The sequence below is a fragment of the Pelophylax lessonae genome, assembly GCF_965119305.1.
Source record: "Pelophylax lessonae genome assembly, chromosome: 10".
Classification (NCBI taxonomy): Eukaryota; Metazoa; Chordata; class Amphibia; order Anura; family Ranidae; genus Pelophylax; species Pelophylax lessonae.
The window spans coordinates 78,664,535-78,808,713 of record NC_138777.1 but is presented as its reverse complement, the minus strand read 5'-3'; the positions used below and the strand labels follow the sequence as shown (position 1 = coordinate 78,808,713).

General features: G+C 44.3%; 1 protein-coding gene across 2 annotated transcripts; it reads left to right on the top strand.

The window, feature by feature from the left end:
• Positions 1-37,607: 37,607 nt before the first annotated feature.
• On the top strand, positions 37,608-143,748 carry LOC309564883 (synaptotagmin-A-like). 2 transcript variants are annotated; one of them, XM_082269570.1, is made up of 9 exons: positions 37,608-37,862; positions 121,840-121,991; positions 125,233-125,396; positions 129,596-129,691; positions 129,819-129,986; positions 139,861-140,028; positions 140,118-140,235; positions 143,162-143,295; positions 143,474-143,748. In XM_082269570.1, the coding sequence occupies exons 2-9, from the start codon at positions 121,886-121,888 to the stop codon at positions 143,705-143,707; spliced, it is 1,188 nt and encodes a 395-aa protein (XP_082125696.1). In that variant the 5' UTR covers positions 37,608-37,862; positions 121,840-121,885; the 3' UTR covers positions 143,708-143,748. The 2 variants fall into 2 exon arrangements, with proteins under 2 accessions (XP_082125696.1, XP_082125697.1); XM_082269571.1 differs by lacking the exon at positions 37,608-37,862 and adding an exon at positions 116,972-117,034.
• Positions 143,749-144,179: the final 431 nt, after the last annotated feature.

Below are 144,179 nucleotides of genomic sequence, written 5' to 3'. Positions count from 1 at the left end.
AGGCGCCTCTCTTTCTTTTTTGTCTTCAGTTTGGTGGAACCCCTGGCTTGTTGGTTCTGGACGGCTGCCCTATATGCTGGACTCTCCTTCCCCCCTCTCCCACCCTTCATTTTAGACCAATTGGATCCTATATGGACTTGTGTTTTTAATTATGTGGCTAAGCGCCTGTCATATGTTTTTTATAAAACAAAAACTGTCTGTTCTCATTTCAAAGCAACAAAATGTGATGATTCTTTTCTATACCCGCTGTACATGAAAAATCCCCACCTTGAGTCCTTTCACTGTTTTACTTCTCTGGCAGAAATCCTCTCTGGTGCCAGCCACCCCTGTGTACTCCATAGACCTGTATGGGGAAGCAGCCCCAGCATTTGAGAGGGCCACACACAGGTCCATGAGGTCTCAGTGCATGGGCATGGCACAAACATTTTACACAATTCTTGCTAAAAAAAAATACATAAAATCCTAATATTTGCCTATATAATATAATAAAATGTGCCTGGGACTAAACAGTTTCATTTTGGCCTTACCTGACGTAGCCTGTGGCAAGGAAGTGCAGTAGAAAAGTTAATTACTACTAGAATAAGCTATGCTCGTGTCATGAAACCAACAACTCATGTATTGTCCATGTTCCATTACCGCTGGAACAAATATTTAAATGGTCCTATTACGTGGTTAAAGCTAATCTCATGAGTGTTCTAAATTACCTAATTGCACTGAGATCAGTGAAAGCTTTCCTAGCTTTCACATAATTCCCATCATAAAGGAACAAAACAAAGTCATGTCCTGTACCAGTCACTTCCATTCACTTTATCTTGCGGACTCAAAATATGATTGAATATTTGCAATAGCAATGCGATGCATACTAGCACATTATGACATTACCTTGCAGGTGAAAAAAAAAAATGTCCAGCAGTTTACAACCACTTTTAAAATGAAGAATGTCCCCTGTCACAAAGGGCAGAGCCTCAAGTTGAGATCACCAGATGGCCAAGCTCCATGGTTATATAAGAATTGGCAGACATCGGAGATGGCACATCGGCGGGAGCCAGCGTCGGTGGAGGACTGGGTCGGCGGCAGAAAAGACCGCAGTAAGAACGCATCACTGGAGACAGAATGCATCACTGGAGACAGAAAGCATCATCGGAGGGAGAAGGCCAGAGGAAGAACAGATTGGTGGCGGAACCGGAGTAAGAAGACACGTTGGAGCTACAATGGGTGACCTTCTTTATTTTCAATAAAGAATTTGTCAAAAACCATCTCTTGTTTTTATTTACACTACACCGCTTTTTTTTAGGTGAATGGGTAGGGGTACAATGTACCTCTTATTCAAATTGGGGGGGGATCTGAAGGATCTCCCTGCCTGCAGACCCCCACAACCGCCACCCACGGTTGTAGGGAAGAGGCCCTTGTCCCTATTAACATGGGGACAATGTGTTCTGGGGTGGGCGGTGCAGAGCCTCCCTGCCCCAAACCACCCACTCCCCCATGTAGAGGGTATGTGGAGATGTATGGTTCCCCCCTTTTCTGGCCTGCACGCTTGGATAAGGGGGAGTTGGTGATGTTCTAGTGTTGTCCTAGTGTTCTGAAATCTACTGGTCTTGTGTCCCTTGATGACTAATTAAGAAAATGGGATTTTTTTATTTGCCCCAAGTTCCTTTCTTGGGAGTTAATGAAGGGACAGGGGTGCTTTTCTGACAAGATAAAGCCCCTTTACGCTCAGCTGACCAACTGATTTTTGTTTGCAAGAGTCCAATTCCTCCTGAAGGCAGCAGTATAACCCAATGTTCCTGAATTTTACTGATCCTGTGTCTTCAATCATGGGGTTTCCCTTCAAGATTCATACCAGACTTAAAGGGCCTGGTATGGTTGGATCAAAGTCGGATCCCGTTCATTGAAGTCGGGCATGAGGTCTCAGGGCAAAGTCGGACCAGAAGTCGTATGACTTTCGTGGCGGATCATTGTGAACAAAGCCTCACACATAGAATGCATAAAGGTAAAAAAACATTGAGCATTTACGATTTAAAGTGGGAATGGTGTATTCTTGAATAATGTGGGATTGTGGGAGTCCACTGCTGGGCAAGGTGGGTAAAATGGGAGTCTGCTATATTATCATTACCATTTGATCATTGTAATAAGAAGATATCAAATTACCATCAAATCTTGTAAATATCTGGTCTGTGTATGGGCAGGCAGACTCTCACTATTTTAGATGCTGAGCATCCAAACCGTTTTTCCCCTTAGACACAACTGATCACAAGGTCCCTGAATTTTGGGATTCCTTACTGAATATAAACATTTCATAGAAGTTGCTATTTATACCATTGTACTTGAATTTTTTAGCACTGTTTTTTTCTTTTGGAGTATAGAAACCAGATTATATCCAATAGTTGTGTGATTGGGATGAACGGGATTTAAAGGGAAATATATTCACCCAGTTTACAAAAGGAGATTTAGCTGTAGACAGTAAGTAAGCACCAGACTAAGCACGAGGTAAGTAAGAAGATTACCAGAATGACATCACTTCCAGATTATACAGTTTGTTTACATGGAAAGTGAATTTGGCTTTTCATTTTGTTTTGGTGTTTGCCAAAAGAAGTCTTTTTTTAGCTATATTGTACGCTGATCAGCCATTAAATTATGTCCACTGACCAGTAAAGTGAATACATTGACTATCTCATTACAAAGGTATCACAAAGTGGGTGCGATTATATTAGGTAGCAACATAAGTGTGCACCCCAAATCTGCGTTTGTGTGTGTATGTGTATATACAGTATCTCACAAAAGTGAGTACACCCCTCACATTTGTGTAAATATTTTATTATACCTTTTCATGTGACAAAACTGAAAAAATGACACTTTGTGTACAGCTTGTATAACAGTGTAAATTTGCTGTCCCCGAAAAACAACTCAACACACAGCCATTAATGTCTAAACCGCTGGCAACAAAAGGGAGTACATGCCCAGGGCTTTTTTTCAGCGGGAATGCAGTTCCGGCACCTCCAGAACTGAATGTATGTATGTAAGGTATGTTGCTGGGGGTCAGTTGTTGCTGGGAGGGAGGTACTGTAGAGGAAGGGGTCTATTGATGCTGGCTACTGAGGAACCTTTTGTTGCTGGAAGGGATCTATTTTTGCAGGGGGGGTCTATTGTTGCTGGTAGGGATCTATTTTTGCTGGGGGTGAATCTTATGTTGCAGGGGGTCAATTGTTGCTGGCAGGGATGTACTGTTGAGGGAGGGGTATTTGTTGCTGGCTGCTGGAGGGTCTATTAATGTTGGCTGTTGGGAGTCTATTGTTGCTGGGGTGGATCTATTGTCGTTGGAGTGTCCATTGTTGCTAGATCTATTGCTAGGTCTTTTTTGTTATCATTAACAAATTCCATACAAAATACTTAGCACCACAAAATAATACTTGGGTCTATATTCTCTAAAAGGAGCGGAACCAAGGAACGGTTCTTGGAGGTGGGTAAGGGGCAGAGGCGAAGGGTGACTTAAAAGAGAAGCGTTCCTGAACCTATTCTCTGAGAAAAAAAGCCCTGTACATGCCTAATTTAAAGCGTCCAAATTGGTCCCAAAGTGTCAATATTTTGTGTGGCCACCATTATTTTCTAGCACTGCCCTAAACCTTTTGGGCATGGAGTTCACCAGAGCTTCCCAGGTTGCCACTGGAGTCCTCTTCCACTCCTCCATGACGACATCACGGAGCTGGTGAATGTTAGAGACCTTGCGTTCCTCTACCTTCCGTTTGATGATGCCGAACAGGTGCTCAATAGGGTTTAGGTCTGGAGACATGCTTAGCCAGTCCATCACCTTTACCCTCAGCTTCTTTAGCAAGGCAGCGGTCATCTTGGAGTTGTGTGTGGGGTCGTTATCATGTTGGAATACTGCCCTGCGACCCAGTCTCTGAAGGGAGGGGATCATGCTCTGCTTCGGTATGTCACAGGACATGTTGGCATTCATGGTTCCCTCAATGAACTGTAGCTCCCCAGTACCGAAAGGTCCAGACCATGACACTTCCACCACCATGCTTGACTGTAGGCAAGACACACTTGTCTTTGTATTCCTCACCTGGTTGCCGCCACACATGCTTTACACCATCTGAACCAAATAAATTTATCTTGGTCTCATCAGACCACAGGAAATGGTTCCAGTAATCCAGGTCCTTAGTCTGCTTGTCTTCAGCAAACTGTTTGCGGGCTTTCTTGTGCATCATCTTTAGAAGAGGCTTCCTTCTGGGACAACAGCCATGCAGACTAATTTGATGCAGCGTATAGTCTAAGCACTGAAGGGCTGACCCCCACCCCTTCAACCTCTGCAGTAATGCTGGCAGCACTGATACGTCTATTTCTCAAAGACAACCTCTGGATAGGACACTGACCACGTGCACTCAACTTCTTTGGTCGACCATGGCGAGACCTGTTCTGTGTGGAACATGTCTTGTTAAACCACTGTATGGTCTTGGCCACTGTGCTGCAGCTCAGTTTCAGGGTCTTGGCAATCTTCTTATAGCCTAGGCCATCTTTATGTAGAGGAACAATTCTTTTTTTCAGATCTTCATAGAGTTCTTTGCCATGAGATGCCATGTTGAACTTCCAGTGATGAGTATGAGAGAGTGAGAGCGATAACACCAAATTTAACACACCTGCTCGCCATTCAAACCTGAGACCTTGTAACACTAACGAGTCACAAGACATTGGGGAGGGAAAATGGCTAATTGGGCCCAATTTGGACATTTTCACTTAGGGGTATACTCACTTTTGTTGCCAGCGGTTTAGACAAGAATGGCTGTGTGTTGAGTTATTTTGAGGGGACAGAAAATTTACACTGTTTTACAAGCTGTACACTCACTACTCTACATTGTAGCAAAATGTAATTTCTTCAGTGTTGTCACATGAAAAGATATAATAAAATATTTACAAAAATGTGAGGGGTGTACTCACATTTGTGAGATACTATATATATATATATACACACGCACTAAAACACGTACACATTCATATATAAATGTAAACGAACATGTATTACAACATGGACGGTATCAGAGTGGTTGACTTGTCAGTCAGTAGAGCAGACGTTTGTCTCAGTAAGGTGGATGAGGTCAATCAGCAGGGCACAGATTGGTGTCAGTAGGGCAGTGGATGGTGACAGTAGTTTATTTTTATTTTATTTTTTTACAATATATATATTTTTTTTAAAAATTTTTGGGAGCTTTGTTTGGGGTTTTTGAAGAAATATCAACACCAGACCGTAAGGGAATCTGCTCTGCACAGGGTGATTAGGGTGTGCCCAGGCACCCCCGGCACACGCCTATGGGCAGCAAGTGAACATATTTGTAAGCAGGTGCTTACAGGAGAAAAAATTAAGTTTGCTTTATTTTTGTTTTGCTGTGTATAATGTCAAGTTTCTGTTGCTTATCATAATGTGAACCATAATAAAGTTCTATTTTTCTGTGCTTTGTAATACACTGTGTAGGGAGTCACAGGCAGCCCAGGCTGGGAAGGAGTTAAATGTAACTCAGATTTTTCTCGGGCTTTTGTGAGCTCTGCTCCCTCTTGCTGAGCCATAAATACAAAGGGTAGGTCTCCGGACCTCTCTCTCTTCCACATAGGATTACAAGGGGAAGGACTGGTGCATGATGTAGTCCTTGGGGATTCATCTGCAAAGGATTCCACTTAAAACTGATTTGCGCTAAATCGATTCTACTTTCATGTGAAGGAATGCTATGAGCAGCCTGATTTAGGTAATGTAGGAATGTGAATGGTAGACATGCTCTCTTGTGAGAGAGCATGTTGCATTCACTTGTTCTTGCAACAAGCTTTAAGTAAAGTCAAGTTTAACTGTTCAATGTCTGGTCTAAAGTTACTGCATGGTGGTATATGGTGGTTAGTGATGGGCTCAGGCACGTTTGGGACATTTCCCGATCTGTGCAGCTGCGGACCGGAAATGTCTCACTGCCTGCGATTAGCCTGTGCATTATCGGCTTCCTGGCAGGATTGGACAGGTGGATTTGGACTTGGATCCTAAATACACACCTGAGCCCATCATTAGTGGCGATATGTGGTGTATGACAAAGAACAGGGCCTGTCACATACATGCTGTCATGGTTCTGCGGATGTGACTCCACAGGTGAGCAGGTGACACAGGATCCCCCATGGGGTGGAATCTAAGGGCCAGTCGGTGTTCTGCCAGGGACCCCCTCACGGGAGTTTGGACTTAGCTGCATGCTCACCCCAGGTCACAACCCCCAGGTTCACCCTGCTCAGGAGGAGGAGTTCCCAAAGACACAGTGCAGGCATGGATGGATGGAGCAAAAGAAGAGCCGAATAACGAGCCAAGGTCAGGGCAGGCAGCAGACGAACATAATCAGGAGAACTAGCCGAGTCGGTACACAAGAGATCAGTCCACGAGAAGTCAGGTAGAAATGATAACACGGAAGGGGCTCAGGAACAAGTGTTGCTCAAGCAACGAAAAACTGGTCTAAATGGGATTTAGATAGGGAGACACGTGGGATGCTGGACAGGAAGTAGCAGGAAGAAGGCATATTAACTATCAGGTGACGAAGGCAAAACCCATAGCTGCTAAGTCAGTGCAGCAAGAGCAGAGCACAGACTTGTTGAACCACAGGTGCCAGCAGACCTACAGCAGCAAAAGGTGAAAAAAGTATGCAAACAGTAAGACACAGATTTACCCCCGACCCCCGACGTCTAGAAGCTAGCATGGAGGGAAATTTCCGATGAAAATTGATCACCAAGCATGGGGCTGAGACATCTGCAGCAGGAATCCAAGACCTCTACTACGGGCCGTAGCCCTTCCAATCAATCAGATAGAGTAACTCCCCCCCCTCCCCCAACACCCCCCCCCCCCCGGAATATTTGGAGTCCAATATTTCTTTAATCTCATACTGATTCGTGGTATCTGCAATAGGAGCAGGGTGAGAAGAAGGGCGAGAGAAGTGATTGAGGATCAGTGGCCTGAGCAGGGAGACCTGAAAGGCATTGGGGATCCTGAGATGAGAGGGCAGGCAGAGCTTAAAAGCAACTGGATTGATCTAATGGAGAATTGGAAAGGGACCAATGAAGCTAGGGGGAAATTTCATTGAGGGCACCCAGAGTCAGATGTGCTTGGTAGAGAGCCAAAGTATCGCCAGGTAAGAACTTAGGACCAGGGCAATGATGACCATCTGCTGCCGATTTATGCCTGGAAGCAGCCAGATGAAGATTCTTAGAAACTTCTTTCCAGATTGAGTTGAAGGTCCTTTGAGTTTCAGCTGTTGCTGGTACAAGAGAAGACATTGGAAGAGGAAAGGGAACGGACGGATGCTGTAAACAGTGAAGAAGGGAGATTTTCCAGTACTGGTATTGGAGTGGTGATTTAAGGCAAACTCTGCTCAGGGCAAAAGGTCCATCCAGTCATCTTGGTGGGCTGAGATGAAGGCACGGAGAAAACGTTCTACATTTTGATTGACATGTTCTGTTTGCCCATTGGTCTGGGGGTGAAAGGCAGATGAAAAATCCAATTTAATTCCGAAGGAACTGGCCAAGGCTCTCCAAAACCGAGCTGTATATTGAATTCCCCTGTCAGAGACAATGTGAAGGCATCCCATGAAGGCGAAAGATTTCCTTGATAAAAGTCATGCCAAGACTGGTAGCTGTAGGTAGATCCGGGAGAGGAATAAAGTCAAACATTTTGGAGAACCGATCCACCACTACCCAGATGACCGTAGAACCTGCTGAGGGGGGCAGGTCTGAGATAAAATCCATAGAAATAAAATGCTAAGGTATATCGGGAACTGGTAAGGGTAAAAGCAGCCCAGCTGGGGCGGATGTGGCAGACTTGGATTGTACACAAACTGTGCAAACTTGTACGTACTCTTTGATGTTCTTATGAAGAGAGGGCCACCAGTAGTAACACTGAAGGAGGTCAGAGGTACGATGAATACCAGGATGTCCAGAGAACTTGCCGTCCCGAGCTTGCAGTAGGACGTCACCGACTCCTACTGAAGAGGCATCAACCACTATAGAAAAGGGTTTTGAATAGGAGGAGAATAGGGGCGGAGAGAAAGGCTACCTTGAGTTTGTGGAAAGCATCAATGGCTGCAGGGGACCAGGACCTGGCATTGGCACCCTTACGGGTAAGAGATGTAATAGGAGCCACCACAGTGAAATAGTTATGAATGAATTGGCGATAATAATTGGTGAAGGCCAAAAAGCATTAGGTGGCTTTAAGACCAGAGGGCTGAGGCCACTCAGAGATGGCCCAAAGTTTGGCTGGATCCATGAAGAGACCCTGACACCTGATTATGTAGTCCAGGAATGAAACTTGTGTTTGTTCAAAAAGGCACTTCTCCAACTTGGCATAGAGACAATTGTCCCGCAGTTGCTGCAGCACAGCTTTCATATAAAGACGATGGGTGTGTAAGTCTGGAGAGAAAATAAGAATATCATCCAGGTATACAATAACACAGACGTATAAAAGGTCCTGGAAGATCTCATTAACAAAGTTTTGGAAGACAGCTGGGGCATTACATAGGCCAAAGGGCATCACAAGGTATTCATAATGTCTGTCCCTGGTGTTAAAGGCAGTCTTCCACTCGTCTCCACGTATTCTTATTAAATTGTAGGCCTCTCTAAGATCAAATTTAGGGAAAACATGAGAACCCCAGGGCCTGTCAAAGAGTTCTGAAATTAAAGGGAGGGGGTATCGGTTCTTCACGGTTATGGCATTAATGCCCCTGTAATCCATGCATGGACGAAGTGAACCGTCTTTTTTCCACAAAGAGTTGTATTTCCTGATAAAACCCTTTTGCAGGTTTTCCTGAATGTATTTACACATGACTTGTGTTTCAGGGATAGAAAGAGGGTAGACACAGCCTCGGGGAGGAGAGATTTCTGGTAACTGATCAATGGAACAGTCATAGTCTCTGTGAGGAGGAAGGTGGTCAGCGGACTTTTTGCAAAAAACATCATGGAAGGACTGGTATTGGGAAGGTAGAATGGAAGCTGTGGAGGTTTCAGCCAGAAGGTCAGAAAGAGGTGGTAGTACCTTGGACACACATAGTTCATGACACTGAGGCCCCCAAGCCAATACTCGTCCAGAGTTCCAATCCAGATGCAGGCAGTGTTTCTGCAACCCCAGGGGGCCCAGTATGATGAAACTGGAGGATTTAGGCAGAATTAGGAAAGAAGTGTCCTCACCATGAAAAACCCCAATTTGTAACGCAACAGGAGGGGTTTGAAACTGGATGAGACCAACTGGCAGGAAGGAGCCATCTACTGAGGTCACAGAGAGGGGAATAGTCAAGGCAACAAAGGGAATGCCCAACTCGGAGGCCAAGGATTACTCAATGAAGTTTCCTGGTGCTCCAGAGTCCACATATGCAGAGAGCTGATAAGCATTTTGAGCCCAGTGGATAGACACCGGTAGGGTGAAACGAGGGAAGCGGACAGAATTAGTGGATTGGTCTAGATCACCTCCCTCAGAGTGACCTAGACCCTGGAGTTTCCCAGATGAGCTGGAGTTCAAAAGATGTCCTTTTACGCCACAGTAAAGGCACAAACCCAAACCAAAGTGACGGTGCGTTCCTCAGGAGTTCGCCCGAGCTACATAGGTTCTTCCAAGGATTGAGAGGTTGGAGATGGAGAGGGTTCTATACGTTTTTGGGAAACCTGAGTTGGACGGCCAGAAGGAGGACGAGCGGATCTGGATCTTTCCAAGGCCCGTTCCTGGAAGAGTATGTCTATTTGAATGCTCAATGCGATCAACTCATTGAGCGTGGTAGGAATGGTGCGTCCAGTGAGTTCATCCTTAACACGCTCAGATAGGCATTGCCAGAAGGTAGTGGTAAGAGCCTCATTGTTCCATGTGAGTTCCGAGGCCAGCGTTTGGAATTGAACTGCGTATTGGCCGACTGTCATACCTTGCTGACGAAGAAGGGCAGCAGCAACAGAAGATGCTCTGCCGGGCTCGTCAAAAGTTTTCTGGAATGCATCCAAAAATGCACAGAGGTTGGAGATAATCGGATCTTGTCATTCCCAGAGTGGGGAAGCCCAAGCAAGGTCATCACCAGAATGGAGGGGGATGGTATATGCCACTTTGGTGCAAACTTCTGGCAAATGGTGGCTGCAAAGTTCAAAGTGGATGGAAAACGAGGTGGCGGTGTCAGACGCAGGCAGGAATTGCCAGGTGTTGCAGGTAACACTGGAGCCGATGAGGCAGAAGCAGGGACTGAAGAAGTCGAGGTTACTGCAGCTTGCAGACGATCCAGGCAGGAGGTAAGATCCTGTAAAAACAGCGTTATACGCTCTTACGCTCTTGATTAGCCTGCTGGGAGTTAAGTCTCTGAGCTAGGTGTTGCAATTGGTCTTCAGCCGGTGACAGACTCTCTCCGAGGAGATCATGGCTTGAGCAAACTGTCACGGTTTTACGGATGTGAGCCCACAGGTGTGCAGGTGACACGGGATCCCCAGGGCGTGGAATCTAAGGGCCAGCCGATGTTCTGCCAGGGACCCCCTCACGGGAGTTTGGATTTAGCTGCGTGCTGACCCCAGGTCACCACCCCCAGGTTCACCCTGCTCATGAGGAGAGTTCCTAAAGACACAGTGCAGGCACGGATGGATGGCTGGATGGATGGAGCAAAAGGAGAGCCGGATAATGAGTTGTCAGGGCAGGCAGCACACAAATGTAATAAGGAGAACTAGCCGAGTCGGTACACAAGAGATAAGTCCACGAGAAGTCAGATAGAAATGATAACACGGAAGGGGCTCAGGAACAAGTGTTGCTCAAGCAACCAGAAACTGGACTGAATGGGATTTAAATAGGGATACACATGGGAGACTGGACAGGAAGTAGCAGGAAGGAAGGTATATTAACCATCAGGTGAAGCAGGCGACACTCATAGAGGCTAAATTAGTGCAGCAAGAGCAGAGCACAGGCTTGTGAAACCACAGGTGCCAGCAGACCTACAGCAGCAAAAGATAAAAAACGTATGCAAACAGTAAGACACAGACCCCCCCCCCCCCCCCCCCGCTTACGAGGTCTCCACAGCTGATCTGTGACACATGCAAGGTGAAACGGAGGACATGTAGTTACTAAAAGCAACAAATTCAAAGGATTGAGATGGCAGCCAAAGGACAGTCCTGGCAAGGGGTGACGGGCTCTCTGTAAAGCATGGAGGTTGGTTCACTATTCCGTCCATATCAGTTGGCGCCCCAGCAACTGAGATCAAATCCGAGTGGTGAAGACCCCAGGGACCTAGCCACAGGTATGGGGAGAGTTAATGGAATATGCAGGAGGTCCACGCTGTGTGTGGCAGAACATGTGCTCTATAACTGGAAGTGAGGTGATAGGAAAACTGGACTGGTGGAAAGGGACACAGGCTCAGCAGTGTTCCCTTCTAAATGTTACATTCCAAGAGACAAGGTGTGTGGTACCCAGGGACAAAGTGGTTCACAGTATAGAGCCTCAGGTTATAGTACAGTGGCACCGGGGGTATAGCTCACTTCTAAGTGTGGGGTGCCACCCTAATTTTGAGTTCACATGAACGTGGCCCTGCCTGGTCCCATGTACTCCGAAGGAAGAGGAGGCCCCACGTGCTGGGTGAGTAGGCCCCATACATAGAGTGGTCTCTGTAGTTGATGTGTTGAAAGCAGAAAAAAATGTAAGAATCTGAACAATTTTGGCAAGGGCCAAATTGTAATGGCTAGCCAACTGGGTCAGTACAACTCCAAAACTGAAGCTCTTGTGGGATGTTTCCAGTCTGTGGTGGTCAGGACCTATCAAAAGTAGTCCAGGGAAGGAAAACTGGCGAACTGTTGACAGGGTCATGGACAGCCAAGGCTCATTGACGCACATGGGGAGCATAGGTTGGTCTATGAAGTCTAATCCAATAGAAGAGCTATTGTGGCCTAAATTGCTGAAAAGGTTACTGCTGGTTCTGATAGAAAGGTTTCAGAACACACAGTGGTTTTAATATACTACAATTGAAGAGTGCAAAATCTGGTGCAGCTGTGCATAGACAATCAGCTTCGACTTCAGCTTGTTCAATAAACCACTTCTCTACAGGGCACTTTTACCCCCTTCCTGCCCAGGCCAATTTTCTGCTTTCAGCGCTGTCACACTTTGAATTTTGAACGACAGTCATGCAACACTGTACACAAAGTAAATTTTTATCATTTTTCACACAACTAGAGCTTTCTTTTGGTGGCATTTATTCACTACTGGGTTTTTTATATATTGTTAAATAAATTTGAAAAAAAATGAAAATATTGAAAAAAAAAACGTTTTTTTCTTAGTTTCTGTTATAACATTTTGCAAATATATAATTGTTTTTTCATAAATTTAGGCCAAAATGTATTGTGCTACATTTCTTTGGTGAAAATAACCCAAATCAGTGTATATTATTAAGCCTAGGTTCACACTGAATGCAGCTTTGAAATTGTGCGACTTCAGCGTCATCAAATAACTGGTGTGGTGGTGATCAGGGACAGTGACCGGTGACACTATTTTTGCCATATATATATATATATATATATATACTGTATATATAATTTTTTTTTTTTTTAATTTACGATTTTATTTTTTAACTTCCTGTGTCCAGAGCAATCTAATGTTACCATAGTAACGTTGCACTACCCTGGAGAAGTGATCAGGATTTTTTTTTTTTACACATGATTGATTATACTAGTGAATTGCATTGCTATAAGCAAGCATTTTACTGACCGCTAAATGTCCCAAGCGTTCACCCTTTCGGGAATTGTAGGCCTCCTCAGATGGGGAAACTCCAAAGACTGAAAACACTGTGCCTCCTTTCTTTTGTTTTTTCAAGCAATTTACTGAATTAAACTAATTCATTCAGTTTGTTTTGTTGTAATTAGCTGTGATTGACCAGAACTAATCACATACAGATGGGCTGTTAATGACCCTGTCTGTACATGGGATCTCATTGGCCAATCACAGCTAGCAATACAATTGTGCACAATAGATGGCATGAAAGGAAGCCGTTCATTGTTTACAACTGTCATGTGACCGATTGTGATTGGTCACAGCAGTCACATGGTTGCGGCAGCGAGCCAGTACAGTGATCAGCTGTGTCTGGTTGCACCGCTGTTCGGCCACGCGAGCTGAGAGGACGTCATATAACTTCCACTCAGAAAGGTAAAGTCACCACCTGGCTGGTATACCGCTATAGGCTGGGTGGGAAGGTGTTAAGCTTTGACAAGAAGCGGATTGGTTACCATGCACAGTTGCATCAGATTTTCCACTCGCCAATTTTAATAAATTAACCCCAGTGATAGAGAATCAAGTCTAATCCATGGAGACCCCACCTTGAAACCTACAAGACTTACAGTAAAAGATCTGCTACTGACAGCGTGGTACCAGATACCACAGCATAAATTCAGGGGGCTAGTGGAGTCCATGCCTCAAAGGGTTATGGTGGGTGGCCAGAATGTGATCAGTTTATATTTTACCAGAACGACTTTGCTAGGAATCTTTAGCCTTTGGTTTGAAGTGAATGCATAACTAAAGTTCACTTGCAAGGCATGTAAATCGTACAAACGTCTATTATTTATTCCATTATCACCTTTTTTCTTTGCTCCTACAAACTAAATAGTGTTATCCTGTGTGTACATGCACACTAAGTTAGGCTATTAGCATTTTTTGAGCTTCAGTGTCTAGGAGTGTTTTTCCAGCAGAAAAAAATGCTCAATGCTCTTAACTGCTTCTAAATGCTACTAACAGCTTTTTTTTGTTTTGTTCCCCGTGTACTACTAAAATGCTAATGCTCCTAACGGCCATGCACACTAGCTTTTTTTTAAGCTCCTAGAGGCTGTTATTAGCATTTATTTCTGCTCCTAGAAGCTAAATAGTGCTATCCTATGTGTCCATGCACACTACTTTAGACTTTAATGGGCCATACACACTATAAGATTTTCTGAAGACTTTTTACTTTAGGCCCCTTTCACACTATCCGTCCGTCAGACGGACTCAGTTTTTCTCAGCGGGGGGATCGATCCGCCAATCCCCCGCTGAGCAGGAGGATGACAGCTGTGTCTCTGTGCTGTGTGCAGAGACACAGCTGTCAGTTCCCCATGCATCTCTATGGGGGAAAACGGATGGGAACGGAACGTCGGTCCGTTCTCATCCGATCCAATGGACGGATGGAAAATAGGGTTTCCATCTGTCCAGATTTGACGGATCGGATATCAGCGGACATGTCTCTGCTGACATCCGATGCCCCATAGGAATGCATGGGGGGACCGTTCAGATCCGCCAAAAAAACGGACAGGCGGATCTGAATGGTCCGCCTGTGTGTAAGGGGCCTAAGACTTACCAAAACTATATACTATGAGGTCAAACCTAAACATTTTCAATTTGTATGCAATCTGGCAGGCCCTTGCACTACATAGAAAAGGTAAATCTGAAGGAAATCTAACCACAAAAGTTGGATAGTGTGTATCCAGCTTAAGCCTAAAGTAGGAACAGAAAAAAATTGATTTTGTATACTATTTTGGAGCATTTTTCCAGCAGAAAAAAAATGCTAAATGCTCCGAAACTGCTTCTAAATGCTTTTAACCACTTTTTCTTTTTTAGCTCTTTTTTTTTTTTTTTCCCTTCACGTACTGAAAAAAATGCTAATAAAATGCTAATGCTCCTAAAGCTACCAAAATCAAGCTTTTTTTTAAGCGTATGAAAAATGCTAGTGTGCATGGACCTTAAGGGTCCTTTCACACGTGCGTTCCGTATATGTCCGTTTTTCCTCCATCCGTTTGCGGATGAAAAACGGACATAATGCATGTCTATGTTCTTGCGGACGTTAGCGGATGACATCCGCTGACATACATTTTGCGTCCGTTCCGTTAAGTTCCGTTTTTTGCAACGCAAGAGAACCCTATTTTTCTTCCGTTTTAAAAAAAGAACGGACGCAAAAACGGATGTCATCCGCTAACGTCCGCTAGCCCATAGACATACATTATGTCCGTTTTTCATCCACAAACGGATGGATGAAAAATGGACATACAGAACGGACCCTACAAAAGTGACATCCGTGTCCATTTAAAATAAAAAAAGTCACTGAACGGAAAAAAAAAATGGAGCTGACCGTGTAAAGGGACCGTACGCATTCCCCCTGCCTGGATCTGTGTAGGAGCTTTTCTGTGCAGACTCTTCCCCCTGCTTGAAGACGGTCAAATGCAAGTCAGAAGGACAGCAGCTACAGGTCAAACACACCTATCAATGTCATAAGCCCTCAAATTGATGCCATCATACCAAGCCCAAAGCCCATCGATACCCTTAACCTGGCAAGTTCTATTGATGGATCTATCAAGTGCTGTAGCCAAAATAAGGGGTTTCATGATCTATTGTAAAAAAATAATCAAGCGCCTAGGACTTCAGAGGTTAAATGTAGACCAATTTAGTAGCAAGAGAATGCTGCTGATTAACTGCAGGTGAACTGCAGAGCAATGATAAAAGATAATAAGCAGCCCAATTTCTTGTGATTCCCAGATGATGTCAAATATAAGTGATGGCCTATTATTCACAAAACAATATTACATTGTGTCTCCAAACAAAAAGTGCAATATATATATATATATATATATATATAATATTTTTGTGTGTGAATGCTTCCTGATAAAGTGCAAACAAAAAATTGAGCAGCTTCCTGGAAAATATCTATAAAGTGCAAACAGCAAATCAGTGCGGACTATTAAAGTGCAATCAGAAAAATATATCCGCTTCCTGGAAAATATCTATAAAGTGCAAACAGCAACTTAGTGTAAACTTTCAACCCACTGACCAAAAAAAATTCTTGTGCAGTGTAATCAAAATAAATTTTATCCAGCTTACTGGAAGATATTTGTACAGTATACACAATGTGTGTGTATATATATATATATATATATATATATATATATATATATATATATATATATATATAATTGAAAGACAAAATTAATGCAGAAAAAGAATCAAATTATTATTATATAAATAAAAAAGTCCATATTTCATCATTTTTATACAATGTCACTGACTATGACTCTGTCCATTCAGAAAAGGAAGGAGCTGGTAAATTTCACATTTACCGACCCCCTTCCTGGTTTTCTATTGTGACAAATCCCCTGCAGCAGCTGGCAAGAGAGGGGAGGGAGCACAGTGGGGGGGGGGGGGCAGCATACAGAGGGACCAATCTCCTCCATTTTCCTCCTGCAGCTACAAGATGAAAAAGGAGGACAGTGATTTCTCTACATGCTGCCCCCCCAACTCCTCCTATCCAGGTGTACAGGGGAGCCGCACAGGCCCTCTGGAGCATGGGGCCAGTTGCAATTGCAACCCCTGCAACCCTTGTAGTCACGCCCCTGCCAAACTTTATGCTGGATGTTCCCTCCAGTGTGGAGCATGAGGGGACAGATCTTTGTCCCCAGACATGACACCTAAATCTATAAGTTACTTTAAAATGCCTTCCCAGTTCATTTAAATGTATTTTTCCCTCACAATTTAACCACTTCCAGTCCAGGCCATTTCTGAAATTCCTCTCTTACATGTAAATAACATAATTTTGTTGTTCAAAAACTACTCAGAACCACTAAACATTATTTATTTACTTATTTAAGTGGAGGCCCTAGATAATAAAATGCTAGGTGTTTTTTTTTTTTTTTGAAACGCAAATTTCTTGGAAAAAATACACTTTTATGGATTTAGATGCAGAAAAACACAATATAACCCAATCGTTCAAGAGGTTGTAAACCCTCTCTTATAACTTGTACCTATAGATAAGCCTTTAATAAGGCTTACCTATAGGTACTGTAAATATCTCCTAAACTTGCACGGTTTAGGAGATATTTACTTTTAGTGTAGCCGATGACGTCATGCGCTCTGAAGGAATGGCCACCTGTGCCGTTCCTTTAGAGTCCTGTGCTGTGAACGGTGGGAGTGATGTCATCGTGCCTCTGGCCAATCAGATGGCCAGAGGACGCAAACCAGGAATAAGGACAGCCAAACATGTCGGCCGTGTCCCTGCTGAGCGGGCAGCACTGCGGGGGGCTTTGTTCATAATGAGCTAGTATGCGATGCACACTAGCTCATTATGCCTTTGTCTTACAGGGGATTTTTTTATTTTTTTTTATTTGAGGTTTACAACCTCTTTCAGTAAAATATAAAAGATGACGTTGTGCTGAGTAAATAGCATACATGTCATGCTTTAAAACTGCGTCTGCCCGTGGAATGGTGCCAAATTACAGTAACTTAATTTTATAATTCTTTTTTCATTTAACCACTTGCCTACTGGCCACTTTTACCCCTTTCCTGCCCAGGCCACTTTTCAGCTTTCAGCACTGTCACACTTTAAATGACCATTGTGCGGTCATGCAACACTGTACCCAAATTACATTTTTATAATTTTTTTTTTCACACAAATAGATATTTCTTTTGGTGGTATTTAATCACTGCTGGGTTTTTTATTCTTTGCAGAAAAAACGAAAAAAGACCGAAAATTTTGACAAAAAAAAAGGTTTTTCTTAGTTTGCCAGTAAATTTTGTAAATAAGTAATTTTTCTCCTTCACTGATGTGCGCTGATGAGGCGGCACTGATGGGCACTAATAGCCTGCACTGATAAAGGGATGCTGAAGAGCACTGATAAAGTGGCACTGATGAAGAGGCACTGATATGCTGCACTGATAGGTGGTACTGACTGGCATCACTGATGGGCACTGATTGGTGTCACTGATGGGCACTGCTGGGGCTGTACTGTAATCAGGGCACTGATGATCTGTGCCCTCATTACCTGTACAGTCTTCCCTGTGAGGAGATGCTGCTCTGTCAGTGTGAGCCGAGGAGAGCCGAAAAATGGCACTTCCTTGTTTAGATGTGACCAGTTGTTATTGGACAGCTGATCCCATGGGTGAAGAGCCACATCATTAGCTCTTTACCAAGATCGGGGTCGCGCCGTGTCCTAGGAACATGGCGCAGCTACGATTACCACCCTGCATGCCCCTGTGGGTGCACAAGAGCGGCGGTCCTGGGGCGCCGTCATATGATGTCCCAGAACGAGAGCACATCCCCCCCACCGTCATTTTACTATACGGCAGGGGTGAAGTGGTTAAAATATTTTGTTTATCACTGTACATGGCACATTTTTGCCACGATTCTGCGTTTGCCATGGTAAATGTAGATCAGTGTACATGAAGCCCAAGTCTCCTTTTTATGCTTTTCTTTTTTTCCTGGGTGATCCTGCCAGTAACTCACTTCCTTCCTAGGGTGGCAATGCTTTTATGTAGTGCATCTATATTAGGGTGACCAGATGTCCCCAGTTTCCAGGGACAGTCCCCAAGATGAGCCCCGGACCAAGTCTGTCCCCGGTTTTGTCCCCGGATTCAGGGCCAGAAAAACGTAGACAGGGCACCCCATGTTGGCTGAGAAACAGCCTGGTGGCTCGAATACCGATGTCTCTGTATACTATGTAGTCCTGTGCCCAGCGCTCTGTGTATTATGCAGTCCTGTACCCAGTGATCTGTGTATTATGCAGTCCTGTGCCCAGCACTCTGTGTATTATGCAGTTCTGTGCCCAGCGCTCTGTGTATTATGTAGTCCTGTACCCAGCGCTCTGTGTATTATGCAGTCCTGTACCCAATGCTCTGTGTATTATGCAGTCCTGTACCCAAAGCTCTGTGTATTATGCAGTCCTGTACCCACTGCGCTGTGTATTATGCAGTCCTGTACTCAGCGCTCTGTGTATTATGCAGTACTGTACCCAGCGCTCTGTGCATTATGCAGTCCTGTACCCAATGCTCTGTGTATTAAGCAGTCCTTTACCCACCGCCCTGTGTATTATGTAGTCCTGTACTCAGCGCTCTGTGTATTATGCAGTCCTGTGCCCAGCGCTCTGTGTGTTATGTAGTCCTGTTACTGTACCCACCGCCCTGTGTATTATGCAGTCCTGTGCTCAGTGCTCTGTGTATTATGAAGTCCTGTGCCCAGTGCTCTGTGTGTTATGTAGTCCTGTACCCACCGCCCTGTGTATTATGCAGTCCTGTACTCAGCGCTCCGTGTGTTATGTTTGTAGTCCTGTGCCCAGCGCTCTGTGTATTATGAAGTCCTGTGCCCAGCGCTCTGTGTATTATGCAGTCCTGTGCCCAGTGCTCTGTGTATTATGCAGTCCTGTGCCCAGCGCTCTGTGTATTATGCAGTCCTGTACTCACCGCCCTGTGTATTATGCAGTCCTGTGCCCAGTGCTCTGTGTGTTATGCAGTCCCGTGCCCAGTGCTCTGTGTGTTATGCAGTCCTGTGCCCAGCGCTCTGTGTATTATGCAGTTCTGTGCCCAGCGCTCTGTGTGTTATGCAGTCCCGTGCCCAGTGCTCTGTGTAATATGCAGTCCTGTGCTCTGTGTATTATGCAGTCCTGTGCCCAGTGCTCTGTGTATTATGTAGTCCTGTGCCCAGCGCTCTTTGTGTTATATAGTCCCGTACCCAGCGCTCTGTGTAATATACAGTCCCGTACCTAGTGCTCTGTGTATTATCTAGTCCTGTGCCCAGTGCTCTGTGTATTATGCAGTCCTGTGCCCAGTGCTCTGTGTATTACGTAGTCCTGTGCCCAGTGCTCTGTGTATTAAGCAGTCCTGTGCCATTAACCAAGAAAAAAAAAATGTCCCCGGATTTCATTTTAAAAATCTGGTCATCTTAATCTATAGAGGTGCCGAGTTGTCACCCCAGGAGGACAGGAAGCATGTTAGGACTACACAACACCTCCCCCTCCTCTTATCTCCACAACATAGGGAGGAGGTGTTCTTTAGTTTAGAGGTAGCTGGGAACATTGCTAACTGATAACGGTCAGAAAAGGCGGAGAGCACAGAAAATTATCGGCTGACAAGATTTCTGACAGGTTCAGCAGGTTTTTTTGCACACTAGTGAAACTCTTTTAATGGTATATTTAATAGACCAAAGGGAGCAAAGGATACGTTTATTGTTAGGCTTTATATACATGTTAAACATGTGGGAATTTATGTCTAGCAAAGGAAAAGATTAATAACCATTTTTTGATTAGCAACATGTTAATCACAAAATATCTCCGACACTAAAAGGAATTAATCTTCACTGTGGTGCAAAAGCAAATTGCCGCTCCTTAACTATTTTTATAGCATTCTAAGCTGTTCAAATATACTGTGTGGGTTTGGTCTTACTGTGCAAATCCTCCCTCCTAACTTTACACAGGTTCCTTAACTTTATGAAGCAGAGGCTGAGAAAGTAAGACGATAATATAGTACAGGTAGCAGTTGGACCCCAAGGACAAATCATAATCTGCAAATCAGAGCAGCCCCCAATTACAATTCATTTTTTACTGGGTTTAAATAAACTTGGGTTTCTCAACCTTTTTTCAGGCAAGGCACCCTTTCAAAAATTATGAACAAACTCGAGGCACCCTTTAACAACTTGCCGACCACCCGCCGTAATTACTGCGGCGGGGTGGCTCGGCTGTGTCCAGTCACGTAGTACTACGTGACTGGAGTGCATGTGGTTTCGGCAGCACACGCCGCTGGAGACGCGGCGCCGATTGCCCCTGCCCTCCCGCGATTGTCCGAGAAAACGAGAGAAGACCCGCCTGCTTATGTAAACAAAGCAGGCAGATCTTCTGTCAGACAGGCAGGGAAAGATCAGAAGTTTCAGCTAAGCTGAAACTGTGATCTCTCTGTGCCTGTCACAGAACCCCCCCCCCCGCCCCGGGGTGAGCATATTAGGCATACATTTAACCCCTTTGATCACCCCCAGTATTAATAAACCTTCCCTGTCATTTATACAGTAACAGTGCATATTATTTAGCACTGATTACTGCATTAGTGTCACTGGTCCCCAAAAAAGTGTAAAAAATGTCAGTTATGGGTCCGATCTGTCCGCCGCAATGTCGCAGTCCCGCTAAAAATCGCAGATCGCCGCCATTACTAATAAAAAAATAAATAAAAAGTCCAAAAATCTATCCCGTAATTTGTAAACGCTATAACTTTCGCGCAAACCAATTCAAATATGCTTTTTGGGATTTTTTTTCTACCAAAAATATGTAGCAGAATACAAATTGGCCTTTTCTGGGGGGGCGTGCCCGGAAGCCGTCATGTGAGGCGCGCTTGGTGATTCTCCTCGACGCCGACTACACCTCCGGCGCTGGAAGCACAGAGGACGCCGATGAGAGATACACAGGAGCCGGCTACCGCACAGAGGAACCCGCGGGCGGAGGAGTGAACCGCCGCAGAAACCATATCCCTACATTTGGAGCAAAAGAAGCCACGGGCGGAGGAGTGAGCCGCCGTTGGCACCGAGTCCCGGCATCACGGGCAGAAGATCCCACGGGCGGAGGAGTGAGCCGCCGTAAGCACTGAGACCCCATATTGGGAGCGGAAGGCAAGAGTGGGGACGGAGCCGATACAATTATATACCAGCCGAGCGGTTATATCCAAGGAGTGTGAGAAGGAGGAAGGCAATTCCATCGCCAGCTACACCGCCAGAACGCCACCATACCATTACAGGTAACACGTGGAGACGCCAGGGAGCCGAGTAATGTAGGGGAAGGCTGCAGATGAGGGAGTGCATCATCTGGGGAGCTAAGTACCCACATTATCGATACAGGACCGGGATTGTGACCAGCCAATTAGGATTAGACACTGGAGACCTGAAAGTAATAACCTGTTATATCACAGAGAGGAGAAAACCTACAAACAAATAGCCTGTTTCCTATCCAGCACCTCTAAACAACAAGGAAAGCTGGAAATAACCAGAATTCAACATAGTGTGGAGGAAAAAAAAGAGGGGTGGTAAGAACCGCAACAAAAACTGTGAGTACTATAGACTACGTGAAAGCCGTGATAAACATAAAGTGTTTCATTTGGTACATAGACGCTAAATACAAGGAATAAGGAGAGACTGTTGAAAATTGTAGCGTTGTGAAGGAGATTAAGCTACTAAGAAACCGTGCGAATCACTAGAAACCTGAGAGAGGGTCTTATACTTTAATAACCCATAAAAGTGACTTATCGGGCTAATTAAAAAAGGAGGAAAAGGGAGGAAAGGAAATATAGCTAGAGAGCAAAGGCTGTAGCCCCCTAGAGGATAAAAGAGGAGGATGACACTGACTAAAAAGCGGAAGAAAAAATACAGGAAAAGTAGGAAAAGCTCAGATAAGTAAAACTGAAGGGGAAATCGACCGTTTTTTTAATAGCAAGAAACCCTCTAAAGGAGTGAAACTGACCTTCACAAGCCCAGAAACCAGCGATATACCAAATTCACTAGAAACCACCCCCTCTGTAGAAGAGGAGGTTAACAGCGCAATGAGTAGTCAAAGAGAGACCCCGATATCTTGTATACTCACACAAACCGCCACACAGAATTCTGAGCTCAAAGCTATGTTACAAGCGTTACCGACAAAAGCGGATATAGAGCAAATGATTAGCAGAATAGAGGAAAAACACCAGCAAGAAATACAGGAAGTAAAAAAAGATATACAGGATATCACAGCCCGTCTAGTAGAAGAGGAGACATCTATTAATTCAATAAAAGAAAGACTGCTAGCCCTAGAGTTAAAACGCGACAGTCAAAAAGAAACCGAGGACGCAATGCAATTACAGCTGGAGGATATTGAAAATAGAAGTCGCCGTAGTAATCTGAGACCACGGGGTATAGCTGAAACCATTGGCCCTGAAAAACTAGCTGAGACGGCGAAGGATATCTTTAAACTAATCCTAAAAGATAAATTACCAGAAAACTTAGAAATTGAGAGGATCCATAGAACCAGCGGCCCTAGAAGCAGAGAAGAAAAAAGGCCTAGAGATGTGATTTGCAAAATACACCACTACACACATAAAGAAATGATCCTGAGACAAGCCTGGGAAATCAAGGATATAATAATAGAAGGAATACCAGTAAAGATATATTCAGACATATCCAGAGGAACACTGCGGAGAAGAGCGATCCTTAGACCATTATTGGAACTGGCCAGGAAGGCAGGATGTACGTACAGATGGGGATTCCCCTTCTATGTAGTGTTCCACAGAAATGGCAGATCTTTCAATCTTAGAACACATCAGGACAGTGCCGCATTTTTTCGGTTTATAGAGACAGAGCCCATACAGGTCATCAACTGGCTGAGCCATATACCTAGGGAAGACGCCTTTGAACACCCAAAGAGACAAAAGAAAGGGACAGAGGTCGTGGAGGAAGAAGTATTAAGAGAGAGAGGAATAACAACTATAGAAGGAACATGATAGGAAGGGGACTCTTCTAATTGTTAACGTACCGTAAATTCAATTCTCTTGCCTTTTTTTTTTTGTTGCATACATTGGAGTATTGTGTTATCACTAAGTGATTATGTTATATGGAGTTAACTGAGGGAGAGGATACTCTCTCCCTTATGCTTATAAATTTACACGAATGGGGGGTTTCTTTTTTTTTTTTATTTAAGTAAAGGTGGGGATAAGAATATAATATGCATACAACAAGTAATATATAAAGGTAGCCTAAGACAGGGAAAAGGTGATATGTATCTAGCATCGGTCCTACTAGATGTATATTTGTGAAATTGAGGGAGGGATGGAGTGGGGGCTGGGGGGGGGGGAGAGACAGTGGAAATAAGGGGGGCTCCTTTTTTTTTTTTTTTTTTTTCCTCTTGTCTCTCCCCCGCCTCCCCCCCATCCAGTCCTCCCTTAATAGTGGAATAGAAAGGGTCGGGGGTGGGAAGGGGAGGTGGAGAACCACACCGGGGTAAACCCCTGGTTAGAAAATCCACACAAATTGCTTAAAGCAGCGCGTGTGAGATAAGGATAGAATAACTATCCAGACTGACAGAGAGGGGAAACGGAACCTGTTAGGGACCGAAACCTCTCGGCTGTCAATTAGTTAGGGGGTTTCTTTTTTTTTTTTTTTTTTTTCTTGTTACTTTCTTGTGTAAGCAGAGATGGAGGATGTAAAAATTATGTCGTCAAGGGGTTAAATGTACCAGAAAAAAGACACATACTACTAAAGGAATTAAGACAACAGAAAGCCAGTATAGCATTAATACAGGAGACGCACTTTAGGACAGATAAAATTCCCTACCTTAAAAATAGATTTTTTCCATATACATATCACTCCGCGAACATGCAAGCAAAATCACGAGGAGTATCGATATTGATAGAAAAAGATGTCCCGTGGACCCTCCAGGATAGCAGACAAGACCCAGAGGGAAGATTCCTTTTTGTAAAAGGACAGATAGGCAAAATACAAGTAACATTGGCAACAGTGTACGCGCCTAATAAACGACAAGACGTGTTTATATCGAGGACCCTGACTAACTTAACGAGCTTCTCCGAAGGACAGTTGATCGTAGGAGGGGACTTTAATGTACCACTGATTAAGCATGGGGCACGTATAAAGAGGGAAAGAAATAAACAAATGGTTCAGTTGTTAGATAGACTTAGAGCGTTGGAAATAAAACATAAACGACTCCCACCGGGAAGTATATGCACAGACTTGACAATGACCAGAAAGCAAATTACGGACTTGCTACAATACAGGCATACCCTGTTTTACGTACACTCACTTTACGTACACTCGCGAGTACGGACATGCCCCGAGAGTGTACGTAAAGTGCCTCGCAAGTACGGACGTTCCGACATTCCCGCGCCGCGCAGCCGCAGTATACCCTGGAGGTGCGAGAGGCCAGGTTCCTGCCCAGAATACGCCCACAGACAGCTCGCCGCGCAGCCGCAGTATACCCTGGAGGTGCGAGAGGCCAGGTTCCTGCCCAGAATACGCCCACAGACAGCTCGCCGCGCAGCCGCAGTATACCCTGGTGTTGCGAGATATGCCCACAGACAGCTTGGAGTTGACCACCAGCCATCCGTGAGTTGCCTGCCAGGTTACATAAGCCGAGCCCATAGAAGCCTTTACCTCCATTACTTGTGCCAATGTTAAGAAGTTGGAAACAGCTGTGTGTATTTGTGGCTCTATGTTCTAGGCTGTGCTATGATAAGGTGACCACTTTTTGAAAATCAAATTCAGGGAGACCCTACTGACTGCACCCAGTTTTTTTTTTGGGGGGGGGTGGGGTAGGTTTGAGCAGAGGGGCTTCTTTAATGGCAGCATGTGAAGTGCACCACGCCAACAGTTGGGTGTGGCCAAACTGGAAGGGGCTTAAATAGGTATAGTTTGATAACACCTAAGCCTACTTTGCTCTGGGATGGGAGTGCAGGCCAAGGTGTGCACTGTGGGTCCCTGTCACAAGCAAGGGCAAGGCAAGCTTACAATTTTTTTTTTTAATACTGTTCTGTATTATGTTTATTTTAGTTATCAATGCATTATTTATATCAGTTATGCCTCTAAATGACTATTGGAATGTAGTACATGCATTGACAAGTGAAAAAAGGTATTGCTTCACTTTAAGTACATTTTCGTTTTACATACATGCTCCGGTCCCATTGCGTACTTAAAAGTGGGGTATGCCTGTATAAGGCTAAGGCAGACATACAAAAGTGTCGCAAATTAAATTATGAAGCAGGAAATAAGTGCGGGAAACTACTTGCTAAGACGATCCAGGGACAGAAGTTGAGATCATATATACCCCATATTATAACAACAGACGGGACTAAAAAAACTTTACCAACACAAATAACAGAAACATTTGAAAAATACTATGCCTCACTATATAATCTAAAAGCGGAGATACCGTCACAAAAGCAAATAGAAAGATACTTAAATCAGTCACATTTACCTAAGATGTCAGAGGAGGATAGAGAATCCCTAGAAGATGAAATTACTATAGAGGAAGTACAGCAAGCAATAAGATCAATGAAACCAGGGAAAGCGCCAGGACCAGACGGTCTGACAGCACAATATTACCAGCTATTATCTCATATCCTAGGCCCCTATCTGGTAAGATTGTATAATGCAACAGGGTTGGTTGGGACACTGGGTAAGGACACACTCACAGCACATATCTCACTAATACTAAAAGAAGGCAAGGACCCAGCTGCATGTAGTAGTTATAGGCCAATATCTTTGCTGAACGTAGATTTGAAGATATTCACCAAAGTACTAGCAGATAGATTGGCAAGAATATTGCCAAAATTGATTCACCCAGACCAGGTAGGCTTTATGACATCAAGAGAAGCAAAAGACAACACCACAAGAATACTCAACTTGATACAAATAGTAAACGAGAAAAAGACCCCATGTGTAGTGTTGAGTGCAGATGCTGAAAAGGCATTTGATCGGGTCGGGTGGACTTTTTTATTCTCAGTACTCAAATACATTGGGATGGGAAACTCGATGCTAGATAAGATAACTAGAGTCTACACAAACCCAGTAGCTAGGGTAAAAGCCAATGGGTCAATATCAAATGCGTTCCCAGTAAAGAATGGCACTAGGCAGGGGTGCCCATTGTCACCCCTCCTTTTTGCCTTGACACTGGAACCCTTCCTTTGTAAAGTCCGTTTGAACCCAGACATCGAAGGAGTGAGAGTAAAGGAAAAAAAAAATTTAAAATAGCCGCTTATGCGGATGACATGTTATTTTCGCTGACTAACCCAAATATCTCGCTACCGAATTTGATACAAGAATTTAAAAGATATGGAGCAGTTTCGAATTTGAAAATCAATTTTGGGAAGTCAGAAGCAATGGGAGTTGGGATACCATCGACCCAAATACAAACACTGAAAAATAATTTTGACTTCAAGTGGAATGAAACAGCAGTGAGATATCTGGGGACATTTATACCAACAAAATTAACACGAGTATATGATCTCAACTTTCTGCCGATGATAGCGATGACTAAGAAACTTCTAGAACAATGGCATGGGGGGATGCAGTCATGGTTCGGCAAGTGCAACATGCTGAAGATGATTGTACTTCCAAAATTTTTATATCTTTTTCGAGCATTGCCAGTTAAGATACCAAATAATTTTTTTATGGCAATAAACTCATTATTTCTAAGGTATATTTGGGCTCATAAAAAAGCACGCATAGCACAGAGAATCTTGTCTCTGCCAAAAATAAAGGGGGGCTTAGCATTTCCAGATATAAGAGCCTATTATCAGGCCACACATGTAAGCAGGATATTGGATTGGTGGCATACTTCAGAGTCTAAATTATGGGTGGAATTGGAACAAGCACAAACAGAGGTAAATTTGAAAAGAGCTATGTGGTGCTACCAGGACCTACCCAAAAACTTAAAACACCATCTACACCATCTAATAATAGGAAACACGCTACGTATTTGTACAAGACCAAACATATATGCTAAATTAACAACAAATAGATCTCCTTTATATCCAATATTAGGTAACCCTCTGTTCCCCCCGGGATTAGACAGTAAACGGTTCATAACATTAAGGGAAAAAGGACAGATACAGGCGTCATCTTTTTTAATACAAAAAAAATGGCCCTCTGTGACTAAATTGATGGAGGAGGAAGGCCCATATAACTTACCATTTTGGCAGGCTATTCAATTACATCATTACCTAGTATCCATACCGAATCCAGAGGAGTACGATAGGATACTAACTAAATTTGAGCAGGCATGCGTAAAACCAGGGAATTTAACACGCACTTTGTCGATTGCATACGGATTATTGACAAACCCGGAGGAACAACCGGAACTACCCTGGGTGAGAAAGTGGGAGGGAGATTTGAATTGTAATCTGACAAAAGAACAGATCCAGAGGATATTGAGATTCGTCTTTGGCCCAGTTAAATGCACCAAAATGCAAGAGATGAACTATAAACTTATAACAAGATGGTACACCACGCCCAAGAAATTACAAAAATGGTACCCAAACCAATCTAACTTATGCTGGAGATGCGAAAAAGAAGTGGGCACATTATATCATATCTTCTGGTCCTGTTCTAAGATAAAAACGTACTGGGCAGAAGTGAGATCTATAGTGCAGAAAGTAGTAGAATATGAAATAGAAGAGAGCCCATCCTTTTTCTTGTTGAATATCTCGGATATATCAGCAACTAAATATGAGAGATCGTTAATCCCACGTCTAGTAAATGCGGCCAAGGCAGGTATTTCGGGTCACTGGAAAAAAACACAACCTCCATTGATAAAAGAATGGATAAACAGGATAGAAGATAATAGGAGATTAGAAGAACTGATAGCCACAACACAAAATAGACAGGGAAAATATGAGAAACTTTGGAAAGCATGGAATGACTTCCTAAGCTCTGAAGAAGGGAAACAATATATGTAAAATAAATAAAGGTAGAAAAGAAAAGGAGAGAATAAAAAGGAACAACTCCATCTCTGTTCACAGGATTATAATAATCTATTTTTCTTTTTTTTTTTTTTTGTTTATTTCGAGTGGGAGGGAGGGAGGGAGGGGAAAGTGGGAAGGTTAAAGGAAAAAGAAGGGAATTTGAAGTTATAGTAAAAGCAGAAGTTATAGTGCATGTTAAGATGGAAAATATGTGACATTGAAAAAGTTTAGTGTATTTGCCTGTTTGTACTTTTTAAAATTCCTGAATAAAAAGTTGATATTTGAAAAAAAAGAATACAAATTGGCCTAAACTGATAAAAAAATGTAATTTTTTAATTTTTTTTATTGGGAATGTTTTATAGCAGTAAGTAAAAAATATAGCGTTTTTTTTTTTTTTCAAAACTGCTGCTCTTTTTTTTGTTTATAGCGCAAAATCTAAAAACCGCAGAGGTGATCAAATACCACCAAAAGAAAGCTCTATTTGTGGGGGAAAAAAGGACATCAACTGTATTTGGGTACAGTGTCACACGACCGCGCAATTTTCCATTAAATAATGCAGTGCCGAATCGCAAAAAATGGCCTGGTCATTAAGGGGGTAAAACCTTCCGGGCCTGAAGTGGTTAAATATTATAGACAGTCTTGAGGCACCCCAGTCTAAAATATAAAAACGATTCTAATAGTCAGGGCCGGCCCTACCATGGGTCCTGCTGGGTCCATTGGACCCAGGCAGAACTTGGAGAGGGGCAGCAAATTGACTCCCAAGATTTTTTTTAGAGCAGTATTGTGTGTCATCAGTTTGCGGTGTGTTATGGGTGGCATTTGCCCATCTTATACTGCTGCCCGTAGTGCAAACTGATGAGTATGAGGAGGCGGAGCGTCTCTTCCAGGGAACGTCCCTCACGTGTTTGTGGTGTGTGCAATGACCTAAGACATCAGCGCACTCCATCTCACGCAGGGCAGGCTGGATCTTCTAGGGTGGTGGGCACGGCAGACACAGGAGTAACAGGAGGACTGAGGACAGGCAGTGGGTGTTTGGTGGACCGATATGGTGGTGAGTTATATAAGATAACAGTATATATAGTATTTTCTAAAGGTTATATTTAAACAACATAATGGATGTGGGGGCCTTTTGTTGGGCGTGATTTTTTTTTTTGTGGGGGGGGGGGGGGTCAGCATTTTATTCTTGGACCCAGGCAGAACAATGTCTTGGGCCAGCCCTGCTAATCGTTTTGCACAAAAAAGCAGTATTATACACGTAGGACACCCAACGTTAGAGGTGATTTGTTCTTCCAAGGCAAATACACTTTTGCAAGCTGGTACTGACTAGTAATCCTATGTTTCTCTGACCCCCCCCCTCAATTATTCTCCATCACTTAGCTAAGGTGCCCTCAAGAAGGTTGTAATGATGCAAAATGAAACCCTGTGGATTTGTGTAACTAAAAGGCTGCTTTATTCACACACTAGCTTATATACAATTGTGGGGCAATTTTTAGGCATTTTGCCAAGGCACCCCTGAGAAAACTTTAAGGCACCCCTGAGAAAACCTCAAGGCACCCAGGGTGCCTGGGCACCCTGGGTGAAAAGGCTGCAATAAACTGAATTCTGGTGACTTTTTATGGGTTATGGCTCTTTGTACATCATCATTGCTCTTTCACCTGCTGTTTATATGATCTTATTCTGCCGAATCCTGTTGAGGATCGGCACATGTACTACACTACAACATGCTTATTATAAAGCTGAACATTTATTATTCATACTTGTGGAGAGATATGGTGGAGAAGTGTATGTGACCAACACACTGGGGGGAGATGGCCTAGAGTGGAGGTCAGCAACCTGTAGATTGCGGACAGGTGACTGGTAGATCGCGGTCTGGGCTTGCTGACCCGCTATTCCAGAGCATCAGAGTGCAATGCAGAGAGACTAGTTTTAAAGTTGGAGCTGTAGTAAGGAGCAAGAGCCGGATAAGCTGATGCCCCCTCTGTAGTGCCGGCTCCTGTCCCATGCGGAGTGATACCATCTGCACTCCACCTCTTATCCCAGCTAGCTGTCTACAGAGTGGTGCCACCAGGGGGAAAGAAGAGATCTTCAGGTCAGTGTGAAGCAATACACTTGGCTTAATAGTATAGGGCTGCTTTCACACTGATGTGCTATGGTTTACCCACACTGCAGGTGCAATGCAGCTTTCCTGCGGGTTTGCTGCACTTACCAATAGACCTCTATTATACAGTATATGCAGGTTTGGTGCACTTTCTGAAAGCGCACTAAATTTCCTGAATGCAGGATATAATAAAAGTCTACGGAAAAGTGCAGATAAACTGCAGTACATCAGTCTGAAAGCAGCCTTATAGGGGGCTCGTCACAGTAAGGGTTCATTTACATTTGCAGTTTGGGGGATGGTAAAACCCCATAGTTGTGTTTTTTATCACCCCTGCCTCAACCGCACCCCCTTTAGCTTCAGTTGCAGCTGCATTTAAGTGAATGAGGCCACTCTGCAAGTGCCCTGCAACATTGTGCAGTACAGAAAACAAGGTGTTAAAGCAGGCAGCATTGTGTTGTTTTCTCACCGCCTGCTTTAACCCCTTGGACTCGGCAGAGGCATGCAGTTGCGGGCACTTGCATTATGGCCCTTTTTTTCAAATGGGTCGTTATTGTCAGGCAAAAGCCAAACGCAACAGGGGGCTTAGTTCCTGCTGCCACATGTGTACGCCTTTGGCTGCTGCCCTTAGCAGCTAAAGAGGGTAGGGATTGGGGGGCGGTAAAGCCTGCGACTCAACCACAGGGTTTTACACCCCCCACACACACACAACTTTGCATGTGAACAAGCCTTAAGGGTGCCACTGCTGAAAGCAACTGGGGGCTCATTCATAAGTGCAGTAGGCACTGCTGCTCCTCTGAAAAAGCTCCTCTTAAAAGCCATCCGCGTGAGTCTGTGTGAGGAAGTGACACTGGTCGACACTGTGCCTGGTGATCTTTGACTTGGATGAGTGGCAGCAGTGGTGGTAGTGGTAGGGGGATGGGATCAGTGGCAGCGATGGTGGTAGTGGTGGGGGTAATGTATTGGGAGGATGGGATCAGTGGCAGCGGTGGTAGTGGGAGGAGGGGGATCAGTGGCAGCGGTGGTAGTGGGAGGAGGGGATCAGTGGCAGCGGTGGTAGTGGGAGGATGGGATCAGTGGCAGCGGTGGTAGTGGGAGGAGGGGATCAGTGGCAGCGGTGGTAATGGAAGGAGGGGATCAGTGGTAGTGGTAGGAGGGAATCAGTGGCAGCGGTGGTGGTGGTTGGATGGGATGGGATCTGTGGTGATGGGATGAGTGGCAGTGGTGGGGGGGGGAATGGGATCAGTGGTGGTGATGGGATGTGGGGCAGCGGTGGTGCTGGGGGATGGGATGAGTGGCAGTGGTGGAGGAGGGAGGGGGAGTAGGATAAGTGGTAGTGATGGGGTGGGATAAGTGGCAGTGGTGGTGCTGGGGGATGGGATGGGATCAGTGGTAATGGTGGTGAGATAAAATGGGATAAGTGGCAGCGGTGGTGGTAAGATGGGATGAGTGACAGCGGTGGTGGTGTTGGCAGCAGTGGTTGGGGGACGGTATCAGTGGCAGCAGTATTGGTGGTGGTGGGCGGATGGGATGTGGCGGTGGTGGTGGGGAGATGGGATGAGTGGCACAGGTGATGGGGTGGGGGGATAGGGATGACATCAGTAGTGATGGTGGGGGGGATAGAATCAGTAAAAGGCAACGGCAGGAAGGGACGGGATCAGTGACACTGGCACTCACTTGCTCTCAGTGTCAGCCAATCCCCCCTCTTGCTCAGTATATCTCTACGTCTGGCTGGCTCCCTTCACGTGCCTCTGTGGATGCCTTGGCTGACATGGGGTCTCCTCGCAGAGCAGAGAGCTCTTCCCCTTTCACTCTACTGGCTGTCAGCTGGTCAGCTGACTTTCTCTTTCAGTTTCTGCCTCCCAACATAGCTTCTGTCTGCCACTATGGGCGGAGAGGATAGGCAGGCAGTCTACAGTGAGTGTATCTCTTGCCTTACTAGAATAAGCAGTGAACAGGTGGCAGCCTGGCCCCCTCACCCCACAGTGGTGGAAGGGACAGCCCCCCACAGTGGCAGAACGGATGGGCCCCCCAACAGTGGTAGAACTCCAGGGCCCAGTCGCAAGTGCGAACTTGGCAACCTAGGTAGTTTAGAAACAGTTTAGAAACATTTAGGGTCAGCTTCCTAGGATGGACCTTTGCAGAACAGGATGCGCTCCCTTGGGAGGGATTGCAGCACCTGCGGGTGTTATGCAAAGGAGACACCTCCAGGGGCAGCAGACTAAGTATAGCAATAGGTGAATGAAAAACAAACTGTGTATAGCAACTCACAGAAGTTAAAGCAAAGTTCCAGCCTGAAAAAATTTTTTTTCGATAAAAATACTCCCGGGACAATAAGGGCTAGTGCATTTCAGCAACAATAGCCTCTGAACTGTCCCCGGTTTCACTTACCTTTTAGAAGAAATACTTACCTTGAAAATGTCTTGTCCAGCGTTGCCATCTCAGGCGTGGGCAGCTGAAGCCGGAGCGCCCTCTTCGGTGTCCTCTTTGGTGACGTCGGAGTCCCAGAATGCCCTGCACCAGCCCTGCTCATCACTTCCAGTGCAGGCGCATCATCCCTGCACAGCTTCTGGGCATGCCCAGAAGCTGTTTAGCAGGGAATGACGCGCCTGCCCTGGAAGCGACGAGCAGGGCCGGTGAAGGTGCATTGACTCCTGGGAGCGATGACACTCTGCTCCCAGGAGTCAATGCAAGCAGGAAGTGACGGCGGCGGCCGTGTCCGCAGAGGGAGAAAGAGGAAGGTAGGTACGTATATTTTCTTTAAAAACGAGGTAAGTGAATCAAAAAAAAATTTTTAATTATCCTATTCTTTTTCAGGTAATTTAGAGCATGCGGATGGAAAAATTTTGTTTTTAGGCTGAAACTCCACTTTAAAGTTTAAGAGCCTTATAACATGTGGGTTTTTCGCTTCATGTTTGTCTGATTGTCCATTAATCATCCAGGTATGGGAGAGCTGAGCCGGGTTCAGCTGTCATTGGAGCCCATGGATGTTGATGGGAGCCCTGAAGAGCACTGGGAGACCATAAGACACGTGGAGAGCACCTGGCTCAGGAAATTATGTCACGTGTGTGGGTGTGGTTACAGATTTTGAGGTCGGGCTATGCATCGATGAGATGTGTCTTATCTGAATCTTATCTCAATTCAGCACCATGCCTGTCTTCAGCAGCACTACCCTGTCTTCCCACAGGCTCAGAGAGAGCCATTGGTCCCTGCTGCTGTCAATCAAAATCCTGTGAGGAGGGAGTGGGGCTGAGCTGTGCTGTGTGTTTCTATGGAAGCACACAGCCTGGCTTAGAGCAAGCCTGCAGGTGTGCCACCATAGGAAACAGCTTCCTATGGTGACACACAGAGAAGAGGAGGAGCTAAGAGTATTAGTGGGGGACCCCATTAGATTAGGTTCCAGACTGCTCTGTGCAATACCATTGCAAATAGCAGATAAGTATACCATGTATATTATTTTAAATAGAAATATCCTTTATTTTTATAGAAATACCCTTCACAACTGCTTGAAGAATCCATATTTACACCAACATGCTTCTGCGACTGACAATCTATTGATTGGGGCTCCAGTGAAAATGATAGTGCTTCTTATAGGACTTGAATTTAAAGACCTTTGCAGGATGCTTTATGTCAGTTGTGATAGATGTATGAGGGAGATATTAGTGCTGCAACCTACAGTAATCTAAGTACATCTGATACAGATTGTTTTTCAAAATATTAGAACAGGTATCTATAGATAAAGGTGATCTAACAAATGACAAATAAAATTGAAAGTTGTTTGGTCACAGTAACAGTAGACATATTTGATGAAAACCAAAGACAATATTTAAGGAGAAGAACCCCATACTAACTGTGAAGCATGATGTTGGATATGTTATGATTTGGGCAGTTTGCAGTCACTGAGTCAACTATGAATTTTGCCTTATATCAAAATGTGCTTAAAAGGCATGTGGGCCATCTGTCTAAAAGTTATAAGGAAAATGAATTTCTTCAACATAGTGATTTGGAACACAGTAGCAAAACCACCAAGTAATAACTCAAAAAAAAAAACGCAATAGAGGGTTATTTTTTGCCCTAGCTGAAGCCCAGATTTAAATCCCATTGGAATATTGTGAAGGGCAGTTTATGCAAGAAAACATATAGACATATTGCAACTGAAGGAACTTTGCATAGGGAAGTGTTAAAAAAAAAAAAACATCACCATGTCAATTTCAAGACTGGTGGGGAGTTATGCAAACATCTGCTGAGCTTCTGTATTTGTGAGGATCCTCGACTCTTCCTCTTCCAAGTGAAATACAGACTAGATCCATAGGGGCTCTGTGCCAAGATGTCGCTTCCCCTCGCTATCAAAGCTCTCCCTTCCTAGTCACACAGTTCTACCACCGGCTCGGCAGATATAGCACACAACACTTCTCTGGTTACATATGGCAATGGCAATGTGGCCTTTTACTTCTCAGACTTCACCGCTTGTTAACCCTTCTTCATGTCCTCTCCTTTAGTTGGTAAACAACACAGGTCTCTCTACTGACAGCGGTGATGTGTCAGTTTTTGTCTCCCTGCAGGCAATAAAAACCATCACATCTCTTAGTAAAAGTGCCACACAGTAAACACTTTACACATTACTAGTCACACAGTTAACCCTTTGATTGATCAGATGTAAACCCCTTCCTACCCAGTGTCATTAGTACAGTGATAGTGTATATTATTAGCACTGATCACTGTATTAGTGTCACGGGTGATGTCAGTGGCAGTTAGTCAGTTCCCACTCAGTGTCGGTTAGGGTCAGATTGCTAACCACACTATCACAGTCCCACTATAAGTTGCTGACCACCGCCATTACTAGTATATAAAAAATAAATAAATAAAAATTCCAGTATACAGTGTATACCATAGTTTGTAGATGCTATAACATTCACGCAAACCAATTATTATACACTTGGGATTCTTTTTTTTTACCAAATACAAGTAGCAGAATACATTTTGGCCTAAATTTAAAAAAAAAAATGTTTTTCTTTTTTTTTTAATTGGATATGTTTTATAGCTCTATTTGTGTGAAAAAAAAAATGATATAAATTTCATTTGTTTACAGTGTTGCATGATGAAGCAATTGTCAGTCAAATAAGGGAAGTGCCGAACAGCAAAAAAATGGCCTGGTCATGAACGGGGTCAAATCTTTCCATTCTAGGTCTCAAATACGCTATTGGTTATTTTTCTATTTTAAATCATAGCTTGTTGTTCAGACGTTTAGTTGCATCTGACTCTTTGCGACCTCATGGACCATAGTTCACCAGGCTTTTCTGTCCTCCACTGCCTTCCCGGATCTTGCTTAACTGAATGTTCATTGTTTCAATGATGCTGCCTATCCATCTTGTTTTCTGTTGTTCTCTTCTCCTTTTTTCTTCCATGTTTCCCAGCACCAGGATCTTTTCCAAAGAGTCCTTTCTTTGCATTAGGTGGCCAAAGTATTCAAGTTTCAGCTTCAGGATCTGTCCTTAAAGTGAATATTCAGGGTTGATTTCCTTCAGGATTAATTGGTTTGATCTTCTTGCCATCCAAGGGACTTTCAAGACTTTTCTCCAACACCATAGTTCAAAAGCATCAATTCTTTGGTGTTCAGCCTTCCTTCTGGTCCAACTTTCTGCCATTAGTTTGATATCGTCTGCATATCGCAGGTTGTTTCTCCCTGCTATCTTAATTTCCGGCTTGTGATTCGCTGATCCTGGCATTTCGCATGATGTACTCTGCATGTAAGCAGGGCCGGTGCTAGACTATTCTGCCCAACCCCCCAATAAATAAAAGAATACTTAAAAATTTCCCTATTCTCGCAGCACACTCCATGCATTCCCTATACCCCCCCCCCCTATATTTGCATCACTCGCGGTGCCCCCATCCAATGCAGAGTGACCAGTGCCCCCATCCAATGCAGAGTGACCAGTGCCCCCATCCAATGCAGAGTGACCAGTGCCCCCATCCAATGCAGAGTGACCAGTGCCCCCATCCAATGCAGAGTAACCAGTACCCCCATCCAATGCAGAGTAACCAGTACCCCCATCCAATGCAGAGTAACCAGTGCATGGGGATTAGAGCGCTGCATGATTACAAAAAGCCAAGTTCTTCTGCTTACCCGGCTTATCCAGGAGGTGGGAATTCGTATGACAGTGCCTGTGGCGGGTAAGCAAAAGAACTTGGCTTTTTGTAATCAGGCGGCGCTCTAATCCCCATCTTACCCCCCTACCTTCCCCTCCGGAGGCAGCCCAAGCGGGAACTATGGCGCCTCCCTGCTCCAGTTCAGGGTGCACCGTGGACCTCTGGTCACCCTAGGGGGGCAGCCAGGCTAGTAGGGAAACCAGCAGCCATGGCTGCGCCCCATAAGCAGCAGTGTGCCCTAGGCGGCTGCCTAGTTCACCTAGCAGGAACGCCGGCCCTGCATGTAACGTAAATAAGTAGGGTGCTATAGCTACAACTTACTGATTATGCAAATAAATCATAAACTATAGATATGATAATTTTTAGCAGGGCTTTCTTGAAACCTGAAATTTCAATCGTTTATCTATGGTAAAAGGAGAACTGAAGATTTAAGTCAGTTGGCCTCTGCACTTGATGGGGACCCTGATGTATCAGGGAGTTCTGATAGGGACCCTGATGTAAAGGGAGACTCTGATATGTAATGTAGTCTCTGAAGTGATTGGGAGGGGGGGCGATTCTGGTGTGAAAGGAGGACTTTGATGTGAAGGGGTCTCTGATGTGATGGTGAGGCTTCTGATGTGAAGAGGGCTTGTGATTTGAAGTTGTTTTTGAAGCATGTTTATCCATTCACTTTATCCATCTTTTTCAGTTTATTTATTCATTTTAAAAACTGATTTTTTTTCTTTTTTGGCCCTCAAATATTGTAAATTATACGCCCTTGTATTGACAAAGTTTGTAGATGCTTGATCGAGACAATTAAACAGTAAAATGTAAATCCATGAAAGATGATTTTATTTACCTCATTTGTGATCTTTTAAATTCTTTTAGTTTAATATGCAGGTTTTTTTACACCAATATTGGTATATGACTGGAACGCCTAACAACTCCAGCTCCTTTCTTTGTAGTCACAATAGCAGCACTGGGCTTTAAAAAACATACCTGATTTTTGTTTATTTTTCATGGTTCCACTTAGCCTGGTTAATCATCAGCTTCCTTATTCCAAAGTGAAATCAGTCATCACATAAGTGACAACAGTGACCCAAGGCTGGGACCTGGCAACAGTTCAGTGGCATGCCAGCATTGTGGTGTTTTCAGAAGTGGGATCATTGTGGCAAAACTCTTCTTTTCAAAGAGGGCTTCCCTTTCCTGTGATTTTGCTATTTATCATAACGTTGGAGGGTTGTCCTGTTATTTGTGACACTATAATGGCATTCCTCTGTGCATGACTGTCACTGAAGGTCCTGGTGTGATGGTGGGTGTGGTATTCTTATAGGCTGCACTATAGTTGAATTTCCAGTTCTGTGTGTAGGTAAAGGGGACAGGAGCTTCAAGGAAACCAGATTTGTGCTGGCTGAACAGAGACACTGCATGGTTCTGGTAAGTCCTTTAATGTCGGCTTAATTGTTGCTTATTGCCAATGTTTTATACTGCCTTAAGGTCCAAACTTTTATCATTAATGTCAGAGAGAGATGAAGGATCTCTCATAATCTAGGCAAGATTTGTGATTTACCTGTTGAGCTTACTTTCTTCAACAGATGATCTTTGACTTGGCTAAAGGGGAAATTGAATGATCCACATTTGGTCACTGAATTTTTTAAGCCGATTTGAATATTTTAGGCTACACAGCTTTATGAAATGGCAAACATTAACCTAAAATTCTAATCTACAAAGCCGCAAGGGATTTTTTTCCAGTATTTAGTATTTTCAGATTTTCAGATTTAGTATTTGTCAATGTGAACATTTGAATACAAAATATCAACATTTCAAAAGAAAATTACAAAATGATTCACTTACATGCTGTACAGTAAAGGTTCTAACTCCGTTTCTACCAAATTCTTGTAGTGATATTGCATTTAAGTGGTAACCTTTCCTTTATTAATCATGTAGTGTGATAACTGTATGCAGTTGGTATATATTTATGCTACTCGGTATGTTTATTCCTTCTTTAAAGTAAAACTATAGGCAATTTTTTTTTTTTATTTTGGATTAAGCAAGGGAGGGTTATTACCCCTGCCATGAGTTTTTTTCGCCATCTGTGTCCCATTGTGGAGATTTCCCTTCACTTTCTATCCTATAACCAAACAGGAAGTGAAAGGAAATCCCTGCAAATAAGAGAAGTCCTTGGAGACCCCAGGTCACCAGAACTAATATAATCATTGGAAGATTTCCCCTTCATTACTGTTCCGGGGACAACCAAAAATTTGGGGTTTTCTGTTACCTTCACTTTTAATGACAATGGTAAAGAGGACAAATAGAGGGGGTGAATCTTCTTAACGGGGACGCAGACCACAATAAAATCTGACAGGTGTTCTAATCCCTTTCCACTCTATCCAAAGCTTACAAAAAGGTTTGCCTTTAGTTATACTTTAATATTGCATAGCTTTATTTATATATTTTTTCACATTTCCATGAAGACAAGTCTGTCTAGCAATAGCAACAGTTACAGGAGTTGGGACAAACTATATTACTGTCAGAGATTCTTGGTCATTTGCCGCAATCTCTTTGTAAAGAAGATATAAACCCCTTGTACCCAACCTGTGGCCCTTTTGCACTTATTGTACAGCCCTTGGGGCCCCTGTACACAGTAGTCATGGGCTAGTGATAAAAAAATATACTTGTCTTGTAGAAGTTAAATGGTTTGGTTTATTTCTTTTATACTACCTTTTTTGTAATGACTAAGACTTTTCTACTTTTATGGGTTTTTTTTTTTTTTTTACCTCTAACCTTTTTTATATTGGATCATGCCGAGAGATTTACAGAATCAAACAAGGCACAAGTACTTTTTTTTTTTTTTTCAAAATTCTTTATTAGAAAGAAAACATACAGGCATACCACATATCAACAGCAAGTACAATCAACTGTCGAGTATAGCGAGCAAATAATAAAGTAAGAACAATACAAACAGCACATTTCAAAGTGTACCAACATAGCACTAGTTCGTCTAAAGAGCACATCTGAGACAAAATGTAAACCCTCCATGAAACCCACGGCCTTAGCTCTCTAGAGCTGAATATCGAACAAATAAATTCGCAGGGCACCTTAAGGCAGACCCCCCCGCCCCACCGGCATCCATCTCATGGCCGGCTACCGGGGAAGGGAGGCCCCCCCCAGGCGCCCCGGAATATCGCGGCAGGCTCCAGAGGGCTCACTGGCGGCACCTCCCCCAAAGGGGTGCCGCACCGCGCCACTCCCGGGAACCAACCGATCCACCGTACAGAAAATCAACAATACATCAGCCAATACCCAGGAGCGGCGAAGAGGGAGAAAAACCTATAGACGGTATGCCTAGAGCCAAGAAAGAGAAGAAAAAGCTATGGAGAATAAACAAAGAGAAAAGAGAAGGGGGAAGGAGACCAGAGCGAGAAAGGAAGGGGTCAGGAAAGATCCAAAGAGGGGGGTGGGGGGAAGGCCGGCCGACCCTCGCCCAGCGACCACTAGTGGGTAATCAACTCCGTGTATTCCGAAGTGTATTTAAATTCGTGCCAGTAAAACCAGCGTTTCAGGAACTTTTCTCGTGTACCGTGCGCAGTGGCTACTAGATCTTCCATATCGTTGAGACAAGAAACCTTGCGGAGCCACATAGCTACCGTAGGAGGCTGCGTCTGCTTCCAGAGCGGGGGGATGCAGCTTTTAGCCGCCGTGAACAGAAGTGGCAGAATCGACTTCCGATAGGACGCTCTCGGATATTCATGATGATGAAGGAGGAAGAGGGCCGGGTCCAGGGTGAGGGAATGGTCCGTAAATTTCTGGGCAATGCGTAGGACCTCCTTCCAGAAGGGTTGTAAACACGGGCACGACCAGAAAACGTGTAGGTAGGTGCCCACCTCCTCCCCACATCGCCAACAAACCTCGGGGCAGGTCGGAAACATGCGATGAAGCCTGGCTGGGGTATAGTGCCAGCGGGTTAAACACATATAGCCTACCTCCTGATACCGCGAGCAACGGGAGGTTTTGTACGTGAAAAATAATATCCTCTCAACCTGATGGTCCGTAAAAGATACATTCAGGTCCCTTTCCCATTTGGCAATAAATGGGGGACGAAAAGCTTCGTCCGGCGAGGCCAGGGCCCGGTAAACCAGAGAGACCGTGTGGCGAAGGGGGGAGGTGTCAGAACACAAATCCTCAAAGTACGTGAGCCGTCTTGAAAACAGAGACGCTGAAGGAAGAGCTTGTAGAAAGTGAGCCAGCTGGACTCGTTGCCAAAAAGACAGGGAGGTAAAGGGCGCAGTGCAGTTCATGTAAGACCGTGAAACCCAAGTCCCAGCCCTCACAAAGTGCCGAGCCTGATGGACCCCAGCGGTCTTCAAAGTCCTAAAACCGGGCTGATCCACCCCAGGCCCGAAGTCCGGGTTATCAAGCACCGGGAGGAGAGGCGAGGGAAAGGACGCCAACTGGCCATCGTGGCAAAGACGCCTTCCCACCGCCAGCGTGGCACCTACAGTCGGATGGGCATCTAATTCCCTAGGCACCGGGTTAGGGCTCCAAAGGGCGGACTCCAGGGGAGACTCGACGGACAAACGTTCAAGGCGGACCCATTGCTTCAAGGGACCATGGCGGTACCAGTCAACAATGCGAGCGAGATGACACGCCTCATAGTAGAGGATCGCGTCGGGCATCGCCATTCCCCCACTCAGTTTAGGCATCCGGAGCACCCGCAGCGCCAAGCGGGGGGAACCCCTACGCCACAGGAACTCCCGAAACACCCTATTCACCCTCTTGAGGAAGGAGGACGGGACCCTGATGGGCAGCGCCTGAAGCACATATAAGAGGCGGGGCATGATGTTCATCTTTATAATATTGCAGCGCCCAAACCAGGAAAAAGTCCCATGGCTCCACACCTCCAGATCCTGCTTGATGCGAGTCAGAAGAGGCGGGAAATTACAGTCGAAGGCTCTCTCCGGGCAACTCGGGAGAGATATCCCCAGGTACTTGATGTGAGACAGGCCCCATTTAAAGGAAAAGTCAGCTCTAAGGAGAGTTGACAAAGAAGCCGGCAGACCCACCGCTAGCGCCTCAGACTTAGAGTAGTTGATTTTATAAAACGACAGCGACTCATAAACCCGAAATTCCCGCAGGAGGTTCGGAAGGGAAGTGAGAGGACGTGTCAGGAAGAAAAGTAGATCGTCCGCGTACGCCGCCACTTTAGGCGACTCACTGGCACTCAACGACAATCCGGCCACATCCGCATTAGCCCTCACCGTCCTCAAAAAAGGCTCTAGAGCGAGAACAAAAATCAACGGGGAGAGTGGACACCCCTGTCGAGTGCCATTCGCAATGTCGAGGGAGTTCGAGAGAGACCCGTTGACCTTCACCCTAGCCGAAGGCCTGGAGTAGATGGCCCTGATCCAGGACAACTGGCGCGTCCCCAGGCCCACATGCTCCATGGTAGCCAGGAGAAAGTCCCAATTCACCCGGTCGAACGCCTTTTCGGCATCCGTCGACAGGACCAGCATTGGGATTCGGCGGCTATTCGCATAATGGATGAGGTCAATCGCCTTGGCGGTATTGTCCCGGGCCTCCCGGGCAGAAACAAAACCCACTTGATCATCGTGGATCAAACTTGGGAGCAGGGGAGCCAGTCTAGAAGCCAGGATTTTGGTGAAGAGTTTCAGGTCGATATTTAAGAGAGAAATCGGCCTGTAGCTCGCACACAGCAGTGGATCCTTACCCTCCTTGGCTAGGACAGTTATATGGGCGCGCAATGAGTCAACCGGAAGGGCCGCCGACTCACCCGCCGCATTGTATGCGGATAGGAAGTGAGGCGAAAGGATCTCCTCAAAGCACTTGTAGTACGCAAGGGTGTATCCATCCGGACCAGGTGCCTTCCCCGGTTGCATTCCCCCCAGGGCTGCAGTGAGTTCCCCAGGGCGCAGAGGCGCGTCCAACTCCTCCACATCTTCCGGAGAAAGGGTGGGGAGGCCGGAGGCCGAGAGATACGACCTAATCTCCTGGATCCTGGCAGCGCGCGATGACGGCGAGGGGTCAGAAGGCAGATTGTACAGGGAGGAATAGTACAGGCGGAAAGCCTCAGCTATGTCCGTCGTCGAGTGAACCCTCCGGCCCGCTGAGTCGGAGACCTCCGGGATAAATGCCCTAGACCTCTGTTGACGCAATGCCCTTGCCAGCAATTTCCCACATTTGTCCCCGTGCTCGTAGAAAGCACGGCGACATTTAGCCAGGGCGGCCTTGGCCTGGAAGAGGACCAGATCACGGAGCTGATCCCGAAGAACAGTGAGCTCCTGAAGAGCAGCAACGGCCTGAGACCGCTTGTGAGCCATCTCTAATTTGCCAATTTTCGCCAGGAGGTCAGACATTTGGGCACTCCTCTCCCTCTTCCTCCGCGACCCGAGCTTGATCAGGACCCCTCGCATATAACTCTTGTGAGCCTCCCAGACCATCATGGGCGAACTGTCTGTGGTGGCATTGGAGGCGAAGAAGTTCCTCAATTCAGCACCAAGTTCCCCCAGAATAGCAGGGTCCTGGAGAAGGGTGTCGTTAAGCCTCCACTGCCATTGTGACAACTCAGGGGAGCGAAGGTCTAGGTCGAGGAGAACGGGAGCGTGGTCCGAAATAGCAATAGAGCCAATTGAGGCAGCGGAGACCCTGGGAAGCAGGGACTGCGGTGCCAAAAAAAAGTCGATACGCGAATATGAGTCGTGTGGGGGGGAGAAGAAAGTATAATCCCTATCCCCGGGATGGAGAACGCGCCACGGATCAACCAAGCGAAAGGCATGAATCAACTGCTTGAAGCGACGTAGAGCAGCATAGGATAGCTGGGAGGAACCCCTAGAGGTGTCCACCAGTGGATCAAGAGCCAAATTAAAATCCCCACCCATAAGGATCTGTCCCGCAGCGAAATCTGCCAGCTTAGAAAGCACTGAGTCCATAAAGGAGATTTGGTTCGTGTTGGGCAGGTAGAGATTCACCAGAGTGACAGGGGTGGAACCCAACTGGCCCTTTACAAAAAGGGCCCTGCCCGATTCGTCGCTCCACACGTCCGAGAGCGTCCACGGAGCATTACATTGAATCAAGATGCTAACCCCCTTAGTCTTGGAATCAGGGGAACAGCCATGGTAAACCGTTGGAAAACGCCTGTTTCCCAATTTGGGGATCTTGCTCAATTTGAAATGCGTTTCTTGCAAAAATCCAACATGAGCACGGAGACGATGGAGTTCCGACAGCACAATGGAGTGCTTCTCAGGGGTATTGAGCCCCTTCACATTTAAGGAGACCAAACGGACCGGGTCCGGACGAGGGGCGGCCATAACCCCCCCAACCGGCGGGTCCAGCCCACCGGGTGAAAACAAGAAACCAAAAGGAGCGGAGGAGGGAGAGGGAAGGAGAGGGGGGAAAGAAAAGGAAGGGGAACAGCGGAGATGCAGAGGTAAGTGAAAAGGTGGAGGGAAAAAGAGGGAGAGAAGGAAAAGGCGCAAAGTACGCGCCTACTTACAAAGTACTAAGGTGCCGAAGCACCAGAGAGAGTTCAATCTCAAAGGACCCTAGGGCCCGATCCACCAACCCCGCAGGCAGGGCAAAATGGACAGGCACCAAAGGATCACCCTACGTGGGGAACGAGGAGAGCCACCAACTGGGAGAGGTAGGTGACCGCTCCCCGGCTCCCCAACCGGCCAATAAAGATCATAGCAACACAGTATTATAACCAGCTGAAAAACACCAACAACTCAAAAAAAAAAAAAAAAATTCCAATAACATAGTGCAACAGTTTGAGCCCCTGAACCGGAGAGGAAAACCTCCCCCCACCCCCCGCCCGAGAAGAACCAAATGAACAATTCAATGGCACTCAAGACAGAGATGCCAGAGACTGCACCCGCTCCCCATCCAGACGTCCCCCTCAAGATCAGTGGCATCGGACCAGAGGGGGACATACCACGCCACCCCACACATATAACACACCAACCCCCGGGGGGGGAAGGGGGGGAAGGGGAAGGGAGGGGAGGGGTTAGTAGAAAAGGGGGGGGGGAAAGGGGAAGGGAGGAAGAAGAAGAGGGGAGGGGAGGGAAGGGGGAATGGAGGGGAGGGGGGAAGGGAAGAACGGGAGGGGGGAGGGGAGGGGGGAGGGGGGAAGGGAGGGGGAAGGGAGGGGGGAGGAAGGGGGGAAGGGGAAAAGGGGGGGTAGGGAGGGGGGGAAGGGGGAGGGAGGGGAGGGGGAGATAGAGGGGGAGGGGGGGTAAGGGAGGGAGGATAAGGGGGGGGGAGGGGGACAAAGGAGGGGGGGAGGGGGGATAAGGGAGGGGGGGTGAAGCAAAAGTGAATTCCGAGGGCCACCAGCAGCGCCCCGCATCCCCTCTCCTGCAGCGCGGGGTAACACCCAGATCCGGCACGCAACCCAAGCAAGTACGACCAGACCCAGGCGCCCCCCCAGTAACCACAGAAGAGCAGGCGTGCATACATCTGGAAAGCATTAAATAGTGCATACAGTCAGCAAGCAATATGAGAGGCAACAGTTCAATGACACTACTCTGAGATCTAAACTTGCAGAGAGTCAGCAGGCCTGCCAGACACCCAGGCCCCGGAAGCGGGAGCAAGGCACCGCACCGCCTTGAGCCGCTCCAGAGCCCCCGCATGTCAGCATTAGGGGGAGCAGGAGACACGGAGCCGATCTAGGGGAGTCAAGATCCAAGAGAGGGGGATACGGGGGGAGGCAGATGACCTGAGCCCTGGAAGTTCGGCATGGGCAGCAGTCAGAGGCACCTGGGGACACTCGGGGACAGCTGGAGGCCCGGCACGGCCCTCGGGACTAGTGCAGTTCAAATCTAGCTTGGGGGACAGTCACCACAAGGCAGGACAGTCAGCCATCAGGGAAGGGCAGGTGAAGCTCAGGGATGTGACCCAGGACAGGCAGGGGCGGAGGGCAAGGGGCTAAGTCAGTACTCACGGACCTCGGCAATGCTGAATCAAAATTCCGGGGAAGCCAACGAGGGGCTAGTAGAGCGCGCCACGGGGGCACTGCGTTGCCGACGGCGTCCCTCGGATCGGGGTCTCGATGGCCCACCTCCGGGAGAGCGAGCGTCCCTGTCAGGAAGCCTGGCTAACCAGTCCGGGACCTCCAGAGGAGCGATGGCTGCAAACCGGAACAGGGCTGGGAGGTCAGCATGTCTGCGGAGGACGAAAGTGGCGCCATTCCTGCGGACAATGAGCTGGAGGGGAAAACCCCATCTGTAAGTGGCATCCTGTCTCCTGAGACGCTCCAGCAGGGGTTTCAGCATCGCTCTGCGGATCAGAGTGCCTCTGGACACATCGGGGAAAACCTGGATCTGTGCCCCATCGAAGTCAATCAGGCCCTTCGTCCATGCAGCCCGCAGCACCTGTTCCTTCACCGGATACCGATGCACGCGGCAGATGACGTCCCGAGGTCTTGTAGTGTCCGTCGGTTTGGGGCCCAAGGCCCTATGTATCCGGTCGAACTCCACTGCGACAGGGGGGTCCGAAGGCAAGATCCGCGCCAGGATGGCCCGAACCGTCTCCATCAAGTCTTCCGGTCCGGTGGCCTCGGGCAGGCCCCGGAGCCGCAAGTTGTTACGGCGGCTCCGGTTCTCCACGTCCTCCAAGGCGAGCTGGTGCTCAGCAAGGACATCCGCGTGGACAGCTTGTGTTCGTTCCAGACACTCTACCCTAGCCTTGAGGTCTCCGATCGCCGATTCCCCGGTCGCCACTCGCTCACGAACATGAGACACTTCTGCGGTCAGCACTTGGAAGTCCCTCTTATGCTGCTCCGTGACTTGCGCTACCAGAGCCTCCATGTCCATCTTAGTGGGGAGGGAGCGCAGCAGAGCCCAGATGTCCCTTTCTTCACTGGGGTCTCCAGCCGAGGACGATAGGGACAGCTGCAAGGGGCTCAGGGAAGCCATAGCAGGCAGGGGAGCCGGAGGGGATGCCGCCTGTGCCGTCCGGGACACCGCCGTCGGATTGATACTGCCACGTGGGCCCGCCACCAGCTTCCGCAGCACCGGGGTAGCAGAATCCGGGAAGAATGAACGGATCGGGGCCGCCGGAGTAGCCTTGGAGGTGGATTTGTTCTTCCGCCGCTTATAGGAGCTCATGTCAGCTAGAAAACAGCCAGGTAACGATCAATTTAGCCGATCAGGGGGGCCAGGGAGCGGGAGCACCAGAGTCAAACGTCCTCACACCGCCATGACCTAGCCACGCCCCCACAAGTACTTTTTAAGGAAATGTGGAAACATTGATTTGTAATGGGGCTGTAGTAATAGCCGTAAGTAATGTATCTGTGGTCTATGACTGTCTCCATGAAATGTCTGGACTTTAGCTGTTCACTAAAGCATGGCCCCAGTCTTTAACAGCTCCTAAAACATGCTTGCAATCTTTGTTTGGTCATGGTCATTTGCTGCAACTGCTTTAAGAAGATTTAAACCCCTGGTACCGAATCTGTGGCCCTTTTGTATTTGTTCTAAATATCCTTTGGACTGTCTTGTAGAAATGTACTGGTTTGGTTTATTTCTTTCATACTACCTTACTTTTTTTTTTTTAATGTCCATCCCTTTTCTAATTGTAAGGTTTTTTTTCCATTAATCTTGAATGTGGAAGCATTGAATTGTAAAGGGACTATAATAGCAGTAAGTAATGTATCTGTGGTTTATGATTGTCTCCTGAAGTGTGTCTCCAGTATATGACTATGCACTGAAGAATATCTCCAGTCTCCAACAACTCTTATAGCATGTTTGCAGGGGTCAAGTCCTGGGAAAAAAAGTGTGGGAACTCACCCATGATTACCACCCCCAAAAAATAAAAAAAAGTGTGTGTTTGTGTATATGTATATATGTACCGCTTGAGGAGCGAGGGCCACTTTAGCGACTTGGTAACCGGTCGCGGGCAACAATGAGTGGAGCAGGCAGATCAGATGACAGGTCCGTGTCAGCATATGCACAGCAGACACGGACACAGCCCGCTCTCCTCTATGGGCCCTCCAATCTGATCTGCCTAGACAGAAGGGGACGGATCCCCTTCTGTTTTTTTAAGTGGATCGAATTGGGTTCCTGCAGGTATTGCTGGCTGCTGCTGTCCCCCAGGCGGGTATGGCTGGTGGTTGCTAACTGGCTGTCCTCCAGAGCTGGTACTGCTGGCGGGTAATGCTGGCGGGTTCTGCTGGCTTGTACTGCTGGCGGGTACTGCTAGTGGGTACTGCTGGCTGGTATTCGTGGTGGGTACTGCTGACTGGTACGGCTGGTGGGTACTGCTGGCTGGCACTGGTGGCGGCTACTGCTGGCGGGTACTGCTGGCAGATACTGTTGGTGGGTACTGCTGGCGAGTACTGCTGGTAGGTACTATGGTGGGTTACGTATACATTGAGTTGCAATTATATTTATAAGGACTTTGCTCAGTAGCACTAAGGCTCCTTTCACATGGGCGGTGCGCCCGACGGAGTCCGTTTTGCTCAGCGGGGATAGATCCGCTGATCCCTGCCGAGCAGGCAGATAGCAGCTCCTTCTCTGCTCTGTGTGCAGAGAGACAGAGCTGTCAGAGCCTCGCTCTCCTCTATGGGAGATTGGATGATAATGGATCGCCTGTCCATTTTCATCCGATCTTATCCGATCCTCCAGACGGATGGAAAATAGGTTTTCCATCCGTCTGGATTTCACGGACAGGATCGGATAGCAGCAGGTGTCAGCAGACATGTCACCACTGACATCTGCTGCCCCATAGAGGTGTATGGAGCATCAGATCCAGTCTGCCTGAAAAACTGACAGGCGGACCTGATCGGAAAGCCCGTTTGAAAGGGACCAAAGGCATATCTCTTTTGGTCCCCCTTTTTCTTTCTCTCTCTTTCTCCTCTGTCTTTTTATTTTTTCCCTCTTTCTCCCTCTCTAGTTCTCCTCTCTCTATCTCTCGCCCCTCTCTATTCTTTATTTCTTTCATTCTTTCTTCTTTGTTTCACTTGTTCTTTTTTTTTTCTCACCCATCCCTCTCTCTCTTTACATTTGTCTCTTTATATCGCTCTATTTCCATCTCTCTGTTTCTTTCTCATCTCTCTTTCTCTCTTCCTACCTCTCCTTCCCTCCTCTCTCTCTCTCTCTCTCTCTCTCTCTCTCTTTCTCATGTCTCTCCTTCCCTCCTCTCTCTCTTTCTCATGTCTCTCCTTCCCTCCCCTCTCTCTCTCTCTCTCTCTTACCCCCCCTCTCATCTGCAGAGCCAATGTTTCCTGTATGGCTCCTGTGCCCTGTCACAGGCAGAGGATGAGTACATTTGATATCACTCCGCCTGTGACAGGAGCCGGCGCTATACAGGAAGCATCGGCTCTGCTTCCTCTAGTGCTGGCTCAGTTTATAGTGATGCTCGGGGATGGCGGGTCGGGAAACCGCAATCTGGGCTTACCGACCCGCCATCCCAGAGCAGGAGGTGGCACTGGGATCATGTCGGAGCTCGGGAACGGCATTCCTGTTGTAGAATAAGTACAGGAACGCCGTTCCAATGTGTTCCCGCAGGACTCGAGCCCTGCATGTTTGCAAACTTTGTGCATCTCTGGTTGCCTGACTGAAGTTTCTGGCAGCTTTCTGTAGAATTACTTTCACCTAATATTATGCATGGTCCTTTGGTGATGTCGAAGGCTGCATTTGAGGTCTCATATATCAAGAAAGTTGACCACCGCTGCGCATGAAAGGTCACTGCAGTAAGCCCCTCTAGCAGTGTTATAGTTTGTCCCAGCCCCTATCACTGTCACTTTGGGTCTGAATGGAAATGTGAAGAAAAAATATAAATGAAGGCAAATGAAATGGAAAAAAATAAAGTAATATACTGAAGACATTCATTATATGCATTAAAGTGGTTGTAAAGGCTCAAGGTTTTTTACCTTCATGCATCCTATGAGGTTTGGCCCTGCCCCTGCTCTCTCCTGATTGGTTAGCTGACTTTGACAGCAGTGGGAGTCAATGGCGCCGATGCTGTGTCTTAGCCAATGAGGAGGGGAGTCCTGAAACGGCTGAGACAATCGTGAACATCGCTGGATCGAGGTGGGGCTCAGGTTAGTATCAGAGGGGGCTGAGGAGGGATGTGGCACACAGAAGGTTTTTTATCTTAAAGCGGAGTTCCGCCCAAAAGTGGAACTTCTGCTTTAGGTACTCCTGACATGCCATATTTGGCATGTCAATTTTTTTTTTTTGGGGGGGGGCAGGGACCTAGTTTTGACAGGTACCCGCTCCCACTTCCGCTTGGGTCGCCTAGGCAGCTCGACTAGAAGTTCTCCTCTCCCCTTCTCATCTCCCCCCTCACTCTCTGCAATTTTCTGGGACGCGTCACAGGTCCCAGAAGATTGCCCACCCATTAAGGAGTTGCAGAACGGCTCGTGCATGTCCACAAGCTGTCACAGCCGAGTGCCCACACTAATGATGCCGGTGCCGCCAAGAGGAGGATCGAGGCTTCGGGCGGCTGCATCGCTGGATTGTGGGACAAGTGAGTGTTTATTAAAAGTCAGAGCTACACTTTTTGTAGCTGCTTACTGTTAAACACAGAAATGGCTGGAACTCCGCTTTAATGCATAGAATACATTAACATGAAAAACCTACTAACTTTACAACCCCTTTAGCTGCATATAGATACCAACATACAATGGGGAAAATTCAATGGAGCTGCTGTGCCACTTTTGTGGAGGTAATTCCTCTTGTTAATGTGTTTTCACCAAATTCATGAAGCATCTGCGACACTTTAGGTTCTGACAGCGACTTGTACTCCATATTAAGGTAGTTCTAAGATGTGCCACTTTTACATTGTGGTGCAATGCCTGTGCCACATTTAAATACCAACAGTTCGTATCTAATGAAAGTGGAGCCAATGAAGACCAAATCTCTTTTGGGATACAGAAAGAGACCCTGGCACAGACAGATTTACAAAAGAGTCTTGCGTGCAATCTAAAAGTGGCGCAGTGTGTGCTAAATTCAAATACAAGTTCTAGGCAGGTATATGAATTTGGCGCATGCTGCGCCACTTTTAGAATGCACACAGGACACTTTTTATAAAATCTGTCTTCACCAGTCTTTATGAATTCCATGGAATAACTTTTGCAATGGTGACCCTTGGACTCATGCCAAGGAGCAGGGGGTTACCCACCAGTGTCTGGCAGTTTGATTTCTGAGGCTTTTAGAGAACAGATTAACATCGCACAGGAAAAAATATAGTCCTTAGTCATACAGATTTTCCTGCAAGCAACCCAGTAACAGTTAATTGGAAATGACCAACCCACTGGTCTTTTAAGGAGTTTCCCATTACTTTATTTCCTTGTATAAAGCAGACAAATATTATTCTTAGTTACTGAAGTGGGTTTAGGTTATTACGTCAATCATGCTTTTTTTGCTGTCTGTGTCCCCACTGGGAAGATATTTCATTACTTACTGTCCCCTTTTCCCCAGGAAAAGAAATTAGGAGAGCAGGTTCTACTGGAACGATAAGATGCAGGCAGCTATAAAATACTGACATGAGATGAAACCTTTCCTGACTCTGTATTAAAGATGAGTTTTGTTGCTGCCTGTCTCTTCTTTGAAGAGATTTTCTTACACTTCCTGTCCCTGTGACACCATCTCATCAAGACAGGAAAAAAAAAATTTCTTCAAACATGTTTTCTATATTGATGTAGACACAATTCTGTTTTGAGATTTGGAATGTCGTTTTGGATCTCCTATGCTGTTATTTTTCCAAGGCATGCATGGTAGGCTAAAAGACAATAATCTTATGTTTGGCACGAATTTGGGTGTCACTTAAGCTTTGTTTTCAGTCTTTTGCTGCTTGTTTGCTTTTGAAGTACGAGAATAGGTATGCTTGTTTTACATCGTATCTACACTGCCTGGCCAAAAGAAGAGTCGCCACCTGGAATTAACTAAGCAACTAACTAAACTAAGCATGCAGTAACTATCTTATTGGATCGTTACTGCAAGTGCCCAAGGAATGCGGTCAGCTGACTACTGAATGACCAGGTTATTCCATCAATGGATTTTTTCTTCCCTGATGGCATGGGCATATTCCAAGATGACAATGCTAGGATTCATCGGGCTCAAATTGTGAAAGAGTGAATCAGGGAGCATGAGACATCATTTTCACACATGGATTGGCCACCACAGAGTCCAGAACTTAACCACATTGAGAATCTTTGGGATGTGCTGAAGAAGGCTTTGCGCAGTGGTCCGACTCTCCCATCATCAATACAAGATCTTGGTGAAAAATGAATGCAGGTGGAGGGGAGGTACATGTAAACAGACTGTTTGTCGATGGTACCCGTGCAGGATTCCACTGCAGGTCCTCTGAAGTTCATCATTCTTACAGGCGATTTGACCATTCCCATAGGGTAAGAGGCAAATCTCACTGGTGAAGGCTGGCATCTCATCTTGCTTGATTCTTCTGTCTATTTAATCTGGCCCAATCTGATTACTATCTGGTAAGAGGCGAGTGTTGTTGGTGGTGGTTATCTAAACAGAGGACACCTACTTAAGATTTCCCATTCACTTTGGCGTTTTTTTTCTTCATTGTGGTAAGAGGTGACACCAGCCGGTATAGGATTGCACCTCACCCATATGTTTTGCACTTATTTCCATTTATTTTTGGTAAGGGGTACCTATAGGTGTCCTATTTAAGAGCAAATATAATATTTTTTTTTTCTTTTTCTTTTTGTTTTATATTTTACACTGGTGGAGTTTCACACACTTTTATCCAGTTTTTTCACTCACATTGGTGTTTAAGTTTTTCCGTTTGTGTTGGGTTTTACGCCATTGCATTTTATATTTTTTATCCAATACTATTGAATCAACGCAAGACTACTGGCTCCAGTCTGCTATCAAGGGGACGAGATTTATTTTAGAGAACCTGCCTTTTGATTTACCATTTCTGGTAAGCGTATACCCATAGGGAGCCTGTTTGAATACTGTGATCCTGATACATATGGACTTTATGGACTTTATTTTCCATCATTCAAGTTAGCGCGACTTATTATAGAGAAACACTGAACAGAAATAAATCTTGTGACATTGCAGAAGCTTATCGAAACAATGCCACAGCGAATGTGTGCCGTAATCGAAGCCAACAAAATATTAGAGTGTGTGACCTTTTTTTTTTTGTCCAGGCAGTGTATTATTGGGCAGATCATGAACAAGTTACATAAAGTCTCCTTGATTCTACTGACAACTATATTACACCTTGAATCAACATTTAGAAATGAATGTTTGAGCATAGAATGTGTAACTCTGCCAAGCTTTAAGAATGCTTATAAATGTTATATTTACACAATGACAAAGTACCTTTATATATTATACTGTATATGTACTACACATCTGAGTGCATGTAAAGAGTGTGTATTTACTATGGAGAAAACACTATGAAGATATCAATATTTAACGCTTACTGTATATTTTATGCTTGAAATAGAATAGAGTTGCTAAAGCCAAGTAATAGTTCTAATCATCACATTTACTTTAGCTATAAATGTAAGTAAATGATGTGAATATACGAGTGCAGGTTTTGCTCTGGTTTACTATGACGGAATAAGCTATGTTCCTAGCTACTATTTCTTGGGCAATTAAACCTTCAATTTACTTAGATTAACCAAAACTTTGCAATATGATTGATTAAACAATCCATTCAGTTTGTATCTAATTCAAAGTTGTAGGTAGGTTTAAAGCCCAACTCCAGGAAATCCAAAACTGCAAGTGTTAACTGCTATGGTAGGGGGGAGTAAAAGCATTTTACTTACCTGATACTTTGCACTCCTGGCAGATGGTGTTCCCCCATGCTCCGGCAGTGGACTGTCCCTCGACATCATCACGCCCAATGCAGGGCTATGGATGCTTGATCACGTCGGGATCTTAAGGCCCGTACACACGATAAGAAAATCGGAAGTAAAATTTAGTCAAAGGAACGATCTGCTGATTTTCGGATCGTTAGTACAGTGTTTTTTACAGCCGATAATGTACAACAAAAGCTGAATGTGAAGGCTATGAAATTTTTATCGTACGTGAACACAACGTCCAATTTTTGTTTAATTAGTACAGTTTTCATCTGAAAAAAATCGTAAGAGCAAGACTACATTATGCTCGTAAATGAAAGAATACATACAAAACAATTCAACACATGACATCACTTCCGAAGTCATGAAATTCTGTCGTACGAGAATTTTCTTATGTTGAGTAACCTCTTCACTTTCGATATGAGACTAGCATGCAACAAAAAAAAAAACAGACAAAAATCTGTCCGATAATCTGATCGTGTGTACGAGGCTCTAGACTGCTGGAGCATGGAGGAGAAGCCGCTTTGGGAATTGGTCTAACAGTATTGAGGAGTGAAGGGTCAATGCCCAATAGACATGCATGAGCAGGTAACCTTCACAGTGAGGGCACAGCCCCACTGCAAGGGATCATTTTCAGATTTCCTGGAGTTAAGCTTTATAAGAGATTTGTACTACCAGTCTATAAAGCAGCCTCTCAACTAGGGTTCCTCCAGAGGTTTCTAGGGATTTTAGTGGTGGATTGATCTCCCATTGAGCATACATTTTTAGGGGACAACTTTCCACTGACATCCAATGTAAGAGGTCACTTCTACATTGACCACCAATGTAAGAGAATACTTTTTTGCTGGCACCAATTGTAAAGGCGAACTCCTCCACTCACTGACCATTAATGTAAGTAGACACTACATTTTTTCACAGTCTGTGATTTTTTTCTGGTTAGTCAGATACTCTAAAGGCTCGTACACACTATAAGAAAATCTGGCAGGAGTTTTCATCCAAAGAACTTTTGTACGATTTTCCTAGTGTGTACACAACTTTCTATGGCCGATTCTGACCTTCTGAACAAAAATTCCTGAAGGGACACGCTCCAAATTTTTTCTCATATGGGAACAGAACAAAATATTTTTGCTTACTGTGTACCGTTTTCTGGCAATTTTTCATTCGAGAAAAATCAGAAACGAAAGACTGGGCATGATCAGAAATGATAGACAACAAAAAGAAAAAACCCATTTTCGTACAAATTTTCTTTCAATGGTTCCGGTTTGCTGTGAAGCAAAGAGGAAAATCGGGCGATCATTCAAGCGATTTTCTTATAGTGTGTACCCCACTTACTGTAAGTCAGAATAAAACCACAGCTTACATAGAGTATCTATCATTTTATTTACACAATTTACTGATCACACTAACATACCATCAACTGTAGATATAATATTTTTTAGCAGGGTTCCCCTGAAAGCTAGAAAATATTTTGAAGGTTCCTGTGGGGTAAAAACAATTAAAAATGGTTGCTCTAAAGTTAGAATTTTTTAATGTAGTCAGTTTTTTATTTTGTTTAGATCTTTAAACCTTGCATTCATTTGTTTCAGTTAAATTTATATCCAGCCAAAACATTTTTTTAAATTTTGGGTAAAGTGATTAGGGTTTAGAGCCCTCGTCAATTTATTTTTGCTATCTTTGTCCAATGGAAACCTCCTCAAAATGAGTGGAAACCCTACTTTTTAACAGCTGGCAGTGGCGTCCCCTATTGTGAAATTTTCCTACAGCTACTGTTTTGGTGACAACTTTAAAAATGTGGGTTTCACATCACCTTCTGGTTACTAAGACATAAAGAAAAGGGCATCTCCCCAATAGGGACACCAGGAGCAATAAAAAAAACCTGGCAGGGATTCTAATTATTCCCCAATCTTTTGAAAGTGAGAAGTTTTGGCTGTAGATACTGTATACTCTTATACAAATTTAGCTTCCCATTTGAAAATAAACTCCTTTTTGGTTCTTTCTGGAGCACGAGGCTAAAGATAACACCACAAAGACTCTACACTTAATATCTTACGCTCATAAGCATAATTTGCAACTCTGTTTACTCTCATGCGATGCTGAAAAAGTGTTCGCTAGTCAAGTGGCTTTTCCTACGCCTAATAGGACTTGGATCAAACTTCATTAATATAGTTATGTCTTTATATTCTTCCTCTTCAGCCTCCGTATTGGTTATTGGGTTTTACTCCAAACCATTCAACATATGAAACAGAACCAAGCAAGGCTGTCCCCTTTCCACACTTTTATGTTGTAGTCATTGAGCATCTCGCTCATCGATTCAACAAAATTATTTGATTCAAGGGATTTGTACTCCATCGGTGCATTATAAACTCTCGAGGCATGCAGAGAACTTGTTAGCGTATGTAAAAAAAACCTTCATTCCAGCCTTCCCTTACTCCTACTAGAATCTCAACGTTTCGGTAACCTCATTAATTTAAAATTAAATGTATCCAAAACTGAGACTTTAAATATTTCTTTAACCCCCCCACGCTTCTTTACATACGTTGAAAACCATTTATTTCTTTCCACTGGTCTCTCACAAAGCCTTTAAGTATCTAGGCATACTTATTCCTGCACTCATTTATATTCACTCGCTCAATTATACTCCTTTACTCTCCAACATACTTGGTAACTTAGAAGTATGGCAGACAAGATCTTACCTTGGTTAGATAGGATCAATACATTGAAAATTGACACTCTTCCTAAATCCCTATATTTATTTCAAACATTACCTATTGATCCCCCTTCCTTCTTCTTCTGTTCTCTGTGTTCAGTTTTTAATCAATTTATACGGGATAAACAACCATCCAGGCTTAAACATAGAACATTATGTCTTCCCAAAATATCTGGTAGTGCAGGACTGCCATACTTTAAAATATATTATGCAGCTACTTTCTTAGCATGTATCCAAAATTGGTTTATACATTCACATGTTAAAATGTCAACATTGATTGAACAGGGTTCATCTTCTCAGTACCTTTGTGGCTACTCTCATGCTCTTCCTTCGCTATCTGCCTGCTCCCCCTTAATGACAGCAACACTTCAGATCTAACATAAAGATAGACTTCTCCACTCTTTCTTCAGACCCTAGCCCACTTACCTCTTTATTTGACAGTCCAGATTTGGGCACAGGAATACAGGCTCCTTATAAAAGCAAATGTCTTCATTCAGATTGGCCCCAGGTGAGACACTTTCTCCTACACTCGGAATTAATGCTATAGTCAAGTTTTTCCACACACATTCTGATTAACTTATGCGGAAACCAACTCGCCTTGTTCTATAAGAAATTACAATCTAGTAGTCTAGTCTGATGCCCCCTTACATAGTTTTGAAAGCTATACTCCCCTTTCAGTACAACCCAGATATACAGTATCTCACAAAAGTGAGTACACCCCTCACATTTTTGAAAATATTTTATTACATCTTTTCACATGACAACACTGAAGAAATGACACTTTGCTACAATGTAGTGAGTGTACAGCTTGTATAACAGTGCAAATTTGCTGTCCCCTCAAAATACCTCAACACACAACCATTAATGACTAAACTTCTGGCAACAAAAGTGAGTACACCCCTAAGTCAAAATGTCCAAATTGGGCCCAAAGTGTCAATATTTTGTGTGGCCACTATTATTTTCTAGCACTGCCTTAACCCTCTTGGGCATGGAGTTCACCAGAGCTTCACAGGTTGTTACTCGAGTCCTCTTCCACTCCTCCATGATGACATCACCAAACTTGTGGATGTTAGAGACCTTGCGCTCCTCCACCTTCCGTTTGAGGATGCCCCACAGATGCTCAATTGGGTTCAGGTCTGAAGACATGCTTGGCCAGTACATTAGCTTTACCCTCAGCTAATTTAGCAAGGTAGTGGTCATCTTGGAGGTGTGTTTGGGGTCGTTATCATGTTGGAATACTGCTCTGTGGCCCAGTGTCCAAAGGGAGGGGATCATGCTCTGCTTCAGTATGTCACAGTACATGTTGACATTCATGGTTCCCTCAATGAACTGTAGCTCCCCAGTGCCGGCAGCACTCATGCAGCCCCAGACCATGACACTCCCACCGCCATGCTTGACTGTAGGCAAGACACACTTGTCTCTGTACTCTTCACCTGGTTGCTGCCACACACACTTGACACCAGCTGAACCAAATAAGTTTATCTTGGTCTCATCTGACCACAGGACATGGTTCCAATAATCCCTGTCCTTAGTCTGCTTGCCTTCAGCAAACTGTTTGCAGGCTTTCTTGTGCATCATCTTTAGAAGAGGCTTCCTTCTGGGACAACAGCCGTGCAGACCAATTTGATGCAGTGTGCGGCATATGGTCTGAGCCCTGACAGACAGACTTTATGTAGAGCAACAATTCTTTTTTTTCAGATCCTCAGAGAGTTCTTTGCTATGATGTGCCACGTTGAACTTCCAGTGACCAGTATGAGAGAGTGAGAACGATAACACCAAATTTAAAACCCCTGCTCCCCATTCACACCTGAGACCTTGTAACACTAACGAGTCACATGACACCGGGGAGGGAAAACTGCTAATTTCGCCCAATTTGGACATTTTCACTTAGGGGTGTATTCACTTTTGTTGCTAGCGGTTTAGACATTAATGGCTGTGTACTGAGTTATTTTGAGGGGACAGCAAATTTACACTGTTATATAAGCTGTACACTCACTACTTTACATTGTAGCAAAGTGTCATTTCTTCAGTGTTGTCACATGAAAAGATATAATAAAATATTTACAAAAATGTGAGGGGTGTACTCACTTTTGTGAGATACTGTATGCTATATATGATTTAAAAAAAAAACAGCCTAAAAAAACAGAAAATTGTTCTCTTGCATATATGACAGCTTGGAGTAGGGACCTGGGCGGTGAGATCACCCCCATGGAATGAAATAAAGCCTTCAGTCGCACCCATAAAGCTTCCATCTTTTGGTATGCTCAAGAGAAAAACTACAAAATACTCACTAGCTGGTATAAAGACCCTGCATCTACAATTAATTTTTTCCACAGGTACCAGATACCTGTTGGAGATGCAGCGATTTGAAAGGGACATAATTTATATCTGGTGGTAATGTAGGAAAACGTTACCATTTTGTCTTGAGATTTTTGAAATTTTATAATGAACTTAACTGAGGGTCCCTTCCCCCTTTACCGGCCCTGGTCTTACTATCAATTCTCCCTGGCTCAGTGAAAACTCAAAAGAAACAGCTCCTTAGACATTTTCTTGCTGCGGGTAGACAAGTAATACCTATTTATGGCGAACTGTTCACTGGGTCCAGGTGGTATCATGTGTATGGAAGAACTTCCAAAAGTGCAATCAAGACACGATAGACACAATTATCTCACAATTCATCTTACAATGGATCAGTAGATTCATGTACCCTGTATTCTTCTTTGAAAGCATTGAAATGCAGACTGCGCACAAACCAGAATTAACAATTTTTTTCCCCCCATGTGAGCCATCCTTGCCCTCTTTTTTAGATCCCTTAAATCTTCTGATTCCTCTTTTTTTTCTTCACAGATCACTATAATGGTGGCATCGCTCTAGACCACACTTAAAGAGATTGTAAACCGCTGCACTTTTTTTTATTTTTTATTATTACCTGCAAGGCAAAGGCATAATGTGCTAGTATGCATCGCATAGCTCAGTAAATATCTCCTAAACGGTGCATGTTTAGGAGATATTTACACTACCTATACAGTCAGGTCCATAAATGTTGGGACATCATCACAGTTCTAATCTTTTTGGCTCTATACACCACCACAATGGGTTTGAAATGAAACAAACAAGATGTGCTTTATACCTGCAGACTTTCAGCTTTAATTTGAGGGTATTTACATCCAAATCAGGTGAACGGTGTAGGAATTACAACAGTTTGTATATGTGCCTCCCACTTTTTAAGGGACCAAAAGTAATGGGACAGATTAACAATCATAAAATCAAACTTTCACTTGTTAATACTTGGTTGCAAATCCTTTGACATAGACATCAACAGACGCTGGGTTTCATCCCTGGTGATGCTCTGCCAGGCCTCTACTGCAACTGTCTTCAGTTCCTGCTTGTTCTTGGGGCATTTTCCCTTCAGTTTTGTCTTCAGCAAGTGAAACGCATGCTCAATCGGATTAAGGTCAGGTGATTGACTTGGCCATTGCATAACAGTCTACTTCTTTCCCTTAAAAGCTCTTTGGTTGCTTTTGCAGTATGCTTCGAGTCATTGTCCATCTGCACTGTGAAGCGCCGTCCAATGAGTTCTGAAGCATTTGGCTGAATATGAGCAGATAATATTGCCTGAAACACTTCAGAATTCATCCTGCTGCTTTTGTCAGCAGTCACATCATCAATAAATACAAGAGAACCAGTTCCATTGGCAGCCATACATGCCCACGCCATGACACTACCACCCAGGGCCGCTGATAGAAATCATGGGGCCCCGTACAACCTAGCTGACGGGGCCCCCTTAAGCCCCACCCATGGCCCCACCCCAACCCCGCCCCTGGTCACATCCCAGCCCCACCCCCTCCCTAGGCCCCACCTTTAAACAAAGTGCAGTTTTGTCTTCAAGTGATATTTACCTTCCTCCAGACTGTTTTAAGTTTAATTATCCAAAAGGAATACTGATTTCAGGATGATCCCATACCATCAGAGTGTCGGTCGGCTCACAGCGGTGACGTCATCCTCCGGCTGCAGTGTTCGGCTCCATCGCCGTCGGTCTCTCCTTTGGCAGACATCCTAAGTCTCCTGCGGCAGCCGGGAGATCGCACGGCAGTTGCGGGTGTCCGTGAGCCGCCAGCCAAAGGCGGGAGACTCCCGCAAGTGGCGGGAGACTTGGGATGTTTATGATCGGCTCCAATACCCGGAAATGTAGAATCTCATATATATATATATATATATATATATATATATATATATATATATATATGATCCTGTGCAGCGCGAAAGCCCTGTAGCAGTAAATCTGCTACGGGGCAGTCAGCAACTGGTTAAGATCATCAGCATTATGATAACTCTGTCGTGTGTATGGTACCATCCATGCCATATTGTGCTTCAGGGACAGTGCCATCCGTGCCATATTGTGCTTCAGAGACAGTGCCATCCATGCCATATTGTGCTTCAGAGACAGTGCCATCCATGCCATATTGTGCTTCAGAGACAGTGCCATCCATGCCATTGATGCAATGCCATAATGCATGTGCTGCAGAGATGGTGCCATCCATGCCGATGCAATGTATGTGCTGCAGAGACAGCGGCATCCATGCCAATCCAATGTATGTGCTGCAGAGACAGTGCCATCCATGCCGATGCCATGTAGGTGCGCTGTAGAGCACCTACATGGCATCGGCATGAATGACACTGTCTCTGCAGCACATACATTGCATCGGCATGGATGGCACGGTCTCTGCAGCACATACATTGCATCGGCATGGATGGCACGGTCTCCGCAGCACATACATTGCATCGGCATGAATGACACTGTCTCTGCAGCACATACATGGCATCGGCATGGATGGCACGGTCTCTGCAGCAGACAGTGGCATTCATGCAGATGCAATGTATGTGCTGCAGAGACCGTGCCCTTCCAATGCCATGTATATGCTGCAGAGACAGTCCCCCCATGCTAATGCCATGTATGCGCCGCAGAAACAGTGCCCCCCCTTCCAATGCCATGTATCATACATGGCATTGGCCTGGGGGGGCACTGTCTCTGCGGCACATACATGATGTATGTGCTGCAGAGACAGTGCCCCCCCATGCAAATGCCATGTATGTGCATCAGAGACAGTGCCCCCCCCCATGCCATGTATGAGCTGCAGTCAGAGACAGTGCCCCCCATGCCATGCATCATACCAGTGTTAATTTTGGCAGCAAATTTCAATTTAGTTTTAGTCTTAGTCTTAGGACTAAAATGGCATTTTAGTTTTAGTCCTATTTTAGTCTTCTGCAAGTGTTTTAGTTTTAGTCGTATTTAGTCGACTAAAACTCCAGTATATTTTAGTCGACTAAAACGCCCTACATTTTAGTCGACTAAAACTCATTTTAGTCATCTATAATCGAATGGGTGTAGTTCAATTGTAATTTGTAATGCATTATTTAAGCATTTCTCTACAATTTCCAAACTCATTATATACTACTGCTGGTCCTGGAGTGAAAAATCTAATATGTTGTTATTTATGCTTTGAGCATGCACCAGTGTTAATTTTTGGCAGCAAATTTCGATTTAGTTTTAGTTATAGTCTTTTGACTAAAATGCCATTTTAGTTTTAGTCGTATTTTAGTCTTAAGACTAAAATGCCATTTTAGTTTTAGTCGTATTTTAGTCATCTGAATTGTGTTAGTCGACGAAAACGTTTTAGTCGGTTTTAGTCGACGAAATTAACACTGCATCATACATGGCATGGGGGGGGGGCACTGTCTCTGACTGCAGTGCAGAACATACATGGCATGGGGGGAGGGCAGTGGGCACTGTCTCTGACTGCAGTGCAGAACATACATGGCATGGGGGGAGGGCACTGTCTCTGACTGCAGCACATACATGGCATGGGGGGGGGGGCCCCCGCCATGTATGTGCTGGTGCTGCAGCCAGAGACAGTGCCCCCCCCCCTGCCATGTATGTGCTGGTGCTGCAGCCAGAGACAGTGCCCTCCCGCTCCCCCTCCCCCCTCATGCCAAAGCCATCCCCCAAGCACACACCTGTTGTAAAACACTTGCACGTCCTCCTCCTGTCTGGACTGCTGAACTCACACAGCCTACTACACCGCTGCGCTGTAGTTGCTAAGCTGAGCTTGGCTGTCACTCACTCACTCACACTCCCAGGTCACAGCACAGGCAGCTTCACTGTAGGCTCTGTCTCTCGTCGCAGGATGAGTGGAGAGCAGAGCAGAGCTGAGTGCCGGCCGTGGGCGGAGCCGCGGAGGATAATAGATCCCTCCACCAGAGAAGGCATTCAAGGCAAAGTGCAGACAGGCGGCCGGGACTTGAGCCGCACGGCGCCCTCAGTCAGCGTAGAAGAACGCGGCCCGCGGTTGATGACATGCGATCGAAATATAAAAAATAATCCCAGACTCCCCCACCAGCACAACATCGCAGAGGGGCCATAAAAAGAAAAAAAAAACACACGCAGCCTAAGATGCATGCAGTAAGGCTTTTTTTTTTTTTTTTTGCGCTGTTTAGAGATTTCGCCGGGCCCCCCTACTGAGCTGAGGACTCCAGGCCCGGTACAACAGGGCCAGTTGTACTGGCCTATCAGCAGCCCTTCTACCACCACCATGCTTCACTGATGAGGCGGTGTGCTTTGGATCATGAGCAGTTCCTTTCCTTCTCCATACTCTTCTCTTCCCTTCACTCTGGTACAAGTTGATCTTGGTCTCATCTGTCCATAGGATGTTGTTCCAGAACTGTGAAGGCTTTTTTAGATGTTTAGATGTTTGGCAAACTCTTATCTGACCTTCCTGTTTTTGAGGCTCACCAATGGTTTACATCTTGTGGGGAACCCTCTGTATTCACTCTGGTGAAGTCTTCTCTTGATTGTTGACTTTGACACACACACCTACCTACTGGAGAGTGTTCTTGATCTGGCCAACTGTTGTGAAGGGTGTTTTCTTCACCAGGGAAAGAATTTTTCGGTCATCCATTACAGTTGTTTTCCGTGGTCTTCCGGATCTTTTGGTTTTGCTGAGCTCACTGGTGCGTTCTTTCTTTTTAAGGATGTTCTAAACATTTGATTTGGCCACACCTAATGCTTTTGCTATCTCTCTGATGGGTTTGTTTTGTTTTTTCAGCCTAATGATGGCTTGCTTCACTGATAGTGACAGCTCTTTGGATCTCATATTGAGAGTTGACAGCAACAGATTCCAAATGCAAATAGCACACTTGAAATTAACTCTGGACCTTTTATCTGCTCCTTGTAAATGGGATAATGAGGGAATAAACACACACCTGGCCATGGAACAGCTGAGCATCCAATTGTCCCATTACTTTTGGTCCCTTAAAAAGTGAGAGGCACATATACAAACTGTTGTAATTCCTACACCTTTCAACTGATTTGGATGTAAATACCCTCAAATTAAAGCTGAAAGTCTGCAGTTAAAGTACATCTTGTTTGGTTCATTTCAAATCCATTGTGGTGGTGTATAGAGCCAAAAAGATTAGAATTGTCAATGTCCCAATATTTATGGACCTGACTGTAGGTAAGCCTTAATATAGGCTTACCTATAGGTAAAACGTAAAAACGAAAGTTTACTTCCTCTTTAGTTATTTATTTATTATAGGTACTTATAAAGCGCCATCAATTTATATAGTGCTTTACATATATTGTGTGTAGAGGGTGAAGGTTTGTGCAGGTCTGCAAAACGAAGTGATGCAGGCCAGCCACAGAACCTGGGGGTTTGAATGTGCCACATATACTAAAAGATATTTCCACACTTCCAAAAGATGTTTAAAACAATGAAATACAAATTTTATTAGTTTTTGTTTACAAAATTATGAAGAAGAATAGACATGCATATACAGCACAAGGACATATGTAGACAGTACAAACAGTATATTTGTTACAATACAGGAAGCCCAATGAATGGGACTATACGATCAAAAAGGGAGCTGGAACTACGCGTTTCGCAGAAATTGCTTCTTCGGGCTCCAGCAAGTTAAGAACATTAATTTTTCTAAGAAGTAAATAGCATGTGCATTAGTGTTCAGAAAAAGGTATCACATTATCATCAACAGACTTGAAATATATTGGTTAAAGTCTAAAACAGTTACAGAATTATTTCGTTCTATTTTATATCAGAATACAATCTACTGTTTATCTCTATATGATTATAAGTGGTATTTTCTCCTTTTAACCGGTATGGGTCCTATGTTTTCTACCATACAACATTTACCCTATATCTTTATATGATATTTGTTTATACCTACAAACTCTATCAATGTTGTCCATTTTAACAACATATTCAATGTGAGGGCAAGAAGGAAGAGAAAGTAGAGAAAGGGGGGAAGAGAGAAAAGGGAAGGGGGGAGAAAAGGAGAAAGAAACAGAAGGAAACGAAATAGGAAAAAGATTTTGTATATAAAGTGGTCAGTCAGAAGAGCTTAAGGGGGGGCGTGTTGGCCGGACCCCTGGCCACCACGAGGCAAAAGTCCCGGAGCGGCTAAGGGGAGGGGCCAAGCGGGGAGAGACTGGGTGTTCAAGCATGGAGATATTTTGTATTTTACCAATGTAATGTCATATTTCTGATATTTCTCATTCATTAGTTATTGCTATATCTATAACGCCTGTAGCGAGAGAAGCAAAATAGAAAATGATAAGACTAGAATATTACAAGAATATATAGCAAAAAAGCTTACCTATTAGTTTGTTGTATAGTTGGTTCTTACTGTATAGGTATGTCTAGTCTGATGGCTGGGTATATGTCTTACAAAAAAACATGAAGAGGGAAAAAACTGGGGAAGAGGGGGCAAGGAAGGGGTAAGGAGGGTAGGGACAGAAGGATGATATTTAAAACCAAGGAACAAAGAAAAATAATGCAAAAATATATCTAGATTAGTTGGACCACTCTTGGAATCTAGAAGAAAGTTAGAAGGTGAATAAAGGGTTAAGTGCTAGGATATCACCCGTGCTGTAAAAAAAAAAATAGATGTTTAATCACCAATAAGTGTATAAAAATTCTGATATTTGTAAAGAGAGACCCTGATACGAGAAATGGATAGCAAGGAATAAAGGGGAAGAGATAAATAAGGAAAGGAGGGAGGAAAGGGTTAATAAGGTTGAGCAGATGAGGTGAGTCTGAAGATTACTTTTACAAGGGAAGACTTACCCTGTGAGGATAAGATAAATGATTTCAGGAATATATGTGAAGATAAACTTCCAACGTTTATCTCGTTAACACACAATATTTGCTTGTTGGGGGAGGTGCCAAAAAATGCCTGTTTAATGAGCCGCTATCTCCTCTACCACAATTTCTTCTGCTTTACATATATATTATACATTCACATCAGTCCCAGCTCTCAGGGAGCTTACAGTCTAAGGTCCCTAAATCACATTCATACACATACTTGGGCCAATTAAGACAGGAGCCAATTAACCCAGCAGCATATCTTTGGAGTGTGGGAGGAAATCGAAGTACCTGAAGGAAATCCACGCAGGCACAGGGAGAACATGCAAACTCCATGCAGATAGTTCCCTTTCTTTTCTTTTTTTTATCCATCTATTGTCTCCCTTTCTTTTCCCCCTCTTTTTGATTTTACTTTTTTTTTTTTTTTTATTTAAAATTTTCAGGCATAACAAAATACAAAACTTGTATAGACAAATACAATGAACCAGTAAAATCACAAGTGCAGTGTGGGGGAGGGGGGGTAGGGGGCATGCCCGTGGCGAGCAAGGGAAGGAGGGGCAGGATGAGGGAGTGGTCAGAACTCAATGACCTAGTTCTGGGCGAGATCGGGGAATGTAGAGGTTGCATGAATAAGGGGGTCTTGTACTCGAAACGTGAGATCATCAGGGGGAGAGTCCCAGTCCTTAGATAAGTGGTTAAGGAAAGTGTTCCATTTGGCGTAAAAGGACTGGGCCGCCGAGGGGTCCGTAAAGTCAGTGTTGAGGCGGTCAATAGATAGGAGTGTGGTTAGCTCTGACATTATCTGGTAGATAGGGGGAGGTGTGGTAGAGATCCAGTGCTTCAAGATCATTCGTCTGGCAACAAGTAGGCTGGTAAGGATCTATAGACGAGAAGAGTCAGCCGATGTGCTAGACCATTTCTGTAAACGCTTGTCCCAGTAACCGAACAATAGTAGAAGAGGGTCTTTTGGTGCAGGAAAAGTAGTGATACTTTGGATGTAGGCAAGGACTTGATCCCAGAATAGCGATATGTACTTACAATCCCAGAATTTGTGGAAGAGGGAGGGCCGCTCGGCAGAGCAGAGAGGACACTTATGTGCGTCTGGTAGTGTCTTATCTGAGAGGAAAGGGATGTGGGCTCTGTGGAAGATTTTAAGCTGGGCTTCTTTCCAGGTAGAGTTGGGGGGTAAGTCCGAGAGTGGTCCGGAGACCACTGATCATGTTAGGTAAGGTATCCTCTCCAGAAAAATCTTTCAGCCAGTTCGAGGCGGAGGAAGTGAAGGAGGCAGGTGGACACGACTTCAAGAGGGTTTTATAAATGTCCGAGATGGTGAAGTTGCCAGAGTCCAGGAGGTTGTCAATGAGCGATAGCCGCAATCTGTCCTCTGACTTGCCGGAGACCGTGCATACAAAATGGGAACATTGGTTCAGATAAAAGGAGTCTGATGTCTGCAGGTTGAATTTGGCCACTATTTCAGAGTTAGAGAGCAGCGTCCCCGTGTGGGGGTCACATAGGTGAGCAAAAGTGGTCAGTCCTTTCTTTTCCCATACCTTATATACCGCATGGTCTATGCCCGGGGGGAAGGCAGGGTTGCCCCTGATCGGGAGGTACTTGGAAAAATAGAGCGACAGTCTCAACAGCTTACGTACTTCCCTACATGCAACAACCGTGTCCCTAAGGAGCAGGTTGTGGTGGAGAGCGGATTGCATTTGGGCCCATTTGACATGCATGAGAGCCGGTAAGGAGTAGGGACTGGACATCTGAGACTCTAGCTCATGATTGGAAAACTGCGAGGTCTGAGATATCCAGTCCAAGGCCACCCTTAAGAGGCAGGACAGGTTATACAATCGTAGATCAGGAAAATTAATGCCAGTGTCACGCCTGGGGAGGCTCAGTTTCTTGGAGGAGATACGAGGCCTCCTACCTCGCCACAGAAAACGGGAGAAAGCCGTCTGAGTATCGTTGTCGTTTAGGGGACTCCTTTCTGGGGGCTCTGTGGAATGTCCGGTCTGGAGAAAGAAAGGGCTTTGGCAGACGTGGGGAGACCAGGGTCGCCATGGTGGAGAGAACGGACAAATTTTTCTGCCTCTTCCGGGTCTTGAAAGGATAGTTGGTTGCCGTTCGGGGCACGAAGGCGTAGCGTCGCCAGTTAGGCCAAGGTAAATTTTAAACGTTCCTGATGCAGTTTGGAACAAACGGTCTGGAAGGCTTTGCGTCTTTTTGCGACATCGACCGAATAGTCAGCAAATATAAGAACTTTCATACCTTCGATCTGGAAATGGGGAGTTTGACGGAATTTCTGCAAGATGGCAGATTTGTCCGCATAGTTCAAGTACTTCGCGATAATGGGGCGAGGAGTCTTGCGTTCTTCAGAGTAAAGACCCATTCTGTGAGCCCGTTCCACTACGCAGGTCCCCCGAAGGCCCAAGGCGGCAGGAATCTTTCGCGCGCACAATTCAGGAATGGCTGAGGGCGCAACGGTTTCAGGGATCCCAATAAATCTTAGGTTGCTCCGGCGTGATCTATTTTCCAAATCCTCCAGTTTGTCCATAATAATGCGGTTCAATTTGTCTTGGGATTGTTCCGTGCCCTGGAGTTGGTAAATCTCATCTTCAACAGCAGAGATACGGGTTTCTGCCTCATTGAGGCGTTGGGAGTGAGCATCCAGCTCCTTTTTAATGCATGCCATGCCTGCAGCCACTGCCTGCTCCACCGAGGCTGTAATTGTGGGGGTCATTAAGGCTACCACAGCCTGAGCAATTTTATCGGTGGAGGGGTCCAGCACAGATGGGGGCACAGTGTGAGGCAGCCGGAGATCATCCGCAGGGACCCTTGAAGTGTCCATCTCCTCTGTGTCCGGCGGGGTGCCGATGTAGGCCGAGACCGCGGCCTCGATTTGCGTCGGGCCCGGTGGCGGTCGCGGCGCCGCTTTTTCCAGGAACCGATCCATCGTGCGGGAAAGAAGAGGTCGCCTCCGGGTCCGGGTGGCTTCACCAGCTGGATGCAGTGGTCTGAGGCAAAAAAAAGAGGTCTTGGGCAGGTTTTTATCGCCGATTTAGAGGGTCACACCACGGGAGCTGCTGCGAGCCCTGCTACTCCATGCGGCGCCGGAACCGGAAGTGATTTTACTTTTTAATATTGTTACGCTATGTAACCCACACCTGTGACTATGCATTTATTACAATAGTCTGACCTCCTGTATTAATTCTAAATTATGCCATTTTAGCTCCTCATTTCAACTTTTAACCTGAACACCATTGGGTTGAAGGTGGTTTCTCATATTGTTTACGCTCCTATGGTAAGGATCATCTGATCTTAAAGGATCTTTCATGTGTTTATGATGTCCCTGGATATTTGTAGCCCAAACATTTCTTATAATACTGTTTTACTCATATGTCAGTGTTTTTGTAACTACTTGTTTAAAAATAATAAAAATATATTCAACCTTAAAATAAACCTCTTTGATTGTGCAGACCAAGAAAAAAATGTTGATTTTACTTGGGGCGAAATGTTCAAAGATCAGCAGCATCCGCATCTATATTGCCTTTGAAGTGCGTGTATTCTTAAACTAGGGATCAAATAAAATGTGCATTCTATCGAACAGCAAACATTTAGTTTGCGCCGAAAACATAATCTCATTTATTTTAGTGATGACATCTGGTTTTAGGCCAGTACTTAAAGTGACACCAAAAAATGTCTTTACTCTCCAAAATCAATCCACATACTTCCATACATGATTCTTTTTTTTTTTTTCTTTGCATCTCTTTGTATTTCATACGTATATGTGTGTGATTAGTGGAAATATGACATGTTTGCCTGATCCCATCCATCCACCACCATCCCTCTGCCTGATCCCATCCATCCATCCACCACCATCCCTCTGCCCGACCCCATCCATCCACCACCATCCCTCTGCCCGATCCCATCCATCCACCACCATCCCTCTGCCCGATCCCAACCATCCACCACCATCCCTCTGCCCGATCCTATCCATCCACCACCATCCCTCTGCCCGATTCCATCCACCACCATCCCTCTGCCCGATTCCATCCATCCACCACCATCCCTCTGCCTGATCCTATCTCTCCACCACCATCCCTTTGCCTGATTCCATCCATCCACCACCATCCCTCTGCCTGATCCCATCCACCCACCACCATCCCTCTGCCTGATCCCATCTCTCCACCATCATCCCTCTGCCTGATCCCATTCCTCCACCACCATTGCTCTGCCTGATCCCATCTCTCCAGCACCATCCCTCTGCCTGATCCCATCTCTCCAGCACCATCCCTCTGCCTGATCCCATTCCTCCACCACCATTGCTCTGCCTGATCCCATTCCTCCACCACCATTCCTCCACCACCATCCCTCTGCCTAATCCCATTCATCCACCGCCATCTCTCTGCCTGATCCCATTCCTCCCAACACCATTCCTCTGCCTGATCCCATCTCTCCAAAACCATCCCTATGCCTGATCCCATCTCTCCATCACCATCCCTCTGCCTGATCCCATTTCTCCTCTGTCTGATCCTATTCCCCCCACCATCCCTCTGCCTGATCCCATCTATCCCACCATCATCCCTCTGCCTGATCCCTGCTTCTCCCACCACCATCCCTCTGCCTGATCCCTTTCCTCCACCACCACCATCCCTCTGTCATTATCACTTATATTTTGTGCATTTAGGACAGGAACGCATTTCAGGTCTTTGTTAAAACAATCTACTGAGCAGTCCAGAACTAGTTTGTGAGAGAGTCTTTTTTACATTTTCACAGCTCTTACAGCAAAGAGGCCTTTCTGTTTTTCCTCTAGAAGGCCCCTTTGTTCTCTGTAATGAACTGAAAGTGAATAACTTGTAGCCCTTTTTTGGGATAGTTATGAGAATTACCCTCCCCAAATAGAATATTACGCTAAGAGCAAATTAAAATAAAAAAAAAGGGAGCTCTTCTGACTGCTTAAATTTTTGGATAAAAAACCGTGGGCATTAATTGTGATGCATTGTGGAATCGAATCAAATCGTTGATAGGATAATCGTAATCGAATTGTGAGACCAGTGAAGATGCGCACCCCTAATAAAACAAATCCAGTAAAAAAAAATCTAATTTCTTCATAAATGTAGGCCAAAATGTATTCTGCTACATGTCTTTATTAAAAAAAAAAAAAAAATCCCAGTAAGTGTATGTTGAATGGTTTGTGTGAAAGTTTATTTTTATTTATTTATGGCAGTGATCAGTGACTCATAATATGACTGCAATAGTGCGGTGAGTAATCTGACACTGACACTGGGGGACTGATTAACTGCCGCTGACATCACCGGTGACATTAATACAGTGATCAGTGATAATACTATAAACTGTCACTGTACTAATGACACTGCCTGGTAAGGGGTTAACATCTACGGTGATCAAGGGGTTAAATGTGTGCCTAACTATGTGTAATGTGTAAAGTGTGCCGCCTTTACTAATAGATCTCTAATGCCTCTTTTCCACTGCACGGAACGGTTCGGGTCGGTACAGTTTGGAAGGGTTAGAATGGTCCAGCCTATTCAGGTGAGCGTTCCCACTGCAAGTCGGACCGCCAGGGACCATTTGGGGTTTACACCAAATGCCTTTTGATGTGAGCATTGAGGTTTTCCTGTCCGCCAATCAGTGGAATGTATCGTGTGACGCCAGTAGCTCCGCCTTAACCGTACCGTACCATTTCCTATGGCCCTACATCTGAAGGAGGACCAGGAATGGTGCGGTTTGGTTTTATGGGCCACTTTCATAATGGAAACACTCAAAATAGCGTACCGTACCAAACCGTCCGGAACCGATCCGTTCAGTGGAAGCGAGGCATTCGTTTCTCATAAGATGAACAGAGAAACAGAGATTGTTCTCTCTGTACAGAGCTCTGTGTTGATTATCAAAACAGAGCTCGGGGTTGTGATTGTACACAGCTGATCAGCAGGTCTTGGCCATGAACCATTGGCTGTGACTTGCTGACAGGCTCCCGCTGTGTACAATCACAGTGGGTGCCAGCAGGGGGTGCGCACGTGTGCACCCCAAACCTGTAGCAGGCAAGAAGCAGGCAGCGGTGTACAGGTACATTGCTTTGCCTGTGTGTCCCACCCATCCGCAGTACATTGCGGACAGGCAGCTCGCGAGTTGTTAATAAGGACATATGGGGATTGTTCATGTATTAATGAGATGCACTGCATATGTTTAGTTTTATTGTGCCCTGATATACACTTTGGGGTGTACTTCTACAAAAAAATCACAGAACTATCCAGCCCTGTGAAACTGCATCTTTATTTGTTTTGTGCGAATGGAGGAAAAAAATGGAATATTAGGCTGTTTTCTTCCATGTCAAATTTTATTCATTAGTGAATACCATGAATCAGGAAAAATATAATTATGGCCACCACATAGAGTTTACAATCATAGTAAACAAGTATTTGTTTCCTGTGATTATTCAGTATGAATGGATGGCATCCCATGTTGTAAGAGGAAGGGGAGAACTCTTCAATGTAAACTAGTGTGTAAGGTACAGAGCCCCTCAGATTGTCTCTATACATTGTGCCTGTGATCTGAGCCATCTGATGAATGCTCAGATACATTCATTAATAAGCGCATTGGCAATCTGAGGGCGCTGCCATAATATTATTATTATTATTATAAGCATTTATATAGCACTGATACACTATATTGTCAAAAGTATTGAGACGCCTGCCTTTACACACACAAGAAACTTTAATGGCATCCCAGTCCGTAGCGTTCAATATTGAGTTGATCCATCCTTTGCAGTTATAACAGCCTCAACTCTTCTGGGAAGGCTGTCCACAAGGTTTAGGTGTGTGTCTATGGGAATGTTTGACCATTCTTCCGAAGCGCATTTGTGACGTCAGGCACTGATGTTGGATGAGAAGGCCTGGCTCGCAGTCTATGCTCTAATTCATGCCAAAGGTGTTCTATTGGGTTGAGGTCAGGACACTTTTGGGGGGGACCAGTGACATTACTACAGTAATCAGTGCTAAAAATATGCACTGTTACTGTAATATTGACACTGGCAGGGAAGGGGTTAACATTGTGGGTGATCAAGGGGTTAAATGTGAGCCTAGGAGAGTAATTTTAACTGTAGGGGGGCACGGCTTGTGAAATGACCATAGAGACCTGTGATCCTATATAGAAGGATCACAGGGGCTCTATGATCATTCCAGGGAGAAGAGCGGTCAGCTGTGTTTACAACAGCCGACCATTCTTCTCTCTCAGCGGGGAACGATCGCGAGTGTCATCCGGCAATCGGAGCCGCCTGACCCGTGCATCGGAGTCCCCTAGCTGCCTGCGCGTGACCTACGTATACCTACGGCGGCTTGCGCAGGAGCGGCTGCCTGCCACAGTACAACTGCAGCGGGCGGTCGTAAAGTGGTGAACATTTGATTATTTATGTTTGAAGGTATCCTACCTGTTGTCACTATGCAATCTTTTACTGTCCTGAATTGCTCATTTATATTGTTATTGCTGAACCAAAATTCTTTGGTAAGAATAAAATACAAAATATGCATCGAAAAGTTTATTCTCTATCTTATCTTCTTAACATTTGATAGTCCTATCCCAAAAAAATCTAAGTATCTTTTTTTTTTTTTATCTCATGGATGAAATGTGAGAAATAACATTTATATCATGCAATCATTCCATAAACACATTTTGCATACGCTGAAAATATAACTTGAGGAAAATATGCTTATAAAATAGTTTAACATTTGCCAATCAAAAAAAAAAACACATCCCTGATTTAATTTTAAAAATCTGGTCAATTTATAATAAGGCCATACTAGGCCAATTCAGACAGGAACCAATTAACCTACCAGCATGTCTTTGGAGTGTGGGAGGAAACTAGAGTAGCCGAGGGAAACCAATGCAAGCAGAGGGGGAACACCCAAATTCCATGCAGACAGTGCCCTGGCCAAGAATCGAAGCATGGACCCCAGTGTTGCAACCACTAAGCCACTGTGCTGCAATTGGTACAAATGAAATACTGTATATACAGCGGTTGTCATAGCAGGATTTGTTGTACAGGTATACAGGTATGTGTAGTCTTCAAAAACTCCACACTGTGCATAGTATGATTCTAGGCAGCATTTAAACATGGCATAGGTTGGGATGGTGATATACAACCAGGGAAACATTTCTCTATCTCTTTTTGACATGCTATGAATTGCACTTGCAGTTAACATGTAGGCAGGTGCCTGCTGTATGTTGTGTTTATTGTATTTGACATTGTAATGTGAGTTTGTTGCAATGTTACTTTTAGAGCCCATTCAGACTAGCGCGACTTGTCAGGAGACTTGTCAGCCTGATAAGTCGCAGTCGGTCGCGGTCCATTGAGTAGTACAGGACCCGTTCTAATAGGAGCGACACAAGTCGGTCCGACTTAGAAAAAGGGTCCTGTACTACTTTGGGGCGACCTGGGAGCGACTTGAATAGAGTTCCATTATGTGAAGTCCCTGCAAGTTGCGCCGAAGTCTCGGTGCACGCGACTTCACAGGTCACCCCCCGAAGTCGGATCGCCTCAGTGTGAACCGGCTCTAAATCATTTGGTTGATTGCTGCAGGGGTTGGGTCGTGTATGACATTTTCCTCGGCAGATGTGCTATATCCTGTGTCTTGGGGTATAAATATCTGTAGAGGACCAACCCCAGTGGGAGTCCTAGGGCATTGAATCCTTGAAGACCATCTACTGTGATATGATTTCTCCTCTTCATTGTTTTACTTCCAATGGGCCTGTTCTTTAGGGAGTTCATGTTTCATGGACTTTTTGTTTCTATGGACATTATCTATGGGCCACACTAAGTTCTCCATGCACCTTTTCAATGTAACATTTCAAGGGACAATGTATTAACCGGTTAAGGACCGCCTGCAGCAGGCAGCCCCTCCTGCGCGAACTGACGTAGGTATACGTCGGTCACACGTCTGCAGCTAGGGGGCGAGCGTGCTCTGCTGGCGCCCCCACTCGGCAGTAGGGACTCCGATGCACGGGGCAGGCGGCTCCGATTGCCGCCGGGCACCCGCGATCACTCCCCGCTGAGAGAGAAGACCGGTCAGCTTTTGTAAACGCAGCTGACCGTTCTTCTCTCTGGAATGATCACAGAGCTCCTGTGAACCTTCTATGTAGGATCACAGGTCTCTGTGATCATTTCACAAGCCATGCCCACTTACAGTTAGAATCACTCCCCTAGGCTCACATTTAACCCCTTGATCGCCCACAGTGTTAACCCCTTCCCTGCCAGTGTCATTTTTACAGTAACAGTGCATATGTTTAGCACTGATTACTGTAGTAATGTCACTGGTACCCCCAAAAGTGTCAGTTAGAGTCCATTCACACTAGCGCAACTTGTCAGACTCGCTCGCCATTGAGTAGTACAGGACCCGTTCTAATAGGAGCGACACAAGTCGCTCCGACTTAGAAAAAGGGTCCTGTACTACTTTGGGGCGACCTGGAGGCGACTTGCATTGACTTCAATTATATGTGCACCGCGACTTCACAGGTCGCCCCACAAAGTCGTGTCGCGCCAGTCTGAATGGGCTGTTAGGGGTCTAATCTGTCCGCCACAATGTTGCAGTCCCGCTAAAAATCGCAGATCGCCGCCATAAAAATAAAACACAATAAAAATGACATAAATCTTTCCCGTAGTTTGTAGACACGATAACTTTTGCGCAAACCAATCAAAATACGCTTATTGGGATTTTTTTTTTTTTCATATCAAAAATATGTAGCCGAAAACAAATTGGCCTAAAATGTTAAAAAATAATTTTTTTTTAAATTTTTTTTTTTTTGGGAATGTTATATAGCAGAAAGTGAAAAATATTGTGTTTTTTTTTCCAGAATTGTCGCACTTTTTTGTTTATAGCGCATAAACTAAAAATTGCACAGGTGATCAAATGCCACCAAAAGAAAGTTCTATTTGTGGGAAAAAAAGGACATTAATTTTATTTGAGTACAGAGTTGCACGACCGCCCAATTGTCCGTTAAAGTAACGCAGTGCCGAATAGTAAAAAAAATGGCCTGGTCATTAAGGGGGCAAATCCCTCCGGTCCAGAAGTGGTTAAAGTGTTACTAAACCCAGGACCCTGAATTCACTATATCTGGTCTTCCACAGTATACAGAACATGGAAATTCAACAGTTTTAGTAAATATAAACTGCTAAATACCTTGACTGCTGAGGTGCATAGGCTCAGGGAAGACGACTGTTAACATACTGAACAACCCCTTCACTCCTTCCTCCACCCATGTCCTTGCCATGCCCCATCAGTCAAGGCTCTCAAGAGGCTTTCATTTCTGATCAGCAGTTAGATCAGTCTTGTGACTTCATTCGCAACCATCTAACTGTTGGCCATATCAATAATGAGGAGGCATCTGTCCCTGATAGACAAAAATTGCCAAATAGGCCAGAAGGGGAAGAGGTGGGACTTTGAGTGATGCCAGAAATCATGTAATCAATAGGAACAATGTTAAATAAAAAGTTATACATTTATTAACATGAGTTAAAACATCCCCACAAAGTGGGACTCGAATGACAAACGGTTAAAACAACCACATAAGCACATCACAGCATGGGCCTGACCGTGTTAGTGAACAGCAGAGTACAGTCCCATTGGTTCTTGTCCAAAGCCCCAACGCGTTAAAAATCAGTGTTAAAAAAAATTGCACTGTCCCGATACTAATGACACTGGCTGGGAAGGGGTGAATATCAGGGGTGATCAAAGGGTTAACTATGTGCCTAGCTGGTGTTTTCTTACTGTGAAGGTGTTTGTACTAGTGGAAGGTATAGATCAGTGTCCCTGCTTTGCAGAGACACAGGATCCCCGCGTTCTGTACTTGTTTACATAGGCAGACCGCCGTTCTCCCTGTGTACCGAAGGATCGGCAGGTGCCAGCAGACATCGAGTCTGTACTGACAGAATGGCAATCTGCCTTGTTTACACAGTGGGTGCCAGTGGACATCGAGTCCATGGTACCTGCCAATCAGTTTCCGCTGTGTATAATGGGAGCGGGCCATCGCCGGCGTGCATGCGCGCCCCAGACCTGGATGTACGCAGTACTTGATCCGGTGCAGCCGTGCCAGTTTGCCACTGTGTATCTAAGTTATACGGTCGCCAAGTGGTTAAAAATATACCTGTAGCACAATTGCCAGCCATTTTGCTGGATAAGGGTCCCCCTGGGTTACTGCTAGTAACAGCACATTTAACAACTTTACCACCGGAGGATTTTTGCTGTCTTACGTCCAGGCCACTTTTTGTGATTCGGCACTGTGCGACTTTAACTGACAATTGCGCGGTCATGCAACGCCGTATCCAAACGAAATTTATGTCCTTTTTTTCCCACAAACAGAGCTTTCTTTTGGTGGTATTTGATCACCTGTGCGATTTTTTACTTTTTGCGCTATAAACAAAAAAAAAGCGACAATTTTGAAAAAATAACAATATTTTTCAAATTTTTTTATATGAAATCCCCCCCCCCCCCAAAAAAAAATGTAAAAATCAAAATTTTTTATAATTTTTGGCCAATTTGTTTTCTGCTACATATTTTTGTTAAAAAAATTGCAATAAGCGTATTTTGATTGGTTTGCGCAAAAGTTATTGCGTTTACTAACTAAGGGAAAGATTTCTGTCATTTTTGGTGTTTTTTTTTTTTTTTAACGAGTAATGGCGGCGATCTGCGATTTTTATTTATTTTTTTGCGGGACTGCGACATTGCGGCGGACAGACCGGACCCTTGACTGACATTTTTGACACTTTTGGGGGTACCAGTGACATTACTACAGTAATCAGTGCTATACATATGCACTGTTACTGTAAAAATGAAACTGGCAGGGAAGGGGTTAATTTTATTGGAGAGGGAGGGGTTAATGTATGCCTGGTGCTTACTAATGTGTGTGGGGGGAGGTGACTGAGTGACACAGGGACAGATCGCATGTTCAGCTATGCTGAATCCTGCAATCTGTCACTGTCTGTCACTTAGGAGATCCGCCTGCTTGTGTTTACACAAGCGGGCGGATCTCCACACTCGATTCCCCGACGATTGCCGCCGCTCCTCCCCTGGCCCGACTCCCGCTGTAACTGAATACAGCGGGAGCGAGCCTCTGGCGGCGCGCACGCGCCGCCGAGAGAGGGGAATGTCTGGTGACGTAGGTCTACGTCGCCAGACAATAACGAACCACTTTGCCGCAGTACAGTCAACGTGACTGGTCGGCAAGTGGTTAAGCATGTTCTCCAAGTGTGAGCACTGAGACAATGACCAGTTAAGTATCTTTGGGTTTTTTGTATTTATTTGGTAACTTGGATAGGAGAAGGGATGAGTGGGATACTCCTGGAAATAAACTAGGCACATTTGGCAGAGACACTTGAATATCACTGTTTATTGCTGACTTAATGCTGGCTAAATGCCTGTCAATGCTGAATTGATGCTGGTTAACGCTGGCTGGATGCCTGTTAATGCTGAACTGACTTTGGACTGCTTTCTGACTAAAAGAGTCCTCTTCAAGCTCCCCTAAGCACTCCTGCTGAGGTAGCTACTTGAATACACTGCTGCACTGCTGAACACTTCAGGGCCCGCACCGGCACCCCCTTTCTCTCTCTAATCTTCAGGGCTTAGACACTGGCACCCCCTTTTTAAGCCTTCTCTACTGGTTAGCTGGCTCCCGCATCCCTTTGACCTTCTGCAGTGGTCCCCTCTGTCAGGCAGACCCCTGGGCAGTTTCGAGTACTCACAACACTGTTTTTCCAGGAAACTTCTTCCCAGCAGCTTCACTCGGTCCACAGCCCTCTGGATCCTTCCTGCATCCCAGCTCAGCCTCTGTTTCTCTAGGCTCACCTAGGACATCCTCACTCGCTCTGACAGGAGGAGAGACAGCTGTCAGCCTCTTCCTGGGACTCTGCTTCCTGCCAAAGATACACTGTCACATGCTCCCCTTAGGCTTATATCCAACCCCAGTGTGCATTGCGGAAAACTCTGCCCGCTGAGACAGCTATAAGCCCTGGTGTACTATTGGCCAGGTTTCCTCCACTGTCCAATAAGAGCCCTCATTGGATACAGTGGGGAGACTCCCCAGACTCAACAGACCACACCTGGAAACACATGACAGCCTCACTAACTGAATCAGGCCCCCCTGATAAGCAGACAGGGCCACACATATACTTTTCCTAGCACCTACCTAGGAGGGTGCTACATACCTTTGATGGTTTCCGTTAACCCAGGTGCTTGGTAGAGTTGGTAGTCCCATTCAGCTGGATTTGTTTCATAATGTTGAAGACAGCTACCCTTGTGGGTATTAATACTGGTGTATTTTTATACATTTCAAAGGAGGAATCTACTCAAATGAGCAGTGCAATCTCTTCAACATTACTAGACAAGTTTGATTGAATGTGAGCATTGCTAACTATGGTTTAAAAACCTTCCATACACACTGATGCCTTTATTAACCGCTTCCGGACCGCCCACAGCATTTATACTGCGGCAGGGCGGCCCGGCTGCGCAAAATCACATACATGTACGTGATTCTGTGCATGTAAACTGGGGCGTGCGCCGCCAGAGCTCCACTTTTTGCTGTGATTGGAAACAGCGTGAGCCAAACAACGGGTCCAGTGGCCGCAATGGCCACCGGGACCCACCGCTCATTCGGAGGAAAGGCAGGATGGCGGTCTGCCTATGTAAACAGAGTAAAAGGGAGATCTTGTGTTTCAGCTAAGCAGAAACACGGATCTCTCTTTTACGACCAAGGCATTCACTCCCCACACAGCTGGTAATCACTCCCTAGGAGCACACGAAACCCCAAATTGCCCCTGGTGTTAACTCCTTCCCTGCCATTGTCATTTATACAGTGACGGTGCATTTTTTTTTGCACTGATCACTGTATTGGTGTCACTGGTCCCCAAAAAGTGTCACTCGGTGTCAAATTTGTCCGCCGCAATGTCACAGACCCGCTAATAATCGCTGATCGCCGCAATTACTAGTAAAAACAATAAAAAATAAATAAAAAGTCCATAAATATCTATCCCATAGTTTGTAGACATTATAACTTTTGCGCAAACCAATCAATATACAATTATTGGGATTTTTTTGTAGCAAAAAAATGTAGCAGAATAAATATTGGCCTAAACTGATGTAGAAATTTGATTTTTAAAAAAAAAACTTTTTTTCAAAGTTGTGGTTCTTTTTTTGCTTATAGCGCAAAAAATAAAAACTGCAGAGGTGATCAAATACCACCAAAAGAAAGCTTTATTTGTGGGAAAAAAAGACATCAATTTTATTTGGGTACAGCGTCGCGTGACTGCGCAATTGTCAGTTAAACTAACACAGTGCCGCATCGCAAAAAATAGCCTGGTCATTAAGGGGGTAAAAAATTATTTTATTGGGTATGTTTTATAGCAGAAAGTAAAAAATATAGTTTTTTACAAAATTCTGGGTCTTTTTTGTTTATAGTCACAAAAGAGATAAACTGGTGTTCTTAATATTCTTCGAATAGGATGTTGGTACGCTCAGGAAAGCCCTTCTTCCCCTTTTTTTGTTCATAGTGCAAAACAAAACCTAAAAAACTCAGAGGTGATCAAATACCACCAAAAAAGCTATATTTATGGGGGGAAAAAGACCTAAATTTTATTTGGGTGGGTCGCACGACGCGTCACATAACGGCGTCGCATGACTGCGCAATTGTCAGTTAAAGCAACGCAGTGCCGTATCGCAAAAAATGGCCTGGTCAGGAGGCAGGTAAAACCTTCCAGGGCTGAAGTGGTTATCATTACACGGATCACATGTACATGTAGAAAGCTTTAATACAGTAAAATAATACAAATTATTTTGGCTGTGTATTAGGATACCAAACATTTTCCTGCTTAATAGAGAGGCAGAAAATGGTCATGTGAGAGCTAAATAACATACAATACAGTCCACTAATCACAAAGGAATTTAGATGAAAGAAGTAGGGTAGGGCTGCAGTGACAACTGTTTACAGCAACAGCTTTGATGCTAGGTTTATTACGTATGTTGCAAAATACAGAGAAAATGCTTTTGGCAGCAAACTGTTTAAGGCCGAGTTCACACGGGTGTGATGCGGGAACCACAGCGATTCCTGGGTGGGTTCCCGCACCGCATCAGAATCACAGGCAGTTCACACTGCACTCTGTGAACCGCCGAGGGTGTCAATATAAAGTTAATGACACCCCCAAATGGGTTAACAGAATGCAGTGTGAACTGTGAAATCGAATGATATGGGTCTGAACACTAATGCGATTCGATTCCAGTGCGGACAAAAGAAAGGGCCCTGCACCATTTTGGTCTGAATGAAATGCAATTTCAGTCATACAAACTGTCACATGACAAGACATCACGTGCACAGGAATGCGGTGCGAATTACATGCAATGTTTGCAATCGCATCTGGGTGAACTCAGCCTAAAACTACCTTTTTCCCAAACTATACCACCTTCGCAAAAGAACCAGCAGTGTAACTAATATGCAGATTTTGACTTTTTGTCAAAAGTCAACAGCTAAGTCTTCATCTCTGTCTCTAACCAATCCCTGGGCAAAAGATATATATAGAAAGCAGAGGCAAATGACCTCATGAGAATCACAAAGGTGTTAGTTATGTGGGCTGTAATTGGAGGTCTGCCTTCACCTTTCTTATGCCATGCAAGAGTTGTAGGGAAGGCTCCCCAGTGGGAAAAATTTGGTTCATGTGGACAGACTGGAGCAAAGCTTCTGTTCATGGATTCGGAACTAATGAATTTTACTAAAGCGAACTCCCTTAAATTTTAATTCAGTACCCCTGCTTTATGCAGGCCATACATGGCGAAAATCAGAAAGTTTGTGCGGTTTGTGATCTGATGGTACCACCATTGATTTCGAAATTTGACCAATCAAACTTTCAATTTCATCATCTGTTGCTACAGAAAATAATTTTCATGGCTGGGAATCTTGTTTTCTTTATAGGTTACAGCTCATAAACATTTATTTTTATATATTATTTCTTGCACGATTCTCCCTTTGTTGATTAGAAATTTGTTAGTTTTTCCAATAATTTCCAACATGCCGATCATTCAAATTTGATGGCCGCATGAAAATCGTCCATTGCTGCAACCCACTAATGGTGAGAAATTCAAAAGAAAATTCTTAGTTGCAATTTTCATAAGAAAATTATTTCAGAATTCGACCCATGTATGGCCTGCTTTTAACTTCTTCATGCCCGCGCTACGGCCGAAAAAGACGGCTACATCGCGGACCTAAATTGCCGGGAGGGCGTCCATTTACGTCCTCCCATGCATGTGCTGCAGCAATCTCTATGATCTGCAAGTCCATGAGCCCGATCCCGGCCCCTTACCATGTGACCAGCTGTCAGCCAATGACAGCTGATCACGTGATGTAAACAGCAGCCGGAAATCAGGGTTTTTTTTTTTTACAGCATGAAGAGAAAAAAAAGCCCATCACCGGCAAGAGCACCTGTGCCCACCAGTGCCACCTACCAGTGCCACCTACCTGTGCCCATCAGTGCCACCTACCAGTGCCCGTCAGTGCCACCCATCAGTGCTACCTATCAATGCCCACCAGTGCCACCTATCAGTGCCCCATCATCAGTGTCACCTATCATTGCCCATCAGTGCCACCCATCAGTGACCATCAGTGCCACTTTTTAGTACCCATCAGTGCCACCTATTAGTGCCCTTCAGTACCACCTACCAGTGCCCTTCAGTGCTGCCCATCACTTTCCATCAGTGCCACCTATCAGTGCCCACCAGTGCCGCCTTATCAGTGCTCGAAGGAGAACATTTACCTGTTTGCAAAATTTTATAACAAACTATACTTTTTTCTTAACCACTTTCCGACCACCGCAAGTACATATACTGCGACGGTCAGCCCCTCACAGGCAGAGTGACGTATCGGTACGTCACTAGCCTGTGAGGCTCCCGCTCAGTCACGGACCCCCCCCCCCCGCGTGTGACCGGCGGACCCGAAGTCTGCCGGTCACTCAGCGATCGTCGGGGGAGAGGGAGAAAGTCAGGCGGCTAGTGTAAACAAGCCGCCTGTCATTCTCCCCTGTGTAGAAACAATGATCATACGGTTCTACTATGTAGGACCGTTGATCATTGTTCCTACAGCTCAAGCCACTCGCGCCCCTAGGGACACACACAGCCCCTCCCTCTCAAATAAAGTTAACCCCTTCACTGCCAGTGTAATTTTACAGTAACAGTGCATATATATATAGCACTGATTACTGTAGAAATGTCACTGGTAACCCCAAAAGTGGCAAAAATGTCAGTCAAGGGTCCGATCTGTCCGCCCCAATGTCGCAGTACTGCAAAAAAAAACGCAGATCGCTGCCATTACGCGTTAAAAAAAACAACAAAAATGACAAAAATCTTTCCCTTTGTTAGTAAACGCGATAACTTTTGCGCAAACTAATCAAAATACGCTTTATGCAAATTTTTTTTTTACCAAACATATGCAGCATAAAACAAATTGGCCGAAAATGTTAAATTTAGATTTTTACATTTTTTTGGGGAATTTCATATAAAAAAGTTTGAAAAATATTGTTATTTTTGCAAAATTGAAGCATTTATAGCGCATGATCAAAAAATCGCACAGGTGATCAAATACCACCAAAAGAAAGCTCTGTTTGTGGGGAAAAAAAGGACGTCAAATCCGTTTAGGTACAGCATCGCACGACCGTGCAATTGTCCGTTAAATTCATGCAGTGCCGAATCGCAAAATACCCCCTGGTCTTTCAGCAGCCAAATCCTCTGGGGCTTAAGTGGTTAATTGTCTGTCTTTTTTTTATTCAGCAAAAAATAAAAATCCCAGTAGTGATTAAATACCACCAAAAGAAAACTCTGTTTGAAAAAAAAAATTATAAAAATTTCATTTGGGTACAGTGTTGCATGACCGCATAATTTACATTCAAAGTGCGACAGCGCTGAAAACTGAGAATTGGCTTGGGCAGGAAGGGGGTTTAAGTGCCTAGTAGGCAAGTGGTTAGGATTGGTTCACAATGTGAATGGCTTTTTTTTTTAGCAATTTCAGCCTTCTTCTACCACCTATTTTAAATCTAGCCAAGGGGATACAAAAAAAATCCACTAAAAATGTGAAGCAATTGTAGCACCCTCCTAGGTAGGTGCTAGGAAGAAGCATATGAGTGGCCCTGTCTGCATATCAGGAGGACCTGATCATTTGGTTAGGCTGTCATGTGTTTCCAGGTGTGTCTGTTGTGTCTGGGGAGTCTCCCCACTGTGTCCAATGAGGGCTCTTATTTGACAGTGGAGTAAACCTGACCAATAGCACACCAGGGCTTGTATCCATCTCAGAGGGCAGAATCTGCCGCAAAGTATCCTGGGATAGGGTATAAGTCTGAGAGGAGGAATAGTTGGAAAGAGGGATGGTGCGCTATGGTGTAGAAAATTGTCATGTCACTTGAATCAAACCATGGACAAGGAATGTTAGTAATGAAGTGTCCTAAAAATGTATTGATAAAAATTAAAACAACCAAACGAACCAATCCTGGAGTCTTCGGTGTCACTCTCGGGTGCTGTGGGAATCCAAATACTGGCGCCGCAGAGCGGGGTGACCCAGACACAAAGATGGTGAGAGAGGTGGGGTCCGGAAAAGCTGATGCCAACGGTAATGGCTGTTCGAGTGCTGTGTGCAGCCGCTACACAGACTGAATGCTGGGTCTAACGCTGTAGCCGGAAGTTTTCCCCTGATTGCGTCACCGGAAGTGACGCCCGGAACAAGGATGGAACGCTGGTCGGATGTGAATGATGAGACGCAAGCTTCTGGTTGCTGTGACTACATGTTTTGCGCGCATGCGCTTTGTCAAGTCACGGCAACAGGCAACCAGAAGCTATTTAAAGCTATGACCCCATATGAACATTTCAAAGGGATTAGCGCCAGGACAATTTTTTGTTATAAGTCTGAGGGGAGCACATGACACAGTGTCTTTGGCTGGAGACAAAGTCCCAGGAGGAAGTCTCCCCTCCTGTCAGCGCAAGTGAGAGTGTCCTGGGTGGTCGGCCTAGAGGACGGAGGTTGAGCTGAGCTGCAGAGAGGGATCCAGTGTGCTGTGGAGCTGCTGGGCAGAAGTTTCAGGGAAAAACAGTATTGTGAGTACTTGAGACTGCCCAGGGGTCTGCCTAGGAGAGGGGACCACTCCAGAAGGTCAAGGGCAACCAGGAGCCAGCTAACCTGTGGAGAAGGTTTAGAGAAAGGGGGTGCCAGTGTTTAAGCCATGAAGATAAGTGAGAGGAAGAGGGCGTCAGTGTGGGCCCTGAAGTGTTTAGCAGCGGTAGCAGCACGAGTAGCTACTTCAGCAAGGATTGCTTAAGGGAGCTATAGAAGGACGTATTTTTGTGAGAAAGCAGTCCAAGGTCAGTTTGGAGTTAACAGGCAGCAAGCGAGCGTTAGCCAGCGTCAACTGGCGTTGACCGGCATCTAGCCAGCGTCAAGTCAGCACCAAGAATCGTATTCAGTTGTCCCTAGCAAATTGTCCATAGATGAGCCAAAGGAGTATCGCACTCATTCCCTTCTCCCATCCAAGTTCTCAATAAATACAAAAAAAACCCTCAAAGATACAGGAATGGTCATTGTCTCAGCGCTCACACTTGGAGGAACATGCACAGGGGTACTTTTGTTGCACCCGGTGGCCCAGGGGGACCCATATGCAGCAAAACGGCTGGGAATCCTGCTACACAATCAAAACTGTTGATGGTAAGTTTGATCCATTTAACTTATTTCACACTCAAAAACAGTCTAGTGCAACATTTCTCAACCGTTTTACCCTGGAGCAACCCTTGAAATATGTTTAAGGTCTAGGGTCAACCCCTGCTAAAAATAATTATACCTGCAGTTTATGGTACCTTAGTGATCACTAAATTGTAGAATGCTTTAAATGACTAGATAAATTAATAAATAAGATTGCATCCTATGGCAAAAGATGGCATTTTCACATCCTTCTAATCTGTACAACAAGACTTTAAATATTAGCCTTGAAATTCAATTAATTTTAATAGCAAAAAATTAAATTCAGATGGTAAACTGTGGTTTTTCCTATTGCGTTAGTGGTTACTGTAGGTAGATCAGTTCTCCATTACTCACTGCTCAAGGAGCCCCTAGCAAACTCACAAGAAACCATGGTTGGAAAAGACTGCTCCAGCATATGGCCACTATTTGAAATTGATGGGTTAACAAAGACATTTGTAACTGTTTAGTTTCGTATTTAATATAACATTTTTTTTCTGGAATAATCCAGCTTTCTTTCTTTACCTTTTTATTAATCAAATTATTGTAATTAAACTAATTGATAATATTTTTTCTCTTGTGAGAATTTTTTCAAAGTTAATTTTTCTTCCCATTGCAGCCATACAAAAGTTACTACAAAATATGCATCTATGTTCTACCAAGTTCCTGGATATAGCTTCCTGAGGGAATGCTCATCAACTGCTATTTAGAATATATGTAATTTTAGAGTGGCTTGGGGCATGTGACCTGGAGCTAACCTTTCCAAGAAAATGTTAGTGATAATAGACACACAGTTTAATTTACATTGTCCCTTCTATTTCTGTATATGAATGATGACACTGTAATTATTTTAATTAAAAAAGAAAAAATTTAAGTACCCTTTTCCTAATCAACATAGAGCTGTCACATGACCCAGATCTTTCCCAGCCTGTCTGCAGGGAAACATAAGAAGAAGAAGCTTCTAGTTCTCTGCTGTAGTCACCTATTAAAAAAAAAAAATACACCCTTTGAAATACAGAGTAAAAATAAATAAATAATACCCATAAACTATTTTAAATGAGCATAAAAATATATTTTTGAAATGACATCTTTATTATTTTGTGGAAATAACATGGTTTGGGTGGATTTCTGCCAGTCACAGGCTGTTTCATACCCTTCCAGCCTGTGTCTTAGAATAGGAGGGAGGTGAAGCCTCCACCAGTCTACATGTAATATCCCTCCCCTATTGTGTTTAGCTGGTTTGTGGGAATAGAGGAGGGAGGGAGTGGGCTGTAATTTACCACTATGTATACACTTACATGTGTGACTATGGTCACATGGGCTGCTCAGATGTGATAGATGTGATAGGGAGGAAATGCTCAGCATAGAAACTCGCTGAAAACTAAACATGTGCAGAGTTGCCACCACAGCTGCAAAATCCTCAGTTGCATTGGGGACTTGGAACAGAAGGGGGAAGATAGAGAAGAGCAGGATCAACCAGTTTTTTTGCAGAATATACTGTAGAAAACAAATCATATAGTGACTGACTGTGAATAGCATGTAATACACCATTTCTTTAAAGTTTTTTATGATGTGGGTTTAATGACACTTTAATGTGAAAAATGACGCAGTTTGCATGGATTTTTTTAGTGCTCTATTCTTAGCAGGACTACCCTCCCTGTGCCAAGTGTTTTACTGTTGGTTATCCTCGCTTGAACCAATCTAAATGATGATCTTGTTAGATCTCCTGTCTGCAGCGTATTAATTATTATTATTATTAACAAGAAAGCCTGCCAGCTTATTAATTGTTGATGGGCATCAATTGGAGTAAATTGGGTTTGAACTGAATGGAGTAATTGGGGTTTGGGTTGTGAAGCTTTTCATCTAAGACTGTTCAATAAGGTTCTCCCAATGACTGTGGCTGGCAATGCCAGGACTTGTAGTTTCAGAAATGAGTAGTCAGGTAAAATTGTCTAACCTCTAGGATGAAGGCAAACTTATACAATAAAATATTATATTTTATCTCCATATGATCATGTCCTCAGGAGATCCATGATTTACTCATCCTGTACCTAAAGTAGAAAATGTTTCCTCATAGCAGGATCTGAGCAATATCAGCTTATCTCCAGTGAACCAGAGGACAATTCTTTACTGCTTAGAGATTTCAGATAAGGAAGGTAAACCCTGATAGTACCGTAGATCTCTGATGTCATCACATGTGCCTACACCCAGTGAGAATTTGTGGAATTCTACTAAAAGCCCATTTGTACTGGTTCTTTTAAGATCATGTGTTTTTTCTGTTGTCTTGCATGTATTTTCTTTTTTTCTTTTTCTTTTTTTTTTAATCTCAAACCTTTACTGAGAACATAAACAGTAAAAATACAGATACATAATCCAGGGACAATACAGCATTTTAGGAATATCCATACAACAATATCATAATCCATAATTTCCAAGACCTTGCTTAGCAACAGAACAGCATCTCCAACAATAACCCCCGATTCAGCTACATCAAACTTTGAGTAAAAAATATCAAAAATTCTATGCAATACCAATTCGACAGGTGATAGTCCTGGTGTTTCTAGCCAGGGAGACCAAGCTGCTTGAATTTTACCTGGGCACCCTCTATGTTAAAAGACATACTTTGTAGGTGCCCATTTGGGCAATCCACTCCTTGCTGGAGGAATGGTCAGTCGATTTCCAGTGCCTAAAGCCCCGTACACACGCAACGATTATCGGCCGACCGATAGTCTGTCTTTTGTCCAGAGTGGTGTTTTGTTGGTTGGAATGTGCCTAGACTGCACTGGAATTTTCTCGCCCAACAAAATTCTACTTCAGAAGTGATGTCATGTGTTGGTTTGCTTTCTTTGTGTTCTTTCTTCTCTGAGCATGCCCAGACTTGCTCATTAGATTTTTCGCTGTCGAAATCTGTACTGACTGCACGAAAATCGGCCGTGTTTTGACGGCAGACAAAAATTTTATAGCCTGCACACCAGATTTTTTTCGGCTGAAAAGTCAGACTTGGTTGTCGGAAGCATCATACTAACAAGCCGAAAAATCGGCAGATCGGTCGTTGGGCGAAAATTCCCTGCCGATTTTCGATGCGTGTGTACGAGGCTTCAGAATCAATTTGTGGGCCCAAGCTATTGCCTGTTTTGTAACCTCTTCTGTCTGAAGATTGTCCAGGGTACCCAAAAGGCAAAGTTTGGGATCAGCAGGAATGTCAACTTGGAATACCCTACTAAGAGTATCCAGGACGCTCCTCCAGTAAAGGTGCAATTTGGGGCATCTTTACAAAAGGGTGAATTAGATTGCATGTATTTTCATGCTGGGACATTGAAAATCAGTATGAAAACTGGGGAGAGAAGGTAGTTTATCTTATTTTCCTTCAACTCAACCCACAGAAATACTGGTGGAAACATGACAATGGTACATGGTATTGCTGGTGCGCATTGTGCTTTATGGATTCTTTCCAGAACTCAAGCAAACTGGAAGTAGAAATCCTGGCACATTGTTTCCATCATGTTACATTCACTGCCAGCATTTTCTAGGCTCTATGTATTGTTGATAAACAGGTCATATAATTAACAGTTGCTTGTCTACAATGGCAGAGGTCAGGGAATTATTACAGACTAGGAAAAGGTACTTCTTTGGCTGACGCACTGGAAAAATAAACAAAAGTTTATAGAAATGAGACAGAGGAATGTCTAGAATTCCTGCAAAACCAGCACAGAGCAGGGTGTGAGAGCTTGAGGGCGAGCTCTGTGTGTACTGAATACCTTGCATTGTAATTGGTGGCAGGGCGCACACTCACATGCCGAATATTCGATAATTGGGCAGATCTGGTGGTGATTTATATAAGTTATGTAAACCGACAGCAGACAGCTATACAATCTGATTGTACAAGGTGTACAATCTTTTAGATTTACTAAAATATGTACTAGGAGGACATACCGAAACAATCTATTCAATTTGTGTCAATGCAGGCAGGCTCTTGCAGTACATGAATACTGAAGCAACAGTGTTGCTTAAAAATCTGGATGGTCCCTGGTTTACAACCAATTACTGTTATTTGTTACAATGGCGAATGCTGGATTTGTATATTTTTTTCCTAGAAAAAAAAAATCTGAATAAAAAATCACTGTAAATTAAAAATCTGGAAGGATCTGTGGCATTGTGTAAGCTTTAAAACAAACCAACATTTTCTACATTTTTTTATTTTATTTTTTTTTTTTTTTTTTTATTGTTAATTTTTTTTTTTAATGTAATTTTATTTAGAAAATTTTAAAATGCTTTTCCAAAGATACATTACAGTAAGCCTTTCATGTTACAAACTTAATTTTTAGAATTTGGCAATCAATCAAAAATCAAACATTCAGCCATCTCCGAGGAGAGAAAAAAAAGGAAAGTAGTTACCTTAGATAAAACTAGAGATAACAAATCCATTCATGGAAAAACATAGTTGAAGTACCTGGTTACCAAAAGAATACAGACATTAATTAACTCAGGATTTGCTAATTAGTTTGAATGGATCATGTATGGTTACGAATTAGCAACATACAGAGCAGTAGTTTGACTCCTTTCTTGTAACATATCCAGAAGCTGTATTTACAGAATATAAACCAACAAGAAAATGATTGGGGAAAGGAGAAAAAGAGAGAAAAAAAATCTCATCTCTATCTACCCCTATTACCACTGCCACTGATCTCATCCCTATCCCCCCCTCCCCCACCACCCACCACTGCCACTGATGTCCTACCTATTCCACCCCCACTGATGTCATCCCCATACCACCACCACTGCCACTGATGTCATACCTATCATACCACCACCACTGCCACTGATGCCATCCCTATCCCACCACCACCACTGCCACTGATGTCATACCTATCATACCACCACCACTGCCACTGATGTCATCCCTATCCCACCACCACCACTGATGCCATCCCTATCCCACCACCACCACTGATACTGATCTCATCCCTATCCCACCACCACCACCACTGATGTCATTAGAGAGAGGAAGGAAAGAGTCCCCGGTGCCGCACATCCATGTATGTGGTGTGATTGGTGGAAGAGACAACCTCGGCCTGGGCTCCTGCCAGGTCATGCCCCCAGCGCTGATAGCGATAAGAGCCTCCATGAGTTTGATCTTGCATACAAGAATGGAACTCAAGTATGGAAGGACCTTGCTCCCCCGCACCAATGAGAAGCAATCTGGCATCTTATAGCTGTCCACACTTGAAAAGTTAGTCCTTTTTTTTTTCTTTTCTTCTATTTCTTTATTAAAAATTCCATACATTCATAAGCCTTCATATACAACAGATCAAAACATGAAAACTGTAAATATACACTATACAATCTAATTGTCAAGTACAGCATACACATTTACAATACACCCATATGTACCTGGCGCACCTGCTAGGCTCATGGCTCTTATTACTATTACATTTCTACCTAATAACATCATGTGTATGTCCTTTGCGTGGATGATACTCAGAGCCCCACAACATTTTCCCTTTTTTTTCCTCCCTCCATTCCCCCCTTCCCCTCCCTATCGCTCCCCTCCCCCACCTTCCAAACAATTAATAACGAAATAAATGAAAAAAAATGTCCTTACATAGTATTACTGACCGTCATATTAAATGATGATATTTTGGACACAGGACCAGGGAAGGAATGCCTTATATTTCACCGTTGAGATTAAATTAATCCACCCACTACAGGTTTTTTTGCAGAAACAGGCTTTCTGGCTTTTTACCGATGCCAGAAGCTCCTCCATATGCATCATCCCATTCACTGATCTAATCCAGTGTTCCATCATTGGTATAGAGGAGGACTTCCAATGTGCCAGTATACAGGCCATCGCCACGTTAGGGGGGGTCTTATCACCAATTGTTGCATCTCAGCCCTCTCTAAAGGGGTAGATATTGCCAAACATGCTGCTGGGTTGTGATCTACAAAGAGACCAGAGATATATTTAAAAGCGTACATCTCTTGCCAATAGGGGCAGATTCTGGGACATCTTCAGAAAATATGGAAAAGTATTCCCTTCTCTTTTCTGCAGTGCCAACAAATAGGGTCAACATTAGAGAACATTCGGTGCAATTCTCTAGAGCAGGGACGTCAAACTGGGGGCCCTCTAGCTGTTGCAGAACTATAAATCCCATAGTGCCTCTGCCTGTGGGAGTCATGCTTGCAACTGTCAGCCTTGCAATGCCTTATGGGACCTGTAGTTCCAAAACAGCAGGAGGACCGCCAGCTTGACATCTGTGCTCTAGAGAGTCAAAAGCTTGTACCCTGATTTCTGCAGTTTCGAAGAGTCAGGAGATTAATGTATAACATTAACATAAGAGATACAATCTCTTTGATCAGCCAAAAATCTTATATGCAAATCTTTTTCCCATGTAGGGATTAGGGAACATGTGAAAAGTCAGTCTTTTAACATCCTTAGGCATATTAGGAGGTAGCAGGCCAAGCAAGAATGTGGCGGGTCAAGCTCAATATGTATCTTTAGGATTGTGTAAAAGGGCAATTCTTGCCAGAAGGGACATACTGTATCCCTGGACAGGTCCAATACAAATGAAATAGTGTACCTAGGTGCTGTTCACATCTCCAGCAATGAGCTGGGATATTAAGATTGAAAGAATGTAATAGGGCAGGAATATAATACTAATAGAGAATTGTGTATTGCTTTTCCTTAGAAGTCTTGCAAATGGAAGATTGATGTCAATTGTCCCAAATTTTTTAAATACTGATTTTTTTTTTCTGGTTTTAGTGCCGGTTCACACTTCCGCGTGTGCGGCGATCGCATGTAATATCGGAGCGCACTGCTCCTTCATTACATGCGATCTAATGTGCAGTGCGAATTCAGCCATTCACTTTGTATGGCTAAATTCGCACTGCACCCGCACAAAAGTCGCACATGAGGCATTTTTTCAGCCGCATCAGGATCGGATCGCACAGTGGTTCAAACTTGTGCGATCCGATCCTGTGCGAACTGTCAGATCGCACTGCGATATGCGATCAAACTGGGGGTGTCGTTAACATTTCATTGACACCCCCAGCGTATCGCATATGGCAGTGTGAACTGGCAGATGTGCATTTGCGATGCGGGAACAGGCTGCGAATTTGCAGCCTTCCCGCATCGCACAACTGTGACCCGCCACTTAAGTTGTTAGCAATAGCAACATACATATTGCTTAAGACAATAGACAAAGAACGGAAGTAAACAGTCAATACAATTAAGGCACAAAACCAGTGACTGCCAAAAGACATCCTAATGCCCAGCCAAAGCTAGAATGTCATCAAATGTACATCACTTCCAAAAGAAGCCCATTTAATAGAGCATATCCTGAACATTAATTGTACAGAAGCAATTGCTCTCCTATACACAAGGTAATTTCAAAGTGGGACAACAAAAAATATGCTGTGTATACAGTGAATATAAAAAGTCTGAGGAAGGCAGCGCATGAACCACACTGGGATGCAATGGATAAAGAAGTCAGGTGAACATCCAGTATAGGAAGGGTTAACAGTTTATTGGTATTAATAACCGAAAAACAAAGTACATAAAATGCTTACATCCCCCTGGGCTGGAGTGGACAAGGGCACCTGGCAGCAAGCAACATGAGTGCGAGGAGGTCAGTCTCCCAGGACTGCTGAGCAGTGTGTGGACAAACCCGGAAACCAGCCGGCGCGAGGATGAAAGGACTCTGCTGTAGTTCCGTAGTGGTGACATCAGCCGGACAGGCGCCACTTGCGGGGAAATACCAGGAACCAGGGTGGACCATAACACGTACTTTTGTCCATATCAGCACCCTTCCTATGCTTGTTGGCTAGCAGCAGGAAAACCACTGGGGAGCCTCACAGGCTTACTTCTATCCCTGCACCCTAAAGGTACCCCAGGAGCACCAGATTTGTGATTATTACTTTGACTTCTGGACTGGATTTTTTTCCTATGGCTGCCCTGGGTGCGAATCTCTTTACAGAGCCATTAGTTGGCTAACAGTAGAACAACCGCTGGGGAGCCTCACAGGCTTACGTCTATCCCTCCACCCTACAGGCATCCCAGGAGCGCCTGGTTTGTGATTATTAATATAAAAAGTCTACACACCCCTGTTAAAATGTCAGGTTTCTGTAATGTAAAAAAATGAGACAAAGATAAATCATTTCTGGAACTTTTCCACCTTTAATGTGACCTAGAAACTGTACAACTCAATTGAAAACAAACTAAAATCTTTTTGGGGGGGGGGGGGGGGGTAAAAATTAAAAACCTAAAATAATGTGGTTGCATAAGTCTGCACACCCTCTCATTCATAACTGGGGATGTAGGTGTGTTCAGAATTAAGCAATCACACTCAAACTCATGTTAAATAGTAGTCAGTACACACCTGCTATCATTTAAAGGGCCTCTGATTAACCCCAAATAAAGTTCAGAAGTTCTAGTAGGTCTTTCCTGACATTTTCTTAGTTGCATCCTACAGTAAAAGAGATGGTCCGCAAAGAGCTTCCAAAGCATCAGAGGAATCTCATTGTTAAAAGGTATCAGTCAGGAGAAGAGTACAAAAGAGCTTCCAAGGCATTTTTAGCACTGATTGCTGTGGTATTGTCACTGGTCCCCCTGAAAGTGTTAAAATGTCAGTTAGGTGTCCGATCTCTCCACCGCAATGTCGCAATCCCGCTAAAAATTGCTGATCGCCACCATTACTAGTAAAAATAAATAATGACATAAATCTTTCCCCTAGTTTGTAGACACAGTAACTTTTGTGCAAACCAATCAATATACATGTATTGGGATTTTTTTTTTTACCAAAAATATGTAGCAGAATGTATATTGGCCTAAAATGATGAAATTTGATTTTTAATTATTTTTTTTTTATTGGGAATGTTATAAAGCAGAATTGTCGCTATTTTTTTGTTTATAGCGCAAAAATTAAAAAATCACAAAGATGATCAAATACCACCAAAAAAAACTCTTATTTGTGGGAAAAAAAGGACATCCATTTTATTTAGGTACAGCGTCGTGTGACCCCGCAATTGTCAGTTAAAGTAATGCAGTGCCATATCGCAAAAAATGGCCTGGTTATTAAGGGGGTAAAACCTTCCGATCCAGAAGTTATTAAAGCCTTCTAAGCAGATATGAAAAGTGCAGAGGCCTTCTTACAGGAGAGAATGAGCTTTCTGGCATAAAAACATAAGGTAAGCAAGGTCAAAATGGTTTTAGTTGGAGCTAGAGAGTCCACCAGTATAGGTAGGGTCAGGTAAATTCTATGTAGGATATGTGGGAGACTCCCTTCATCAAATTGATATCAGCTAGAGACCATTTGATCCAATATAAATATAGCTAACACCAATGACACACATATGTCATCCCAATGATAATTGCCTCAGACCCATGCAGTTCGGAAAGACATTAGAAGTTTCACTGTTTCTGTAAACAGTTGTTTATATATGGTAGAAAGTTCTTTGGTTAGGTAATCCTCTCTAATCCAAAGTTCCAAGTCTGTAGATACGAGGGAAAGCCTACTAATTCCGAACTGTGCGTGGTAGGCATGTCTAAACTGTAGATATCTGAATCAGTGTGAAGTAGGCAACTTATAGAAAGATCTCAGGCAATGAAAGAAATAACAAATCCCCATTTCGAATAACATCACTTATTTTCTTGATTTAAAATTTAACCATATTACCGGGTAAGAATATGTATAGAAATTTTGGAAATGTTGATTCTTCCACAATGGCGCATGGGTTGAGGCAAAGAAGGATCCACTGGATTATGCTCTATACGCAGCATCTCAGGCCCTAAAAGTAGAGTGCCTGGAAACTGTGAGTGTGTGTGGGGACTTTAGTCCTCGATACACTAAGTGGGACATGGCCTCTAAGGAGTCAAACACAGCTGCCTCCAGAGACACTGCAGCATTGTCAAAAGCAGCTGTCAACCAATGGTGGGCAAAGATTAACTGACCAGCCAGGAAGTATTTATAGAAACTGGGTACAGCCAGGCACCCCTCACGCCAAGGTTGCTGCAAAACCTGATTTTTTGGATTGCTTCCCTGACCAATAAAAGCTGAGATGAATCCATTGATTCTTTTAAAAATGTTTTTTGGGTTCCATAAGGGGAATTTTTGTAAAATGTATTGGAAAAGGGGGAGAATGCTTATCTTAATAATATTCATTTTCCCATTTATCAATAAGGGGAGATGTCTCCAGGTATGTAATTTATGTTTAAGAGGTACTATATGGTACTTATGTCAGAAACCATATTAGAGTTAGCCAGAATATTTCACTTTGTCTACACATTACAGAGAGGATTCAGTGGGGGGTCTCGATGCAAGAGAAGTTATGTGTAAAGGCAGAATTTTGGATTTATGCCAGTTCACTTTAAGACCTGAAAAGGTGGCAAAATTGTTTAGGATAGACAGGGCTGCAGACAACGATGCTCCAGAGTCACAAAGGAAGAGCACTAGGTCACCCACATACAGGTCTGTTTTTTCCTCAAGACTACTTACCCAGATGCCTCGGACCATAGAAGATGTACGTAAAGCTAAGGCTATGGGTTCCATCATGAGGGTGAATGATCCTGGTGACAGGGGTCAGCCCTTCCGGTTGCAACTGTGAAGAGATCTGACACCCCACCATTTATTATAATAACCGCCATTGAGCTATCATATAGAATATCAACCCGCTGAAGAAAAAGGGGGCCAAACCCAATCTTTCGTAAAACTACTTTCATATAGGTCCAATCAACTGAGTCGAATACCTTTTCCAGTCCAGAAACACCAAAACACCTCCATCAAAAACATCAGGGCCCAGTTGAGTATGAGTAAAAACTCTTAGATTGATATCTGTAGTCTTTCAAGGTAAGAAACCTGTTTGGTCCGAAGATATCACCAGGTGCAATAAATACAAATTTTAACAATTAATGGATGTGTAATTGTTGCTAAACCTAAGGTAGCACGTTAAAAAAATCCCAGTTTTTTGTATTGTACCTTTACAGAAGAGGCATGTCAGTAAGGGGTCACTTTATATAGCCACTGAATTCAATGCATTCCTATTAGAACAAACAACCCTTAGTAAAGATTTAACCCAGCTTTTCTCAACATTTTAACCCCTGAGGAACCCTATAAATAATATTCCAGTCTCGGGGAAACCCCATCTAAAGACCATTCTGCCACTGAATCTGTCAAAAGATTGTTAGCCCCAGAACTATGTAGGTACCATCTGTTGGGCATTAACAGCTCAGGAACCCCTAGCAACTGCTAAAGGAACTCTGCTTGAGAAAGTCTTGTCTACAGCAGTTTTTTCAACCTGAGGAACCCTTGAAATAATATTTAAGTCTTTGGGAACACCCACTGAAATGGATTATTTCTACAGCTTATGTTACTGTGCCACGATAAAGAATATTTTAAATAAAATAAGTAATGTGGCATACCTAGCATGTTTGATACCCAGGACATATCATTTGGTTGCCAACCCCCTACAAATTTTTTTTTAGTAGTATTATTGAAATGAAAAACTACTGCAGAAAAGAAGGGCAGAGAGTAAAACCATGGTTCTCTCCAACATTAGTGGTCATTGTAGAAACAACCCCTTTCATTGGTGGTTGGTCATTAGTGCAAATCTATGGAGCCCATTTTTACTGTTTACACCCAAGATTTAGAGATCTTTTGCTCAAGATTCAAGATTTTTCCATCTTAATGCAACTGAAAAATGTGTGAATCGCTGTGGAGAGAAAAGCGAGCAGAGGCCGAGGCATAGTGTGGAGACACAGGAGAGAGAGGTGGTGGAGGTCACTGAGGAGTGACTGATCTTGTGCGGAGACACCGGAGAAAGGTGGCGGATACCAAAGAGGGGGGATCGGCCTGGTGCGGAGGACTGCTGGACAGAAGTGTCTGAGGATTGGGTGAGAGATGTCCAATTGCAGTGGGCACAGCATTGCATGGACAGAGAGAAAGGGTCTGTGATGCAGTACTGACACAGGGAGAGCATTGATATAGCTGAGCGGTTGCTATAGGACACTTTTGAGCTTTGATGGTGCATGGCAATCCGAGAGGCCGTTTTTGTACACGTATAGTTATTTTTACTGATTCTATTTCGAGGCAGAACCTGGATTACAAATACCCCTTTTTCCTATTGGATTACAAATCTCATTCATGGAATGATTTGAGCTCCTACTGCCCGCGAAGATTAACAAGGCCTTGTCAAGTAGAGACTCGGTTACTTCATAGATAAGGGGGCCCCCTACTGGTGATAGAGTACACTCTTTCAGGTTAAGATTGAAAGGTATTTTATTAAAAGATATACAGTAAACCCCCGCTCCATCGCGGTTCAGTTTTTGCGGTCCCGGTATATTGCGTTTTTTTTTGTAATGTTATTTTACTATATAAATCATTAAAAATGAAATATTTTTGTGTTTTCCATAGCTCTTGCTCTGTCTCTCAGTATCTTTTATGTGTTTAAATGAGTTTCTATTGTTTTAAAAGTGTGTTTAAATACCTTAAAATGCTTTTAAAAGTACAGTGACAGTAAAAAAAAAAACATGCCTACAGTGTATTTTAATAGGGTTTTTCTATTTCGCGGATTTTCACTTTTCGCGGCTGGGTCCGGAACGTAACCCCCGCAATGGAGGGGGGTTTACTGTATATCTAGATATCTGTGCAGTTGTTAGTTACATGTAACTGTTCTAAGAGAAATTGCATCATTATTCATTTGGTATACTTCTCCAGTTAGATATTGTTATATCTAGTCATAGTTTGCATTGCCATTATCTGGGAATCTGAGTCTTGGGTCTCATAGTGATTCTGGGACTTGAAGATTCAGAGTCCCACTGTTGGCTCTTATCACTTATATTTCCTGTTGTGTTGAAACCATATCTGTTTATTCCTTTCTCAAGTCAGTAAACTGATATATTGATATTCAAGTGTCATTGTTGTTTCTTTGAATTATCATGTCAGAACCAGTAGTGTTCAGCGGGTTGGAGGTGTCTCAGGGTCAAGGAAGTGTGGAGGAAACTAACATACTCAGCAGCCCCTGTAGGGGTCGTGCTACACATACAAAAATAAAAACTGGTTTGAAATATTCCTCACTGTGGATGCTGAAAAAAGAGCATATGCACAACCACTGTATCATGCCAGCTGTGGCTATTAATAATAGGTGGGGGTTAAACAAGAATAATACTAGCCTATTAGTCAAGGTTCAGTTTTTTTTTTGTTTCCTTTTTGCTGCCTTTGTCCCATTGTAGAGGTTTTCTTTCACTTCTGATCACAAAGACAAAACAGAAAATGAGAGTAAACTTCTCCAAAGTGAGTGAAAATTCCTGGTTACTTTAGGTTCACATACAGTATGTGTGGGTTGGTAATGCGTGCATTTTTGCACATGTTACCATCCTGCATAGACACGCACTGCTCTTTAGCAGAAACGTGGGGGTCCCATTAATTCTAAATGGCACCCCCCATGCATTGGCAGCCAAGCATTACTAGTGAAGTTGATGATGATACCTGATTTTGTTATGACACTCCTTCACATGTGCTTGAATTAACTTATTTAATAGACAATATAGCAACTTTGAAATGTTCATCAAAAGTCAGTACCAGCAACGGACAACATCACTTCATCACAGAAACCCAATGTTTCTACCAACTAGAAAGAGAGTGTATTGAAAAATGTATGCCCACAAACTCAATGGCTTTTACCTTTTTATTTAATCTTTTCTTGTAACAGCTAGTGAGGCATATATGTAGTGATTCATAAATTTTGGCATCACTGCTTTTTTTTACCTTTATAAATTTTGGTATCACTGCGAAGAATGGTAACCTTAGAATGGTAATCAAATGTATTGACCAGAGGCGGCTCTAGACTTTTTGAGGCCTTACGCGAAATTAAAATATGAGGCCCCCCTTGCACGATAAAAAAAATAAATAAGCAGGCTATATTATTAACTGTATAAATTGCATATTTTAAGGCAAACATTAATACATCTCAAAACCTCGGTATTCAACGCACTGTGAAGGTGTTGAACGTTTTTTTAATAATAATAATGATTGAAAAAATATATATTTTTTTTAATAATTGAAAAAAAAGAAAATAATTATTATTTTTTTTAAATAATTTAAAAAATAAATGAATAATAATCATAATAATAACCACACTCCCTGTCTGTCCACTTACCTTTAAGCAAAGGTAAGTGGACAGGGAGATGAAGCCTGCAAAAACTTCCCTCTCATCTCCTCTTGGGAAGGAGATGGACAGGCATTGAGAACAGGCAGGGGAAACAGAGCCATTAGTAACTTCTTGTCAAACTCCCGGCCACCACAAGAGGGCGCCAGTTCCCCGTTCTCTCACTGAAGAAGGCCGAAAAGCTGCAGCCTCAATTATCGGATGGCGCGGTAGTCCGTGCACTCGGTGAGTGGTTGGGGGGGCGCAAAAGGGACAGAACACCTCCTGCAGTGCACCCCAGGCGCCAGGTCGCTAATTCTAGTCGCCAATGCGACCTGGCACCCGGGGTTTGTCAAGCCCTGTGTTAATATTAATATATTATCAATATATGAATATATTATAATAATTAATATAATATAATAAAAATAATATATCCACCATCCTAAAGTCTGTTTCTGATTGTTTAGTCAGACATTCACACCAGTGGCCTGCTGGAGGTCATTTTGTAGGGCTCTGGCAGGGCTCATCCTGATCCTCTTTGCATAAAGGAGCAGATACCGGTCCTACTGATGGGTTAAGGACATTCTATGGCTCTGTCCAGCTTTTCTAAAATAACCACCTGTCTTCCTGGTATCTCCTCCGTGCTCTTGAGACTGGGCTGGGAGACACAGCAAACCTTCTGTCAATGGCACGTATTGATGTGCCATCCTGGAGGAGTTGGACTGCCTGTGCAACCTCTATAGGGTCCAGGTATGGCCTCATGTTACCAGTAGTGACACTGACCCTAGCCAAATGCAAAACTAGTGAAGAATAGTCCTAAAAGATGAGTAGGGGGAAAAAATTCAGTGTCCTCCACCTGTAAAACCATTCCTGTTTTGGAGATCAACTGTTGCCCATCTAGTGCCCCTGTTGTTAATTTCATGAACACCAAAGCAGCTGAAACTGATAAACAACCCCCTCTGCCATTTTACTGACCAAATCAATATCCCAGGAGTTTAATTGACTTGATTGCTATACTCTGATTAAAAAATTGGTCCTTTCTTTTTTTTGAACAGTGTATATATCATAGTTTGTAGACGTGATAACTTTCACACAAACCAATCAATCTACACTTATTGGGATTTTTTTTATCAAAAACATGTAGCAGAATACGTTTTGGCCCAATTTAATGAAGACATTCTATTTTTTTCATTGGATAGGTTTTACAGCAGAAAGTAACACATATTTTTAACACCAAAAGAAAAGCTCTATTAGTCCCGGGTCACACTTGTGCGATGCGGGAAGGCTGAGAATTCGCAGCCTGTTCCCGCATCACAAAGCACCCCTGGCAATTCACACTGCCATATGCGATACGCAGAGGGTGTCAATGAAATGTTAACGACACCCCCAGTTTGATCGCATATCGCAGTGCGATCTGACAGTGCGCTCAGGATCGGATCACACAAGTGTGAACCACAGTGCGATCCGATCCTGATGCGCCTGGAAAAAAGGGTCATGTGCGTTTTTGGTGCGGATACAGTGCGAATTCAGCCATACAAAGTGTATGGCTGAATTCGCATCCGCACCTCCGATCGCATGTAATGAAGGAGCAGCGCGCTCCGAATTACATGCGGATCGGCGCACTCGCAAAAGTCTGAACCGGCCCTCAGTGTGATAAATTGTATTTGAGTATAGCGCTGCAACTGCAAGAGCTGCAATAGCCAGTTAAAGTAATGCAGTGCCGAAATGGCAAAAAATGGCCTGGTCATAAAGGGGGTAACATGTTCTGGAGCTGACGTGGTTAAAAGAGTTAGTGAATTGTTAATTTTTTTTAAAAACCAATAAAAAAAGGCTGCAGAGACGTTATTAATCCAGTATGGTGTGTCCAGTATTCTTTGTATATTTGGAGTATATGTAATGCCACCTACCGTCCCCTGTTACATCACTTCTGCTTTGAACGCAAAACATGTCGTCACTTTGACACCTGCGATTCATGAAGTGTATCCATATTTTTGACCAAACTCTGTGTGTGTGTGTGTGTGTAAATATATATATATAAAAATAAAGTATATCAGACGGGGTTTCTCTTTTCCCCCCTATCTTTTACCACTTGCTGACCAGCCACCAAAACATATACTGCAGGTTGGCAGATTCCCGCAAAATGATGTGCCCATATGTCGCTTTGCAGGAGCGCACGCACCCATTTGCTAGGGCAGAGGGGAAGCTGATCTTTGAATAAAATAACTGGAAGGTACCTCACTATGGAGATCTCCTTTTTTATACCCATGGGGGGAGCTATGTAAGAGGCACCGTGACCCAAGGACTCGCAGAACTTCTGCTGAAGATAAGACCGTGGCATAAACATGGCTCTCAGTCAAGTCCTTGGGTCACGGTGCCTCTTACATAGCTCCCCCCATGGGTATAAAAAAGGAGATCTCCATAGTGAGGTACCTTCCAGTTATTTTATTCAAAGATCAGCTTCCCCTCTGCCCTAGCAAATGGGTGCGTGCGCTCCTGCAAAGCGACATATGGGCACATCATTTTGCGGGAATCTGCCAACCTGCAGTATATGTTTTGGATGGCTGGTCAGCAAGTGGTAAAAGATAAGGGGGAAAAGGGAAACCCCGTCTGATATACTTTATTTTTATATATATATTTACACACACACACACACACACACACAGAGTTTGGTCAAAAATATGGATACACTTCATGAATCGCAGGTGTCAAAGTGACGACATGTTTTGCGTTCAAAGCAGAAGTGATGTAACAGGGGACGGTAGGTGGTATTACATATACTCCAAATATACAAAGAATACTGGACACACCAAACTGGATTAATAATGTCTCTGCAGCCTTTTTTTATTGGTTTTTAAAAAAATTAACAATTCACTAACTTTTTTAACTACTTCAGCTCCAGAACATGTTACCCCCTTTATACAGAAGTGCAGGCAGTCTACACACCATTCATCTGGGATCTGGCACCTTAATGCTGTGACACTGTGACAGGCGTTTTTCCCTTGAGGCCCGGTTCACACTTAGTGCCGGTTCACACTCATGCGGCTGCGGCGTTTGCATGTAATGTCGGAGCGCACTGCTCCTTCATTACATGCGATCGGCTGTGCGGTGTGAGTTTAGCCATACAAAGTGTATGGCTAAATTCGCACCACACCCGCAGTAAACACGCACAGGACCCTTTTTTGCAGCCGCATCAGGATCGGATCGCACAGCGGTTCACACTTGTGCGATCCGATCCTGTGCGAACTGTCAGATCGCACTGCGATATGCGATCAAACTGGGGGTGTCGTTAAGATTACATTGACACCCCCTGCGTATCGCATATGGCAGTGTGAACTGCCAGGGGTGCGTTTGCGATGCGGGAACAGGCTGCGAATTCGCAGCCTTCCCGCATCGCATAAGTGTGAACCGGCCTTATGCGATGCAGGAAGGCTGCGAATTCGCAGCCTGTTCCCGCATCGCAAACGCACCCCTGGCAGTTCACACTGCCATATGCGATACGCAGGGGGTGTCAATGTAATCTTAACAACACCCCCAGTTTGATCGCAGTGCGATCTTGCAGTTCGCACAGGATCGGATCGCACAAGTGTGAACCGCTGTGCGATCCGATCCTGATGCGGCTGCAAAAAAGGGTCCTGTGCGTGTTTGCTGCGGGTGCGGTGCGAATTCAGCCATACAAAGTATATGGCTAAACTCACACCGCACAGCCGATCGCATGTAAGGAAGGAGAAGTGCGCTCCGACATTACATGCAAACGCCGCAGCCGCATGAGTGTGAACCGGCACTGAATTGTACAGTGAGAACTTGGGGGGGATTGAGAGGGGAGCACTGAGTGGATGCACTGGATAAAAAATAAATTGTGAGGAATCTATGTGACTGAGCAGCACAGAGCACTTATATAAAGAAAGAAAAAAACCATACCATTTGGTTGTCATAAAATAAGAACTAGCATGATACATGAAGCAGAAGCACTGAGACTGAGCACTTTATTATTATTATTTTTTTTTATCTCATTTTTTTCAATTGCATAGCGTTTCGTTTCCCCATACATATAGACGTTTAATTTCAAGCCAGCCTGGATGGTAAGGTATTATTTAATTTATTCATTCAGAATTTCAGAATAAGGATGACAGGACTGACAGTCGGACACACAGTACTACTAGTCACTGCAGCTGCAGGGCCGACGGCGGGCTGGCTGCCTCTTGGACAGGACACTACAGGCCTTGTTTTTACAGTCATTCACCCTCAGCTCCAGACTCCAGTCCTTACCTTTCGTCTTCTTCTTCTCATCTGCTGTTCTCTGCAAGTTCTCCTCATGGTACCGAAGCCGGGAGAGAATGCAGGGGTGGGGTTACGTGACATCACGTCGTGACGTCATCGCAATCCCCGACCATGATTCGTTGAATGCGGCCTGAGGCGGAGACAGTGCAGCAGCAGCCAGAAGAAACCGTCCGATGTGAGTGTGTGCGGGGCCGGGCCTGGCTAGAGTTATGCACTATGCAGACAGTCTAGAGACACTGACACCCAGTCTACTACGCTAGCGCGTAGCGCCGCAATGTGTGGAATGTGGAGTGCGGATGCGGCCCCCGGCGACCTGGCGTGTCGCATGGTGAGGTCAGGACAGGGCTAAAAAAAAAAAAAAAAAAAGTTTGGGAAAGATGCGAGGCCCCTTAAGTGCGAGGCCTTCGGCGACCGCCTTACCGGCCTAATTAGAGAGCCGCCTCTGTTAATGACCACTGTACAGCTCCTGGCAGGATGGTATTGGTTATACTGAGAAGTCTACTAAGTTTTGTAAGAGCCCTCCTCTCTAGTGGCATCAAAATGGAAGGAGGTGCTTTGCTACTGAATAGGACCTTCAGAAAGAGTCGTTCAGTCCCTTCTATGAGTATGTTGTTGTTGTGGATTGAAGATTCAGTAGTTGTGATGATATCCACTACAGGGACATGTCAAGTAGCTACAGAAAAATTCACTTCCTTGGCTCATAGTTTATTTTCAGGCTGTCTAAGCTCTATGCCTGAAAGGTTCTCCAATACATTCCAAGAAATGCCTGATTTCATAGATGCTAGGAATCAGAGGCGTAACTGGAACCTTCAGGGCCCCGATGCAAGAAACCATGAAGGGCCCTCCTGACCCCCGGCCAGGGCCCTTCCCATTGATCCCGGGGCGTGAGGGCATAAGGACTTGGATACGAGGGGCGGCGAAGGGGGAAATATAGAGGAACAAATGCCATCCCTTTTCCTCCTGCAGTCTCTGAATGCCTATGGGAGGGAGAGGAGGAGAAGCTGGCATTTAGCAGCTGCAGGAGAAAAATGGAGGGTTTTTTTTTCCTCTATATACTGCCCCCCCCCCCATCCAGGTGTACAGGGGCAACACATGGGCCATTGCAATTGTGACCCCTGTAGTTACGCCCCTGAGATGAATGGCAGCGGTGGTGGTTGGGTGGGGATGGAATCAGTGGCAGCAGTGGTGGTGGGGGATGGAATGATTGGCAGCTGTGGTGGAGGGGGGAGGGAATGATTGGAAGCGGCGGTGGCGGGGATAAGATGAGTGGCAATGGTGGGGAGGACGGGATGAGTGGCAGGGGTGGTGAGGGGGAGGTGGGATAGAATAAGATAAGTGGCAGTGGTGAGGGGGGATGGGATGAGTGGCAGCGGTGAGGGAGGCATGGGATCAGTAGTGGTGGTGGTGGTTAGGGGGGAAGAGATGGGATGAGTGGTAGTCATGGTAGGTGGGGAGGAGATCAGTGGCAGCATTAGTGGTGACATGGGGGTAACAGTGGCAGCAGTGGTGGTGGTGTGGGGGGGAATCAGTGGCAGCAGTGGAGGTGGTATGGAAGGGGGATCAGTGGCAGCAGTGGTGTTGGTGTGGGGGGATCAGTGGCAGCAGTGGTGTTGGGGGGGATCTGTGGCAGCAGTGGTGGTGGTGCGGGGGAGGATCAGTGACAGCAGTGGTGGTGGTGTGAGGGGGGATCAGTGTCAGCCGTTTTGGTCTTGTGGGGGGGTCAGTGGCAGCAGTGGGGGTGGTGTGGGGGGGGATCAGTGGCAGCAGTGGGGGTGGTGTGGAGGGGGGAGCAGTGGGGGTAGTGTGGGGGAATCGGTGGCAATGGTGTGGGGGGTGAATCAGTGGCAGCAGTGGGGGTGGTGTGGGATCAGCATCAGCAGTGGGGTTGTGTGGGGGGGAGCAGTGGCAACAATGGGGGTGGTGTGGGGGGATCAGTGGCAGCAGTGGGGTGTTGTGGGGGAATCAGTGGAGGTGGTGTGGTGGGAACAGTGTCAGCAGTGGGGGGTGGTGTCAGCATTGGGGGGTGGTGTGGGGGGATCAGTGGCAGCAGTAGGGGTGGTGTGGGGGAATCAGTGGCAGTGGTGTGAGGGGATCAGTGGCAGCAAAGGGGGTGGTGTGGGGGATCAGTGGCAGCAGTGGAAGTGGTGTGGGGGGGATCAGTGGCAGTGGTGTGGGGGGATCTGTGGCAGCAGTGGGGGTGGTGTGGGGAATCAGTGGCAGTGGTGTGGGGGGGATCCGTGGCAGCAGTGGGGGTGGTGTGGGGGATCAGTGGGGGTGGTGTGGGGGGGATCTGTGGCAGCAGTGGGGGTGGTGTGGGGGAATCAGTGGCAGTGGTGTGGGGGGGGTATCAGTGGCAGCAAAAGGGGTGGTGTGGGGGGATCAGTGGCAGTTGAGTGGGAGGGATTAGTGTCAGCAGTTGAAGTGGTGTGGAGGGATCAGTGGCAACAGTGGGGGTGGGGTGGGGGATCAGTGTTAGCAGTGGGGGTGGTGTGGGGGGCATCAGTGTTAGCAGTGGGGGTGGTGTGGGGGATCAGTGGCAGCAGTGGGGGGTGTTGTGGGGGAATCAGTGGCAGTGGTTTGGGGGGGATCAGTGGCAGCAGTGGGGGGTGTTGTGGCGGAATCAGTGGCAGTGGTTTGGGGGGATCAGTGGCAGCAGTGGGGGTGGTGTGGGGGAATCAGTGGCAGTGATGTGGGGGATCAGTGGCAGCAGGGGGGGTGGTGTGGGGGAATCAGTGGCAGTGATGTGGGGGGATCAGTGGCAGCAGTGGGGGTGGTGTGGGGGGGGATCAGTGGCAGCAGGTGGGGGTGGTGTGGGGGAATCAGTGGCAGTGGTGTGGGGGGATCAATGGCATCAGTGGGGGTGGTATGGGGGGGGTCAGTGGCAGCAGTCGGGGTGGTGTGGGGAAATCAGTGGCAGTGGTGTGTGTGGGGGGAGGGAGGTCAGTGCAGCAGTGGGGGTGGTGTAGAGGGGGATCAGTGGCAGCAGTGGAGGTAATTTGGGGGAATCAGTGGCAGTGCTGATAGAGGGATGGGATCAGTGTCGCTCACTTGCAGATCACTCGGTTCCCCCTCCTTGCACAGGAATCAGTGGCAGTGGTGTGTGGGGGGGATCAGTGGCAGCAGTGGGGGTGGTGTGGCAGAATCAGTGGCAGTGATGTGGGGGGATCAGTGGCAGCAGTGGGAGTGGTGTGGATCAGTGGCAGTAGTGGGGGGGATCAGTGGCAGCATTTGGGGTGGTGTGGGGGAATCGGTAGCAGTGGTGTGGGGGGGGGGCAGTGGCAGCAGTGGGGGTGGTGTGGGGGAATCGTTGGCAGTGCTGATAGAGGGAAGGGATCAGTGTCACCCACTTGCAGATTACTCAGTTCCCCCTCCTTGCTTGGCGGGGAGCTTCTCCCCCTTCAATCTACTGGGCGGCCTGGTTATCGGATTTTCTCTTTCTCTGAGTCTCCCCAGTCCCGACATTGAATCTCCCTACCCAACTGAACACAATGGGCAGGCAGAGAGGATGGGCGGGGCCCGTGTGCCTGTGAGTGCCCTATGAGTGCAAGTAGAGAGGATGGGCGGGGAGGGGACTGTGTGCCTGTAAGAGTGCACAAAAATGACCAGTGCACTATCTAGCGGGCAGCAGAGGGCCCCTCTGCAGTGGTGGAATGCCAGGGCCCCTTCGCAAGTGCGACTGTTGCTGCCCTGGTAGTTCTGCCACTGATTCATACATTTTAACAAAAAGGGTATGTTCAAGTTACAGAAATACAGTTAGGTTCATATATATTTGGACACGGGCACACTTGTCATACTTTTGGCTCTGTATGCCACCAGAATAAAATTAAAACAAAACAATCCAAATGAATGTGAAGTGCAGACTTTCAGCTTTATTTCAAGGGGTTGAACATAAATATCAAGTACAAATGTTAGGAACGACTACCATTTTTTAACTCAGTCCCCCCATTTTGAGGGTCTCAAACGTAATTTGACAAATGAAAATAATCATAAATAAAATGTTCATTTTTAATATTTTGTTGGGAATCCTTTACTGGCAATGACTGCCTGTAGTTTGGTACCTATGAACTTTACCAAAGACTGGGTTTCCTCCTTTCTGATGCTTTGCTAACTGTTAACTGCAGCTGTCTTTAGTTGTTCTTTGTTTGTGGGTCTTTCTGCCTTTAGTTTTGCCTTCAGCAAGTGAAATGCATGCTCAATTGGGTTGAGATCAGGTCATTGAAGAATATTCCACTTCTTTACCTTCAAAAGCTCCTGGGTTGCTTTTGCGGTGTGTTTTGGATCATTGTCCATCTGTGCTGTGAAGCGCCGTCCAATCAACTTTGCTGCATTTGGCTGAACGTGGGCTGACAGTATATCTCTAAACACTTCTGTCTTCTGTCACAACATCAATAAACACCAATGACCCAGTGCACTGGAAGCCATGCATGCCCATGCCATCACATTGCCTCCACCATGTTTTACTGATAACACTGTGTGCTTTGTGTCATGAGCTGTTCCAAGCCTTCTTCACACTTTTTTTTTTCTTCCTGTCATCCTGGTATAGATTATTTTTAGTTTTATCTGTCCAAAGAATGCTTTTCCAGAACAGGTCTGGCTTTTTTAGATGTTTTTTTGGCAAAGTCTAATTTGGCTTTTCTATTCTTCAGGCTTATGAATGGTTTGCACCTTGTGTATGTGCTCTTGTGAAGTCTTCTCTTGATTGTAGACTGTAGACTTAATAATAATTTAATTAATAGTAACAATAATACGCCCACCTCCTGGAGAGTTTCCTTCACTTGTCTGGATGTTTTGATTGGGTTTTTCATTACCATAGAGAGGATCCTGCAATCATCCACCACTGTAGTCTTCCGTGGACGTCCAGGCCTTCTTATGTTGCTAAACTCACTAGTGCATTCTTTCCTCAGAATGTACCATACTGTTGATCTGGCCTCTCCTAATGTTGCTGTTATCTCTCTGATGGATTTGTTTCATTTTTGAAGCCTTACAATGGGCTGTTTCTTGCATCTACAGCTCATTTGAATGCATGATGTAAGTTCCCAGCAAAAGATCCCAAATGCAAATACCACACTTAAGCCCGGTACACACGATAAGAAATTCGGCCGGGAAATTTCGTCCGACGACCGATCTGTCGATTTTCGGCTTGTTAGTATAGTGCTTCCGACAACAGACTCCGACTTTTCGGCCGAAAAAATTCTGGTGTGCAGGCTATATAATTTTTGTCGTCCGTCAACACGGCCGATTTTCGTATCATTAGTACAGATTTAGACGGGGAAAAATCTTATGAGCAAGACTAGGCATGCTCAGAGATGAAAACACACATAGAAAGAAATCCAACACATGACATCACTTCTAAAATAGAATTCTGTCGTACGGGAAAACTCATGTGCAGTCTAGAGCACATTCCAACCAACAAACACGAACTCTTGACAAAGACGGACGACCGGTCGGCAGGAAATTCGTTGCGTGTGTACGAGGCTTTAGAATCAATTCCCAGACCTTTTAACTGCTTAATTGATAAAGAAATAACGATGTCGATGACTATGTCGAAATCTATATGGACCTTACTGTAGATCACAAATAATTCCACATTTTAGAAAGATTTTGCATATAGACATCCACTAGACAAGTACACATGTAAAGATACAACTCTCTTATACTGCGTAATCTAGAGCTGCGAATCAAATTATTTAAGAGTAAAAATAAGACAGAAAAGAACTAACACAAATAAACATTCAGTACCAGAACAATAAGATTCTTAAAAGCCATATGTGTTTGGATACGCCTTTTGTTTCTTCAGTCATCATTTAGGAAGTGAAGAGCCCAGGTTTTCCAACATGTATTGAACGTACCTAAGGTGTTGGATCGGGCTGCGAAAATGTTTGAGTGTTGTCTTGACCCTGTATATTACTTCAGGTACATTAGGGGCAGTAGACGTTTTCCACTTTGATGTAATAGTCAATCAAGCTGCAATAGGTATATGGGTTATAAGAGCTCTGAATTGTGTAGGTATTTTATGGATACCAAGATTAAGCAATGCCAGATGGGAAGTGGGGTAAATGATGAATCCAGTGACTGAAGTGATTGGGGTGTAAACTGTGTTCCAGATCTCCTCAGTCCTCACACCCTTGCATTCCCACAGAATATGCAGGATACCCCGTCTTGCTCTGCATTGCCTCCAACAATTAATTTTTATAACTGCTTTACTCCCTTGTTTAGTTCTATGGTTTTAAATTCATGTTTGTTTTTGTAACACCGAATTAAAGAGCTTGGGGGACACACCTTGGCGTCTTCTCCTTGACTTTCAGAGAATCTCACCCTGGCACTGGACACATACATACACTCTGGGAGAATAGAGATGAGTGTTCTACGGACACATGTATAGACAGGCAGACATCTTTATATTTATAAACTCCTTAGCTAGGACCAAGTTGACCACATTTTCACTCCAGTGTTGCATGAAAACATCACAAGGATTGCTTAATATGTGTAAATTGCAAAATAATTGAGTCATATGGGATCACAAGACACTGCTGAACACACATTAACAGAATTTGCTGCAATATGCGACTCATGTAAAAACGAGTGAACCTAATTAGCAGAATTGAAGATAAAACTGGGAAGTCATATGCAAAAGTGCTGCCAAATGTTCTTTAGACTCAAGGGCTTCCTACCTTTCAAGTATGTTTGCCATGACAACATCAGTGAATGTCAAGTGCTGAGGCAAACTGTTTATTTTCTGCTCTCGTGAGCAAGTAGTTAGCAAGGTAAAATATTGTCTTTGGAGATGACTGAACTGATTTGGAGGTTTTCAGCTTCTAGGTTTTATTGTCAAAGCCTAATTGAACAAGATGAAGTTAGAAGCTCATTGGTTACAATGCACAGCTGCACTAGATTCTGTGTGCACCAGTTTTAGTAAATCTCCCCCACAGGGTAGTATTCCTCTAGCATAGGGTGACCAGACGTTCCCGGACTGAGAACACTGTCCCTGGATCAAGACTTTCCCTGGTTTTGTCCCCAGAATCAGGGCCTGATTAATGTAGAAAGGGCATCCCATGCTGGCTGAGAAACAGCCTGGTGGCTCGGATGCCGACACCCCCTGCTGGACGATCTCACTGCCGCTCCTGCTGCTGTTCAGTGGAGGAGAGGCAGCCAAAAATTGGCTGTATGAGGGCTGAGACTGGGAGGTGAGCAGATAGAGGGGGTTTGTTTGTACACAGGTGAGGGTAGTGGGGGAGAAGGGGTCAGAACTGATGCAGCTGCATGGAGAGATGGAGAGTTTAGCTCTTATGGGGAAAGGGCTAAGAAGTGGCTGCAGAGATAATCTGTGAGAGAAGGGTGCAGAGGTGAGCTATGGATGTGAGGAGCAGACGTATCTTCTGTGCCTAGCAAACCTCTGAACCCTGCACTCTATGCCTAACACCCTCCTGTGTATTATGTAGTCCTGTGCTCAGTGCCCTGTATATTATGTAGTCCTGTGCCCAAAGCTCTGTGTATTATACAGTCCTGTGGCCAGCTATTTGTGTATTATGCAGTCTTGTGGCCAGTGCTCAGTGTATTATGTAGTCCTGTGCCCAGTGCTCTGTGTATTATGTTGTCCTGTGCCCAGCGCTCTGTGTATTATGCAGTCCTGTGCCCAAAGCTCTGTGCATTATACAGTCCTGTGGCCAGCTCTTTGTGTATTATGCAGTCCTGTTCCCAGCGCCAGTGCTGTATCTTGGCCTAGGCCGACAAGGCCCAGGCCTAGGGCGGCACTTTGCAGGGGGCAGCAAAAAAGCTGCACACCACATGAAAAAAAACTAGCCTTCTCTCGACTTCCACACGAAAAGGGTCCCTGCCGGCTTGCGCTACACTTTTAGTTTAGTGCCAGTATTATGGGACAAATTGGGCCAGGGGCAGGGTCCAGGAGGCAAATCAGTCTGGCACCCCCATAAAGCAGTCACACTTCTACCTGCAGGTATGATAGGCTGCACTAATGGGCACTGATAGGCTACACTGGTGGCCACTGATGGGGCTGTACTGAGGCCACACTGATATGCTGCACTGATAAGGCTGCACTAATGGGCAGTAATGAGGCGGAACTGATGGGCACTAATGAGGCTAAACTTATGGGAACTTATAGGGCTATGCTGATGGGCACCGATAGACTGTGGTTGTGGTCTGTGGTGTACAGATGACAGAGCGGGTCATAAACCGGAAATGAATGTGGCCTTTACAGGAAGGGGTAGGTCATGTTTAAATTAGGGGGTGCACAAACTTAGTCAGGCCTAGGGCAGCACAAAACCTAAATACACCACTGCCCAGCGCTCTGTGTATTATGCAGTCCTGTGCCCAGCGCTCTGTGTATTACATAGTCCTGTGCCCAGTGCTCTGTGTATTAAACAGTCCTGTGCCATTTGTCAATAAAAAAACAAAATGTCCCTGGATTTCATTTTAAAAATCTGGTCACCTTACTCTAGCAAGAGAGCTGTGAGTGTATGGTTCCTTTAAAGTGGAACTATACTCACCTCCACATCAGTGCAGTGGTGTTCCAGAGTTCCCTCACATGCTATTGAAATCTTCAGATGGTCTTGTTCTCGTTTCCAGTCTTCGGTCATTTGGATTGGTTGGGCAGAGATGTCTTCACTCATTCATTAGTTCATTCATTTCAGCAGATGAGCTCTGTGTATGGGTTAGAAAACTCTAATACAGAAGAGACCTACTCACATTTTTTTTTACTTCACTTTAACATTTGCTTACTATCCGATAAGCCCTTTAAAATCAAGTGGAGGTTTCTGTGATAACACCTGTTTATTTATGCAGATATCTAATCAGCCAATCATGTGGTAGCAGCACAACACATAAAATCATGCAGATACAGGTCAGGAACTTCTAAAAAGATGAATAAGAAAACCGGCATACACACCCCAAAAAGGAGATGCCTGTTTATCTCACCCACTCGGTGCTAAGGTGCTCAATACCGTGCTCACAGTACTTAAAAATAAATGGATAAAATTGATATAAAATCAAAACTATATAAAATCACAGCTGCTGTTATAAGCAAAGAAACAATGAAAAAGGTGTGTACATATAATTAGAATCACATGCATACACTAACAGCGCTTATGTCATGTGTCCCAAATATGACATATTCTTAATAAATAATAAATGCAAAAGTCCAGCCAACCACAGCTTCACTGGTAAAAGAGTCCCAAAGTGGTGTTACCAAACAGTTCATATATGTGTTGACATGCACCTCCACCGCACCGGTGTGCCCCCCAAGAAGTGCCCACGTACCTCAATTTGGGCGATAAATCGCCAACAAACATATACACAGTGGTGGAACTTCAAACACAGAACTGCACCTGGACTGCGCAGGGATGGTAGCTGGATCACTCCACACAATTATCAAGTGACATGCAAATAAATAAATAATGAGCTCATAGTGTGAATCCATAAAACACACTTGAAGTTTATTGAAACAAAAGCCCCAAAATAAATGCACTCACAAGGATAAAAAACATTTACAGTTTATCAAAATTTCCCATCCGGGCTACCTGTAGAACGGTCACTGTCTCGCTCTGAGGCCGAGGCTACGGCTCATACCCCGCCGTCGGACTTCCGGGTAACGGTCTGACGTCAGGCGTCCGGATCATCACGTTGCTATGGTCACCTTGTGGGACCCCAATGTGTGAACGCCATATGGTCACAGCTGCAAACACTTTTTCTACACTGTGCCTTTTAGAGCTGGGCCTTTTGGTTAAAGTTCTGGGCAGTTACCAGGCCTCAGGGCCCTGCCAGTGCACCATGCACGGCCACTTATTTATTTTAATTTATTTTCCTCCCACCTTTTCACTTTCACTTATGTGTGTGTGTTCTTCTCACTGAGATGGAGGGTGTGAGTCCTCAGGCTTGCCCTGAAGTCTAGAGGGAGGATGTGTGTCCCTCAGGTTCCTTCTTCCTCTGCTCCTGGGGGGTCTCAACCAAGTATTAAATGGCTGGCTTCGGTTGATCTAGAAGAACGGGGTCTGCCAGGCCTTCTGGCTAGGCACACCATTGTAAACCCTTTGTCCCTGTTGGAAACCTTGCGCTCTGGGGGATCGAGGTAGAGGTCCTACCCCTTCAGGGAATGGACAATGCACACCCCTACAGAGGATGGTGCAAAAAATAGAAAACATCCAGTGAGCAGCAGTTCTGTCTGCCCCCCCCCCCCCCCCCCCCAAATTACACCAAATTACACCAAATATACCATCCTTGAAAGAAGCAGTTTGAGAACAAATGGGAATTAGGTGGGGTTAAGGCTATTGATCATCACCTATCTCCTTATAATCGTACTGCTTTATGTTTTAGTAATAGGTTGTTTCAAAGGTGGTACTTCACAGACCAAGAACAGGTAGTGATTTATGATGCTGTGATTTTTTTTTTTCAAACTAGCATTAGCTGGCCTGCAGGCTAAACTGATAAATTATGCACTGGCTTATTAACAGTTTGGTGAGCATTTTTGTTCCTGTATCACACAATCAAAGAGGAGAGTGATCCGCTCCACAAAATGCTCTGTTTTAGCTCTACCTTATGGCAGTTTGATGTATATCTGTAATATTCAGACCTACTACATAGCTCATTAACTTGCCATATGAAAATCCTCTAAGCTTTTCAAATATGAAATCCCACATACCCCAAAAACTGCAGTGGTAAACAGTGACTCGTAGCATTTTAATGGACCTGGAACCCCACTTGACATATCCACTTATCTAAAGTGAAGAGTCCACTTGGCTGACGCACCTTAACATAACACGCCTGGGGGTGTATCGCCTGTTGTATGCACTTGTAGGATCCAAAGGTTCTGAATGCTTGCTGTAAAAAGCAAGGACATAGTTTAACCACTTTACCACCGGAGGATTTTGCTGTCTTCCGTCCAGGCCACTTTTTGCGATTCGGCGCTGTGCGACTTCAACTGACAATTGCGCGGTCGTGCGACGCCGTACCCAAACGAAATTTACGTCCTTTTTTTCCCACAAACAGAGCTTTCTTTTGGTGGTATTTGATCACCTGTGCGATTTTTACTTTTTGCGCTATAAACAAAAAAAGAGCGTTTATTTTGAAAAAATAACAATATTTTTAACATTTTTTTATATGAAATTCCCCCCAAAAAAGATGTAAAAACCAATTTTTTTAAAAATTTTTGGCCAATTTGTTTTATACTACATATGTTTGGTAAAAAAAATCGCAATAAGCGTATTTTGATTGGTTTGCGCAAAAGTTATTGCGTTTACTAACAAAGGGAAAGGTTTCTGTCATTTTTGGTGTTTTTTTTTTAACGCGTAATGGCGGCGATCTGCGATTTTTTTTTTGCGGGACTGCGACATTGCGGCGGACAGACCGGACCCCTGACTGACATTTTTGACACTTTTGGGGGTACCAGTGACATTACTGCAGTAATCAGTGCTATAAATATGCACTGTTACTGTAAAAATGACACTGGCAGGGAAGGGGTTAATTTTATTGGAGAGGGAGGGGTTAATGTATGCCTGGTGCTTACTGACGTGTAGGGGGGGAGGTGACTGAGTGAGTCATGGACAGATCGGATGTCCAGCTATGCTGAACAGTCCGATCTGTCACTCCCTGTCACTATGGAGATCCGCCCACTGTGTTTACACACAGCGGGCGGATCTCCAGACTCGATCCCCGACGATCGGGTAAGAGCAGCGGCGATCGCCGCTGCTCCTCCCCTGGCCCGACTCCCGCTGTGAATGAAAACAGCGGGAGCGAGCCTCCGGCGGCGCGCAAGCGCCGCCCAGAAGGGGGAGTGTCCAATCACGTTAATACTACGTGGCTGGACGATAACGAACCACTCTGCCGCAGTAGTATTACTGTGAGCGGTTGTAGAGTGGTTAAGGCTGACCTTTTAAAAATGTAGCAGTGCCGACATTCCAGCTGCAACCATGATTGCCACTGCATAGGAAGAGCTAGGCCATGCAGAGATCGCACATTCTTTTTGGTGCACTGCACCACTGCAAGCATTTCTCTAAAATGGCCTTTCCCAACCTTTTTATCTCACAGAAACTCTCAAGAATTTTTTTAGTTCTTGGGGGAACCGCTGCTAAAATTAATCGAGATTAAAAGGGAAAAAAAAGTCTTACAGTGGTGGTCATTGGGAAGAATGCCTTCTTACAGCAGTGGCCAAAATTCCACCCTTTTCAGATAGCTAAAAAGATCATTGGTATCATACCACTGGCTTTGCCAAACCGCGTTCTCTTTGAAACTTGAAAGGCACCATTGGATGAGAATTCAATCCACCACAACTCAAGAAACCTCTACCAACCTCTGAAACAGGGATCCTCAAACTACGGCCCACCAGCTGTTGCGGAACTACACATCCCATGATGCATTGTAAAACTCTGACATTCACAGATAAGACTAGGCATGATGGGAATTGTAGTTCCTGAACAACTGGATGGCCATAGTTTGAAGACCCCTGCTCTGAAAGAACCCAGAGCCTTCACGGAATCCTGGTTGATTAGAATGGCTGCTCCAAACACACATATGCATCCATAATATGCGTCTCTTAAATCCCTAGTCCACTACTGTGCTACATTTACTTGTTTAATAAATAGAAGTATTTACTGCATATAGATAAGTGTTTAGAGCCCATTCACACTGCCGCGACTTGTCAGGCGACTTGTCAGCCTGACAAGTCACGGTCGGTCGCGGTCCACTGAGTAATACAGGACCCGTTCTAATAGGAGCGACACAAGTCGCTCCGACTTAGAAAAAGTTCCTGTTCTACGTTGGGGCGACCTCGGATCGACTTGCATAGACTTCCATTATGTGAAGTCCCTGCAAGTCGCGCCGAAGTCGCGGTGAATGCGACTTCACAGGTCGTCCCCCCCCCCGAAGTCGTGTCGCCTCAGTGTGAACCAGCTCTCAGGACCTGTTTCGAAGTAATGTATAAACTTCTTCACTTGCCACGCAAACAAAGTAGCAGTGTCTAGGGTTCAGTGACAGTTGGTTCAGTGTGGATACACAAATAGAAAATTAAAATGTTTGTTACCCCAGCATTTCAAATTCCTGATATGTGCCTGCTGTACCACGTACTTGTAAGAAAAAGTATCCTGTTATCTTTTTTTGCTTCCTTTATGTGAACTCCCTGGTACACCTGTCAGTCCCTGACCACACTAAGCAGGGGAACACACTGTGGTCAGTTCCCTAGCTGTGCTGGGAACTCAGTGTGCTCTCCTCCAATAATCAGACTTGTCCTGACATGTCTGATTACAGCCTTTCATTGGGAAGAAAGCGTGCTCTTTCTCCCCCCCCCCCCCCCCCAGCTCTTATGCAGCTGAGAAGAGAGGGCATGGGATCACTTATGAAAAAATAAAAAAAAAGGTATTATTATTTTTTTTTTTTTATCAATACACAAATGTTTGCCTTTCATTTTAAATTCTAAACTGAATGGATTGTTTTACAAGGTGATCGTTTACAATCGCTTTAAGTATAACCATATGTACGTATCAGAGCTACGAGTGTCTGCACGCACAGTTGTGTTCTATGTGCAGTAGCTATAAATGCATAAAAGGATATAGGAAGTGAATAAAGGAAAAAAATGCATACTGGAGACTACTATAGAAATATAAAAAATCTACACAAAAGACTGGGGAAAACATTGGATTGGCTATTCCACACTTTCCTGCCAGGAAATGATTTCCTTCCTTTTCCTTCCTAACACTAATTGCATTCTGAGTTCAGCCAAAACATTTATACGGCTAAGACAAGACGTTTTGGGGAGTTGTGGCTCTTATTCAGTTAATAGGTACAGTTTCTCTTTTTATATTTACATTTATGCACATTTATATAGTAAAGATTTATTGCTAGGAAACCTTTAGGGTGGTGTAAATGATAAAGTTTGCAGTGTGTAGGCAGATATAGTAAAGCAGAGGATAAAAGAACATTGTCGGAATTGATGTACTGTTGTACCTTGTTGCCTGGGGAATACCTGTGATGTAGCCGAGGGAGCAGCCATGAAAGGGCCAGTGACGTCAAGAGGGCCAAACATAACCTCTGCTCACTTTTAACTACCAATTCTCTTTGAACATTTTATACAGACGAAGCAGCATTTCTCATGTTATGGCTCCGGCTTCTTTTCTTTCTGCCTTTAGAGGCTCAAGTGCTAAACTAAACAGGCGGTGGGGTTGGTTTACTAGAACTGGAGAATGCAAAATCTGGTGCAGCTCTGCATAGACAGCAATCCACTTCCAGGCTTTTTTGTCAAAGCTTAACCAGGTCTGAACCAGAAGGATTTGCCCCCTTAATGACCAGGACATTTTTTGCGATTCAGCACTGCGTTACTTTAACGGAAAATTGCGCTGTCGTGCGACACTGTCCCCAAATAAAAATTGATGTCCTTTTATTCCCACAAATAGCACTTTTTTTGGTGGTATATTTTTTCACAAAAATCAAAATCATCCTTTTAGGCCAAGTTGTATTCTGCTACATATTTTTGGTAAAATAAATCGCAATAAGCGTATTTTGATTGGTTTGCGCCAAAGTTATCGCATCCACAAACTAGGGTAAAGATTTATGTAATTTTTATTAATTTTTTTACTAGTAATGACGGCGACATTCCGGCAGACAGATCCGACCCTTAACTGACATTTGTGACACTTTTGGGGGGACCAGTGACATTACAACATTTTTAGCACTGATTACTGTAGTAAACACATAAATCTTTTCCCTAGTTTGTAGACGTGCAGTGGCGTACCTAGAGCATTTGGCACCCGGGGCGGATCCTATATCTGGCCCCCCCCAATCCCTACCTTCAAATGTAAAGACACCCACAAAAATTTGTAATGTTTTCAAGAATATTTATTGCACATATTTCACAGCCCCCCTATCACAGTGCCCCTTGCAGTCTGCCCCCGTCTCTCTAATCTCAGTTCCCCTTTTGCACTTTCTGCCTCCCCTGCACAGTCCTACCTTTGGCACTAACAGATAGCTAATACTATTAGCAATGTATTTAAGTTTGAATAAGAGATAGGAGACATGCTAAAGGAGATGGTCAGAGACTGCGGACATAGTACAGGAGATGGTCAGAGACTGCAATCATGATAAAAGAGATGGTCAGAGACTGCAATCATGATACAAGAGATGGTCAGAGACTGCGGACATAGTACAGGAGATGGTCAGAGACTGCAAACATGATACAAGAGATGGTCAGAGACTACAGACCTGATACAAGAGATGGTCAGAGACTGGGGACGTGATACAAGAGATGGTCAGAGACTACAGACATGATACAAGAGATGGTCAGAGACTACAGACATGATACAGGAGATGGTCAGAGACTGAGGACATGATACAGGAGATGGTCAGAGACTGAGGGCATGATACAGGAGATGGTCAGAGACTGCAGACGTGATACAGTAGATGGTCAGAGACTGCAGACATGATACAAGAGATGGTCAGGCTGCGGACATAGTACAGGAGATGGTCAGAGACTGCAAACATGATACAAGAGATGGTCAGAGACTACAGTCATGATAAAAGAGATGGTCAGAGACTACAGACATGATACAGAGAGGGGGGGAGAGATTGGCGCAAACGGACTGAGCGGGTTGCTGCAATGGGCTATGATGTGGGCAAATGGTGAAAGTCTGGTGGGATTGCTAGTACACTTTGCTGGCTGCCGGCTTGTAGAGGGTGAAGCAACCCTGTATGAATCCAAAAAAAAGAGAGAGAGAGAGGGCCAAGCGCCGATCTAAGTGCAGCAATATAGGCAATTTATTGGACACACATGAAGAATGTTACTCACAAAGGATGTATAAAATCAGGCATCTTAAAAGCAAAAGGTGATCTCTGAAGTCACTTCCAGGGTGGGCTGTCCGGTCAGGCTGTGGCGCTGATGCTGTGGAGGGTAAGCGGCGATCTCCTGTTGCGAGGCAGGGGACGTGCTGATCCTCAGCGGTGGTGATGCAGCGTGGACACGCCGGTCGGGTTGCCGTGACGTCACTTCCGAGATACCAGGGAGACAGAACGGCGACGCGTTGCGGAGCTCCGCTCCTTCTTCAGGCCGTGCAGGGGCCATTTTGGATGTGGTATTTATGCCAGCAGTGCGGAGGACGAAGTTACAGGGGCTCAGGAGGGACAAAATTAGGAGAATTTTGTCCCTCCTGAGCCCCTGTAACTTCGTCCTCCGCACTGCTGGCATAAATACCACATCCAAAATGGCCCCTGCACGGCCTGAAGAAGGAGCGGAGCTCCGCAACGCGTCGCCGTTCTGTCTCCCTGGTATCTCGGAAGTGACGTCACGGCAACCCGACCGGCGTGTCCACGCTGCATCACCACCGCTGAGGATCAGCACGTCCCCTGCCTCGCAACAGGAGATCGCCGCTTACCCTCCACAGCATCAGCGCCACAGCCTGACCGGACAGCCCACCCTGGAAGTGACTTCAGAGATCACCTTTTGCTTTTAAGATGCCTGATTTTATACATCCTTTGTGAGTAACATTCTTCATGTGTGTCCAATAAATTGCCTATATTGCTGCACTTAGATCGGCGCTTGGCCCTCTCTCTCTCTCTTTTTTTTACAGACATGATACAGGAGATGGTCCGAGACTGAGAACATGATACTGGAGATGGTCAGAGACTGAGGACATGATACTGGAGATGGTCAGAGACTGAGGACATGATACAGGAGATGGTCAGAGACTGAGGACATGATACAGGAGATTGTGAAGAGACTGAGGACATGATACAGGAGATGGTCAGAGACTGAGGACGTGATACAGGAGATGGTCAGAGACTGAGGACGTGATACAGGAGATGGTCAGAGACTGAGGACGTGATACAGGAGATGGTCAGAGACTGAGGACGTGATACAGGAGATGGTCAGAGACTGCAGACGTGATACAAGAAAGAGATGGTCAGAGACTGCAGATGTGATACAAGAAAGAGATGGTCAGAGACTGCAGACGTGATACGAGAGATGGTCAGAGACTGCAGACGTGATACAAGAGATGGTCAGAGACTACAGACATGATACAGGAGATGGTCCGAGACTGAGAACATGATACTGGAGATGGTCAGAGACTGAGGACATGATACTGGAGATGGTCAGAGACTGAGGACATGATACAGGAGATGGTCGGAGACTGAGGACATGATACAGGAGATTGTGAAGAGACTGAGGACGTGATACAGGAGATGGTCAGAGACTGAGGACGTGATACAGGAGATGGTCAGAGACTGAGGACGTGATACAGGAGATGGTCAGAGACTGCAGACGTGATACAGGAGATGGTCAGAGACTGCAGACGTGATACGAGAGATGGTCAGAGACTGCAGACGTGATACAAGAGATGGTCAGAGACTGCAGAAACTGGGAAAACCAGGGGGATGGAGAGCATGGGGGGAGGGGGGAACGGGAGAGCACTGGGGGGAACTGGAAATCACTTAGGGGGGAGCCAGGGAGCACAGGGGGGTGGAGAGCACTGGGGGAGCCAGAAAGCATAGGGGGAGATGAAAAGCACTGTGGGGAGCTGAAGAGCACTGGAGGGGGGGGCTAAGGAGCACAGGGGGGGGGCTAAAGAGCACGGGGGAGGGTTAAGAGCACTGGGGGGGCTAAGATCACTGTCGGGGGGCTGGAGAGAACTGGGGGGCCAGTAAAAGAAGTTGTATAGGAGGGGGATGGGGCAGCTGCATATAGAGAAATTGATATTTCCATATTCCTCCTGCAGCCGCTGAATGCCTGCAGAAGGGAGAGGAGAATCAGGCATCCAGCGACTGCAGGAGGAATATGGAAATATCAATTTCTCTATATGCAGCCGTCCCATCCCCCTCCTATTCAGCACGCACGAGGCTGCACAGCACTGCAGGCACTTACCTTCTTCCCGCCGCCGCCGCGGACTAAAGGAGCTGCCACATCTGCAGCTGCTTCACACAGAGATGCGGGCTGGGCTGCCCGCGCCAGGCAGGACACCGGCCTGACACCCCCCCCCCCCCAGTGAGTGGCACCCAGGGTGGGCCGCCCCCTGTTGATACGCCACTGTAGACGTGATAACTTTTGCGCAAACCAATCAAAATACGCTTATTGGGATTTTTTTTACCAAAAATATGTAGCAGAAAACAAATTGTCCTAAAAGGATGAAAAAATTTGATTTTTAATTTTTCTTTTCTGGGAATATTATATAGCAGAAATGAAAACTATCGTTTTTTTTTTTGTTTTTTTTTTCAGAATTGTCGCTCTTCTTTTTTTTTTTTTTTCTTCTAATAAATAGAAAATTGCACAGGTGATCAAATACCACCAAAAAAAGCTCTATTTGTTGGAAAAAAGGGACATCAATTTTTTTTTAGTGTACATCGTCACACAACCGTGCAATTGTCAGTTAAAGTAACGCAGTGCCGTATCACAAAAAAATGGCTCGTCATTAAGGGGGCAAAACCTTCCGGTCCATAAGTGGTTAAACCAGGGCCCTATGCATGTAGCTACACCCCTGTCTTTTGCGATTTCTGAAATATGATGCTGGAAGAGCTAACTGATCTAAATAGTAAACCTAATGCATAATGTTTATTAATATTTGCCAAAGTATATTTTAATGCTTTTCTTTTTGTTTCTACCAGGTACGGTGTGCTGGAAGAGGAACTCTTCCTCTTTCCGACAATAATCATGGCTAAAAGTGCAAATACAACGAGCCCCACTGTAACCAGCACCACCTTTGCTCCAGCTTCAGGAATCTGGGGATGGATAGAAAGCATTTTAAATAAAATACCTTGTAAGTACTGTAACTGTACTTCTTTGTAAATCCCTTCACATGTAAGGTGGAGCAGTCACAGGTCTGGAAAAGAGTAGTTCAGTTGTTTTATGGTTTTCAGCGGTTGGGGGGAGCTAGGACAGCTCAGTTGGGGCTGGCCAGGTGGCAGCTCCAGTGAGGCAAGGAACCGGCCTCTGCTCAGACAGTTTATACTATCCATGCTGGGGAGGGAGGCCTGCGTTCTGTCCTTGTCTTCATCCCGCACTCAGTAGGTCAGCGGCGGGGACTTTTTACTTCTCTTCACCAGGGATCCTTTAGGTATGTCTGTGGCAGAAGCGGTGCAGCCTTTTTACAGGACATTATAGCGGCCCAGGAGGCAATTGCCCCCCTACCCCCTGGCCCAGTCCTCCCCTGTTCCTTATAATACAGAGCCAGGGGACAGGCTGCACATGCTTAGTTTGGTGTGCATTGCTAAAGAGTTTTTATTTTTCTTGGGAGGGTGCATGTGATCAGCACAGGGCCAATCAGCACGGTCCTGCAGCCTCATAGGACAGTCAGTGCAGAATGAAAACTCCTCCTACAAGCTTTAACCAGACACTCAAAGAAAAGACAAGACTGCTATATACTGCTGAGAAGGTTTTTCGCAGTTTATATTTACTAAAATTATTGCATTTCCATGTTCTGTGTACTGTGGGAGACCAAATATAGTAAATGATGGTTATTGGGTCTAGTAACATTTTAAGGAGTAAGGATAGCTATGATGGCCTTAGAACACTTGGACTGGCCACTCTAAACTCCCAACAGTCGTGGTGTTTCTCATGATACTATATACACGTGCCTTAATTCATTTCTCAAAACCGCATACCACCTCCCTATCCTAACAGCATCTGGTGTGCCAGTGATAAACTGTGCAATGTGCATAATGCCATGTTGTAAGCATACTGGATGACATGCTTTTGTTACTATGAATCATATACAAGGAACACTATATTAATACAGACATGCTGCACAGATTCCCTGCAACCCCCAACATGTGCATACAAGCACTGGAAGACTGCAGCCTAAATCAAACAGCCCTGTGCACCCGCTGATAACAGTGGTAGAGGCCTTGCACTGTTACACAAATGATATTGGGATTTTACGTTTCTGAATACCGCAGTGGTTTATTTTGGTTAGGAAGTATGCACACCTTTATTTTAGCTTATTAAAGTTCAGCACCAATAAACTATATATGAGTAAATTTTGTTGCCAATGTGCACCTAGAACCAATACCTAGAGAGGATATGATTTATGGCTTTTGTGTGGAAATGAATATACCTGAAAAGTCATTTACTCTAAACCAGTTCTCTACCCCCTAACACTAACTTTAACCTAACCTCTAATCCTAATGCTGGCAACACATTTGGCAATTTTCAATTGATTTTAATTACTTTTCATCAACTAGGAACTGCAAACACAATCCAGAGTAATCGCATGAAACGAAGCATTGTGCCACCCACAAGTTCCAAACTGGTCAATTTTGAAGTCAAAACTAAGCAATAAATTGACACCTTTATTAAAGATGGGCAACTGCAGTCAAACTGGAATGGAATTTAACCTGAACAAAATATGCCAAAGTCATCAGATTGTTTGATCAAGGCCACTTTATTCCATCTTTCGTGGTCAGTTAAAATCACCATTTTATGGCTTCGATTGCCTTGAATTTTTGACAAAATGGAAACAAAATTTGATTGCTCAATTAAATTGTCACCCAAATTGCTAGTTTACCAACTGGTAATTCTAAATCAATTCCTGGGGTCATTTTTATGTTGGAATACTGCCCTGCGGTCCAGTCTCTGAAGGGAGGGAATCATGCTCTGCTTCAGTATGTCACAGTACATGTTGGCATTCATGGTTCCCTCAAAGAACTGTAGCACCCCAGTGTCGGCAGCACTTATGCAGCCCCAAACCATGACACTCCCACCACCATGCTTGACTGTAGGCAATACACTCCTCACCTGGTTGCCACAACACAAGCCTGACACCATCTGAACCAAATGGGTTTATCTTGGTCTCATCACACCACAGGACATGGTTTCAGTAATCCATGTCCTTATTCTGCTTGTCTTCAGCAAACTGTTTGCGGGCTTTCTTGTGCATCATCTTTAAAAGAGGCTTCTTTCTGGAACTACAGCCATGCACTGTGCGGCGTAAGGTCTGAGCGCTGACAGGCTGACCCCCCACCCCTTCAACCTCTGAAGCAATGTTGGCAGCATTCATACGTCTATTTCCCAAAGACAACCTCTGGATATGACGCTGAGCACGTGCACTCAACTTCTTTGGTTAACCATGGCGAGGCCTGTTCTGAATGGAACCTGTCCTGTTAAACCGCTGTGCTGCAACTCAGTTTCAGGGTCTTGGTAATCTTCTTATAGCTAGCCCAAGCCCAGGCCATCTTTATGTAGAGCAACAGTTCTTTTTTTTCAGATCCTCAGAGAGCTCTTTGCCATGAGGTGCCATGTTGAACTTCCATTGACCAGTATGAGAAAGTGAGAGTGATAACATCAAATTTAACACACCTGCTCCCCATTCACACCTGAGACCTTGTAACACTAACAAGTCACATGACACCGTGGAATGAAAATGACTAATTGGACCCAATTTGGACATTTTCACTTAGGGGTGTACTCACTTTTGTTGCCAGTGGTTTAGAAATGAATAGCTGTGTGTGGAGTTATTTTGAGGAACAGCAAATTTACACTGTTAGGCTCCATTCACACTGCCGCGACTTGTCAGGCGACTTGTCAGCCTGACAAGTCGCGGTCCATTGACTGGTACAGGACCTGTTCTAATAGGAGCGACACAAGTCGCTCCGACTTAGAAAAAGGGTCCTGTACTACTTCGGGGCGACCTGGAGGCGACTTGCATTGACTTCCATTATGTGAAGTCCGTGCAAGTCGCGCCGAAGTCACGGTGCACAGAACTTCACTGGTTGCCCCCGAAGTCGTGCCGCTTCAGTGTGAATGCGGTCTTATACAAGCTGTACACTCACTACTTTACATTGTAGCAAAGTGTCCTTTCTTCAGTGTTGTCACATGAAAAGATATAATAAAATATTTACAAAAATGTGAGGGGTGTACTCACTTTTGTGAGATACTGTAAGTTCTTGCCCCAAAGCATTAAAAGTGTTGGAAAGAAAAAAAAAAACACATTGTTTTTGTTCTTTTATCCTCTTAACTTGTGTATTTGTCCTAACCGTCTTTTTTCCTCTCTGTATAATTAGTACCACGATGGGCCATCTACACTTTGTTCGCTGTGGGAGCTTTCCTAATCCTGCTGCTCATCATCTGTATTTGTTGCTGTTGTTGCAAGCGTAAAAAGAACAAAGCTAAAGAAAAAGAGAAGATCAAACTTGCATCAGTAAAGAACAGTGTCACCACAAGCTTGGTAAGTGCTGTAAAGATAAACTAAAAACATAATGGCATTTCTAGTCATTCAGGCTAGCTGAAATAGATCGGAAGACAGAAGGTGGAAATGCTGCACACTGGAACCTAGCCAATATATAGAGAGGTAAAGATAAGGCTTCAGCCTGGACTCCTCCGGACTATGCTCCTCTGTTGGAACCTCTGCACCCGACCTGTGCTTTAGACCAGTGGTTCTCAATTCCGGTCCTCGGGACCCACTAACAGGCCAGATTTTAAGTATTACCTTGGGGGATGCAGACTAGAATACTGCAATCACTGAGCAGCAAATTAGATCACCTGTGATGTAATTTAGTTATCTTGCAAACCTGGCCTGTTGGTGGGTCCCGAGGACCGGAGTTGAGAACCACTGCTTTAGACTGCAGGGAGAAGTTTTGCGGTGCTTTGATCATCACTCCACTCCAATTATTTTTAAATGGCACACTTCTATTCCGTAGTACATGAGAAGAAAGGGGCTAGGTTTGTGCTATTTTAAGAGTCAACAATTACAAATTAAACCCTATAATAAGACATGGGTGCACAAAGTAGAAGGACCTCAAAACTCAGGTATCCCCAGTCGTGAGAGATTTAAAAAAGTAGAGAACAACTGAAGACTGTAATTTTGTAAATTTGGAAGTTATTGTGATATTGGATTAATTATTCTTAGACAGTTGCATACTGTAACTAGAGAGGCTGAAAAACCGGTCTATCAAGTGCATAAAAAAAAAATTAGAGATGACAAAAGCGAGGAAAAAAAAAACCATTGTGAACTTAGTTATTACATTATTTATTAATAAACTATTATAGTTATTAAAAGTTAACATTTCATTTTTAATATTCAGATTTTTCTTTAAAAGCGTGATATAATATTAATTCCTAGATATAGTAAGCACTCTAAAATCTAATCGTCCTCAAAGAAAAATATTAAATTTAAAAATATATATACATTAATGATTCATTCAGTAGTGATTGTATACACTATAATGTCTATATGCAGTGCTGACATTTTGGTAATCAAAAAGTTTTTTTTTTTATGGTACTGTAAATAAGTAACTGCAGTTTCAACTAAAAAGCAGTTACCATATTAGACGTGGATGTCTTTAAAGGCCTGTTCACAGCATTGTGGTGTATTAAAACACGTACATTAATGTGTTTTATGCTGCATGGTAATGTGCAATACGTGAAGGCAACCTATTCTTTTACGCACAACATTCTTGTAGCATGTGTCACGTGTGGTACATTGCGCCTAACTGTGTTGCAACACACATCAGTAAGGAAGATGTAACCTTCACTGCAGTTAAGCAAGTGTTACTGCAAAGCAATAGAGTGAATGGTAGATATGTGCAGAACAGAAAAAGTTGTTTAGTTTCAGATAGATTTGTTATGTTACTAATTTCTGTTTGAATTCGTTTAGTTTGGGAATTAGTTTCATTTTTGTTAAATTTCGTTTTTGTTAATTTCCTAACGAATTTCAAATTTATGGAACTATTTAAATTCGTATTGGTCAAAAAATGTTCGCCCAATTCCAGTTCTGTGTGAAGAATAGCTGGTTGTTAAGCAGTGGGCTGGAAAGCCAGCCGCCTTAAAGTGGAGTTCCACCCAAAAGTGTAACTTTCGCATTAAGGCCTCCTCCCCGACTCCTGTTTGTGAAATAGGGCTTTTGGGGAGGAGGGGGGGGAGCAGGTACCCGATTTTGACAAGTTCCTGCTCCCACTTCTGGTTGCCTTAGACCATCGACAGTGAAAGTTATCCTTCCCGAAGTTTTCTGGGACACATGACAGGTCCTAGAAGCCTTCGGGACCAGTCACAGAGAGCAGCGCCGCTCGTGCATGTGCAGTGGGCACCTGGCTGTGAAGCCGCAAGCTGTAACAGCCGGATGCCTATAGTAGAGATGCTGGCGCCGCTGAGGGAGGACGCGGGGCGAACACGGCTGGGGTGAGTACACTGATGAATTGTGGGACAGGTGATTGGCTGTTTATTAATAGTCAGCAGCTACACTTTTTGTAGCTGCTGACTTTTAATAAGCAAACAAATCACTGGAACTCCTCTCTAACAAGTGATGACTTATCAGCTGTCAGCAGGCTTCTCCACTGACAGCTGAAATGTAAACAAAACAATGCCGGCAAAAGAAAATTCCGAAACAAAACAGTGTGGGGTCCCCCCCCAATTCAAACCAGGCCCTTCGGGTCCCACGCCAAAATGTAAAAAAAAAAAACGGAGTAGGGTCCACCTCAAAGTCCATACTAGACCCTTTTTCAAGCATGCAGCCTGGCGGGGGGGGGGGGGGGATGCTTTAGGGCAGGGGGGCTGTGATCCATCGTCAACCACCAAAAAAAGAAAAAACAAACCTCTGGCCTCGTAAAACAGTCCCCGCTGAATGCCTGCTCCTCCACCTGACATTTCTTAATTAGCTAAGGGGGGGAGTCGCCCAAAGACGTCAGCTGGTGACCCCGTCCCTTGTGACATCACAGACCGGTGCATGCTGGGTCAGTAATGCCACAAGGGGCAGGGTCACCTACTGATGTCATTGGGTGACTCCACCCCCTTAGCTATTCAAGAAATGTCAGGTGAAGGAGCAAGCATTCGACAGGTAGTGTTCGACAATGCTGGAGGTTTTTTTTCGTTATTTTGGGTCCAGTGTGATTGACGATGGATCTATATGGGGGGACATTGTTTGTTTTTTTTGTTTTTTTTTGGTAAAGGAATTGTTAAAAACCCATGTACTGTCTTTATTCACTTTTTACACTTTTTTTGTGGTGAATGGGTAGGGTTACTATGTACCCCATACTCATTCACATATTTGGGACCCCCTGGTAAAGGGGGCTTCCAGATTCCGATAAACCCCCCACCCGCAGACCCCCACAGCCAAGGGTTGTGGAGAAGAGGCCCTTGTCCCCATCAACAAGGGGACAACGTGCTTTGAGGTGGGGTGGGCAGAGCCCTCCCTGCCCCTAAGAACCCCCCATGTTGAGGGCATGTGGCCTGTATGATTCAGGAGGGGGGGGCTCACTTGCCCCCCCTTTCCTGGTCTGCTGGGCTGCATGCAGGGATAACGGTCTGGTATGGATTTTGGAGTGGGCCCCAGTTCTTTTTTTTTTTTTGTTTAATTTTGGTGTGGGGTTCCACTTAGAATCCATACTAGACCCGAAGAGCCTGGTATGGATTGGGCCCACACTGTTTTTTTTATTCAGAAGTTTCTATTGCCGGCATTATTTTATTTACATTTCAGCTGACAGCTGATGAGTCATCGGTTGTTAAGGACACAGCGTCCATCTTTCTGACCCACTGCTTAACAACCAGCTATTCTTCACACAGAATTCAAATCAGTCGATCTTTCAGAAAATTTGGAAATTTTAGAAAACGAATAATCAAAACAGATTTTACCAAAGTTCAATGAAAAAAATACCAAAATTCGTCCGAATTTGTATTTGGACCAAAACACATTGCACATGTCTAGTGAATGGGCCCTAAATCTTGTAGGTCAAGATTAGTGGTCCTACCATTAGTAATTAGGGAATGCCCTAGTATCCTTACAGTCTATTTTTTTGCCATCTATATTTCCATTAGGGAAATCTGATTCATTTCTTTTACTATAGACACAACAGGAAATTAGTAGAAATCTCTCCAAAGCAAGGGAAATTCTTTCCCAGACTGTTGTCATTGTACTAAGTGTCCCCGTTGTGGTGACAGCTCAAACGTCAGGATTTTCTCTCATTTTTAGTTGGGGTTGCCAACTGTGAGTAAATTTAGACTGTTTATAAAATTCATAATTTTTATATCTGTCCATTAAAGTCCGTTACGGACATGAAGTGTCCATATCCGTAACAGACATTCATGGACCGACACAAAAAGTTTGGATTTTACAAACTGTTCGTAAATTTATGGACAGTTGGTAACCGTGCTTTCAGTCCTGGTTACAACGGTCAGCAGTTTATTTAAGAAGGTGAATTTGCCAAGCAGGGCCACAAACCGCAATAAAACCACGATCGCATTGCTACCCCTATCCTGAGTCCAGCCAAACTCAAAAAGGTTTTGTCTTTGGTTACACTTTAAAGTAATGAATTCAAAATTAAGGATCATTATTTTCAACTAGTTCTTTTTGTTTATTGGGTGCCACATGTCATGGTTTCTTATACATTTACTTCATAAAACTTATGCTACAACTGTTTTACTAATGTTCTGTAGGTGCAGCCAGATATAGAAGGACTAAAGAAATCGCAGGAAAATGATTATCGTGGCCGAATGCAGTACTCAGTGGAATACAATTTCCAAAGGGAGGAGGTAGGAAGACTTCTAATAAAATCTTAAAATCGCAGGCTGGAGCTAAAAGTCTAATCATGGCCAAAGTGCTTGAGCTAGTCATCTGTTTTATTGGTCTTATGACATGACTGGGTCTCTTTTAATACAGGCTACTATTGCAGTGAAGCAAGCTGCCTCTCTCAAGGCTATGGACAGTGGAGGGACATCCGACCCGTATGTTATAGTGTATCTCACGAACGATCCCCGCAAGAAAAATGAAACCAAAGTGTATCGCAAGACACTGAGTCCTACCTTCAATGAAGCCTTCACATATAAGGTATAGGAAATTTCACTGACAAGACCAAACAGGTTGCTGGACACAAAATGTTGCAGATCAGGCCTGATGTGATGTGAATGGTGTTTAGCATTATACTCTAACTTTTGATTAGTATAGGCTGGATAAGCAGTGGTGAATGGCTCTACAAGTGGATTATGGCCTCACAGAAGTGCTGGTTTTCAAACACCAAGACACCAAGATACTAGACTGGAGAACAGGTTTTAAGATGCTTCAAGTAATAGGCAGGTAGTTTATTTACCACTTCACCTCCGGAAGGTTTACCCCCCCCCCCCCCTTCTTCCTGACCAGGCCGTTTTGTGTGATACGGCACTGCGATACTTTGACAATTGCGCGGTCATGCGACACTGTATCCAAATAAAGTGTGTGTTCTTTTTTTATCCACAAATAGAGCTTTCTTTTGGTTGTATTTGATCACCTCTGCTTTTTTTGGGGTTTTTTTTTTGCGCTATAAACAAAGAACGACCAACAATTTAAAAAAAATATATATATATAATAGTTATAGTGTCTACAAACTATGCATATATTTTTTTTTTATTACTAGTGTAGCATATTCCTAGTCAGGTGCTAGGCAAAGGCGTTTGTTTGCTCTTCTGCCTATCAGGGAGTAGGATTTCTAGTTTTGCCTGTTACATGTGTCCAGGTGTGATTCACTTGGTCTGAGGTAGTGTCTCCACTGTATCCAATAGGGGAGCCTGTTGGACAGTGGAGGAAACCCAGCCAGTGACAGTCCCAGTGGGAGGGCACAACTGCAGTGCATCCTGGGATTGTTCATAAAAGCCTAGAACACATGTGACAGGGCGTCTTTGGTGGGAAGCAGTGTCCCAGGAGGAGGGTGACGGCTGTCTCTCCTTCTGTCAGAAAGGAAGTGGTCACACAGGCAGTCGGCCTAGTGAACTGGACATGTGGGGCTGAGCTGTAAGGTCCTGTGGAAGCTGACAGGGGAGCAGTGGCAGAGATTCCTGTGGAAAACAGTATCCGTGAGTACCAGGGAGCTTGCCAGGGGTCTGCCAAGGACAGAGATGTATAGTAACGAAGTAGAACTACTTAAGTACTGTACTTAAGTACCGAAATGCGGTATCTGTACTTTCCTAGAGTAGAATTTTTTTCTCCTACTTCTACTTTTACTTCACTACATTTTTTCGATGATTTCGATACTTCTACTCAAGTATTTTTTTTTTGTGCTGCATAGTTACTCGTTACTTTTAAAAAAATTACCACTGCCAGAACAGTAGATGGCAGGTTGCATAAAGCTCAAAAAAATGTGTATAATGTCATTTGTAAATCAGCGCATACGAAAATAAAGGCTGTGTATAATAAAAGCTGCTATACCAAATCTTTCCAATAAAAAGAAAATATGAAACAAACAAATAAATGATGCTACAGCGCTTAAAGTGCATCAAGAAACTACTAACAAACACCGGTTAATCATTTGAATAAATCATTTGAAATAATAAAAACAATATGATGTTCATACTTTTGACTTCTTTCTTTAATAACTACATAACACAGTACTTGTACTTCTACTTTCAGTACTTGAGTAGAAATTTTTTTTCAAAACTACTGGTACTTTTTACTTTTAGTATTTAAGTAGCAAATTTTTTGAAAAAACTACTTGCAATACTTAAGTAAAAAAAATGTTGAATACTTTAGTACTTCTACTTAAGTAACTTTTTCTGCGAGCACTTCCACTTCTACTCAAGTAATTTTTTGATCGAGCACTTGTACTTTTACTCAAGTAGAAATTTCGAGTACTTTATACAAGTCTGGCCAAGGAAGGGGACCACTCCAGGGAGAGTCAGTGAACAAAGGCCAGCACATATAGTAGGTCAGAAAGGGGGTGCCAAGATAGACCCTGAAGAGAAACTTAAAGTACTGTTCATCATTTAAAACCTTCACCTCAGTGGCAAAGTGAAGCAGCAGCCTTTCCGCACACACCACAGATAGATGTCCTCAAGTTGTGCATAGTTGCTAGTTGGAGTATCCCACTCATCCCTTCTCCCATCCCAGTTCCAAAATAAACACAGAAAACCAAATCCCCTGGACTGTTTATTGACTGAGCCGAGGACTTAAAGCTATAAGTTAAATTGTCTGTTGCTATGGGTAACCTAGGGGAATCCACTTTAAGTAGCTCCCATGGGGGCAGTGCTACACTAATAATGGCAGTAATCAACGACTTACAGCGGGATTGCGAAGGACAAATCGCCTAAAGAACTAACTGACACTTTTGACCCCTTTTTTTTTTTTTTGGGACCAGTGATGTTATTGCAGTGGTCAGTGCTAAAAATATGCAGTTACTGTACTAAAGACACTGGCAAGGAAGGGGTTAACATCGGGGGCGATCAAAGGGTTACCTGTGTGCCTAGCTAATGTTTTAGTTCAGTGAAGGAGGTGCTTTTACTGGGGGAAGACATGGATCAGTGTTTCTGCTTTATAGAAACACAGGATCCCTCGTCATCTGTACTGACAGAATGACCATCATTGTACCGAATGATCAGCGGGTGCCGGTGGACATCGGGTCCGCGGGACCCACTGATCAGCTCCTGCTGCGTAAAATCACAGCGAAAGCGAGCACGCAGCGGTGCGGGAACTCGCACCCAAAACCCAGAAGTGCAGAATCGCGTATATATATACTTGATTCTGGACAGCACGGCCTCCCTGTAACAGTAAATCTGCATTGGGGTGGTCAACAAGTGGTTAGGGTTAAATTAAATGAGTTCAATTTAGGTAACGTTTGCTTTAAATCATGTGTTGGAGAATTTAAAGGATAAGTTCACCTTTTAGAAAATATAATCAATGCACATTATTTGCTGGTAAATAAAAATATGCATTTATTATTTTTTTTTCTTTTGGAGCCTGTAAAGCATTGCACTAGCGATCAGCAGATTCGTTTTTTTTTTTTTTTTTGCGTTTATGCACTTTTGATCCTTTTTTTATTTTTATTTGGCCAGTTTGTTGTTGGGCAGATTAAATAGTGCAAAAGGCGTCAAAAACGCAGGGCTTGCATTTTTTTCATGTGTGCCCATTGAAGTCTATTACATGCAAAACGCTGCATTTTGCAGGAAAAAAAGTCCCCGACCTTTTCCAAAAATGCAGAGGCATAAAAATGCATTGACGTGAACGTGTTCCATAAGAACATATGTTAAAAAAAAAAAAAAAACTAAATGGGTTTCTGCCCAAAAGCATGAAAAAACGCATTCGTGTGAATGGAGTCAAAGCGGTACCCTAAAACATTTACCTTCTTGTCTTATAGGCCTTCTAAAAATTAGCAGTGCATTTGCTGTGATGACCTAAGCATGCATGCCAGAATTGCAGACACCCCGAAGCTGGTTTAATGCTATGAAAACAAAAATGGTTGACAGAAAATAAAACACATCTGATAGCAAATTCACTTAAAGCGTAACTCCACTTTTGTTGAGAAAAAAACATTCCCCTCTGGGTGATCTCTGTACAATAAAAGGATTTTAACAAACTTTGTTGCAGATTCCTACCTATTCTGAAGAAATCATTGTTCTTCTGTGGCTCTGTGTTGAGTGGGTCAAATGGGAGTGGTTTCATAATTATCTATCAGCTGTGGCAGCTGCAGGGCTCTATTGAGGAAAGCTGCTGGGCCTGCATCCCTTTAGACGTGTTCCTATTGGAAGTATCTCACCAAAAATTACATTTTGTTGCAGGGGATGCTAGAAATCTGACTTCTTAGTGCAGACTTCTGGGAAAATTGGTGAGCCAATCACACAAGCAGGAAATTATGTTTTTGGGGGTGTGGTCAGTACACATTCTGTGCACAGAACAGCTTCAGGTAGCCATACTGCATTGCATTTTTAGAAAATGACAGAGCTGCAGACTGAAAAGGAAAGGTCATTTTTAATAACATTCAATTACAATATGATTTGTGTCACAATTGTATACGCTATATTGTTTTTTCTTTATTTGCTATTTTTTTTTTTTACCAACGAAAGTGGAGTTACCCTTTAAAAATTGTTAGCTTGGCAGTGTTTCCTGCTACCCACAAACATGAGAAAAGTTTGTGAAACATGAAAAAAAATGACATCTGCAAGATTTACATAACGAATTTCAAATAAGGCCATACAGAGGAATTTTAGTTAGGCATTTCCTGATCTTTTTGACAAGAGATAATTTGATTTATACTCAAGCATCTACAAACAAAGGATAATGGTGGAATGAAGGAAGTACCTATACATCTTGTCCAGTTTTACATTATTTTTTGAGTCGGATTTCTCTTTTCCTGGAGAATATTCTATTTTTGGAGTGTAAGATGACAGATATACTATTTCCTGCAATGCAGAAGTGAGATATCGCTCATTATTACAGGCTTGAGTACATCGTTTAATCGACACCTGTCAGTTATAAACATGCTAAACTGGATACCTGGATAAAAATACAAAGCAGCAACAGATGTCTGCATTTATCTTTAACCACTTACTACCCGCCCGCCGTCAAATGAAGGCGGAGCGGTGTAGCTATTATCCTGGGAAGCCATCATATATTTTTACTAGTAATGGTGGCGAACAGCGATTTTTAGCGGGACTGCGACATTGCGGCGGACAGCTAACTGACATTTTTTACACTTTTGGGGGGGACCAGTGACATTACTACAGTAATCAGTGCTAAAAATCTTCACTGTTACTGTACTAATGACACTGGCAAGGAAACAGAATCCCTGTGTTTATAACTGACAGAACAGTAGTCTGCTGTGTTTACAATGTCTCCACGGGGAGCGTTCGCGGGTGCCCGGTGGCAATCGCGGCCATCGGATCCACTGATTAGCTCCCCCTGTAGCCAATAGGCACGCATGCCCCCACTAGTGGTCCCGCGAAACAACGTACATGTACGTTGTTTCGCGGGACAGAGCCGATCTGCCGCAGCAAAACTACAAGGGCAAGTGTTTTTTTTTTTTTTTTTTTTTTTTTGTGGATTGTTACTTGTGGCATAGGTTTAGCAACAGTGAATTTACTATCAGGCTTTCCTGTGCTTTGTTACTATTTAATGAAGTAAATTTTATTATATTCCTTATCTTATCCATTGACCCAATTTTTTGCCAGCAATATAGCACCTTATGCCCGTGACTCTATGGGACACTTTTTGTATGCACGTTTCTAGCTATGTTGGTAAGCACACTGGTGATGGTCATGCATGGATGATTAATTATATAAAACACACCCCTGGACGACGTCTTTTGATGACGAAACGTGCGTCGGGTGGCGCTCTTGGTGACGCGTGCTGCAGCGTGGAGGAGACGCGGCGGCCATCTTTTTGGTTGTCGACGCGAGGGACGCCGAGGAACACCGTGGGGAGGTCCACACACACTAACCAGAGATGCGAGATCATCTTTTTAATCCTGTAAGTGTGATTTTTATATATGGGAATAAACTTTAAAGCAGTCTGCGCTATGTGAGGGTCCCTGCTCTTTTTCATTCCATATCACACCATCTATTTGAGTTTGCCAGTCCAGGATCAGAGAGTGAGAGTCTTCGTTCCTAACCTGTTTTCTGGGCTTATGCGATCTCTGTCATGGGGGTCAACTACAGCTGGTAAGCAGTGGTGATATTGGAGTGCTTTTTGGTGGCGGTTCTTCGACTCTGAGGTCACTTCATCTTTCTTCAGTGTGGAGATACATTCCTAAGGACTGCTTTTAGCTCATTTATTTGGGACAATTTTATAGGGTTTAGCGCCACAGCTATTGCTCTTTTTATGATTAATTATATGATTTGCCCAATTATCATATTATTTTTCTATCGGCAAGTGGTTAAACCTTTAAATAAAGAACTAATGCACATCATTTTGCAGAGAAAAAAATATGCATTTATTCATATTTTTTCACAGGAGCCTTCAAAACATTGCACCTGCAATCAGTGGATCCTGGGTGCAATGTCAGGATCCTGTGCACTCTCCATCCAGCTTTCTGCATGTATCTCTGTATGCGCTTTCAAGCGGTAGTAAACTTAAAGGGTAACTCCACTTTCGTGGGGAAAAAAAATATCAAATTAAGAAAAAACAATATAGCGTATACAATTGCGACACAAATCAAATTGTAATTGAATGTTATTAAAAATGACCTTTCCTTTTCAATTTGCAGCCGCTGTAATTTTCTGAAAATGCAATGCAATATGGCCACCTGGAGCTGTTCTGTACGCAGAATGTGTACTGACCACATCCCAGAAACATAATTTCCTGCTTGTGTGATTGGCTCACTGATTTTCCCAGAACTTTACACTAAGATACAAGTCAGATTTCAGGCATCCTCTGCAACAAAAATGTCATTTTTGGTGAGATACTCCCAATATGAACATGTCTAAAGGGATGCAGGCCCGGCAGCTTTCCTCATTAGTGTCCTGTAGCTGCCACAGCTAATAACCAATCAATATACACTTGTTGGGATTTTTTTTTTACCAAAAATATGTAGCAGAATACATGCTGGTCTAAATTAATGCATACATTCAATTTGTTACATTTTTTTATTGGATATGCTTTATAGCATAAAGTAAAAAATATTGCTTTTTTTTCAAAACTGTTGGTCTTTTTTTGTTTATAGCACAAAAAATAAAAAAAGCAGACAAGATCAAATACCACCAAAAGAAAACTCTATTTGAGGGAAAAAAAGCATATACATTTTATTTGGGTACAACGTCGCACATCCGCACAATTGTCAGTTGAAATAAAGCAAGCCGTATCGCAAAAAATGGCCTGGTCATTTAGGGGGTAAAAACCTTCAGGGGCTGAAGTGGTTAAATGTGATAGTGGCAGCGGTTGAGAGGAACCTAGGGTCATGGGGTGGGGGGCTCAGGGGGTGAGTGCTTAGGTACATTTTATGGGTGTAACATGTTCCTAAAAGTGAAAGCCTTTAAGAAATGAATGGAACAAACTGAGATTACAAATTCACTGCTCAAAAAAATTAAAGGAACACTTTGAAAACACATCAGATCTCAATGGGGAAAAATATCATGCTGGATATGTATATTAATATGGACTGGGTAATGTGTTAGGAATGAAATGATGCCACATTGTTTGATGGAAATTAAAACGATCAACCTACAGAGGCTGAATTCAAAGACATCCCGAAAATCAAAGTGAAATAGTGATGCAGCAGGCTCGTCCATTCATTTCTTTTCAGCAGCTTAAAATGGTACTCAGTAGTTTGTATGGCCCCCCACATGCTTGTATGGATGCCTGAAAACATTGGGGCATACTCCTAATGAGACATCTGATGGTGTCCTGGGGTATTTCCTTCCAGATCTGGACCAGGGCATCACTAAGCTCCTGAACAGACTGAGGTGCAATCTGGCGGCGCCAAATGGACCGAAACATAATGTCCCAGAGGTGTTCTTTTGGATTTAGGTCAGGCGAGCGTGGGGGCCATTCAATGGTATCAATTCTTACATCCTCCAGGAACTGGCTGCATACTCTTGTCACATGAGGCCGGGCATTGTCATACACCAGGAGGAACCCAGGACACACTGCAGCAACATAGAGTCTGACAATGAGTCCAGGGATTCCATGCCAATACCTAATGGCAGTCAGGGTGCCGTTGTCTAGCCTGTAGAGGTCTGTGTGTCCCTCCATGGATTTGCCTTTCAGACCATAACTGACCCACAACCAAACTGGTCATGCTGAGCGATGTTACAGGTGGCAATACATTCTCCGCAGCTTCTCCAGACCCTTTCACGTCTGCTCTCATCTGTGAAAAGCACAGGGCACCAGTGGCGGACCTGCCAATTCTGGTGTTCAATGGCAAATGCCAATCGAGCTCCACGGTGTCGGGCAGTGACCACAGGGCCCACTAGAGGACCCCTGGTCCTCAGGCCACCCTCATAAAGTCTGTTTCTGATTGTTTGGTCAGAGACATTCACACCCGTGGCCTGCTGGAGGTCATTTTATAGGGCTCTGGTAGTGTTCATCCTGTTCCTCCATAAACAAAGGAGCAGATACCGGTCCTGCTGATGGGTTAAGGACCTCCTACGGCCCTGTCCAGCTCTCCTAGAGTAACTGCCTGTCTCCTGGAATCTCCTCCATGCTCTTGAGACTGTGCTAGGAAACACAGCAAACCTTCTGGCAAAGGCACCTATTGATGTGCCATCCTGGAGAATTTGGACTGGCTGTGCAACCTCTATAGGGTCCAGGTATTGCCTTATGCTACCAGTAGTGACACTGACCCGAGCCAAATGCAAAACTAGTGAAAAACAGTCAGAAAAGATGAGTAGGGGAAAAAAATGTCTTCTTGTCATTTCTGTTTTGGAGGTGGTCTTATTGTTGCCTATCTAGTCCACCTGTTGTTAATTTAATTAACACCAAAGCAGCTGAAACTGATTAACAACCCCCCACTTAACCGACCATATCAATATCCCAGGGGTTTAATTGACTTGATGCTATACTCTGATTAAAAAGTGTTCTTTTAATTTTTTTTGAGCAGTGTATAAACTATAGACGACATACATTGTTAGAAATGTATTTGAGAAAAATTTCCTATCCTATTTGTTCATATTTTCTCCTCACAGTAGTTGGAAATTTCCCCCAATAATGATTGGAAAATCAAGCGAACATTCTTAACCACTTAACGTCTTGCCACGTAGACCTACGTCGGCTGACTTTGCGTGTTTGTACCGGGGTGATGCCTCTAGCTAGAGGCATCATCCGGTACCGTTTTTTAGAGCCGGTGGTCGGCTTTCCGCTGGAAATGACCGATGTGACTCAGGAGCTGCTCGATCATTACCCCGGCGAGCGGAAGGGGATGCCCCCCCTTCCGGCGCCTTCCACGCCTTTGACCAGGTCTCCCGTCCCACCGGGAGTCTCGAGCACCCAGCCGGCACATCCGCTGGCTGGATGGAGTCCCAATCAAAGCCGGAAGTGGCTTTGATCAGGTCTCTGATGACGTAACCCGGAGGCGGCGTCCATGACGTCACGTCCGGGTTACTCTGCTGCTAAAGGCAGCAGATTAAAAAAATTACAGTATTCAAAAATGCCGTTTTCAGCGTTTTGAATACATGGAAGTATAGTGAAGGGGTCTGCTTAGACCCTCGATCCCTCCATAAAGAGTACCTGTCACTGCCTATTGCTGTCACAAGGGATGTTTACATTGCTTGTGACCGCAATAAAAGTGATCAGATTTTTTTTTTTTTTTTTAAAAAAAACCTGTGTTAAAATAAAAAAAAATAAAATAAATAGGAAAAAAAAATGGAAGTTGCGCCGCAAATGAAATCGCTGTTCAAACCACACATATGAGGTATCGCTGCGATCGCCAGAGCGTGAGCAATAATTTAAAAAAAAAAAGAGCTACACTCTAACTTTAAACGGGTAACCGTTAAAAAATTTTAAAGCGTCGCCTATGGAGATTTTTATTGACCATAGTTTGTCGCCATTCCGCGGGTGTGCAATTTTAAACCGTAACATGTTGGGTATCTATTTACTCGGAGTGACATCATCTTTCACAATATACAAAAAAATGGGCTAACTTTACTGTTTAGTTTTTTTTTAAATGCAGTGAAATGTGATTTTTCGTAATTTTTCCAAAAAATGGTGTTTAAAAGACCGCTGCGCCGCGTGACAAAAAATATTGCAATGACTGCCATTTTATTCTCCAGAGTCTTTGCTAAAAAAATATATATATAATGTTTGGGGGTTCTAAGTAGTTTTCTAGCAAAAAATATTGATTTTAACTTGTAAACAAAAAGTGTCAAAAGTAGGCTTAGTGGTAAAGTGGTTAAAATGAAAAATTTTGAATTCAATTCTACCAGTCTATCCAGTTTAATGTTTGGATGTGAACAAGTGATTTGCACAAACTCTTCACTCATTGAAATACATTGGCTTACGCTGACACTGCCAAATATATTTTCTTTTCCAGCTTCTCCAGTCAGAAATTGCAGACACAGATGTTGTGATGCAGGTCTTCGACTTCAATCGTTTTTCAAAACATGATGTGATTGGGGAGGTGCGCCTACCACTGCGGGACATGAATTTGAATCATGTTATTGAGGAATGGAAAGAGCTGCAACCTGCAGGAAAGTCGGAGGTAAGGACAAGGGCCCCAATATTGAGCCATGTACTTGGAGTTATGTGGCCATCATAACATTCTCGTTATCGCACTTCCATCTTTTGCAGTATGAAAAGCTTGGGGAGATTTGCTTCTCTTTAAAATACATCCCTGTGACTTCAAAGCTGGTTGTGGTCATTCTCGAGGCAAGAAAACTTAAGAAAATGGACAATGATGGATTCTCAGGTGACTTTCCACTCAAGAATAATTTTGGTTCTGCATTTTATTTTATGTTCAGTTTAATCTGAGATAACTCTGTACAAATAGAACATTCTACACAAAAGGAAATCCACGTATCCAATGCTTTTTTGCCTTTCTGGTTTTTATCATACAAACCTTTTTTTTTTGTTTCATACAAAGACAGACGTCCTATTTTAGAGGACAAATGTACTGAGAAGGTATGATTGCTATCGTCACCATCAGAAAATTCCCTGGCCGTCTGATTTTTATGGCTTCAGTGCTTTTTAAACTATAGGTAAACCCTCACCTTGTACAACCAATTCAATTTAAAACATAATTGAAAGGCAGAACATTTGTGTATAGATGCATAAAAAACATTATAGATACCTTTTTTCCCCCTGTTGTATAAGTGATCACCAGGGGCGTAACTACAGGGGTTGCAGGGGTTGCAATTGCAACCGGGCCCCATGCTCCAGGGGGCCCGGTTGTAGCTGCAGGAGGAAAATGGAGGAGATTGGATCCTTTGTCTGCTGCCCCCGCCACTCCTCCTATCCAGTTCACTCGTGTTCTGCTGTCTATGGGCCCCTGTGTGCTCCCCTGGTCCTCCCACTGTGCTGCCCCCCGCCCCTCCACTGTGCTCCCTACCTTCTCCTGCCGGCTGCTGCAGGGGATGTGTCACAATAGAGAACCAGGAAGGGGTCGGTAAATATGTAATTTACCAGCTCCTTCCTTTTCTGAATGAGTCATAGTGATATTGTAAAAAAATTAAATAAAATGATAAAAAATACAATTAAAATACCAAAAAATAAAAACTACTGACACCAGTGGGTGAACTTCCAGGATCGCAAAGGTCACACTTGCAACCGGGCCCTGACATTCCACCACCGTGGGGAGGCCCCAAGATGGCAGGAAGGGGGCCCACTGCAGAACTTGTGAAAGGGTCCCGCTGCGTGACCATAAAAAAGAGCACCGCAATGAGAGTAAAGGGCCCCAGGATCAGTGGGAAGAGCCCCAGGCTTGAAGGGAAGGGCCCCGGCCAGGGGTCCAGGGGGGCCCTTCATGGTTTCTTGCACTGGGGCCCTGAAGGTTCTAGTTACGCCTCTGGTGATCACATACTGTACCTTCTAAGCTCCTTATGCAGCTGGGAACAGAGAGGTTGGAGAGGATAACAAGCAGTACACTAATCTTCCCAGTGAAAAGCTGTGCAGGGGGAGGGGGGTGTCAGGACAAGTTTAAACTTAGGAGGAGAGCAGGCTGCATTCCCAGCTTAGCTAGAGAACTGACCACACTGTGCTCTCGTGCCTAGTGTACTCAGTTCTTAATAGAAAAATTGAGGGACTGTCAGGGATATCAAGGATTTCACACAAAGGCAGCAATGCAAAGAGAACAGGATACCTTTTCATACAAGCTTCTCCTTAAGTCATTATCCCAGAAAAGGTTTGTAGATTAGGGGTTTTTAACCTAAATTTGACTCTCCTGATTGGCATAATTGTCCTAAGTCAGTGGCATAGAAAGTACTGAAGCAACTGCAATCCACATATTCCTCTCTACACAGGTGTCCTTCAACCCTTTTAGCAGTTTGTTTTAGTATATATCTTTCTTTTTTGTGATGAAACATGGTTCTAGGATGCAGTGGCCCTTTTAGTAAACAGTAACATTTGCATAACTGGGCAAAGATCATAACCAGAGCCCAGCTTCAGCAGTTTATTGTACAAAATGGCTTCTCACTAAAAGAGACTGGATTGTTCCTGACTTACATGCAGATCAGAGAATCTAAGATAAGCAGACCAATCAGGATATACAGTAATCCCCCGCTACATCGCGGTTCAGTTTTTGCGGTCCCGGTAATTCGCGTTTTTTTTGTAATGTTATTTTACTATATAAATCATTAAAAATGAAAGATTTTTGTGTTTTTCATAGCTCTTGCTCTGTCTCTAAGTATCTTTTATGTGTTTAAATGAGTTTCTATTGTTTTAAAAGTGTGTTTAAAGACCTTAAAATGCTTCTACACGTACAGTGACAGTAAAAAAAATCATGCCTACAATGCATTTTAATAGGGTTTTTCTATTTCGCGGAATTTCACTTTTCGCGGCTGGGTCCGGAACGTAACCCCCGCAATGGAGGGGGGTTTACTGTACCCTAATTTTCCCAAATCTTGTGGACAACTATCACACCTATATGGGCTTGTTGGAAATGTGATTCCAAAACCATGGGTGTATATACTGTGTGTGTGTGTGTGTGTGTATATATATATATATATATATATATATATATATATATATATATATATATATATATATATATATATATATATAATATATAGAGGGATTCATTTGGAGGGTTATCCATATACCTTTAGCCATATAGTGTATGAATCCAACTGAATGTGAACATGCCCAAAATCCTGTAATGCAATAGGGTTGATTTGCTAAAATACAAATAGAATTTTCAATTTGCTAGGATTTTTCTTTAGCTTAGTTAATGAGGTGAAGCTCTGCTGACTTTCATCATCCAATCATGTGCAAGCAAAAGCACTATTTTTTTCCTTGCCTGTGATTGCGTATTCTTCCTCTTCTGCAAAGTGAATTTTTACCACCTTTGCTAAGCTAAGTGAAAATTGCAAACTAAACAGCCTATTTTCCTTTAGTAAATCAACCCCAATGGATCTAATACATTTTCAGTCCTAAATTTCTTTGCATCGGATTAGTACTTATGCACTTAATTCGATTTTCCGCCGTACTGATTTGTCTGTTGTCTGATTTGCAGTTCTTGATTTGCCGTTCCTTTAGCAGACTGACAATTGGCTACACAATTTGCCCAGCTAGTTTTTTGACTGTTGCTATTAATGAATTACATGTCTGCTATTCCTAATAAGACCAAATTGGTGTAATATATTGATGATATAACAAATTGAGCATTTTTGCCCTGACAGACCCATATGTGAAGGTGCAGCTGGCTCTGAATAAAAAGAAATGGAAGAGAAAAAAGACTGGAGTAAAGAAGAATACACTAAATCCATACTTCAACGAGGAATTTACTTTTGATGTGACACTGGAGCAAATTCAGGTCTGAATGGCATACTCATATTACAAGAAAATGCATGCATATTTCATCTACTGCTAGCAATATCTTTATTAACTTTATATAATAACTTTAATATACAGTACTCTCTATACTGCACATCCACTAGGATGGCAAATACTTTGATGTACATATAACAATTTTCTTTTCTTTTCTCCCTCAGAATGTGGATCTGATCATCTCAGTGTGGGACCATGATAAAGTCAATAAAAATGAACAGATTGGAAAGATATTTTTAGGCTGCCGAGCATCAGGAAATGCCTTGCGACACTGGTCAGACATGCTTGCACATCCTCGAAGACCCATAGCACAGTGGCACACTCTTCAGCCAGCAGAAGAAGTTGACAAAACTCTGGGACTAAAATCTCACATAAAACTTCCTATTCCAGGGAGATAGTAAAGCTTGTATCATGAGGTTCCTGAGTCAGGGCCGCCATAAAAAATATCAGGGTAACCTGCAACCTAACATCTGGGCCCCTTTTTTACCTTATTCTGTTGTATATGTGTGCAGCAAGATTATGTCTACGCTCATCAACCATACAGTATATAATATACAGCAGAGCCCACTGGATCATGTGCCTTAGTACACTCTTGATCTGATATTGGCCAGTTTGCAGTATGTTGCACCTTTTTCTTAGTGGCAATACTTTTGCAGGGAGGTTCTTTTTCTTCACCCTTTTAAAAGAGAAGGAAAGTTACTTTTCTTTCCACAGATTGGTGGCCATTGCAGTCCCAGCTCAAACTTCCAGTGGCCACAGCAAGGTGGGTCACTCCAATGTCCAGTAGAACCATTTCTTATCTTCTCCTCTATTGTTCTGCAGGCCCATTTCATTACTTCTATGGTGGACACTGGGTAGCAGAAACCACTT

Excerpts from the sequence above, each read along its gene's own strand:
- LOC309564883 (XM_082269570.1), top strand. The coding sequence starts at position 121,886 with ATGGCTAAAAGTGCAAATACAACGAGCCCCACTGTAACCAGCACCACC. Across the intron at positions 129,692-129,818 it reads ACAATTTCCAAAGGGAGGAG|GCTACTATTGCAGTGAAGCA; the intron begins GTAGGAAGACTT and ends CTTTTAATACAG. Across the intron at positions 140,029-140,117 it reads AACCTGCAGGAAAGTCGGAG|TATGAAAAGCTTGGGGAGAT; the intron begins GTAAGGACAAGG and ends CATCTTTTGCAG.